At 43.0% G+C, this 122785-nt stretch overlaps 1 protein-coding gene and 2 long non-coding RNA genes across 3 annotated transcripts; 2 read left to right on the top strand and 1 right to left on the bottom strand.

The window, feature by feature from the left end:
* The first annotated feature begins 5193 nt into the window (after positions 1 to 5193).
* fam49ba (family with sequence similarity 49 member Ba) lies at positions 5194 to 45267 on the top strand. The gene is made up of 11 exons (XM_035800588.2): positions 5194 to 5352; positions 21412 to 21501; positions 23281 to 23402; positions 24130 to 24235; positions 25559 to 25695; positions 40079 to 40156; positions 42601 to 42717; positions 43107 to 43186; positions 43461 to 43587; positions 43960 to 44030; positions 44773 to 45267. The coding sequence occupies exons 2-11, from the start codon at positions 21429 to 21431 to the stop codon at positions 44840 to 44842; spliced, it is 981 nt and encodes a 326-aa protein (XP_035656481.1). The 5' UTR covers positions 5194 to 5352; positions 21412 to 21428; the 3' UTR covers positions 44843 to 45267.
* Positions 45268 to 69070: 23803 nt separating this feature from the next.
* Positions 69071 to 71053, top strand: LOC118401727 (uncharacterized). Its single transcript, XR_004829342.1, has 3 exons — positions 69071 to 69370; positions 69602 to 70427; positions 70768 to 71053. It is a non-coding gene; the product is annotated as an uncharacterized LOC118401727 (long non-coding RNA).
* Positions 71054 to 76322: 5269 nt separating this feature from the next.
* On the bottom strand, positions 76323 to 77719 carry LOC127911078 (uncharacterized). Its single transcript, XR_008077586.1, has 3 exons — positions 77646 to 77719; positions 77217 to 77579; positions 76323 to 76523 (listed from the first exon to the last, which is right to left on the bottom strand). It is a non-coding gene; the product is annotated as an uncharacterized LOC127911078 (long non-coding RNA).
* Positions 77720 to 122785: the final 45066 nt, after the last annotated feature.

Here is a 122785-nt window from a genome sequence, read left to right as displayed (position 1 = left end):
TCCATCACCACCATTGGAGTGGGGTGACACAGGTAACCATAACCAGCTGAATCCTCCATCACCACCATTGGAGTGGGGTGTCCTAGGTAACCATAACCAGCTGAATCCTCCATCACCACCACTGGAGTGACACAGGAAACCATAACCAGCTGAGTCCTCCATCACCACCGTTGGAGTGGGGTGTCCTAGGTAACCATAATCAGCTGAGTCCTCCATCACCACCAGTGGGGTGTCCTAGGTAACCATAACCAGCTGAGTCCTCCATCACCACCATTGGAGTGGGGTGTCCTAGGTAACCATAACCAGCTGAGTCCTCCATCACCACCGTTGGAGTGGGGTGTCCTAGGTAACCATAACCAGCTGAGTCCTCCATCACCACCATTGGAGTGGGGTGTCCTAGGTAACCATAACCAGCTGAGTCCTCCATCACCACCGTTGGAGTGGGGTGTCCTAGGTAACCATAACCAGCAGAGTCCTCCATCACCACCTACCAGTGGGGTGACTAGGTAACCATAACCAGCTGAATCCTCCATCAACACCAGAGGGGTGTCCTAGGTAACCATAACCAGCTGAATCCTCCATCAACACCACCAGGAAACCATAACCAGCTGAAGTCCTCCATCAACACCATTGGAGTGGGGGACAGGTAACCATAACCAGCAGAGAGGCCAGAGGCCTCCACCACAGGTAACTATAACCAGCAGAGGCCTCCACCACTACCAGTGGAGTGGGGTGACAGGTAACCATAACCAGCAGAGGCCTCCACTCACCACCATTGGAGTGGAGTAGTCCAGGTAACAGTGGACCACCATCCACCACTACCAGTGGAACCATCAGAGGCCTCCACCACTACCAGTGGGGTGGGGTGACAGGTAACTCATAACCAGCAGGGACCAGGTAACCATAACCAGCAGAGGCCTCCACCACACCAGTGGAGTGGGGAGAGGTAACCACGCCTGTCGTAACAGATGCCTCCACCACGTGTAAGGTAAGGTAAGGTAAGGTAAGGTAAGGTAAGGTAAGGTGAGAGAGAGAGAGAGAGAGAGAGAGAGAGAGACTCTCCAAGCTCATAGAATTTGATGATTGATGACCTGTAATAGTGTATTGCATGTGTTAACTTCATGCAAGAGAGAGGCAGCCATGATTTTATTTTTGATAATTGTGTAGTGGATTTGAGTTTGACCTGCCATACCAACATTTTTCGTAAATGTTTTCAACCGTATGTTTCTGTTTATTATTACAGTAAAGGAACTGTATTATACATTGAACATATATAAGTTTCAAACCATACCGTGTGTAGAGCAGCAGTAGTAACATCCTGAAATAGGGGAAGTGAGAAAAATACTGGGTAATTATTCATACAGTAGCAGAGAAAAAGTACAAAATTGTAGTTTAATTGAATATATTCACATTACAGCCACACCAGTATTCAGTACAGTATGAATGGCCATGGCCCCCAAGAATGATTGAACTGTACCAGAGTAAGTTCCCCGCTGCAAGGCCCCCCTTATCCTTGTACATTTGCAAATTAAGATTTGTCTGAATCCTTTTCTCAAAGTTACTAGAAATGAGCATTTAAAACGAGTTTTTATTTAAAATGGGGGCATAACCCCAGATTACAGTCGCAAAATGTGTCCTGCCCCAATGTAAGAGTCCTAGTAGCCAAAATAAGTGAATGTGAAAGATGGGCTTGGCCTACAGTGTATCAATGTCAAAAGCCATCACACGTTGAATCTGCGTTCAGATTGCTGCTGTCACAAAGGTGTCACTTCCTACTTGCAAAATCAATTCCTTTTATAGTTATGAGGTTATAAAGTAGGTTTTATATCAGACATTCCCCTTTAAATCTCTTGTTCGCAATAACTTTTGCATTGATTGTCATAGGAACATCAAAAAAAGTGCAAAATATTCTAACAACATCTGGGAAAGAAGTTCAAAGACAAGACAGATACTTTAATTGGAGAAACAGGAAGGACTGAGATCAAAAAGAGGATAACAGAATGCAGAGAATATTTAAAACATTTCATGATTAATCCTATCTTCATGGCTTCACCCTCTTATTATATTGAAAAACTTTGTCTCTTTCTTAAAAAATGTTGATTTAGCTTTAGTGTTGTAAACCATTTATCAACAGTATCTACTGAATCTCAATTGCTCAAAATGTATTTTTCAATATTTTCAATAAATCACTAACTCAAGATGAACTGGACGAGGTGGCGAACTGGACGAGGTGGCCGACTGGACGAGGTGGCCGACTGGACGAGGTGGCCGACTGGACGAGGTGGCCGACTGGACGAGGTGGCCGACTGGACGAGGTGGCCGACTGGACGAGGTGGCCGACTGGAAGAGGTGGCCGACTGGAAGAGGTGGCCGACTGGAAGAGGTGGCCGACTGGAAGAGGTGGCCGACTGGACGAGCTGGCCGACTGGACGAGCTGGCCGACTGGAAGAGGTGGCCGACTGGAAGAGGTGGCCGACTGGAAGAGGTGGCCGACTGGACGAGGTGGCCGACTGGAAGAGGTGGCCGACTGGAAGAGGTGGCCGACTGGAAGAGGTGGCCGACTGGAAGAGGTGGCCGACTGGAAGAGGTGGCCAACTGGAAGAGGTGGCCGACTGGAAGAGGTGGCCGACTGGAAGAGGTGGCTGACTGGACGAGGTGGCTGCAGCTAATGTCCATGAATCCCAGTAAAGGATCCTGGCCAAACACGCCCCCATTCACATCAACTGGGCTGTACAGGATCAAGGGTCAAGAGCTTTAAGTTCCTTGTGTCCACATCGCTAAGGACCTATCATGGTCCAAACACACCAACACAGTCACGAACAGGGCACGACAACGCCTCTTCCGCCTCAGGAAGCTGAAAAGATTTGGCACGGGCCCTCAGATCCTTAAAATATTCAACAGCAACACCATGGAGTGTCTGGAGAGGCTGCATCACAGCTTGGTATGGCAACTGCTCTGCATCCGTCCATAAGGGTAGTGCATATGTCCCAGTACATCACTGGGGTCGAACTCCCTGCCATCCAGGACCTCTATACCAGGCGGTGTCAGAGGAAGGCCCTAAAAATGGTCAGACTCCAGCCATTCAAGTCTGGGACCAAAAGGTTCCTGAACAGCTTCTACCCCTAGCCATAAGACTGCTATATAGTTAACCAAATAGCTACCCGGACAATCTGCAACGACCCTTTTACTATTTTTTTGACTGTGCACACACACTGGACTCTACCCATACACTCACACATACTGACACTGACACGCCAACACATGCACACATCATTTTAAAATATGGAGTCAATGCATGCACCTAATTAGCATATTAATACAATCCCCATCAAAAATCTGTCCGTTTAAGCTATGGGCCAAGTCTCAATCCTCAGCATCTGCCGATATCGGCCTTCCGCATCTGCGGTGAAAAGTGGCAGAGCTACGGAGGTGTTTGTCAGACCAGGAGACATTACGAAATTCGGTCTTCTCACGAAAACGTCTGTACGCCGAACAGTTTGGGCTACAAAACTATTATGACCACTCTATCGAAAGACGAGACTCTAACGAACACAAGAGATGTAGATCTACCACATAGATAGGGCGGACACTTCGAAACAAATGTCCTTTTGATTTATTTTTTGGCTATCTGGTTTTCCATGTATGAATCTGTTATTCAATGTGTTTCGAAAGGATAATAGCAGTAAGTTTCATCAAATACATGTAAAAATATTTTTGTTATATATTTTTTATATTCGTTTTATACCTACAAGTATGCATCTAATGGCTAAACGACCAACTTAAAATATTTCAATATGTTAGCTTTGTAGAAATCCAGCCCCGTGCCCTTAGAGTCTAGGGAGTTATAGGGCAGGGTAATGTCTCCTCTTCCTTAGTCCACAGAGAGCAATATGTTAGCTTAGTAGAAATCCAGCCCCGTGCCCTTAGAGTCTAGGGAGTTATAGGGCAGGGTAATGTCTCCTCTTCCTTAGTCCACAGAGAGCAATATGTTAGCTTAGTAGAAATCCAAATCCTCCATTATGAAATGGGCCCCTGCTGACAGGCGAGTAGAAACATACCGGGCCGTGACAGACGGAGTGGGGACAGGGGACACTTTTCCTCCTACCAGTGTGGATGCCACCATCACATGCCCAGTACGTGCAGTATATATATATATATATATATATATATATATACTGTAGCTGGACTGAGGGTTTGCATTTGGACCATCATTTAGGCACTGGGTTTCCTTTGCTTGATATTAACAGATTTCATGTTTCAAGCAGCACATCAGAATCATTAGTACAACAAACATCATTAACAGTCCTCACATCAAACTAACAAACCAAATCACATCACAGATACCCTGGTCTACAGACACCCTGGCACAGTGCAACTTGTAGCATGTGGGAAAAACCACAATGTCCCTCCCTCTACTACTAACCAACCAGCAGTAATATACACAACTACAATGTCCCTCCCTCTACTTACTTTACACACCATCCCTCATGTCAAGATATGAGTCTAGTTGTGTTGGGCAGGGAAGAGGTGTCGGAGCTTGATGCTCTCTCGGCAACTGCTTGACGAAGGCTGAGAGGGGGGCGACAGGAATTGGGGATCTGCAACCCAAGATGACTGCCTTTTATTGGCTGACCCCACGGTATGATAAGGCACCTGGCAACCTGATCCCTAGCAACCAATCGGTTTGGTTTGGGCCAGAGGTGGGAAGGGCCAGTTACATATTTTTAGTCTCTGAGAGAGGGCTGTGAGATGGTGTGCTAAAAGTCACCGGCAGGTCATTCTGTAACACAATTAGCGAAACCAAAACCTGTATGGCTGTGATGCCTTGTGTCAGTTACATTGATGGTTTGAATAATTTAGTTTTAGTTTGATGCTTCTATGATGATCCATGAAAAATGTATTGAGGATAATAGACTAAAATGCATTTTTGTATGATTTGATTATTTCTATCAAATCAACACAACTTTTTACGCAAATCAAAGGTTGTAAAAGTAGGCCAGACATTTTTTTAAATAATTAGCACTTGTTTTGATGTTTCTATGACAATGCAAAAGTGATTGTGAGCAAGAGATTTAAAACATCAAAATGTCTGTTGAATGTCTGTTGAATGTCTGATATAAAACCTACTTTACCTCGGTTCAGCCCTCTCGGTGATGGCTGGTGACGTCATACAAATAATCCGCAGTACTAGAAGGAACCTGTGCAATTGACAACCATCATTTTTCCGGGTTGGCCTGTCATGCAAAAGGAGGCACACGGGACCGCGTACCTGGTTGTTTTGAGTTCTACGTGTTAATACGAAGATTTCCTTATCGATTTCAGGTGTAGACCTATACTTTCTCGATCTTGAAGGTATGTGTTTATCTGGACTGTAATCTACTGTTGTGCTTTCACTTTGAAGGTACTAAATTGTCTTCAATTCATCTTTGTAGAGTTACTACAAACGCGCAGCATAATTTCAGGCATTTAGCAACAGGTATCATGACTAAAAAAATGTGTTAATGTTTTGGTTGTAGCATGTTGAAACACTTTTGTCTGTAAACAAATGAAGTTGGGCGCCTAGGCCTATATACTTCAAATTGTTATAAACTGATAAAGCAAACTCACATATGAACTCGACGGCTGAAAATTGCATAGCCTAAGAGAAAGCAATTTGCTGATTTAAATTCTCATCTCAAAGAATGATCATGCTTATGTCAAATAATTAGCTAAATGGTTATAGTTGAACACAGAACTGAAGTTCTGCTGGTGTGAGAATAGAACCAGTCTTTACAAATTGAAAGGAAAAAAGCTAAACTATTCTCATACTTCCTCAATGTGAAGGCAGCTTTTCAAAGTAATTATACCACTTCCTCATTTTGTTTATTCAAAACACGCATTTAATTCGCCAAGTTCTCTCATTTGCTTTGCCGATCTTATGCATTGTTACTTATAGTTTAAGACGTGTTATTTTGTGCAACAATGTAATTTTGTGTAACGATACAATACAATAGATTTTTTTTTATTGAAGGTTACAAGTAGACTACAAACAGTTATTCAGCCTTGATAACATTTCCCAGGAGAGAAAGAAGGTAAGGCAGCAGGAGAGAAGCGGTCTTATCGGCATTCACTTGAATGATACTACGATATATTGCAAAGAGAAGCGGTCTTATCGGCATTCACTTGAATGATACTACGATATATTGCAAAGAGAAGCGGTCTTATCGGCATTCACTTGAATGATAGTACAATATATGCAGGAGGACGTTTAGCAGATTTTATGGAAGCAATAGCCAGTGATGAAACAGAAAGGACTCTGTCACCTGTGCTTTGACATGCATTGCATCTGTAAGAACAAGGTTGATGATTCTGCATGGAAATTAAAGGACTTTAAGATGCGCTATGCAGATATGGCTCCTCCATTTCCTGGTTCTTAAAATTCGAATAATTAGCCTAAATTCGGTTTAAGTGACAAGACAAGAAAGTATAGCGTAGAGAGTCATTGTACCATCTAAACAGCGGCGAAATATATTTTCCAGAACCAAAAATATAGTTTTTTTTACACCTGTTTGAAACTGATGTACAAAACCGAAAGTACACGACGCAAAAACGAAACTTAAGAACGGGAAGTATAGAAATACCGCACATAGAACAGATCTACCCCTTCTTAGACTTGCTTTCGATGGGAATGACAGATCTAACACTTATATTTCTATGTGAATATGGTCGGACAGCCCAAAAAGTTACATATTGCAGCTTGAAAGGCTCATCATACTAAGAATGATCTTTGTCTGTTAGTTCTGCTTGCTGGAGTTGTGTATTGCCTTGTACTTCACAGATCATACTTTATTTGAGTTAAAAACCTGTGCAGAGAACTTACTGAAAGCTTCAGTGTGGGAGTTGATGTCTGACTACTGCAATGCTATCTTTTGGTATACATCCTTTGTAATGAGATGAACCTCTCAATCTCTGTGCTGTGGTGTCAGTTACTAGTGGGTAGAGTAAACACCTCATGTTCAGCTATTGTCTGTTTATTTGCAAACCCTTGAAATTGTGCATGCTGCAAACAGGTATTGCAGTTATAAGTACTATATTTGTGTATGTAGTATACTAGACTGTAATTCCATTTCAAAGTGGGACCACTTTGTGGTTAGAGTTATTACTCAGCTACATGAGATCCACAGCAAGGTGACTTCCTTCAAATCAACCAAGACTGCCGCAATTGGCTCTTCTCAGTTTGTGCCGTCCTTTCAGGTCTGTCCACATTTGGAACAGCCAGCCAATAGTGGAAGTCTTCTTGGGAGATTTAACTTTCATTGATATTGATTTTTCTAAGTAAGAAGTCATGTTTTAGAGTAAACCTTTTGCTAAATTAAGTTAAAGTTGTATTAGTCGTATGTACAGGATACACATGGTATACATTGTCCAACGAAATGCTTACTTGCAGGTTCCTTCTAGACAATGCAACAACAATAATAAATAATAAATTATAAGAATACAAACATAAAATGGCTCAGTGGAATAGAATAAACATTTATAACATAGTGATGAAGTTCCTAATATTTTAATGATTATGAGTTGTAACATAGTGATGAAGTTCCTAATATTGGAATGAGAATGAGTTGTAACATAGTGATCGATTTTGTTCATGCTTCTACATCTGCTCTGGCAGAATGTTTACACATCATGGTATTCTAAATGTATCAGCCCAACGGCAGCCCTGTCACTGGGCTAGAGAAATCTAACCACTTTCAAATTCATAGACTGACATCATTTTAAATAGGGCCGTCTCCATTTAGTTGACTGGTTGATTGTTTGGTCGATAGTATGTTGACAGATTTGAGTCGAGCAGTAGCAAACCAATTAAATAATTGAATGGTGTACAACACACCAGTCTGATTGGTTACTGTCTGAGTGGACTAATCCATTGTGGAGGATGGTACGGTCCATCACTAAGACTTGTGCTACTGATATGGTATATTGTTTTATTATGTAAGAACAATGGTGCAATACTATTAAACATTTTTATTATTTTATAACAAATGCACTTTCTCCTGCGTTGGATAGCGGTCATTGTCTGCGGTTCCGAAACATCAGTGCGCTGTTGAATTGCCACCTTTTCCTAGATCATGTTGCTGTGTGCATAATAGCAAAGTTAACCAGCATATTGGTGTTGAGAACAATGTGGTAGAGGGAGAAGCGGGGTTAGGAGACGAGAAAACAGCCCCTGCCTTATTGTCTAAGAAAAGTGAGGAGAGAGGAAACCCCAACTTAATTAGGTCTGTAATCAATAACCTAACTTTTAAATGTGGCTGTCCTTATAAATCATCCATATATATATATATATATATATATATACAGAAATAAGACAGATCCTGTTTCTAATTGAGTGTTTGTTTAATAGCCTACTGTTTCAGTGAGCACCAAGCTTCACACCAAGCTTCACACAACCACATGTCAGTTAAACAATTTCACAAATGTGTCTGTTTTTAATGTTTGCTAAGCTGTAATAAAGGCTTTACACACGTTTTATTAGTTAGAACAGCCTCTCTGGTATTACTTATCATTTATTTAGTGTTGTTTACACTCTTCCAAATGGTCAGAAAAGTAATATTTCTAATAATAATAATAACCCTCCTTTTTCTTGGTCTTCGTATCGTCATTATTATTATTATTTATTATGTTGTTATTATTAGTAGGCTTAGTATAGCAGCTTTGTGTCACCACCACCGAGCTGCAGGCCAAAGAGTGCATCCTGTTTAGTCTTAAAACCGTAACTCACTTAAGGCCTATATTTTAAAATTATATAGGTTACTGTATCAGTCAGTCATTCATTTGTTCATGTCATCACACAGCAGACGAGTCATTCGTGATTTGAAATGCAATCAAGCGTTTTAGTTTTAGTTTTTAAATAAAGAGACCCTTGGAGAATTGGCATAAACAAAAAAATACACCGTTCCGTTTTTAGTCTTCGCTGTAATAAAGGCTTTACAAAAAAAAAAAAACATTACGACAGACTCTCTGGTACGCTTGTCATGTATTTAGTGTTGTTTACATTGTTCCAAATGGTCAGAAAATTATAATCTAACAGCACATGTTTGATCCACATATTAGTACTTTCTCCTTACCTTCTTTTTCTTTTTTTTACACAACTTGTCAAATTTATTCCACACATCTGACTTTCCCTTTACCTCCTGAGCAACCAGTAAACATGCCCCTGTTTAGAGTTTATTTGCCACGTCCTCTGCATCCATTTTGCTGTCACATGTGTTCGGAGTTTGTTAAAACCAATATATTGATGTGAATATGATATGCTATAGTTCAGGCCCTATTGGTCACCTACATGCGATGCATACACGTGTCATGTAAAGACAGCAAGAGTTGAGGAATAGGGAATCAGTTTCGGTATCAGGACTTCTCAGTCAGTCAGAAATTGCTGTAATTATGTTGCAGCTTCAGCACGATAAACACTGATGAAGTTCTGTAGTTGTCGCAGCAGCAGGGAGGACAGGGAGACAACGGGTGCTAAGTCACACATTCACTCGCTGTCATTTTTTTAAACACAGTACAGCATGTCTGAGCACAATCGAATTAAGAAATGTCAACCAATCGATTGGTCGAAAGAATAGACAGCTCTCGGTCTACCAATATATTTTTGGGGTGAAAAATTACATTATTGGGTTATTCTGAGGCGTTTATAAGTTATATTCTATTCAAAATATTCTGTATCATTAAATTGAATAGCAGGAAATACAGTTGAAGTCGGAAGTTTACATACACTTAGGTTGTAGTCATTAAAACTCATTTTTCAACCACTCCACAAATTTCTTGTTAACAAACTATAGTTTTGGCAAGTCAGTTAGGATAGCTACTTTGTGCATGAAGTTTACATTCACTAAGTTTACTGTGCTTTCAAACAGCTTAGAAAATTGCAGAAAAGGATGTCATGGCTTTAGAAACTTCTGAGTGGCTAATTGACATCATTTGAGTCAATTGGAGGTGCACCTGTGGATGTATTTCAAGGCCTACCTTCAAACTCCGTGCCTCTTTGCTTGACATCATAGGAAAATCGAAAGAAATCAGCCAAGACCTCAGAAAAATAATTGTAGACCTCCACAAGTCTGTTTCATCCTTGGGAGCAATTTCCAAATGCCTGAAGGCACCACATTCATCTGTACAAACAATAGTACGCAAGTATAAACACCATGGGACCACGCAGCCGTCATACCGCTCAGGAAGGAGACACCTTCTGTTCCCTAGAGATGAACGTACTTTGGTGCGAAAAGTACAAATCAATCCCAGAACAACAGCAAAGGACCTTGTGAAGATGCTGGAGGAAACAGGTACAAAAATATCTATATCCACAGTAAAATGAGTCCTTTATTGACATAACCTGAAAGGCCGCTCAGCAAGGAAGAAGCCGAAACCACCATTAAAAAGCCAGACTACGGTTTGCAACTGCACATGGGGACAGAGATTGTACTTTTTGTAGAAATGTCCTCTGGTCTGATGAAACAAAAATATAACTGTTTGGCATAATGCCCATTGTTATGTTTGGAGGAAAAAGGGGGAGGCTTGCAAGCTGAAGAACACCATCCTAACTGTGAAGCACAGGGGTGGCAGCATCATGTTGTGGGGGTGCTTTGCTGCAGGAGGGACTGGTGCACTTCACAAATAGATGGCTTCATGAGGCAGGAAAATTATGTGGATATATTGAAGCAACATCTCAAGACAGTCAGGAAGTTAAAGCTTGGTCGCAAATGGGTCTTCCAAATGGACAATGACCCCAAGCATACTTCCAAAGTTGTGGCAAAATGGCTTAAGAACAACAAAGTCAAGGTATTGGAGTGGCCATCAAAAAAAACCTGACCTCAATCCTATAGAAAATGTGTGGGCAGAACTGAAAAAGCATGTGCGAGCAAGGAGGCCTACAAACTTGACTCAGTTACACCAGCTCTGTCAGGAGGAATGGGTCAAAATTCACCCAACTTATTGTGGGAAGTTTGTGGAAGACTACCCGAAACATTTGACCCAAGTTAACAATGTAAATGCAATGCTACCAAATACTAATTGAGTGTATGTAAACTTCTGACCCACTGGGAATATGTGATGAAAGAAATAAAAGCTGAAATAAATAATTCTCTTTACTATTATTCTGACATTTCACATTCTTAAAATAAGGTCTAACTGACCTAAAACAGGGCATTTTTACTTGGATTAAATGTCAGGAATGATGAAAAACTGAGTTTAAATGTATTTGGCTAAGGTGTATGTAAACTTCTGACTTCAACTGTAGATTCTGCCTTAACATTTACCTTGCAGCAGAAGGGAGGTAACTGTATCTCTGGTGTGTGAATACTATAATGTTGAGCCTAAGAAGTGTTATGGAAATCAAAATGATAGGAGAGCAAGGTTTAGTCTGCGTAGGGCAGGACCAGAAGGTGGCCATTATTGTGTCAGTGTAAGTCTAGGTTTTGGCTGTGCATTCCTATGTGCTGCAGCGTAACTTAAAGTGCGGCTTGACATAGCCTTAAGGCAAAGATACTTGTCTGACTAGCTAGCTCTGTAAGTGTTGATTTGTGCTTGGCCTCTTGTCTCTCTCCTGTATGCCAGGGGGTCTTTCATGGATGCTAGTGTTTTGGTAATGAAGATGCACTGCTTGTACCGGTGTTATGACGTTTTTATTCCTTCCTTGAATGTTTTAGGTTTACCTGTGATATTGTTTTTTACATAACGTTGCAGAGAATGTAGCATGATGATTACATCATGAATACAACAACATGTTATCACAATCATACACTGCATGTCACGTCTGTCAAGTAAACATCTGGATTTTCCTAGACCACATTGCTGCTATACTAATGGTCTATTGCTGGTCTGAAAGAGAAATTGGAGTTTGTCACCGACAGCTGTAGCGTTTACCTTTTGTTAGTTGGCTACAATTTGTTCAGTGTGTTGTTAAGCTTGGCATGTCTGTTTGACAGACTGAAGATAGACACTGACACATTGCCGAAAAAAGAATTGAGTGGAGAAGACAAGCGAGACAGCCAAACCCAAATACAGAGGAAATGCCAGTCTGATACTTTGTAACTTCCTGGGTGGCTTGTGTCTGATGTAGCACATTTGTCACACTATAAAAATTGACACATCCGTCTTTAAACACTCTGCAACACGCTGCAGGACTAAAGCAATGTGAACTAGTCCCCAGAAGCCTTGAACATATTTTGAGTTGTCTTTAAACACTCTGCAACACGCTGCAGGACTAAAGCAATGTGAACTAGTCCCCAGAAGCCTTGAACATATTTTGAGTTGTCTTTCACGTCATCTTTACCCTCCTTTAGAAGTTAGCATGATACATGGAATTGAGGGTAACACATAAGCAGGGTTCAATCCAAAATGACGCTGTAGCGCGCTTGACATTTTAAAGTTCCAGTATGTAGCTTTGTGGGCGACCGGACCAAATGCAAATATAGACGTGTGTTTATCGAAGCTGTCATTCTCATTGACAGCAAGCGGTAGATCCCTTCTGTGTGCGCTATTTCTCAGTGATTTAGATTGTACAATGATTTTGTCAAAAACTGAAATTAGTCGAACGCGATAGAATTTTAGCAACCAGGAAATGGCGGAGACATTTCTACATATTGTGGCTTTAAAGGTCATTTTCAATTGAGCCAATATCTGCAGCATTTACCTTGAATGCGATCTCTGCAGAAAACCGTAACATTTTCTTTAAAATACACATGGTCTACAAATATGATCGGATTGAATCCCAGCTTGACTCTAGTAGAGTTACATTCTTCTGAAATGTATCCATTTACAGTGCCAATCTGTGATTGGCACATCCATTTTTGGACTTTTAAATTAATTACATTTTATTATTTAATTCAGAATAGAATATAACTTAAAATAGTTAGAATAGTTAAAATGTCTAACCCATTAGAATCCAACATATAAGCATGTTGTACTCCATTGTCTGTGAACAAACACTGTCTAGCCTCAAAACAAGGATAACACTATCATTTGTATCTCATGGACGGTCAGTCCTTGCATCAATAGCTCCGTCTATGAATTTGAGAGTGGTTACATTTCCCAAGCCCCATTCCTCAGCGTTGTACTAAAACAGTGGGAGGGTGCCCTTTAATGTGTTTACCATAATACTTATTGTAAAATGTGGTATCGGCAGTCAGAATGTCAAAGCAACTATTGCCGTTGTGCATCACTGAGTTTAAACCCCTAGGCAAATAACAATGCCTAATATTACACCTTCTCAGAGCTCCTAGATTTAAAATTCTAAAAACACTGTGCTCGGTCAATAAGATGTAGTTTTCTAAAGAGATTTCTGTTGTTTATAGATATTAATTAGATATTATCTGTACATTTTTAAAATGTATTTTTACCTTTATTTAACTAGGCAAGTCGGTTAAGAACAGATTCTTATTTTCAATGACGGCCTAGGAACAGCATAATGTACACACTTCCTAAAGAATTTAGTTACATGCTTGCTTTGCTTCATGTTTTCTCCATAATCTTTTTGTGAATGCTTTATGTTGCTGAGGTTCAATATTTGGCAAGTATTCAAATTGGTTATGAAGCTAAAGTAGCTCCTTTTGTAGTTGCGTTTTACTATTTTATAAATCCTTTACAAAACCTTTGTAGAAGTGTCCATGGTAAAAAAAAAAAAGTTTTGTTTGTGCATGTGTTCTAGAGGTCGACTGATTGATTAGGGCCGATTTCAAGTTTTCATAACAATCAGTAATCGGCATTCAGCAGCAGGCTCGTAAGCATTCATTCAAACAGCACTTTCCTGCGTTTGCCAGCAGCTCTTAGCAATGCTTGAAGCACAGCGCTGTTTATGACTTCAAGCCTATCAACTCCCGAGGCTGGCAATACTATAGTGCCTATAATAACATCCAATAGTCAAAGGTATATGAAATACAAATGGTGTAGAGAGAAAAAAAATCCTATATTCCCAATAATAACAACAACCTAAAACTTCTTAACTGGGAATATTGAAGACTCATGTTAAAAGGAACCACCAGCTTTCATATGTTCTCATGTTCTGAGCAAGGAACGGAAACGTTCGCTTTCTTACATGGCACATATTGCACTTTTACTTTCTTCTCCAACACTTTGTTTTTGCATTATTTAAACCAAAGTGAACATGTTTCACTATTTATATTATTTATGTATAATATTAAGTTAAAATAAAAGTGTTAATTGTTCATTCAGTATTGTTGTAATTGTCATTATTACAAATATATATATTTTTAAAATCGACCGATTAATCGGTATCTGCTTTCTTTGGAACTCCAATAATGGGTATCGGTATCGGCGTTGAAAAATCATAATCGGTCGACCTCTTGTGTGTGTGTGTGTGTGTGTGTGTGTGTGTGTGTGTGTGTGTGTGTGTGTGTGTGTACATTCAGATTCAGTAGTTTGTGGCAGCATGCCTTGGTGGAATAAACAATACTGTATGTAGGCCTCTCCCTAATTGAATAACTGGTGAAATGATGCATTGAGTTGTACTTCAAGCACACATGTCTATAGGCCTACTAAATAGTACACCTCTACAAAATGTTAATTCTGTCTAGTATGTCACAATGTTTTGTTGTGGATCCCACTAAAGCATTCAACTAGATTTGCAAAGTATGTTCATTCAGACGCATGTTTCAGTCAGACATGTATGCACAGTCACGCGATGGGTGGCAAGTTCACACAGGTTTTCCCCCAAGTTGCGGATCACACCTATCCTGCTCTTGGCATTTTTCTGTGCTCTCTCGTTCCCCTTTTATTCCATGGCACAGATACATGAATATGCAATATACTAGAGGGGTAAACTACGAAGATACATGGGTATGCTTTAGACTAGAGGGGTAAACTACGAAGTTACACAGATACATGGGTATGCAGTAGACTAGAGGGGTAAACTACAAAGATACATGGGTATGCAGTAGACTAGAGGGGTAAACTACAAAGATACATGGGTATGCAGTAGACTAGAGGGGTAAACTACAAAGATACATGGGTATGCAGTAGACTAGAGGGGTAAACTACAAAGATACACAGATACATGGGTATGCAGTAGACTAGAGGGGTAAACTACACAGATACACGGGTATGCAGTAGACTAGAGGGGTAAACTACAAAGATACACAGATACATGGGTATGCAGTAGACTAGAGGGGTAAACAACAAAGATACACAGATTATATGCAGTAGACCAGGGCTAAACTACAAAGATACATGGGTATGCAGTAGACTAGAGGGTAAACTACAAAGATACACAGATACATGGGTATGCAGTAGACTAAACAGAGGGGTAAACTACACAGATACACAGATACATGGGTATGCAGTAGACTAGAGGGGTAAACTACACAGATACATGGGTATGCAGTAGGCTAGAGGGGTAAACTACAAAGATACACAGATACATGGGAATGCAGTAGACTAGAGGGGTAAACTACAAAGAACAAATGGGTATGCAGTAGCCTAAGGGGTAAATCAAAGATACATGGGTTGCAGTAGACTAGAGGGGTAAACTAGCACAGATACATGGGTATGCAGTAGACTAGAGGGTAAACTACAAAGATACACAGATACATGGGCATTGCAGTAGACTAGAGGGGTAAACTACAAAGATACACAGATACATGGGTATGCAGTAGACTAGAGGGGTAAACTACACAGATACACAGATACATGGGTATGCAGTAGACTAGAGGGGTAAACTACACAGATACATGGGTATGCAGTAGGCTAGAGGGGTAAACTACAAAGATACACAGATACATGGGTATGCAGTAGACTAGAGGGGTAAACTACAAAGATACACAGATACATGGGTATGCAGTAGACTAGAGGGGTAAACTACAAAGATACACAGATACATGGGTATGCAGTAGCCTAGAGGGGTAAACTACAAAGATACACAGATACATGGGTATGCAGTAGACTAGAGGGGTAAACTACACAGATACACAGATACATGGGTATGCAGTAGACTAGAGGGGTAAACTACACAGATACATGGGTATGCAGTAGGCTAGAGGGGTAAACTACAAAGATACACAGATACATGGGTATGCAGTAGACTAGAGGGGTAAACTACAAAGATACACAGATACATGGGTATGCAGTAGACTAGAGGGGTAAACTACAAAGATACACAGATACATGGGTATGCAGTAGACTAGAGGGGTAAACTACAAAGATACACAGATACATGGGTATGCAGTAGACTAGAGGGGTAAACTACAAAGATACACAGATACATGGGTATGCAGTAGACTAGAGGGGTAAACTACAAAGATACACAGATACATGGGTATGCAGTAGACTAGAGGGGTAAACTACACAGATACACAGATACATGGGTATGCAGTAGACTAGAGGGGTAAACTACACAGATACACAGATACATGGGTATGCAGTAGATGTAAACTACACAGATACATGGGTATGCAGTAGGCTAGAGGGGTCAAAGTTACATGGGTATGCAGTAGACTAGAGGGGTAAACTACAAAGATACACAGATACATGGGTATGCAGTAGACTAGAGGGGTAAACTACAAAGATACACAGATACATGGGTATGCAGTAGACTAGAGGGGTAAACTACAAATATACACAGATACATGGGTATGCAGTAGACTAGAGGGGTAAACTACAAAGCAGGATCAAGGAGTTAGCCAGCAAATGTTCCTAAATATTATTAATTACATTTTTGAAATGTAAGCTTTAATTAAGTGGGCATGATCTAATTGATACAACCAAACACACATATTGAAGTTAAGCTTTCTTAACGAATCAGAACATCTGTAGTTCATTTTGGTTGCTTATCAAAGTTAAGCTTTCTTAACGAATCAGAACATCTGTAGTTCAGTTTGGTTGCTTATCAAAGTTAAGCTTTCTTAACGAATCAGAACATCTGTAGTTCAGTTTGGTTGCTTATCAAAGTTAAGCTTTCTTAACGAATCAGAACATCTGTAGTTCATTTTCTGCTTATCAAAGTTAAGCTTTCTTAACGAATCAGAACATCTGTAGTTCAGTTTGGTTGCTTATCAAAGTTAAGCTTTCTTAACGAATCAGAACATCTGTAGTTCAGTTTGGTTGCTTATCAAAGTTAAGCTTTCTTAACGAATCAGAACATCTGTAGTTCAGTTTGGTTGCTTATCAAAGTTAAGCTTTCTTAACGAATCAGAACATCTGTAGTTCAGTTTGGTTGCTTATCAAAGTTAAGCTTTCTTAACGAATCAGAACATCTGTAGTTCAGTTTGGTTGCTTATCAAAGTTAAGCTTTCTTAACGAATCAGAACATCTGTAGTTCATTTTGGTTGCTTATCAAAGTTAAGCTTTCTTAACCAATCAGAACATCTGTTTTTGTTTCTTATATGCTTTTGTTCCAACCCAGCAGTAACACCTGATTCATCAAATTGTGGTTCTATCCTTTATTTAAACAGGGAGTCCTATTAGAAATGAGTGGTTCAGGGTGGTGATCTGAAGACCATGATTAGCTGCACACATTCTGGCCTAGTAGGTCTATATATGATAGAGTATGCGTACGTGCGTTCAGTATAAATCAAGCTATTCTGTAAGAACAACAGACAGACCAGATTATATACAGTACCAGTCAAAAGTTTGGACAAACCAACTCATTGAACGATTTTTCTATTTTTTAAAACTCATTTCCACATTGACAAATAATAGTGAAGACATTAAAACAATGAAATAACACATATGGAATCATGTAGTAACCAACAAAGTGTTAAACAAATCAAAATATATTTTATATTCTTCAAATAGCCACCCTTTGACTTGATGACAGCTTCACACACTCTTGGCATTCTCTCAACCAGCTTCAACTGGAATGCTTTTCCAGCAGTCTTGAAGGAGTTCCTACATATGCTGAGCACTTGTTGGCTGCTTTTCCTTCACTCTGCGGTCCAACTCATCCCAAACCATCTCAATTGGGTTGAGGTCGGGTGATTTTGGAGGCCAGTTCATCTGATGCAGCACTCAGTCACTCTCCTTCTGGAGGTGTATTGGGTCATTGTCCTGTTGAAAAACAAATGATAGTCCCACTAAGCACAAACGAGATGGGATGGCGTATCGCTGCAGAATGCTGTGGTAGCCATGCTGGTTAAGTGTGACTTGAATTCTAAATAAATCACTGACAGTGTCACCAGTACAGCACCCCCACATTCTCAAATTCTCCAGGTCGCAATTGTAAATGAGAACTTGTTCTCAACTTGCCTACCTGGTTAAATAAAGGTGAAATAAAATAAATAAATAAAAATGTGGACTATTCAGACCAAAAGAGAAATTTCAACCAGTCTAATGTTCATTGCTCGTGTTTCTTGGCCCAAGCAAGTCTCTTCTTATTATTGGTGTCCTTTAGTAGTGGTTTCTTTGCAGCAATTCAACCATGAAGGCCTGATTCACGCAGACTCCCCTGAACAGTTGATGTTGAGATGTGTCTGTTGCTTGAACTCTTGAAGCATTTATTTGGGCTGCAATTTCTGACGCTGGTAACTCTAATGAACCTATCCTCTGCAGCAAAGCTAACTCCGAGTCTTCCTTTCCTGTGGCGGTCCTCATGATGGCCAGTTTCATCATAGTGCTTGATGGTTTTTGCGACTGCACTTTCAAAGTTCTTTAAATTCTCCGGATTGACTGACCTGCATGTCTTAAAGTAATGATGGACTGTCATTTCTCTTTGCTTATTTGAGCAGTTCTTGTCATTATATGGACTTGGTCTTTTACCAAATAGGGTTATCTTCTGTATACTCCCCCTACCTTGTCACAACAGAACTGATTGGTTCAAATGCATTAAGAAGGAAAGAAATTCCACAAATTAACTATTAACAAGGCACACCTGTTAATTGAAATGGATTCCAGGTGACTACCTCATGAAGCTGGTGGAGAGAATGCCAAGAGTGTGCAAAGCTGTCATCAAGCGAACGGTGGCTACTTTGGAGAATCTGAAATATAAAATATATTTTGATTTGTGTTTACACTTTTTTGGTTACTACATGATTCCATATGTGTTATATCATAGTTTTCGATGTCTTCACTATTATTCTACAACGTAGAACATTTTAAAAAGAATGAAAACCCTTTGAATGGGAGGAGATGTGTCCAAACTTTTGATTGGTACTATACATGTATAAAAATCAATCATTTTGGATTTACTGTATGCTACAAACATATCTAAAATACTGTTTGTTTGAATTACTGTCTGGGCAGCATTTAAAAAACCTTAATATTCTCAACTTTCCTTTTAACAATTTCCATGAGTAGATGACAATATGGATGTGGATATGAGGTCAACAGCACGAATAAGCATTAATCACCGTAATCACAAGCTGCATTCTGTCTATTTAGAATATCACAGTTTTTTTAGGGCATTGTCTGGGCTGCATTGCATGTGTAAAACCCAATTCCACTGGGTCAGACGTTTACATACACTAAGTTGACTGTGCCTTTTAAACAGCTTGGACAATTCCAGAAAATTATGTCATGGCTTTAGAAGCTTCTGATAGGCTAGTTGACATCATTTGAGTCAATTGGAGGTGTACCTGTGGATGTATTTCAAGGTCTACCCTCAAACTCAGTGCCTCTTGCTTGACACCATGGGAAAATCAAAAGAAATAAGCCAAGTCCTCAGAAAAACAATTGTTGACCTCCACAAGTCTGGTTCATCCTTGGGAACAATTTCCAGAAGCCTGAAGGTACCACATACACCTGGACAAACAATCGTATGCAAACCGCTCAGGAAGGAGACGCGTTTTGTCTCCTCGAGATGAACGTACTTTGGTGCGAAAAGTGCAAATAAATCCCAGAACAACAGCGAAGGACCTTGTGAAGAAACGGGTACAAAAGTATCTATATCCACAGTAAAACGCGTCCTATATCGACATAACCTGAAAGGCCGCTCAGCAAGGAAGAAGCCACTGCTCCAAAACCGCCATAAAAAAAAGCCAGACTACGATTTGCATCTGTACTTGGGGACAAAGATCATACTTTTTGTAGAAATGTCCTCTGGTCTGATGAATCAAAAATAGAATTGTTTGGCCATAATGACCATCGTCATGTTTGGAGGAAAAAGGGGGATGCTTGCAAGCTGAAGAACACCATCCCAGGTGTTGGGGGGGTGGGGGGGGAATCATGTTGTGGGGGTGCTTTGCTCCAGGAGGGACTGGTGCACATCAAAAAATAGATGGCTTCATCAGAAAGGGAAATTATGTGGATATATTGAAGCAACATCTCAAGACATCAGTCAGGAAGTTAAAGCTAATGGGTCTTCCAAATGGACAATGACCCCAAGCATACTTCCAAAGTTGTGGCAAAATGGCTTAAGGACAACAAAGTCAAGGTATTGGAGTGGCCATCAAAAAACCCTGACCTCTATCCTATAGAAAATGTGTGGGTAGAACTGAAAAAGTGTGTGCGTGCAGGGAGGCCAACAAACCTGACTCAGTTACACAAGCTCTGTCAGGAGGAATGGGCCAAAATTCACCCAAACTTATTGTGGGAAGCTTTTGGAAGGCTACCCGAAACATTTGTCCCAAGTTAAAGAATTTAAAGGCAATGCTATCAAATACTAATTGAGTGTATGTAAACGTCTGACCCACTGGGAATGTGATGAAATAAATAAAAGTTGAAATAAATCATACTCTACTATTATTCTGATATTTCACATACTTAAGATAAAGTGGTGATCCTAACTGACCTAAGACAGGGAATTATTTATGGATTAGATGTCAGGAAATGAAAACTGAGTTTAAATGTATTTGGCTAAGGTGTATGTAAACTTCTGACTTCAACTGTATGTATTTTCGTTTGTTACATCAATTAAACCGTGCCCATTTCAAGCTTATCCATCTTCAAAATAAAAAGTTATTTCAGAATATTTAGGCAAGTTAGCTGGCTAACTCATCGATCCTTCTTTGTAGTATAACCCTGTGCTTACGATGAATTAGTCAGGTTAAGCCCTGTTGTAGGTGGCAGTTGGCAGTGAGGGAAGAGTTAATGTGGTGTCGCACGAACGCTTGACACACACACACACACACACACACACACACACACACACACTCCTCTCCCCCTGTTCCTGTACCCAAGTTGCAGCTGTTTTCTGTCACGCTCTCTGTGGCGTCCAGATGTGTCCGTCGTGACTGAACAGGTGGCTGAGAGAGGGTTAGGCAGGCACGTACGCACACGCATTTTACACACTCAAACAAGCAGACTCGGTTGTATGTTAATCTTGAAGTCGTCATGCAATATGCATGTTTTTTTCTGGACAGATGGTCTCACAAAGACACACAATCACACAGACGTACGTGCCCCGCAATGCCCACAGGAATGGTGAGGGTACTAAATAAGGATGAGCCTGTCATGCATGTCTAATGTTACCCACCCCCCTGTGTTTAGGTTCTTGATTTGCCAGTATGGGGAACCTGATCAAGGTGTTGACCAGGGATATAGACAACAATGCAGGGAATTTCTTCCTGGACTTTGAGAGTAAGTGATTTACACGCATTCATGCACACACCACATCTATAGCGTCACTGAGTCCTCCAAAGAAAAAAGTACTGGTAGGGTGGTGTATTGGGGTGAAATGACATTTAAAAAAAACGTGTTACTTTCATTTCATTTCCTGAATTGACTACTCTAAACTACCCAAGCCTAAAATATCCTCAGCCCTGATGCTATCTAGAAGTTGTCTAAAAGATTGCGTTCCATGCATTCAGCTCGTCCCTGTACAAACTCAACCATGTTATTAGCAAAGTATCAAATACATGGCCCTCTTTTTCCTCTTAATTCTGGTCCAACATATTGGAGACTACTTATGACTTCCATCCGGTTCAATTCAGATCCTTGATTTGCATAGTTCTCTTAAGGCAACAATTCATGGTAAGGCTAAAATACCAGTCTGTTCTATTGATCCACGTTTCCATAACAACTGGAGTTTTTTTTCCTCACAGAGTATCTGGTGAATCTATTGGATTGGGATGCGAAAAGCATAGGAGCATCGTGCTTACCTATCAAATTTAGATCAAATATTTTTAAGGGCTTCAAAGGCACAGCAGGGTCTGGATATGCTACCTGGCATGAAATCTGATTGGAGGATCAGATTGTGCCTTCAAAAACCTCTCCCAGCTCTCTCTATTCCCCCCTCTCTCTCTCTCTCACTCTCTCATCTAGGAATTTGCAGCTTAGGTCAGTTTTTGGAATTAGCTGAGCGTTAGTTTATGGGATTTTAGCAGGGCGGGAGAGGGAGAAATGCAGAGAAGCGAGTCGGGATTAAAAAAAATCTGGTAGAATGGATCAAATAATCTTTAGAAGGCCCGCGTAGGTAGGATACAGAGAAGGAAAGAGGTACCTGCTCCGTGACAACAAAAGGATTAATGATCCTATTAAATAGGACCGGGGAGACTAGCCCATACAAGATGCATTTAGTCAAAAGAAACATTACGTATCAAATGTACATTTAACATTTAAGTCATTTAGCAGACGCTCTTATCCAGAGCGACTTACAAATTGGTGCATTCACCTTATGACATCCAGTGGAACAGTCATTTTACAATAGTGCATCTAAATCTTAAAAGGGGGGGGGGGGGTGAGAAGGATTACTTATCCTATCCTATGAATGAATACAAGAAGGCATGTGTTGCTGATGAAATGATGCAAGAGCACCCCCGAGTGTACAAAAGCTGGCAAAAATGGGCTTGAAATTTTTAAAAAAAAAATCCCTAATAAAAAAATCCATAATTTGATATTTTTTGGAAAAAGCTCTCTGTTTTTCTTTCTTCAGACATCGGGGAGTAGGGTGAGGGAGTAGCCATGCCCTTTGGGGTGAGGGGACGAGCTTGGGTGGGAAATCATACACACTATTTCTAATGTACAGACAATCAAGTTTATTTATTTATTAAACATCTTATAAATGGAATCATTATTAAACACTATAAAATAGTTGTTTATAAATGTGTGAATACCTAGGTCACTAACTTTACAAATTTACTTTACAAATTTGGGAGTAATTATTACTAAATGATGAATAAACTATCTACTAATCCATTATAAATGCTTTATTACATGTTATTATTAAGTGCTGCCCTGCACTATTTTAGTCTGTTTTGCATGTAGAGATAATTAACAACTAAAAAGGAATCACACCAAAAATTGCCCAATGCTCTCACTGATGCACAGACGAATACTGGTACTCTGCGTCACTTTGTTTCAACATACTATAAAAGTCGTATCAATGTTTGCTCTGAATTGCTTCCTGACTTACTCCAGATGCCCAGCCTACAGAGGCAGAGAGGGCAGTATGGGAGCAGGTGAACGAGGTACTCATGGAGGCTCTGGCTATCCTCGATGACCTGCAGTCCTACAACGGAGCAGGAGAAGACATACGACAGGTGGGTTAAGTTAATAAAACACCAGAGTTTGGTTCAATTTCCTCAATCTTAGCAAATGTTCTGGGGAAAAAAATACTGGAATATTTTTTTATTTAATTAATTTAATTTAATATTTTAGCTTTCTCGTGCAGAGGTATTCAACCTGAGGTCTGCGGCCCCGAGGTACAGCAGTTAGTAGGCAATATTATTTTTTAAAAACATTTAAAAAATATTTTATGAATGTACCTTCAGTATTCATATTTTTTAAGATGTGAACTTTATTTCTCAATAAATATTGAGCAAATTACTCATTACAGTATCTGCCAGGCTTTGAAAAAGCTCCCACGAGTACCTGGCAGCTGGTTAGCTTTCTTGACATGGACATTTTGCTAACATATGATGGGGGTCCCCGTGTCGCCTTTTGCACGACATTTTAATACCACTGAATTAAACGCAAAGGACATTTAGAAATGTTATGCCAAACTCTTGTGGCTTTCATTACCAGAAGCCAATTGTGGCTTATTACAGGCCAGTGTTCGGGGTTGCCATGGAAACAGGGGAGCCAGTTGTGTCTTCAGCTACTGATCACTTTTTTTTCTGTGCAAATGTTCCGAATTCTTCTTACAAATGTTTTTGTGTTTGTTGTTGTTTGTCGTTCAAACCGTCTCATTGTGTGTAAAAGGGGGTCCATTGAGGAGTTTCATCTGACATTGTAATCCTCTCACTCAACTCATTCACTCTCACCCAGGCGATACAGAACCCAAGTGAGGACCAGGTACAGGAGCGAGCCTGGGCTGCTGTGGTCCCACTGGTCGGGAAACTAAAGAAGTTCTATGAGTTCTCTCTGAGGTTGGGTAAGTATGCCTTGACAACCCCAAAGCGGTCACAAGTGCTGTGAATAGAGACATTTTACTCCTACTTTTATGGGTAAAAATAAAAGCGTCGCACGAAGCCTCTTTAGTCATAATAGTCACACCTCGTCGACAGATATTTAGGACACACGTCATGAGCTGTTCTAACCAGTTACATGCAACGGTAGGCTATCCATTGCGACTTCCATTTACATGATGTGCCTAAATACACATGACCACTAGGCTAATACATAATCATCTTTTTATTTTGATTATTTGATCAACCTACATGTTATTTCAATTATATTCCTTTGGAGCACAACATCACGTTGTTAAAAGATATGCCTTAATTGGGCATGCCTATAAGTTGGGCAATTGACAGCATCTAGGGCAGGGATGGGTAACTCCGTCCCCCCTTTTAACACCCTCGGATCAATTTCCAAATTATTATTATTATTATTTTTGGTGGGGGACTCAGTTGGGGGTCTCAACTTACTGTTGTGAGTTAGGATAGTATATAGAATACACAAGGTGCACATTCTAGTTACAGTGCCTTGCAAAAGCATTCATACAAAGGGGGATTCAAATGGGTTTAATTGTAATTTTTTGGTCAACCATGCACACAAAATACTCTGTAATATTCAAAGTAGAAGTAGAAATATATATATTTTCAAGATTAATATAAATGATAACTAAAACAGTCTTTGCATAAGTATTTATCCCCTTTGTTTAGGCCTAAATTACTTCAGGACAAAAATGTGGCATATCAAATCCTGCCCTCTCTGGCTTTACCGCTCTGTGATTTCTCCTCCATCCTTCCATTCTCCTTTACTGTAGCTCCATCTGTCCTTCTCATATTCATCATTTCCTGTTACACTACTCCATGTCCTAGTTTTACTTTCGCCTACTTTCACCACTCTCCCTCCATCTCTAATCCACCTCTCCAAGTTCTCATTTAACTTGCATCTTCCCCTCTTTTTACTCACTCCTTGGCTATGTCCCTCCATCTTTTCCTCCACCTCCTCTGTCCATCTATCCTGATCGCATTCATCCCATCTGGCCTGCATATGCTCATTCTAATCCCTCCATGTCATTTCTCTATCTCCCACTTTCCCCTCTCTTTCACCTGGTCTCCCTCCCTCTCTACCCTCTATTTTCCTCTCTCCCCCTGTATATCTATCCATTATATCCCCTATTTTCTTCCCTTACTTTCTCTCTCCCTCCCTTTCACCATTCACCCCCCCCCGTTCTCTTTCTCCATTCATTCCCTTTCTCCCTTCTTTCTCTCACTTCCCCTATTCCATCCCCCCCATCTCTTTGATACAGAGGGGTCATTGCATGGTCTCCTGAAGGCTCTGACGAGCGCTCGCTGCAGTCCCACCCAGCATCTGGAGCAGGAGCAGGCGTTGGCTCGACAGTTTGCAGAGATCCTGCATTTCACCCTGCGCTTCGATGAGCTCAAGGTACTTCTATCCCCTCCAATGAACAAGATAATACAGAGTGCTTCTTCCTTCTTTGCTTTTATGAAATAATCTCCTTATCATTTTATCTTAAAATGTACACTTAAAATAAACATGTCAAGTGAATAATAAAATGCTTTTTCTTACACTCCAAAAAGCTTTAAATTATGAGAGTAGTCAGAATGCTCACCACATATCAATTATCACACTGGAGAGGTGAGAAGTAATTGTGGCAATGTGTAGCCTTCCCCAGGATACTCCTCCCTGTAACAACATCCAATGCTGCCACAACTCTTAACAAAATGTATGGATATCTGACTTTTTTTTGTGTTGAAATGTACAGATTTTTGTTAGTTTGCTCAGTCTAAGTAGTACCTGGTGAATACACACAGGTAACAGCAAGGAAGCATTGCCCTCCACTCACCCTGTTCACTTATAAGCAATAGCTTGACCCCTAGACCTATTTGCAATTGAGAGAAAGTAAAAATATGCACAACCCCAAACAAAAGCAAAGCACCTTTAACGTTAGCCAGCAGATTCCAACATTACCTTTACGTTTGATTACACCGAGCTGCTAGTTCATCCTGAAAATTGTTCTTTTTTTGTCCACATGCTAGCTAGCAGTAGCCAATGTCGCCATTGTGGAATGGCAGTGTCAGCCAATCAGCTTCTTTGTTGTTCAACGTGACGTACCATTTGATTAAATCTGCTGGTTACTTTAAAGGGGCAATAAGCAGTTGCTACAGCCATTTTTTTTAACACTTAGAAATGAATATTACCTACTGATCCTTGAAGAATATAACTTATTTGTTTCTAAACAAAGGAAATGTAAACAAACATCATATAGCCTCAAAACATGGTGAAAACTATAATTGTGATATCATGGATGTTCAGTCCCTGCATCCATAGCTGCGCTAATGAGTTACATTTCTCTAGCCCAATCCCCCAACAACCATCCCCCAAATGGTTGTTGACATACTAAACAATCCTAAGGGTGTGTTTCAGCATGATATAGATAACGTTTCATGGGGTAGCCTGGTTGGGGAGGGGTTTTTGGAGGAGGGTGTGGTAGAAGTTAGGATTGATTTGGTTTAGAGTTTTATTACCATGGTGGTACATTATCTATATCATGCTGAAACACACCCTTAGGATTGTTTAGTATGTCAACAACCATTTCAACAGTAACATCTGTTACCCCCGTTATCTCTTTTGTTGTCTCCACAATAACCTTCAACCTGGCAATTCTGCTTTCCACAACCTGAGTTGTATTGATAACCTTACCAGAAAAAGCTATGAAGTCAACTTTATTCATTATCAAATTGTCCTTTGACAGCGTACATTTGACAGTGTACATTCATGAGCAGCCATAATAGCTCCATCAGTCTGCCAGTAGATCCACTTACTACAGAAGCAGGCATAGTAGCTCCATCAGTCTGACAGTAGATCCACTCACTACAGGAGCAGTCATAGTAGCTCCATCAGTCTGACAGTAGATCCACTCACTACAGGAGGAGTCATAGTAGCTCCATCAGTCTGACAGTAGATCCACTTACTACAGGAGGAGTCATAGTAGCTCCATCAGTCTGACAGTAGATCCACTTACTACAGGAGCAGGCATAGTAGCTCCATCAGTCTGACAGTAGATCCACTCACTACAGGAGCAGCCATAGTAGCTCCATCAGTCTGACAGTAGATCCACTTACTACAGGAGCAGCCATAGTAGCTCCATCAGTCTGACAGTAGATCCACTCACTACAGGAGCAGGCATAGTAGCTCCATCAGTCTGACAGTAGATCCACTTACTACAGGAGGAGTCATAGTAGCTCCATCAGTCTGACAGTAGATCCACTTACTACAGGAGCAGTCATAGTAGCTCCATCAGTCTGACAGTAGATCCACTTACCACAGGAGCAGCCATAGTAGCTCCATCAGTCTGACAGTAGATCCACTCACTACAGGAGCAGTCATAGTAGCTCCATTAGTCTGCCAGTAGATCCACTTACTACAGAAGCAGGCATAGTAGCTCCATCAGTCTGACAGTAGATCCACTTACTACAGGAGGAGTCATAGTAGCTCCATCAGTCTGACAGTAGATCCACTCACTACAGGAGCAGCCATAGTAGCTCCATCAGTCTGACAGTAGATCCACTCACTACAGGAGCAGCCATAGTAGCTCCATAAGTCTGACAGTAGATCCACTCACTACAGGAGCAGCCATAGTAGCTCCATCAGTCTGCCTAGTAGTTCCACCAATCTGTCTTACAGCCTCTGCGTATGATACATTCTGATTGTTTCTACATCTCTGGGCCATTCTTTACTCTCTCTGTACCTGGCATCTACCAAATGCTGCACTAAGTTCACCCCCACAATTACAACAGTTAACCTTCACATTGCTTCCACAGTCACCGTAATCATGTTTTCATCCACACATCTTGTCTTTCCTTTCCACTGAGCAGCTACATGACCCATTATTTGGCATTTGAAAGACCGCAATGGGGACGGGACAAATTCTCTGATATTGAAACTAAGGAATCCTATCTGTAGTTTTCCAGTCAATTCCTTCTAAAACCTCAGCAGCACTGATTAGCTTTCACTTCTTTGTCCCTCTTTCCTACTGATCAACCTGTTGGCCTCAATCACTCTGCCTCCCTTCACATTTTCTTTAATATCTAGTGGACATAGGTATTGGGACCCCAGTGAAAACTCCTCTCAATCTAGCATAAGCACCAGGGACCTACCTTTTAATCTTCTTCGCATCAAGTTTTTACATTTTCAGCTACCACACAATATACCAATATACCACACAGCCTGGCTACCACACAATATACCAATATACCAATATACCACACAGCCTGGCTACCACACAATATACCAATATACCACACAGCCTGGCTACCACACAATATACCAATATACCACACAGCCTGGCTACCACACAATATACCAATATACCACACAGCCTGGCAACCACACAATATACCAATATACCACACAGCCTGGCAACCACACAATATACCAATATACCACACAGCCTGGCAACCACACAATATACCAATATACCACACAGCCTGGCTACCACACAATATACCAAGCAGCCTGGCTACCGCACAATATACCAATATACCACGCAGCCTGGCTACCACACAATATACCAATATACCACACAGCCTGGCTACCACACAATATACCAATATACCACACAGCCTGGCTACCACACAATATACCAATATACCACACAGCCTGGCTACCACACAATATACCAATATACCACACAGCCTGGCTACCACACAATATACCAATATACCACACAGCCTGGCTACCGCACAATATACCAATATACCACACAGCCTGGCTACCACACAATATACCAATATACCACACAGCCTGGCTACCACACAATATACCAATATACCACACAGCCTGGCTACCACACAATATACCAAGCAGCCTGGCTACCACACAATATACCAAGCAGCCTGGCTACCGCACAATATACCAATATACCACGCAGCCTGGCTACCGCACAATATACCAATATACCACGCAGCCTGGCTACCGCACAATATACCAATATACCACACAGCCTGGCTACCGCACAATATACCAATATACCACACAGCCTGGCTACCGCACAATATACCAATATACCACACAGCCTGGCTACCACACAATATACCAATATACCACACAATATACCAATATACCACACAATATACCAATATACCACACAGCCTGGCTACCACACAATATACCAATATACCACACAGCCTGGCTACCACACAATATACCAATATACCACACAGCCTGGCCACACACCAACAGCCTGGCACAATATACCCTGGCCTACCACAATATACCAATATACCACACAGCCTGGCTACCACACAATATACCAATATGCCTGGCTACCACACAATATACCAATATACCACACAGCCTGGCTACCACACAATATACCAATATACCACACAGCCTGGCTACCACAATATACCAATATACCACACAGCCTGGCTACCCACAATATACCAATATACCAACACAGCCTGGCTACCACACAATATACCAATATACCACACAGCCTGGCTACCACACACCAATATACCACACAGCCTGGCTACCACACAATACCAATACCACACAGCCTGGCTACCACACAGCCTGGCTACCACACAATATACCAATATACCACACAGCCTGGCTACCCACACAATATACCACACAGCCTGGCTACCACACAATATACCACACAGCCTGGCTACCACACAATATACCAATATACCACACAGCCTGGCTACCACACAATATACCAATATACCACACAGCCTGGCTACCACACAATATTAACAACCGACCATGTCTAATGAACCAAGCTAATTTCACTTCACCTCTTTCTCTATGGCAGTGGTTCCCAAACTTTTTATAGTCCCGTACCCCTTCAAAAATTCAACCTCCAGCTGCGTTCCCCCTTTATCACCAGGGTCAGCACACTCACAGATGTTGTTTTTTGCCATTATTATAAGCCTTCCACACACACACTTTACGATACATTTATTATACATAAGATTGAGTATGAGTTTGTCACAACCCGGCTTGTGGGAAGTGACAAAGAGCTCTTATAGGACCATGGCACAAATAATAATATAATAATCAATCATTTGTTCATAACAAATGGTGATTAACTCAAAACACAGGTTAATGAGAAGGTGCGCTTGAAAGGATGCACATAACTCTGCAATGTTGGGTTGTATTGGAGACTGTCTCAGTCTTAAATAATTTTCCACACACAGTCTGTGTTGTACAATCCATGTGTGCAAAGCTCTTATAGACTTACCGCGAAAGTCTCAACTGTAATTGCTGCCAAAGGTGATTCTAACATGTATTGACTCAGGAGGTTGAATACTTATCTAATCAAGATATAGTCGTGTTTTATTTTTCATGAATTTGTCTTCCACTTTGACATTAGAGTATTTTGTGTAGATCGTTGACAAAAAAAATGACAATTGAAATCCCATTTTATTCCCTTTTTGTAACAAAATGTGTCAAAAGTCAAGGGATGTGAATACTTTCGGAAGGTACTGTAGATTGACTGATCTCTACCAACCTCCCCATGTACCAGACTTCTGACTGTCAACTGCACTCCTATGGATATGAGAACCACCTTTCTGCCCTTCACCTCAAGTTGCACTCTTTCTCTCTGTTTTTGATCTTTAGGATTATTCATGGGAAGAAAGGGCAATAGAGAGAGAGGGGAGAGGGTAGTTCTCCCTTGATTGTATACCCTCCAACTCTTTTAAATGTTTCTCTTTAAATGCTCATACCCGAGCTGACAAGGTAAAAAATCTGTCATTCTGCCCTGAGCAAGGCAGTTAACCCACTGTTCCCAAGGTGCCGAAGACGTGGGTGTCGGTAAAGGCAGCCCACCACACCTCTCTGATTGAGGGGTTGGATTAAATGCGGAAGACACGTTTCATAAGTAGGAAGCCGAAAGAGAAGAGATTAGTTGTCAAGTTTGTTTTTAACCAAACGACAGAGGTAAGCGCAGAACATTGTTTGGGAATGGGTTATATATATATTTTTTCCTACTGGTAAGAATTAGAAGAGTTTCCATGTTTTAGTCTGCGGTTGTCAGCGACTGTATCCTCAACTCCTTTCAAATGCACATTCCCTCTGCATAGCGTTATTTTCGCAGGGAGAAAATAACGATATTCTGAATGAAAGACTACAAGAAATCAGAGATCATGAGGAAATAGTATGGATGAAACACTAAATCGATTTTCTCAATGATCTCCACTGTGGTCATTTTTTTGTATAATGGTATTAAGTGTAAATTATCAGCGACAAAGAAAGTGATAGAGATATGAAATGAATGAGATGATACGGAGAGAATGAAAGAGGGAGAGAAGATGACAGGGAGAATAAATTGAATCAAAGTTTATTTGTCACGTGTGCCAAATACAACAGGTGTAGGTAGACCTTACAGTGAAATGCTTACTTACAGGCCCTAACCAATAGTGCAATCTTTAAGTAAAAAATAGGTATTAGGTGAGCAATAGATAAGGAAATAAAAAACAGTAGCGAGAAATAATAACAGTAGCGAGGCTATATAGCGAGGCTATAACAGTAGCGGGGCTATATAACCAGCTTATCCAGAGATACAACCTCTCTTATCACTCAGTGCCTGGGCTTACCCCCGCACCCCACCATACCCATTATGCCTTGAATCTATTCTACCACGCCCAGAAATCTGCTCCTTTTATTCTTTAGCCGTACCCTCATCCCACTCCTCCTCTGTTCCTTGGGTGATGTAGAGGTAAACCCAGGCCCTGCGTGTCCCCAGGCACCCTCATTTGTTGACTTCTGTGATCGCAAAAACCTTGGTTTCATGCATGTCAACATCAGAAGCCTCCTCCCTAAGTTTGTTTTACTCACTGCTTTAGCACACTCCGCCAACCCGGATGTCCTTGCCGTGTCTGAATCCTATCTTAGAAAGGCTACCAACAATTCTGAGATTTCCATACTCAGCTACAAAATGTTCCGTCAAGATAGAACTGCCAAAGGGGGAGGAGTTGCAATCTACTGCAGAGAGAGCCTGCAAAGTTCAGTCATACTTTCCAAGTCTATACCCAAACAGTTTGAACTTCTAATTTGAAAAATGAACCTCTCCAGAAATAAGTCTCTCACTGTTGTTGCCTGCTATCGACCCCCCTCCGCTCCCAGTTGTGCCCTGGACACCATTTGTGAATTGATCGCCCCCCATCTAGTTTCAGAGTTTGTTCTGTTAGGTGACCTAAACTGGGATATGCTTAACGCCCCGGCTGTCCTATAATCTAAGCTAGATGCCCTCAATCTCACACAAATAATCAAGGAACCCACCAGGTACAACCCTAAATCCGTAAACATGGGCACCCTCAGACATTATCCTGACCAACTTGCCCTCCAAATACACCTCCTCTGTTTTCAATCAGGATCTCAGCGATCACTGCCTTATTGTCTGTTTCCGCTATGGGTCTGCAGTCAAACGAACACCCCTCATCACTGTCAAACGCTCCCTAAAACCCTTCTGCGAGCAGGCCTTTCTAATCGACCTGGCCCGGGTATCCTGGAAGGATATTGACCTCATCCCGTCAGTAGAGGATGCCTGGTCATTCTTTAAAAGTAATTTCCTCACCATCTTAGATAAGCGTGCCCCATTCAAAAAATGCAGAACTAAGAACAGATATAGCCCTTGGTTCACTCCAGACCTGACTGCCCTTGACCAGCACAAAAACATCCTGTGGCGGACTGCAATAGCATTGAATAGTCCCCACGATATGCAACTGTTCAGGGAAGTCAAGAACCATTACATGCAGTCAGGAAAGCAAAGGCTAGCTTTTTCAAGCAGAAATTCACATCCTGTAGCTCTAACTCCAAACTCCACAGGTGCACCTCAGCCACGCTCAAGGTACTAAATGATATCATAACCGCCATCGATAAAAGACAGTACTGTGTACCCGTCTTCATCGACCTGGCCAAGGCTTTCACCTCTGTCAATCACAGTGTTCTTATCGGCACACTCAATAGCCTTGGTTTTTCTAATGGGAAAAAAAAAAAAAAAAAAAAAAAAAAAAAAAAATCGCTGAAGTTGGAGACTTTTATTTCCCTCACCAACTTTAAACATCAACTATCTGAGCAGCTGACCGATCACTGCAGCTGTACATAGTCCATCTGTAAATAGCCCATCCAATTTACCTACCTCACCCCCATACTGTTTTTATTTACTTTTCTGCTCTTTTGCACACCAGTATCTCTACTTGCACATCACCATCTGCTCATTTATCACTCCAGTGTTAATCTGCTAAATTGTAATTATTCGCTCCTATGGCCTATTTATTGCCTACCTCCTCATGCTTTTTGCACACACTGTATATAGACTTTCTTTTTTCTACTGTGTCATTAACTTGTTTATTGTGTTTTTGTCTTGTATATTGTTTACTCCATGTGTAACTCTGTGTTGTCTGTTCACACTGCTTTGCTTTATCTTGGCCAGGTCGCAGTTGCAAATGAGAACTTGTTCTCAACTAGCCTACCTGGTTAAATAAAGGTGTTCTCAACTAGCCTACCTGGTTAAATAAAGTGTTCTCAACTAGCCTACCTGGTTAAATAAAGGTGTTCTCAACTAGCCTACCTGGTTAAATAAAGGTGTTCTCAACTAGCCTACCTGGTTAAATAAAGGTGTTCTCAACTAGCCTACCTGGTTAAATAAAGGTGTTCTCAACTAGCCTACCTGGTTAAATAAAGGTGTTCTCAACTAGCCTACCTGGTTAAATAAAGGTGTTCTCAACTAGCCTACCTGGTTAAATAAAGGTGTTCTCAACTAGCCTACCTGATTAAATAAAGGTCAAATGAAAAATAAAAATACAGGCACCGGTTGGTCGGGCTAATTGAGGTAGTATGTACATGTAGATATGGTTAAAGTGACATATATGCATATATGATAAACAGAGAGTAGCAGTAGCGTAAAAGAGGGGTTTGGTTTTGATTACCTGTTCAGGAGTCTTGGCTTTCGGGTAAAAGCTGTTGAGAAGCCTTTTGGTCCAAGACTTGGCACTCTGGTACTGCTTGCCATGCAGTAGTAGAGAGAACAGTCTATGACTGGGGTCTTTGACACCTTCCTCTGACACCGCCTGGTGTAGAGGTCCTGGATGGCATGCAGTTTAGCCTGTTTGATGGTTCGTCGGAGGGCATAGCGGGATTTCTTATAAGCTTCCGGGTTAGAGTCCCGTACCTTGAAAGCGGCAGCTCTAACCTTTAGCTCAGTGCGAATGTTGCCTGTAATCTATGGCTTCTGGTTGGGGTATGTACGTACAGTCACTGTGGGGACGACGTCGTCAATGCACTTATTGATAAAGCCAGTGACTGATTGAGTGTACACCTCAATGCAATCGGAAGAATCCCGGAACCTGTTCCAGTCTGTGATAGAAAAACAGTTCTGTTGTTTAGCATCTGCTTCATCTGACCACTTTTTTTTTTGTAGACCACTGGTGCTTCCTGCTTTAATTTTGGCTTGTAAGCAGGAATCAGGAGGATATAATTGTGGTCAGATTTTCCAAATGGAGGACGAGGGAGAGCTTTGTACTCATCTCTGTGTGTGGAGTACAGGTGATCTAGAATGTTTTTCCCTTTGGTTGCGCATTTAACATGTTGATAGAAATGAGATAAAACTGATTTAAGTTTCCCTGCATTAAAGTCTCCGGCCACTAGGAGCACCGCCTCTGGGTGAGTGGTTTCCTGTTTGCTCATTCCCTTATACAGCTGACTGAGTGCGGTCTTAGTGCCAGCGTCCGTCTGTGGTGGTAAATAAACAGCCACGAAAAGTATCGACGAAAACTCTCTTGGCAAATAGTGTGGTCTGCAGTTTATCATAAAATACTTCACGCTAGCAAAGTCTAGAGGCTTCCTGAGATTTCGTGCACCAGGTGTTGTTTACAAATATGCACAGACCGCCCCCCCTCTTCTGTTCTATCTGTTCTATCTAGCCGGTGCAGTGTGTATCCTGCTAGCTGAATATCCATGTCATCATTCAGTGCAATGCAGAAAAACGAACCAGGGGAACTGAATCTGAGAGGGACTGAATATAAACACGAGAAAGAGGAGACAAGAGTCAGATAAAATAAGGCAGAAAGGGAGGACAATGTGTGTTTCAATCAGACAAAGTATTTACTTGTACTTGCCAACACCCGCATGCATATTGATGTTTGGCAGTCTCGGAGGAGTAACTGCGTTGGAGCTGTCAAAACGTTGAGCGTCTTCTCTTGTGGTCATTATCATGAAGCCACACCCTTTCCACCTGCGTATTATGTTCAGAACAAAAAAAGTGTAGGCTATATAGAAACAGTGATGCTCAAATTGAAAACCATTACCCCAAATTATACGGATCTCTATCAGCCTAATTTGAGGTGTAGATTACTTCACAAGTGTCCACACTTGTAACACGGCTGCATGAGATTTCTACTAATGCAACTCGGTGCATCCAATGGCAATGTCCGCTTTAGGTGTAATGCCGGGAGCCACTTGTGGATCTTCACAGCTCTAACACAGTTCCACCTCCGACACTGCCAAAACAACAGCTATGCGAGTGTCGGCTAGCTGGGATATGAATTTAGGCCGACGTGAGGAGGAAGGGAGAGCGAGATGGCAAGAGCACTATAGAAAACTAGAGGGGGAATAATAAATGTTAAGGAAAAATTACAGTTGGAGTAAAGGCAGCTTGTATACAATAGGTTCCATGGAGGTAAATATCACTTCAAAATGGAAAGGATTTGTCCTGGAGGGGAAGCCTGGGTCATTAGTGAATACCTTTTTAAATGCAAGCTGTGCTGGAACACAGGTATATTCCCTCTCCTCCCCCCATCCACACTGTCTTCCTAAAACCTCATTCAAACCTTTAATTGACAATACCATACATGATTTTGTAATGGAGTTTGTATTAGTATTTAGCATTTTATTACGATCCGACAATTAGCTGCTTCCAAGGTAGTGACTACTCTTCCTGAGGGCCAAACAGGAAAAAAAACACAACAAATGCAATATACACAACAAATACAATATGCAGTGCCTTCCGAAAGTATTCAGACCTCTTGACTTTTTCTACATTTTGTTACGTTATTCTAAAATGGATTAAAAAAAGTTTCATCCTCAGCTATCTACACACAATACCCCATAATGAAAGTGAATACAGGTTTTTAGAAATGTTTGCAAATGTATTAAAAATATAAAACATAAATACCTTATTTACATACAATACCAGTCAAAAATTTGGACACACCTAGGGTCTTTCTTTATTTTGACTATTTTCTACATTGTAGAATAACAGTGACGACATCCAAACTATGAAATAACACATATGGAATCATGTAAACTCCAGCAAAAAAATAAACGCCCCTTTTCCAGGACCCTGTCTTTCAAGGATTTTGTAAAAATCCAAATAACTTTACAGATCTTCATTGTAAAGGGGTTAAACACGGTTTCCCATGCTTGTTCAATGAACCATAAACAATCAATTAACATGCACCTGTGGAACGGTCTTTAAGACACTAACAACTTACAGAAGGTAGGCAATTACGGTCAAAGATATGAAAACTTAGGACACCAAAGAGGCCTTTCTACTGACTCTGAAAAACACCAAAGAAAGATTCCCAGGGTCCCTGCTCATCTGCGTGAACATGCCTTAGGCATGCTGCAAGGAGGCATGAGGACTGCAGATGTGGCCAGGGCAATAAATTGCAATGTCCGTACTGTGAGACACCTAAGACAGCGATACAGGGAGACAGGACGGACAGCTGATCATCCTCGCAGTGGCAGACCACGTGTAACAATACCTGCACAGGATCGGTACATCCGAACATCACACCTGCAGGACAGGTACAGGATGGCAACAACAACTGCCCGAGTTACACCAGGAATGCACAATCCTTCCATCAGTGCTCAGACTGTCTGCAATATGCTGAGAGAGGCTGGGCTGAGGGCTTGTAGGCCTGTTGTAAGGCAGGTTGTAAACCAGACATCACCGGCAACAATGTTGCCTATGGGCCCAACCCACCGTTGCTGGACCAGACAGGACTGGTAAAAAGTTCTCTTAACTGACGAGTCAGGGTTTTGTCTCACCAGGGGTGATGGTAGGATTAGCATTTATCGTCTAAGGAATGAGCGTTACACCGAGGCCTCTACTCTGGAGCGGGATCGATTTGGAGGTGGAGGGTCCGTCATGCTCTGGGGCGGTGTGTCACAGCATCATCGGACTGAGCATGTTGTCATTGCAGGCAATGTCAATGCTGTACGTTACAGGGAAGACATCCTCCTCCCTCATGTGGTACCCTTCCTGCAAGCTCATCCTGACATGACCCTCCAGCATGACAATACCACCAGCCATACTGCTCGTTCTGTGCGTGATTTTCTAAAAGACAGGAATGTCAGTGTTCTGCCATGGCCAGCGAAGAGCTCGGATCTCAATCCTATTGAGCACGTCTGGGACCTGTTGGATCGGAGGATGAGGGCTAGGGCCATTACCCCTAGAAATGTCCAGGAACTTGCAGGTGCCTTGGTGGAAGAGTGGGGTAACATCTCACAGCAAGAACTGGCAAATCTGGTGCAGTCCATGAGGAGGAGATGAACTGCAGTACTTAATGCAGCTGGTGTCGTTCCACTTCATGATTGTGTCCCACTTGTTGTTGATTCTTCACAAAAAAATACAGTTTTATATCTTTATGTTTGAAGCCTGAAATGTGGCAAAAGGTCGCAAAGTTCAAGGGGGCCGAATACTTTCGCAAGGCACTGTACATAACACTACATCATCCAATACATTATACACTGCATCATACACATAGCACAACATAATACATTACATAATATACATAGCAATACATAATATACAGTACATAACACTACATAATACAATACATAATATACATAACATTGCATAATACAATGCATATTATACAGCACACAACATATTATACAATACATAGACTACATAATACAAAGCACAATATACATAACACACTACATAATACAATACACTATCATACAATACATAATGCAATATACATAACACACTACATAATACAATACACTATCATACAATACATAATACGATACATAATGCAATATACATAACACACTACATAATACAATGCATAATGCAATACACTATCATACAATGCATCATATACATAGAAGAAAGTGATAGAGATATGCATATTATACAATACATAGACTACATAATACATAATACAATACATAATGCAATACACTATCATACAATGCATCATATACATAGAAGAAAGTGATAGAGATATGCATATTATACAATACATAGACTACATAATACAAAGCACAATATACATAACACACTACATAATACAATACATAATGCAATACACTATAATACAATACATAATGCAATACACTATAATACAATACATAATGCAATACACTATAATACAATACATAATGCAATACACTATAATACAATACAATACACTATAATACAATACAATACACTATAATACAATACAATACACTATAATACAATACATAATGCAATACACTATAATACAATACATAATGCAATACACTATAATACAATACATAATGCAATACACTATAATACAATACATAATGCAATACACTATCATACAATACATCATATACATAGCACAACATAAAACAATCCATAATATACATAGCAATACATAATATACAGTACATAATAGAATACATAATATACATTACAATACATTATACCATTCAAAATATATAAAAATGTGTGTCTTTTCCCCGTTGTGTCGTAAGGTGTTCTTTTATCCGTTCTTTTCTGTTTTTATTGCTCGCTTGAGTTACCTGGGGTGGCAGAGCATCCATGTAGCCGTGGCTCTATTTAATACTGTGTTCCCCAGCCTCTGTTCTGGACTTGGGGACTGTGAGTAGACCTCTGGTTATGTGTGTGATACCAGTTAGTGTCCAAACTGTGGGCCAACTGCTGGAACAGACAGTTCGGTACCTTCGACACATCAACACCTCGCACAAAGATCAATAGTGATGCAGTCAATCCCTCTTCAACTTTGAGCAAGGAGAAATTGACATGCATGTCATTGACATTAAGTGCAATAGGTGGACAACTGAATGCTGCTCTGTTCTGGACCAACTGCAATCTGCCTATGTCCTTCTTTGCAGCACATGACCACACATCTGGACAGTAGTCCAGGTACGACTAAACTAGGGCCTGTAGGACCTGTCTGGTTGATTGAGATGTCAAGAAAGCAGAGCAATGCCTTATCATAGACAGACCTCTTCCCATTTTAGTACCATTGAGGCTATATGTTTTCTACATGACAGTTGGTTATCTAGGGTGAAACCCAGCAGTTTAGTCTCTTCAACTTGCTCAATAGCCACATTATTGAATAATAGATCCAGATGAGGTTTAGGGTTGAGCGAAGCTTTTAGTTTTGGAGATAAATAGCACCAGCCTATTAGTAGTTACCCATTCTAGATTGATTGGTAATCTCACTCCTCGGCTTGAAATGCCATCAAATTGCTATATTTCGTCTGTGCAGCTGGCTACGGTGTTGTTATGTTTGTTTGCGAGACAGACGATACAATGAATTGTGAACAAGAACGATATATTTTTAAGCAAGCTAAGTGTTGCTGTCACACTTTTGTTCCAGCGCAGCATGAACACACCTGTTTTAAATAGTCAACTAACCATCAAGACAGTCAGAGTTCAGTCAGACAGGCTAAGTACTAATAACTGGATTTCAAATTGGCACAATCCCTCCTCAACTCCCCACTGTGGGACATTGAAGATAATCATGAGTGATTTTTGTGTTGACTTTTGCCCCCTCTACTACAGATGACGAACCCTGCCATCCAGAATGATTTCAGCTACTACAGGAGAACACTCAACCGCATGCGCATCAACAATGTTGCCGTGAGTTCACATTTACATTTAAGTCATTTAGCAGAAGCTCTTATCCAGAGCGCCTTACATTTGTGAGTGCATACTTTTTCAAATCAACTTTTGACTGATACTGTATATATATATATATACACACACACACACACACACACACTTAAACATACCCACAGCAAATGGATTCTAACAGTAGTACATTAGTCACCTCATCCTCCCATTGGTCAACGGGAAAGCCCCATGGGCGTTGACGAGACAGGGGGATCATTGACCTTGTGTCTCCAATGAAGAGCCCATGCGACTTGTGAATAATTACTTGAGGGCCTATGTAATGAGGCAGAAGAGCGCGTGTAAAATGACACGCAAATGACACGTAGAATGCATGTAGAACAGCACAGCAAGTAGTGTGCTGACTGTGTAATGTCTTATTACAGTTTTGATAGAATGAATTGCCCAAAATTCACAAGTTGCACTTGTAGTCAGAAGTTTACATACACCTTAGCCAAATACATTTAAACTCAGTTTTTCACAATTCCTGACATTTAAACCTAGTAAAAACTCCCTCACTTGAAGTCAGAAGTTTACATACACCTTAGCCAAATACATTTATAGGGTTGAGGTCAGGGCTTTGTGATGGCCACTCCAATACCTTGACTTTGTTGTCCTTAAGCCATTTTGCCACAACTTTGGAAATATGCTTGGGGTCATTGTCCATTTGGAAGACCCATTTGCAACCAAGCTTTAACTTCCTGACTGATGTCTTGAGATATTGCTTCAATATATCCACATACATTTCCTTCCTAATGAAGCTATCTATTTTGTGAATTGCACCAGTCCCTCCTGCAGCAAAGCAGCCCCACAATATGATGCTGCCACCCCCGTGCTTCACGGTTGGGATGGTGTTCTTCGGCTTGCAAGCGTCCCCCTTTTTCCTCCAAACATATCAATGGTCATGGCCAAATAGTTATATTTTTGTTTCATCAGACCAGAGGACATTTCTCCAAAAAGTACAATCTTTGTCCCCATGTGCAATTGCAAACCGTAGTCTGGCTTTTTATGGCGGTTTTTGAGCAGTGGCTTCTTCTTTGCTGAGCGGCCTTTCAGGTTATGTCGATATAAAACTCATTTTACTGTGGATATAGATATTTTTGTACCTGTTTCCTCCAGCATCTTCACAAGGTCCTTTGCTGTTGTTCTGGGATTTATTTGCACTTTTCGCACCAAAGTACGTTCATCTCTAGGAGACAGAATGCGTCTCCTTCCTGAGCGGTATGACGGCTGCGTGGTCCCATGGTGTTTATACTTGCGTACTATTGTTTGTATGGATGAACGTGGTACCTTCAGGTACACCTCCAATTGACTCAAATTACATTAATTAGCCTATCAGAAGCTTCTATAGCCATGACATAATTTTCTTGAATTTTCCAAGCTGTTTAAAGGCACAGTCAACTTAGTGCATGTAAACTTCTGACCCACTGGAATTGTGATACAGTGAATTATAAGTGAAATAATCTGTCTGTAAACAATTGTTGGAAAAATTAATTGTGTCATGTACAAAGTAGATGTCCTATCCGACTTGCCAAAACTATAGTTTGTTAACAAGACATTTGTGGCGTGGTTGAAAAATTATGTTTAATGACTCCAACCTAAGTCTATGTAATCTTCCAAATTCAACTGTATTTTGCATACGAATTTGAAATTATATACTAAATTAAATATTTGTAAAAAAAACAACATATTTTTTAAGTGCAATATTTAAGGATATAGCCATAAGTTTTGATGCTGGTGTTTTTCTGTCCGGCCTTCTTGTGAAGTATGGTGTTATATTAACACTTTAAAAAATACTTTTTAAAGAATGATAAAACATTTATGACATCCTAACAGCACTAATCCTGTTGTATACTTCTTTCAATTCTATTTTTCTTCGAAAGACACCAGGGCCAGGATTCAATTAGATCAGCTGTATCCCATGTTAGCCGACAGACACATAGCTTTTCATTGCTTTTGTTTAGGCGGTGTCTGAGGTATAACTACATTAGAGCTGTCAAATACACAAGTGGCTCCTTACGTTACTTGGACATTGCCATTGGATTCACTAAGTCGCATTAGTAGAAATCACATGCAAGTTTGAACACAGGAATGAATGCATGATGTACTCTACACCTCAATTAGGCTGATAGAAATCCCTATCAGTTTCTTTAATGATTTTACATTTGAGTGTCATTATTTCTAGATAGCCTGACTTTCTTGTTTAGAGCTTCTAACTCTTGCGGGTTATACGGACGGTGTTGTTTTGTGACAATGACCATAAGATCAGCCATGCGGTCACCGATTTAACAGCTCTAACGCAGTTACATCTCAGACACCGCTGAAACAAAATCCATGAAAAGCGACGTGTTTGTCTGCTAACATGGGTTACCCCTGATCTGATTCAATCCTGGCCCAACTCTTTTGCTTTCAAGGCAGAGGAGGAGAACGAAGTCAACAATGAGCTGGCCAATCGGATGTCTCTGTTCTACGCCAATGCCACGCCCATGCTGAAAACGCTAAGCGACGCTACAACAAAGTTTGTTTCAGACGTAAGTGAAAAAGCATTACATTGTTTAAGAATAATAGCTCCTATTTAATAGTGTGAAAGTCCTGGATAGGCAGTTAACTGGACAACTTGATGATACTTTAGTTGAATTGTAATTTGCCAAATGTAATGGAACAGCATTTGTCTCTGATAAAGAGGGAGCTACAGTATCGGTTTATTTGACAGTGATCATGGAAAACAGACATGGCAAAATATGTTAGCGACGTAGTTTATTCTCATCTTCTGGCTTATCGTACAGCAGTTTCTTTCAACAGTATCGTACAGTCAAATAAAATTGCACCGTTTAGTGCTGTTTTGCTTTAGGAAAACATCAATGTGAAAGGTTACAAAAGCTTGTGTCAATAAGATGGTGTTTTCTGTTGATTTGACCAGAACACAGATCTACCCATTGAAAACACAACAGACTGCTTGTGCACGATGGCCAGCGTGTGCAAAGTCATGCTGGAAACTCCGTGAGACAGACCATCTTTTCTAGTCCAATTTATTTTCCCCTCTGTGACATTCATGAAAGTCAAATCACAAATGACTCTGTACTTTACTTTCTACCATGAAGTCTGTCTGCTTTGTTGCACCTGCTTTGAGGTTTAATTTAAACATGATCTAAAAATGCTGTTTTGTTTTTTGGTTTGTCTGTGTGTTTGGGGGCATGCATGTGACTGCGTGTGTACGCTTGTGTGTCTACACACGTGTCTTTGCGCACGCGTGTGTGTGTGTGTGTGTCCACAGGGAATACCGTAGCCGTTTTGCCAGCGAGGATACTGTGTCCTTCTGTTTGCGTGTGATGGTGGGAGTGATCATTCTTTATGACTACGTTCACCCTGCTGGAGCCTTCGTCAAGTCCTCCAAGATCGAGGTGCGTTAACAGAGTTCTAATGACAGTTATTGTGGCCGTATGTATCAAGCGTCTCAGGGTAGGACTGCTGATCTAGGATCAGGTCTCCCCTGTCTATGTAATCTGATTCATTGTGATCTAAAAGGCCAAACTGATACTTAATCGTATATAGAATATATCACTGTTGTATCAACAGGGAGGGGAAACGTTGTTCTAGTCCAACAACACACATTAAATAATCCACTAACAACCAGCCCATGATTAGTTGAATCAGGTGTGTTACTGCTGGGCGAAAACAAAAAAGGTGCACCTCCTAGGGATCCCGCAGGAATACATACGGGGGACACTGACATATGGAACCATACATGTGTAACTGACTTTGTTTTGATGTAGATGAAAGGGTGCATCAAAGTCTTAAAGGACCAGCCTCAAAGCAGTGTGGAAGGCCTGCTAAATGCTCTCAGGTAAAGTGTCTTCTCTGTCCTATACTATGCTATGGTTATCTGCCATCTTGAATGTAGAATAGTGTGTGTGTGTACTTACATGTTAAATTACTTTTCAATGACAGGGGTCACAACTTCCGTGTCAAAGGGCCACACTAACACACCTGACTCATGTAGTCAACCAATTTATTTATGGGTCTTCAAAGTTGACCATGATTAGATTAATCAGATGTGTAAGAGTTTGGCATTGCAGCCACCCATGACTGAAGTTGTCCACCCATGTTATATTACATTGTTTGTGTTTGCGTTTGTGTTTATTAAGGATCCCCGTTACTTCCTGGTAAGGCAGCAGCTATAACACATTAAGTGTGTGCCCTCAGGCCACTACTATACTAGCATGTTGTTGATTTGTTCTTGAACACTGTTTTGCCAGAAGTGATGATATTTTATACTGACTAAGCCACTCTGTTCAGTCCACATGCTTTTGTATGTTATCTATTTTTATGTCCTGCAGGGAGTTTATTTATGAGGCACATTTCTGTGAAGCAGACAATAAAATGCTTTCTTATCTATGTTATCTAACCCTCGAGTCCAGACCTTTCCATCAGTACATCAAATGACTCAGCAATTCTTCAGAGCAAATATGTGGATGTTAAGATGATTTACATCATTTAGCTGCAATCAACTGTTAATATTGTTTTTCAGTAACACTAGAGTTGTTTTGGATAGATGTTCAGACTGTACACTCTTTCTTCACGTTCAGGTACACAACAAAACATCTGAATGACGAGACTACCTCCAAGCAAATCAAAAATATGTTGCAAGTTAACTGAATGTTTTTAAAGAGCATCCATCGTTCTGTCGTTTCTGGAATGAGGATGATCTTCTATTTCCAGTGAGAGGCACCGTGTTTGGTACTGTTGTAAAGAAATCATTCATGTAACAAGGCCATATCAAGTAGCAGCTACTGACTTAGTGTCTCGTCAGCTGGATGTCTGGACATTTGCGGATCAGTAAGGAAAGTCATTTCACTGGAACATTTTGACTGAAACAATCATTTGTAATAATTTCACAGTATGAGGTACTTTACTGAAGAAGATACTGCTCAAGGGACTTGATTTTACATGATGGGAGCATACATCTTGTATTAGAATTTTTACAGGGGGAGTTTTACAGTATTTGTATAATATAATGTCAAGTTATTTTTCAATGACAATTCATGTGAGAGGGAAAATAAAGCTTTTGTGATTTTTCTAAAGCTTTTCTCTGATCACTTATTTCTTAATAGATTTACGGGTTCAAATAATGTGTCACCATTACTGACTCTTGCCTCACTATTGTTACGGTTTTCTTCCGTTGAAGGAGAGTCGGGCCAAAATGCAGCGTGGTTAATTCGATACATCTTTAATGAAGAAAAAAAAACCACGAACGATACAAAAACAACAAACGGAATGTGAAAACCTATACAGCCTATCTGGTGAACACTAACACAGAGACAGCCACAAAACACTCAAAGAATATGGCTGCCTAAATATGGTTCCCAATCAGAGACAACGATAATCACCTGCCTCTGATTAAGAACCGCCTCAAGGCAACCATAGACTTTCCTAGAGAACCCTACTCAGCCACAATCCCAATACCTACTAAAACCCCAATACAAAAACACACCACAAAATAAACCCATGTCACACCCTGGCCTGACCAAATAAATTAAGACAAGCATACATACTTCGACCAGGGCGTGACAACTATTTAAGTACAAACTATTTCCCTTATGAATACCACACCCTACAACCCCATGAGAAACATGAACAGTTTGGGAAACTCTTTCTCAGAAACGCAGTCCTAGGCCATTTAGTAGTTCTTATGAAATGATGTAGGGTTAATAGATCATTTGGTAACACTTTATTTTATAGCCTGACACAACTAGGGCTGTGGCGTTTCACAACATTTCGTCAGCCGGTGATTGTCAAGCAAATAACTGTCAGTCTCACGGTAAATGACCATTAATTAACAAATACATTTAGCATCTCCTGGCTTCCACACATAGCCTAACAAGCCACTAATGCAGACCTTTAGAACATCTACATTTTGCGAAGTCTAATAAATCCATGTAATATAGCCTACACCTTCACAATAAATCCATTATTTATTTATAAGAAACATGACATGAAGAAAATGTAGTCTATTTCAGAAGAACAGAATAGCATACTCTGAGTTGTCCTTATGTTAGGTCCTGATCTGTCTTTGCCATGTGGCTGTGTACTACACTAGTTCATTTAGCAGACAAGATCTGCTTGGGGCTCAGAGCTGTAAAACAGTTCGAGAACCGCAAATGTGTCACGTCTGCTTCCGCTCTCCCCCCCTTTGCGCTTGAGTGCGCCAGGCTGCCCTGCATCACGCACTCCTATCATCCATTACACACACCTGCCTTCCCTCATCACGCGCACCAGCGATATTGGACTCACCTGGACTCACTCAATCACCTGTTTATTATCTCCCCTATATTTGTCTGTTCCCCGCCTTCTGCATTCATAATTTTTTTGTTTGCGTTACCTGTTTGCTGACGCTGTTCCTGTCTCGTTCCTTGTGCGTTATTTATTAAATGTTTTACTCCCCGTACCTGCTTCGTCTCTCCAGCGGCATTCCATGTGACAAAATCCTCTCCTACTTCTAACTCGATTCCACTGTGCCTCCGATGATGTAGAGAAAGACGCAGTAGTTCGTTGGTGGGATGTGTTAATAAAGGAAAGTGGCCCAAGGTAGTATCCTCAGTAGCTACTGTAGAGAAGCCCAGTCTCATAGAACACCCTGGATTATCCTCTTTGTCATTTAGAATTGTCGCATCAAAAACAGCATGCAGTCTTGAAGTATTCTTAGCCAGAGCGAGATGTTCTTTTCAAATCAATTCAAATTAAACAAAAGGCGTGGACTAACAGTGACATGCTTACTTTACGAGCCATTCCGATAATGCAGAGAGAAAAAAATATATATATAGTAGAACAAAAAAATTCCACAATGAGTAATGATAACGTGGCTAAATGCACGGGTCACCGCTACCATGTCCATGTGAAGGGGTATAATGTAATTGAGGTAAATATGTACATATGCTTTGCTTTGTATTGGCCAGGTCACAGTTGTAAATGAAAGCAGCATCGCTGGTGCAGGCAGCAATTGGTTGAAGAACATGCATTAGTTTTACTAGCATTTAAGAGCACTTGGAGGCCACGGAAGGAGTGTTGTATGGCATTGAAACTTGTTTGGAGGTTAGTTAACAGAGTGTCCAAAGAAGAGCCAGACATATACAGAATGGTGTCGTCTGCGTAGAGGTGGATCAGAGAATCACCAGCAGCAAGAGCGACATCATTGATGTATACAGTGAAAAGAGTCGGGCCGAGAATTAAACCTTGTGGCACCCCTATAGACGGGCCAGTTTGTCAGAGGTCCGGACAACAGGCCCTCCGATTTGACACACTGAACTCTATCTGAGAAGTAGTTGGTGAACCAGGCGAGGCAGTCATCTGAGAAACCAAGGCTGTTGAGTCTGCTGATCACAATGCGGTGATTGACAGAGTCGAAAGCCTTGGCCAGGTCGATGAAGACGGCTGCACAGTCCTGTCTTTTATCGATGGCGGTTATGATATCGTTTAGGACCTGAGATGCACCCATGACCGGCTCGGAATATACCAGGATCTGTGCCAGGCCCGCCACGTCTGTTGACTCATCCAGCTGGAACGCATAGAACTCACTGGCTTGTATGTGGCGCAGTAACTGTTTCAAAACATCTCCCGCCATGTCACTGATGCGTCATTAAACAGTGTTGTTTGATGAAGGAATTGTCTGTAGTTTGTTGGGCCTTTTCTCCCCATTATTGACCCAGCCATATCCGCAGCAGCAGGAAGAATTAAGTCCTCCTCAATAGTATGGGGCTTGCCTGTCCCAGCCACTTGGTAGCTCACCATGTACGACGCTTCTAGCCCCTTCTTATTAATGGTATCTGTTGCTTTTATACAGTGGGGCAAAAAAGTATTTAGTCAGCCACCAATTGTGCAAGTTCTCCCACTTAAAAAGATGAGAGAGGCCTGTAATTTTCATCATAGGTACACTTCAACTATGACAGACAAAATGAGAAAGAAAATCACATTGTAGGATTTTTAATTAATTTATTTGCAAATTATGGTGGAAAATATTTTTTGTTTGAATTATGTCTGAGTATAACAGAACTCATATGGCAGACAAAAACCTGAGAAGAAATCCAAACAGGAAGTGAGAACGCAATTTAGAAAACAGTGCCATTGGATGTCCACCTTAGATATGGATGAGAATGCACTTCCTAGGGCTTCCACAAGATGTCACCGTCTTTAGATTCTGGTTGTATGATTCTATTATGAAGGAGGGGCTCATAATAGCTCTTTGGGTGGGTGGTCTGGCAGAAAGCCTCGGTCTCATTACGCATTACGCGCGGTCACAAGAGATTGTTCTTGCGTTCCTATGCTTTTCTTCAGACAATGAAATTCTCCGGTTGTAACCTTATTGCTGATTAATGTTTAAAACATCCTAAATATGGATTGCATACATCATTTGACTTGTTTCTACGACCTGTAACATAACTTTTTGAGATTTTGTCTGGAGGAATTGCTCGTGCTTTTTGAGGATTGAATGCTGGGCTGAACAAGCTAACAACAAGTGGCTAAATTATGGTCTTTATGGAAATTTATGGAGCAAATCAGTCATTTATTGTCGAACTGGGATTCCTGGAACTGCCTTCTGATGAAGATATTCAAAGGTAAGTGAATATTTATAGTGTTTTTTGTAGCTTCTGTTGACGCCAAAATGGCGGCTATTTCTTTGGGTTCTGAGCGCCGTTCTTAGATGATTCTTTTTCTGTAAAAAAAAATTGAAATCTGACAGGAGTTGCATAGGGGATACTTTTATATTTAATTCTGTGAATAACACTTGCATCTTTTATCAATGTTTATTGTGAGTATTTCTGCAAAATCACTGGATGTTTTGGAATCAAAACATTACTGCACGTAACACGCCAATGTAAACTGAGATTTTATATATATATATATATAAATTATCGAACAAAACACACAATACATGTATAACATGAAGTCCTATGAGTGTCTTCTGATGGAGATAATCAAAGGTTAGGGAATCATTTTATCTATATTTATGCTTTTGTGACTGAAATATCGCTCTGTGTGTTTTTGAATTTGGTGGTCATCTAACATAAATATATGTTGTGTTTTCGCTGTAAAACATTTTTAAAAATCGGACACGATGGCTAGATTAACAAGATGTTTATCTTTCATTTGCTGTATTGGACTTGTTAATGTGTGACAGTTAAATATTTCTAAAGAATATTTTTATCAGCTGAATGGGAGGGCGTGTTCCCTTCAGGGAACTCCTTGTGCCACCCTAGCCCCAACAGGATAAAATCATACAAAATAAATAGTCACGAGCTACTCATATACAGCCTCTAAATGTTTTTATTGTCTTGGCAAAATTTGATGATTTGTTTTGGCTCTGTTGTTTGCAGTGTTTTAACGGTTTTAAATGAACTTGTCTCAGCAGTACTGTACATAATGGATACAAAGAGGGTAGAAATAGCTTATTTGGTCGACATTACTTGCCAAGCCAAGCAGAGCTGTTTCATTTGAGATACAAATATCGAGTGCTTTTTCATTTGGCGCCTACTGACGCCGCTTGGCTACATTGTAAATATGAAGCATACGGGGCTCAGCCGGGACTGTTACTTTTGTAACTGAATGAAACCATTTTAACAATGTGATTTAACCTTGTTGAAGTTGGGAAAATAGATGGCAAAAATGTAGAATGATGTTAAAGGCCTGTAAAACAGCTTGGGGAGGAAAAATATTTCACTGTTTTAGTCATGTAATAATGGACCTACTGATTATTTCTCAGTATCTATTTGCGAGCTAGTCATTGACAGATGGCGAGCTACAGGAACGTTTGGTAGGCTGATGAAAGGCTACTCAGAATCAGTCTGCTTTACTGAGAAGCCTAATCAGACAAGCCTGTGCTCATCATGGTTCTGACGGTCAAATTGAAATGACAGAATTAATTTGCTTGTGATGCATACAGCTCAAATGATACGCAACAACACAATTGGACCAACACAATTGGACATGAAACAACGATACAAACGTAAGAACAGCACAACAAAACACTTTTCTTTTGCAGGTGCGTTTTCATTTTATACAGCAGTGTGGCAACTAGTGCTTTCTAACTGCACTGAACCAAAACAGTGGTGCGCGGGAGTGAAGAAAAACTTTCCAGAGCTCAAAACCACTCATATTGAGTCGATGGGGGGGTTACAATTTAAATCTGGTAATTATCATATATAATATGGACATACAGTGCCTTCAGAAAGTATTAACACCCCTAGACTTTTTCCACGTTTGGTTTTTACAGCCTGAATTCCAAATGTATTCAATTGTGATTTGTTCCATCACTGGTCTATACACAATACCCTATAATGTCAAAGTGGAATTATTACAAATACTCAGAAAAAAACTAAACAACTATTTTTCAGGACCCTGTCTTTCAAAGTAATTAGTAAAAATCCAAATAACTTCACAGATCTTCATTGTAAAGGGTTTAAACATTTAGGACACTAATGAGGACTTTCTACTGAAAGGAAGATGCCCAAGGTCCCTGCTCATCTGCATGAATGTGCCTTAGGCATGCTGCAAGGTGGTATGAGGACTGCAGATCTGGCCAGGGCAATAAATTGCAATGTCCGTACTGTGAGACGACGAAGACAGCGCTACAGGGAGACAGACAACTGATCGTGTAACAACACCTGCACAGGATCGGTACATCCCAACATCACACCTACCGGACAGGTACAGGATGGCAACAACAACTGCCCGAGTTACACCAGGAATGCACAATCCCTCCATCGGTGCTCAGACGGTCCACAATAGGCTGGGAGAGGCTGGACTGAGGGCTTGGAGGTCTGTTTTAAGGCAGATCCTCACCAGGGTGAAGGCTAGGGCTATTCCCCCCCAGAAATATGCTTTGGTGGAAGAGTGGGGTCACATCTCAAATCAAAGTTTATGCGCCGAATACAACAGATGTAGACCTTACAGTGAAATGCTTCAGTGTGTACATGTAGATATGGTTAAAGTTACTATGCATATATGATGAACAGAGAGTAGCAGTAGCATAAAAGAGGGGTTGGTGGGTGGTGGGACAAAATGCAAGATAGTATTTAGCAGTTAGCAAATGAGTGGGAGCACTGGTTGGTCGGCCCAATTGAGGTAGTATATACATGAATGTATAGTTGAAGTGACTATGCATATATGATAAACAGAGAGTAGCAGCAGTGGAAAAAGAGGGATTGGGGGGGGGGGTCACACGATGCAAATAGTCCGGGTAGCCATTTGATTACCTGTTCAGAAGTCTTATGGCTTGGGGGTAAAAACTGTTAAGAAGCCTTTTTGTCCTAGTCTTGGCACTCCGGTACATCTTGCCATGCGGTAGTAGAGAGAACAGTCTGATTGGGGTGGATGGGGTCTTTGACCATTTTTAGGGCCTTCCTCTGACACCACCTGGTGTAGAGGTCCTGGATGACAGGCAGCTTAGCCCCAGTGATGTACTGGGCCGTAGGCACTACCCTCTGTAGTGCCTTGCAGTCAGAGGCCGAGCATTTTCTGTACCAGGCAGTGATGCAACCATGCTCTCGATGTTGCAGCTGTAGAACCTTTTGAGGATCTCAGGACCCATGACAAATCTTTTTAGTTTCCTGAGGGGGACTTGGCATTGTTGTGCCCTCTTCACTACTGTCTTGGTGTGTTTGGACAATTCTAGTTTGTTGTTGATGTGGACACCAAGGAACTTGAAGCTCTCAACCGGCTCCACTACAGCCCCGTAGATGGGGCGTGCTCGGTCCTCCTTTTCCTGTAGTCCACAATAATCTCCTTAGTCTTGGTTACTTTGAGGGATAGGTTGTTATTCTGGCACCACCTGGTCAGGTCTCTGACCTCCTCCTTATAGGCTGTCTCGTCATTGTCGGTGATCAGGCCTACCACTGTTGTGTCATCTGCAAACTGTGGTGTTGGAGTCGTGCCTGGCCATGCAGTCGTGGGTGAACAGGGAGTACAGGAGGGGACTGAGCACGCACCCCTGTGGAGCTCCAGTGTTGAGGATCAGCGTGGCAGATGTGTGGCTACCTACCCTCACCACCTGGGGGTGGCCCGTCAGGAAGTCCAGGCTCCAGTTGCAAAGGGAGGTGTTTAGTCCCAGAATCCTTAGCTTAGTGATGAGCTTTGAGGGTACTATGGTGTTGAACGCTGAGCTGTAGTCAATGAATAGCATTCTCACATAAGTGTTCCTTTTGTCCATGGGGGAAAGGGCAGTGTGGAGTGCATTAGAGATTGCATCATCTGTGGATCTGTTTGGGCGGTATGCAAATTGGAGTGGGTCCAGGGTTTCTGGGATAATGGTGTTGATTTGAGCCATTACCAACCTTTCAAAGCACTTCATTGCTACGGACGTGAGTGCTATGGGTCTGTAGTCATTTAGGCAGGTTGCCTTTGTGTTCTTGGGCACAGGGACTATGGTGGTCTGCTAGAAACATTTTGGTATTACAGACACAATCAGGAACATGTTGAAAATGTCAGTGAAGACACCTTCCAGTTGGTCAGCACATGCCCGGAGCACACGTCCTGGTAATCCGTCTGGCCCCGCAGCCTTGTGAATGTTGACCTGTTTAAAGGTCTTACTCACGACGGCTACGGAGAGTGTGATCACACAGTCGTCCGGAACATCTGATGCTCTCGTGCATGCCTCAGTGTTGCTTGCCTCGAAGAGAGCATAGAAGTGATTTAGTTCGTCTGGTAGGCTCGTGTCACTGGGCAGCTCACGGCTGTGCTTCCCTTTGTAGTCTGTAATAGTTTGCAAGTCCTGCCACCTAAGACAAGCGTCAGAGCCGGTGTAGTACGATTCAATATTAGCCCTGTATTGACGCTTTGCCTGTTTGATGGTTCGTCGCAGGTTATAGCAGGATTTCTTGTAAGTCCCGCACCTTGAAAGCGGCAGCTCTACCCTTTAGCTCAGTGCGAATGTTACCTGTAATCCATGGCTTCTGGTTGGGGTATGCACATACAGTCACTGTGGGGATGACGTCCTCGATGCACTTATTGATAAAGCCAATGACAGATGTGGTGTACTCCTCAATGCCATCGGAAGAATCTCGGAACATATTTCAGTCTGTGATAACAAAACAGTCCTATAGTTTAGCATCTGCTTCATCTTTTCACTTTTTTATAGACCGAGTCACAAGTGCTTCCTGCTTTAATTTTTGCTTCTAAGCAGGAATCAGGAGGATAGAGTTGTGGTTGGATTTCCCAAATGGAGGGCGAGGGAGAGCTTTGTACGTGTCTCTGTGTGTGGAGTACAGGTGATCTAGATTGTTTTCCCTCTGGTTGTGCATTTAACATGTTGATAGAAATTTGGTCGAACTGATTTAAGTTTCCCTACATTAAAGTCTCCGGCCACTAGCCGGAAGAACTGGCAAATCTGGTGCTGTCCACAAGAAGGAGATGCACTGCCGTGCTTAATGCAGCTGGTGGCCACACCAGATACAGACTGTTACTTTTGATTTTGATTTCCCCCCTTTTGTTCAGGGACACATTATTCAATTTCTGTTAGTCACATGTCTGTGGAACTTGTTCAGTTTATGTCTCAGTTGTTCTATCTTGTTATGTTCATACAAATATTTACACATGTTAAATTTTCTGAAAATAAACGCAGTTGGAGAGGACGTTTATTTTTTTGCTGAGTTTATTTGTTAAAAAATAATTAATAATTGAAAATGAAAAGCAGGAATTTCTTGAGAATAAGTATTCAACCCCTTAATTATTGCAAGCCTAAATAATTCAGGAAGTAAATATCTTCAATAATAGTTAACATGATTTGTGAATGTCTACGTCATCTCTGTATCCCACACATAAAATTATCTGTCCCTCAGTCGAGCAATGCATTTCAAACACATATTCACCTACAACGAGCAGAGAGGTTTTCCAATTAACATTTTGAACTTCTATCCTCTCAGACCAGGGGCAAAATGTATGCATTTATGGTTGGATCAGAATTGCCATTATAGTCATTGGCCAGTACGGAGAATTAAGTAAAACCACAAGTCCAAATCCATCCATGGATATTTAGGAAAGGGAAGATTTTAGCTCTCTAGCTATCCACCGGAGGACAACGACACAATGAGATTGACATTTTACATTTTTTTTATTTATTTGCTTTTTTGATTTGATGTGAAGTCTGAAGCCAAATCTAAACTGGATTCCATTGACACTTTTTTTTTGGTGCTCCAAGTCCATTCACAGTTGAAAAAATCACTCAGTTTAGCTCAACGCTGATTCGCTATTATTATACTCTTTTAATTATCACTGGAGGATAAATGACCCCTGGCTTCCAGGTAGAGATTTCAATGCAGTTTTGGGCCAGACAAAATAAAAAAGATAAAAAATGTGAATGACACAAACTGGGGCACATTTTTTTCTGACGTTTTGCTTTTGATTTTTGATTGGTCTGAGACAAATTAAACTATTCCATTGACATATATTTTTATGCTCCAAATTAGTTTCTCAGTTTAAAGAAAGTGATGAAACACAAAGAGATGAAAGATAAATGATTTTATTTTTAAAGAAAAAATACACTACATGACCAAAAGCATCTGGACACCTGCTTTACAAAAATCTCATTCAAAATCATGGGCATTAATATAGAGTTGGTCCCCCTTTGTTGCTATAATAGGTTCCACTCTTCTGGGAAGGCTTTCCACTCCGCTGTCCTGAACATCGTGAGGGAGTTTGTTCCACCATTCAGAGCACAAGAACAGTTTTGACTGGGGAGGCTTCCCAGTGGTAGGGAGCCACAAGGCCAGAGGTGGATGACAGTGCACTGATGTTGGGTGATCATCCCAAAGGTGTTCAATGGGGTTGAGGTCAGGGCTCTGTGCAAGCCAGTCAATGGTCTTCCTCACGGATCTCAACAAACTGTTTCAGTATGGACCTTGGTTATTGTGCACGGGGGCATTGTCATGCTGAAACAGGAAAGAGCCTTCCCAAACTGTTGTCACAAAGTTGGAAGCACACAATCATCTAGAATGTCATCTGATGTTTTCTCCGGTGAGACAAATTAAGGTTCTTGCCCGAACAATGAAAAATGAAACACAAATTATTCCTCCTCCAAAAGATGGCAAATGATTTTAGCGTTCTCCTTCTAAAGAAAAAAATACACTACATGACCAAAAGCTGGACATCTGCTTCAAGCATGCATTCCAAAAATGGCAAAACATGGAGTTATGCAGCCTTTGTTTTTGCTGACAACTACTGTGTGTGTTCCCTGTAGGGAAAATGAAGATGGGAGCCGACGTTTTATGGATTCACGAACTGAGGGTCTCGAATGAGTGAACTTGATATGAATCCTAATGCACTAGTGCAGGCTTGCAATACACTGTGGAGAGATTAGATTGGAGGGGTGTGTGTGCATGTATGTGTGTGTGCGTGAGGGAGTGTGTTCATGTCAATGAGTGTGTGTCTGTTTCAGCATGCACACATGCTCCTGTGACCATATCAAAGCTTTTCTTGGGCTGTGAGTGTATGCCGTCACGATAGCACTGAGACTCATGACAGTACATCAGACCACCCTGGATAGTACCAAGCAGTGATGAAGTACTGCATGTACACCACTTTGGATAATAGTATTGCCTAGCTGACTTTGGAGAACTGCAAAATAACTCTGCATAATGCCAATCAGTGATGCTGTACTGCAGACCAATCTGGATACAGTACCAAGCAGTTTTTCAGTACTAGACCACCTGGCTAAAAGTACCGAAGTGATGAAGTACTGCAAACCAACGATGAGCCAATAAATAGCCTACTACATCAGTACTAAAGACCATCATCTCAGACCAGGGGTACAATGATACTGTGGTTGCAGAGTCTCTGTTATAGTATTGACCAGTAATGGAGAATTGCAAAACCGCATACCAAGCAGTATAAATCCTCAATCAAGTGATGCTTTTCTGTACCAATCTGGATAGTACCAAGCAGTGATGCTGTGATTGGTGTGAAGAAAAAATCTTTTTAGTGCGCCAAGCAGTGATGCTGTACTGAGACTCACTCAGTTTAGCTCAATGCTGATTGGATATTGCAGATTTTTTGTTTTTTTTTATCAAGCAGTGATGCCCTACTGTTCAATGTATTCATTCTCGGTGTTTATGTACCAAGCTAGTGATGCCTGTATTGCAGTTCTCAATTAGAGGCAGCTGTCTATCGCTGTCTCTGATTGGGAACCATATTTAGACTGCAGCCATATTCTTTGGGTAAATTGTGGGTGATTGTTTCCGTGAGTGTTTGTGCCACACGGGACTGGTGCCAGTTCACTTTATTATTTTGTATTTATGTTCATGTTTACTGCCAAGACATGGACACCACCACGCTGGACTGGGATCCTTGTTTTTGCTGACAACTACTGTGTGTGTTCCCAGATGGAAAATGAAGATGGGAGCTGACGTTTTATGGATTCACGAACTGAGGGTCTCGAAGAGTCACTTATATGGATCCTAATGCACAAGTGCAAACCAGAAACACTGTGGAGAGATTAGATTGAGGGGTGTGTGTGCATGCATGTGTGTGTGCGTGAGAGAGTGTGTTCATGTCAATGACTGCTGTTTAAGCATGCAACATGCTCCTATGACCATATCAAAGCTTTTCTTGGGCTGTGAGTGTATGCCTCCGATAGCACTGAGACTCATGACAGTACATCAGACCACCCTGGATAGTACCAAGCAGTGATGAAGTTCTGCAGATAACTCTGTATAGTACCAAGCAGTGATGCTGTACTGCAGACCACTCTGGATAGAACCAAGCAATGATGCTGTACTGCAAACCACTCTGGATAGTACCAAGCAGTGATGCAGTACTACAGACCACTCTGCATAGTACCAAGCAGTGATGCTGTACTACAGACCACTCTGGATATTACCAAGCATTGACGCAGTACATCAGATCACTCTGGATAGTACCAAGCCGTGATGAAGTACTGCAAACTAATGTAAATAATACCAAGCAGTGATGCAGTACTAAAGACCACTCTGGATAGAACCAAGCAGTGATGCAGTACTGCAGACCACTCTGGATAGTACCAAGCAGTGATGAAGTACTGCAAACCAACGTAAATAATACCAAGCGGTGATGCAGTACTAAAGACCACTCTGGATAGTACCAAGCAGTGATGCGGTACTGCAGACAACTCTGGATAGTACCAAGCAGTGATGCTGTTCTGCAGACCACTCTGGATAGTACCAAGCAGTGATACTGTACTGCAGGCCAATCTGGATAGTACCAAGCAGAGATGCAGTACTGTAGACCACTCTGGGTAGTACCAAGCAGTGATACTGTACTGCAGGCCAATCTGGATAGTACCAAGCAGAGATGCAGTACTGTAGACCACTCTGGGTAGTACCAAGCAGTGATACTGTACTGCAGACCACTCTGGATAGTACCAAGCAGTGATGCTGTACTGCAGGCCAATCTGGATAGTACCAAGCAGTGATGCAGTACTGCAGACCACTCTGGATAGTAGAAAGCAGTGATACTGTACTGCAGACCACTCTGGATAGTACCAAGCAGTGATGCAGTACTGCAGACCACTCTGGATAGTAGAAAGCAGTGATGCTGTACTGCAGACCTCTCTGGATAGTACCAAGCAGTGATGCTGTACTGCAGACCAATCTGGATAGTACCAATTAATGATGCTGTCCTGCAGACCACTCTGGATAGTACCAAGCAGTGATGCTGTACTGCAGACCACTCTGGATAGTACCAAGCAGTGATGCTGTACTGCAGACCAATCTGGATAGTACCAATTAATGATGCTGTCCTGCAGACCACTCTGGATAGTACCAAGCAGTGATGCTGTACTGCAGACCACTCTGGATAGGTCCAAGCAGTGATGCTGTACTGCAAACTCTGGATAGTACCAAGCTGTGATTCTGTACTGCAGACCACTCTGGATAGTACTAAGCAGTGATGCTGTACTGCAATCTCTGGATAGTAGAAAGCAGTGATGGAGTACTAAAGACCACTCTGGATAGTACCAAGCAGTGATGAAGTACTGCAAACCAATGTAAATAATATCAAGCAGTGATGCTGTACTAAAGACCACTCTTGATAGTACCAAGCAGTGATGCTGTACTGCAGACCACTCTGGATAGGTCCAAGCAGTGATGCTGTACTGCAAACTCTGGATAGTACCAAGCAGTGATGCTGTACTGCAAACTCTGGACAGTACCAATCAGTGATGCTGTACTGCAGACAACTCTGGATAGTACCAAGCAGTGATGCTGTACTGCAGACAACTCTGGATAGTGGAAAGCAGTGATGAGGTACTAAAGACCACTCTGGATAGTACCAAGCATTGATACTGTACTGCAGACCACTCTGGATAGTAGAAAGCAGTGATGCAGTACTGTAGACCACTCTGGATAGTAGAAAGCAGTGATGCAGTACTGCAGGCCAATCTGGATAGTACCAAGCAGTGATGCTGTACTGCAGACCAATCTGGATAGTACCAAGCAGTGATCCTGTACTGCAGACCACTCTGGATAGTACCAAGCAGTGATGCAGTACTGCAGACCACTCTGGATAGTAGAAAGCAGTGATGTAGTACTGTAGACCACTCTGGATAGTACCAAGCAGTGATGCAGTACTGCAGACCACTCTGGTTAGTACCAAGCAGTGATGCTGTACTGCAGACCACTCTGATAGTACCAAGCAGTGATCCACTGCAGCCACTTTAGTAAAATGCAGTGATGGAGTACTAAAGACCACTCTGGATAGTACCATAGCAGTGATGCTGTACTGCAGACCAATCTGGATAGTACCAAGCAGTGATGCAGTACTGCAGGCCAGCTCTTTAGTACCAAGCAGTGATGCTGTACTGCAGACCATCATAGTACCATATGCAGTGATCCTGTACTGCAGACCACTCTGGATAGTAGAAAGCAGTGATGGAGTACTAAAGACCACTCTGGATAGTACCAAGCAGTGATGCTGTACTGCAGACCAATCTGGATAGTACCAAGCAGTGATGCAGTACTGCAGACCAATCTGGATAGTACCAAGCAGTGATGCTGTACTGCAGACAACTCTGGATAGTACCAAGCAGTGATGCTGTACTGCAGACCACTCTGGATAGTACCAAGCAGTGAAGCAGTACTAAAGACAACTCTGGATAGTACCAAGCAGTGATGCTGTACTGCAGACCACTCTGGATAGTACCAAGCAGTGAAGCAGTACTAAAGACAACTCTGGACAGTACCAAGCAGTGAAGCAGTACTAAAGACAACTCTTGATAGTACCAAGCAGTGATGCTGTTCTGCAAACTCTGGATAGTACCAAGCAGTGATTCTGTACTGCAGACCACTCTGCATAGTACCAAGCAGTGATGTAGCACTGCAGACAACTCTGGATAGTACCAAGCAGTGATGCTGTACTGCAGACCAATCTGGACAGTACCAAGCAGTGATGCAGTACTGCAGACAACTCTGGATAGTACCAAGCAGTGATGTAGCACTGCAGACAACTCTGCATAGTACCAAGCAGTGATGCTGTACTAAAGACCACCCTGGACAGTACCAAGCAGTGATGCAGTACTGCAGACAACTCTGGATAGTAGAAAGCAGTGATGGAGTACTGTAGACCAATCTGGATAGTACCAAGCAGAGATGCAGTACTGTAGACCACTCTGGATAGTACCAAGCAGTGATGCTGTACTGCAGACCACTCTGGATAGTACCAAGCAGTGATGCTGTACTGCAGACCACTCTGGATAGTACCAAGCAGTGATGCAGTACTGCAGGCCAACTCTGGATAGTACCAAGCAGTGATGCTGTACTGCAGACCACTCTGGATAGTACCAAGCAGTGATGCTGTACTGCAGACCACTCTGGATAGTACCAAGCAGTGATGCAGTACTGCAGACCACTCTGGATAGTACCAAGCAGTGATGCTGTACTGCAGACCAATCTGGATAGTACCAAGCAGTGATGCAGTACTGTAGACCACTCTGGATAGTACCAAGCAGTGATGCTGTACTGCAGACCAATCTGGATAGTACCAAGCAGAGATGCAGTACTGTAGACAACTCTTGATAGTACCAAGCAGTGATGCTGTTCTGCAAACTCTGGATAGTACCAAGCACTGATGCTGTGCTGCAGACCACTCTGGATAGTAACAAGCAGTGATGCTGTACTGCAGACAACTCTGGATAGTACCAAGCAGTGATTCTGTACTGCAGACAACTCTGGATAGTGGAAAGCAGTGATGGAGTACTGCAGACAACTCTGGATAGTGGAAAGCAGTGATGGAGTACTGCAGACCACTCTGGACAGTACCAATAAGTGATGCTGTACTGCAGACAACTCTGGATAGTACCAAGCAGTGATGCTGTACTAAAGACCACTCTGATAGTACCAAGCAGTGATGTAGTACTGCAGACAACTCTGGATAGTGGAAAGCAGTGATGGAGTACTGCAGACCACTCTGGATAGGTCCAAGCAGTGATGAAGTACTAAAATCCAATGTGAATAACACCAAGCAGTACTGCAGACCACTCTGGATAGTACCAAGCAGTGATGCAGAACTGCAGACAACTCTGCATAGTACCAATCAGTGATGCTGTACTGCAGACAACTCTGCATAGTACCAATCAGTGATGCTGTACTGCAGACAACTCTGGATAGTACCAAGCAGTGATTCAGTACTGCAGACCACTCTGGATATTACCAAGCAGTGATGCTGTACTAAAGACCACTCTGATAGTACCAAGCAGTGATACTGTACGGCAGACCACTCTAGACAGTACCAATCAGTGACGCAGTACATCAGACCACTCTGGATTGTACCAAGCAGTGATGCTGTACTAAAGACCACTCTGATAGTACCAAGCAGTGATACTGTACTGCACACCAATATGGATAGTACCAAGCACTGATTCAGTACTGCAGACCACTCTGGACAGTACCAAGCAGTGATGCTGTACTGCAGACAACTCTGGATAGTACCAAGCAGTGATGCTGTACATCAGACCACTCTGGATAGTACCAAGCAGTGATGCTGTACTGCAGACCACTCTGATAGTACCAAGCAGTGATGCTGTACTGCAGACCACTCTGATAGTACCAAGCAGTGATACTGTACTGCACACCAATATGGATAGTACCAAGCAGTGATGCTGTACTGCAGACAACCCTAGACAGTACCAAGCAGTGATGAAGTTCTGCAAACTAATGTAAATAATACCAAGCAGTGATACTGTACTAAAGACCACTCTGGATAGTACCAAGGAGTGATGCTGTACTAAAGACCACTCTGGATAGTACCAAGCAGTGATGCTGTACTGCAGACCACTCTGGAAACAGTTTGCTGCACTGAAAGTAAAGGGGCTGAATAATTTTGCACGCCCAATTTTTCAGTTTTTGATTTGTTAAAAAAGTTTGAAATATCCAATAAAATGTAATTCCACTTCATGATTGTGTCCCACTTGTTGATGATTCTTACAAAAAATACAGTTTTATATCTTTATGCAGAACCAATGTGGTAAAATAGTAGAAAACTGTTAGGTGGAGCCTCACTCTCCATAGTAGGTGATATATAATATAGATGCCATTTTTCCTCAGTCGCTTTGGTGCATTTTTCCATCATCCCTAACATGTGCAAAATAGTGTGCATTTCTCATAACAATTTGTACAAACTGCAATATACAATAGATATATAAAGCTGGTCAGTCACTAAAAATCCTTAGTTCATCTCTAAAAGCATGCCATGATCATGTCAGTATCATCTGAAGTTAAGTCATAGAGTCATTGTTCAGAACAACTCAAAATGTTTGGCATGTTGTCAAGTAACTGTGACTTTGACAGAACTGCATGTAAACCAGGCTACAGTTTGAAACAGTTTACTGTATTGAAAATGCACAAGGCTGCAATTCTACAAAAAGGCATATATCCATTTCAACAGTTTTTCATATTTTTGATTTGTTAAAAAAGCACAAAGCAAAAAACTAAATTAGAAATAACCAATAAATAAGGTCGTTCCACTTCACTGATTGTGTCCCACTTGTTGTTGATTCTTCACAAAAAATACAGTTTTATATCGGATTTTTGTTTGAAGCCTGGTAAAATATTTTGGAATGCCTTATCCATCCTCTGCAGGCGTCTACTGTGATGTCCTCACATGCTGCATCCATTGCAGCCAGCAGGGTCATCTGTGTGTGTGGCTGACGATCGTACACCTTCCACCTCCATGCTGAAAATAACTCCTCAATTGGGTTAAGGAATGGTGAATAAGGTGGGAGGAATTCTATGAGCATCCTCGGGTGGGTCACAAACCATTGCTTTATGATGTTTGAACGATGGAAACTCACATTATCACAAATGACCACATACTTTGGCAAATCCTCTCTAAACAGACCCCTATCATCATCAGGGATGAGAGCCCCGTAGAGAGTCTCTAAAAAGTTGAGTAGATGCTGGGTGTGGTATGGCCCTATGGGTTAGGCCACCATGCTCCGAAAAAGTAGCACACATGGTGATATTTCCTCCCCGTTGGCCTGGCAAATCCACAGTAGTTCTGTGACCGATGATATTCCGACCCCGCCTTCTGCATTTGGTCAGGTTGAAGCCAGCCTCATCCACATATACAAAGTTGTGAGAGGGTCCACTTGATTCCAACTCCATTATACGCTATATCCCAGAACACAGTTGAATTTGTTTTGTTAAGGAAGAGTGACATAACATGTACATATATTACATGTTCCTTCCACAGCAATGGACATGTGTGCAGTTTATGCTTACTGTACTATGTATCACTATAAAATGTTGCTGTAAAGTAGTTACATAGATATATGTTTTACCTGTACATACTGGTACCGTAGGTCCGTAACACTGTCCTCATTCCTTTGGAATGGTACACGGTACAGCTGTTTCACACTCATCTGGTTTCTATGCAGCACCCTGTCGATGGTTGAGATGCTAACCGTATGGATGTTTTCAAAGACATCGTTGTCTTCTATAATGGTCCTTTGTATTTCCCTGAGTCTCATGGCATTGTTTGCTCGGGACCATGGTCCAAATAGCCTCCTCCTGTTGAGGTGTGAAAAAGGCGTCCTCTGCCACCGGTTTGAGGTAATCTTGCAGTCCTATGTGGGGAAAAATGCAGTGATGCATCGCACACTTTCACAGAGACAAAAACTATGCGAACACACATTTTACTGTAAAGCATACAAGTGGGTGCATGTAAGGTGCAGTATGTATCTGTATAGAGTATATTTCTGTATGCTGTGAAATACAAGTGGACTACTGTAATATGAAGATTTGTAGGAAGCATACTGTATACTGCTTATATACAGTAACAGTGCACTGTACATTGGTGGACATACCTGTTCTCTTCGAAACGTTTGAACTATTGAGGACACGGTTGATCTCCCAATATTCGGCTGCACCCTTCGACCCGTCTCAGCGATTGTAAGGCCATGATTGACAACACGGTCTACAATAGTGGCCCTCATGTCAACAGATATGCGCCTATGTCCTCTTCTGCCTCTTCCTCTGTTTTGCCTTCCATCACTTGCTCCTCTTCTTCCTCCTCTTGGCTATTGACCCTGTTCGTTTCCTGGTCCATCCATTATTGGAAAATTGCAACTCTGTGTTGTGGTCTGTCTATATATGCTTGCCAATTGATTCTTCATGAGATGCACCTTTGAGCAATTTAGACAACTGGTTGATTGTTGGTTGAACTAACACTTTTACATTCCTTCATGAGTGAGGGTCAATTTCACCTGCACGATTCATCAATTCATGTTTTTGTACAAAAGGTCTAATAGAAATGTGTAAAACTATGCTTGACAGTTTATGACAAATAGTTCAACTATTTTGCATGTAATGGCTTATGCAAGGAATTAATGCCTAGATGTTTTGAGGGGTAAGACTATTCAACAGAGAACCATCTACTATATTTTGATCAACATGACATGAGCAATTGATAATGTGGAAAAAAGCTGACACTTGTACATTATCAATTGCAATTTGTTCAAAGGAATAAGAAATTGCTTTATTGATGTACACAAGTGACTAGATGATTTGGAATTTGTACAAATAGTATCAAGAAGTGCACTTTTGATCTAAGAAATGCACCAGAGCGACTGAGAAAAGGTGGCTGTGACCGGCCTCACACTCCAGTACAGTAGGTGATATATAATATATATTAATAGCGGGCGGTGACCGGCCTTACACTCCAGTACAGTAGGTGATATATAATATATATTAATAGGGGGCCGTGACCAGCCTCAGACTCCAGTACAGTAGGTGATATATAATATATATTAATAGGGGGCTGTGACCAGCCTTACACTCCAGTACAGTAGGTGATATATAATATAGATTAATAGCGGTTGAGGTGACCAGCCTCAGACTCCAGTACAGTAGGTGATATATAATATATATTAATAGTGGGCGGTGACCGGCCTTACACTCCAGTACAGTAGGTGATATATAATATATATTAATAGGGGGCCGTGACCAGCCTCAGACTCCAGTACAGTAGGTGATATATAATATATATTAATAGGGGGCCGTGACCAGCCTCAGACTCCAGTACAGTAGGTGATATATAATATAGATTAATAGCGGTTGAGGTGACCAGCCTCAGACTCCAGTACAGTAGGTGATATATAATATATATTAATAGGGGGCCGTGACCAGCCTTACACTCCAGTACAGTCGGTGATATATAATATAGATTAATAGCGGTTGAGGTGACCGGCCTTACACTACAGTACAGCAGGCAATAGATATATAATATAGATTAATAGCGGTTGAGGTGACCAGCCTCAGACTCCAGTACAGTAGATGATATATAATATATATTAATAGGGGCCATGACCGGCCTTACCCTACAGTACAGTAGGTGATAGATAGAGAATATAGATTAATAGGGGGAGGTGACCGGCCTCACACTCTAGTCCAGCAGGTGAACGATAGAGAATATAGATGTGTAGTGGGCCTTGAACGGCCTCACACTCCAGTATAGTAGATGATAGATAGATAATATATATTAATAGGGGGCTGTGACAGGCCTCACACTCCAGTACAGTAGGTGATAGATAATATAGATGAATTGAGGGCCTTTACCGGACTCACACTCCCATAAGGTAGGTTATAGATAATATAGATGAATAGGGGGCGGTAACCGGCCTCACACTCCAGTACAGTAGGTAATAGATAGAGAATATAGACGAATAGGGGGCCGTGACCTGCCTTACACTCTCCAGTCCATACGGTGATAGATAGAGAATATAGACGAATAGGGGACCTTAACTGGCCTCACACTCCATTACAGTAGCTGATAGATAGAGACATGACAGGCATCACAATCCAGAATAGTGGGTATCATAGAATATAGATGAATAGTGGAGCATGTCCAGCCTCACACTCCAGTACAGTAGGAGATAGATAGATAGATAAATAGATAGATAGATAGATAGATAGATAGATAGATAGATAGATAGATAGATAGATAGATAGATAGATATAGTGGACCGTGTCCAGCCTCACACTCCAGTACAATAGGTGATAGTTAAGAGAATATAGTTGAATAGTTGTTCATGACCTGCCTCGGGACTTAGAGGTCATTTGCGGTTTAATACGTTGCACAGCGTCTCTGCTTCATTGCTCCAGACCACCACAAGGGGGAGCTTGAGCACTGATTATGCATTTGGGTCCAGCTGTGTCTGTGCCTGACAACGAATGGGCGATTTACACCAAATAGAAACTGATCATTGTGGAGAACTTCAAAATTGGATTTCAATTAGCTGAATGAGAAAGATGAAGAAGGTGACTGAATTTAGAAAAATAGTGTAGGAATTGCTATGCCTCTGTCCTGCACACCTGAAAAAGGACACTTTTTTTGTTTGTTTCTAAGCTGCAACTGGACTGTAGCATATTTCTTACTAAAAACTGTTGTTACACTAAGGTTTTTATTGTAAGAGAAACTAAAATGTAAAATTATGTTCCATGATATTCTTAAGATACATGTGTTGACTGAATATAAGCAAGTGATGTCTGCGAAAAATCAAGTTGATGGCACATTCATATAGCCTCGGCACCTACATAAAGCTGAGCGACTCACTTATTCATGGCTTTGGATCAAAATAAATAGGTAACAACATTCTTTCTGATAGTCTTTAATAAAGAAATACTTTGGTTATCCTGACCTGGACATGTATTACAGTCTCTAAAAGGAAAATTATTACCACCGTCTCTTGCGCATGTCATTTTCCGGATTTGCCCTAAAAAAAAATGCCCCTTAGATATTAATTTAGAATCTTACAAATGTAATTATTCGGCGGAGAGCCATATAGATTGCAAAATAGTTGGGAAGAGATTTTTGATGGCAACTGGTTGAAGGTAAGTCAGGTGCAGGAGAGCAGAGATGAGTGATAACAGGCACACTTTATTCATGCCCAAGGAAAACAAGCGATAACGCCCAAAGTACACAAACGGTACAATAAACAGAACACACGGGTCAAACACATACCCGGCGCAAACACATACCCGGCGCAAACCAGCCTAATGCACACGTAACAAACAGACAATTCCACACACAGACATGGGGGAACGGAGGGTAATATACATTTAGTCAGATGAGGGAATGTGAACCAGGTGTGCTGAAAACCAAGACAAAACAAATGGAAAATGAAAGGTGGAGCGGCGATGGCTAGAAGACAGGTGGCGTCAACCGCCGAACGCCGCCCGAACAAGGAGAGGAACCGACTTTGACGGAAGTCGTGACAATGGTTCATGAAATGACATGCAATTTTCCGTTCCTCCTGAAAGCGCTAACAGTCAAATGCATTCTCTCAAATGCATTCACGCACTTAAACTTTTGGATAATAAAGCATTTAAAGGCTAACATTGGTTGATTTTATGCATCCATTAATTAAATCTCTTCAGTTGACGTTCATTGCGGTTCATCTGATGAAGGTGCACATAGGAATTCAGAGGTTAGAAATGATTAAATATTAAAGCATTAGACCTCTCACTAAAGGCTAGATTCATACAAAAGTTCTACTTACTGTAAATCCGAACTGGTTTTGCAGCACTCAGATTCCAGAATGACCTTTGCCGATCGCTTCAACCATCAGTGAGTCAATGGCTTGAATAGTCACGCTGGAGATGGAAGATAGACACGGTAGATGCTGTGTAAAAGGGCTTGCCAGGCGGCATTGGCAGAGGCGTCAGGTGGAGAGCGACCTGTTTAAGTTATAGGAGCGTGGCAAGCCGGACAACATTAGAAGGGCCTATTGTCTCACTCCATGTTCAAGAATGGCCTCCTTCCATTTATTCAGATTACAACCGCTCACTTTCGGTTATTTGAAAACAAAATAATCTCTTAATTAAACAAGGACTTGAAAATGAGATTGTGAACTCTGCAAACAACGTTTCCAGTCTGAGAATGAGAATGGTAAATGACTGTAATTAATCCATCCACCCATTATGGGCTATTATTATCACTCTTGCCAAGGAGGGTAGGTAGGAGGACAATTGTATCGTTACACATGAGTGTTTTCAGTTGATGCCAAACACGTTTGATCAGGTTTAAACCAGGAGACCTACATGTAGAGATGAAAACATGTTTTTTTTTAGATGTACTGCCTACCGTAGGTGTTGTAGGTCTTTTATTAATTCATTTTAACCTTTATTTTACTACATAAAGGTTTACTTACTTTGCTGGCATCTTGACCCAGTTCATGCCCTCATTTGCAATGCAAACCCGGGCGGTAGAAGACTTGAAAATAAGCCGGAGCTGAGAGGTATTTTGGTTTCAGTGTATTTTCTTTAAAAAAAAAGTATATAGCCTATCAATGTGTAAGCATACTGAGTAATAAAATCGATAAAGGTGTACTAAAAATGTGAATGTGTTTTTGCAGAGCATACAACCATGCCGACAACCATCCGTAGAGATCAGTAGACAAAGGGCTGAACAACGGATACCAACTGGGATGGGTCCCGAGGAAAATGTGTCTTCTTCATCAACATCTTTATGCTTTTGCTAATAAAAGAATGGTAAAAAAAAATACTCTCGCCAGCCTTGATCCATACATGGGCCTGCAGGACGCAACGTTCTTTGTTTGTCAGACAAATCATTGGGTCGAAACTACAGAACAGTACAAAACAAGAGAACACATGGTTAATGTTCTGAAAAAAATATGTATATAGATATATATATATATAAAGTATTGATTTTGTTATCGACCAAATACTTATTTTCCACCATAATTTTCTAATAAATTTATTAAAAATCCTACAATGTGATTTTCTGGAATTTTTTTCTCAATTTTGTCTGTCAAGTGTACCTATGATGAAAATTACAGGCCTCTCTCATCTTTTTAAGTGGGAGAACTTGCACAATTGGTGGCTGACAAAATACTTTTTTGCCCCACTGTATATATACATATAGCGAAAATCAGATGTCAACATCAGCCTATCTCAGGATATATAATGAGTCTATATCTGGCCATACCATATGTATGATAAGAAAAGTCAGTATGTAGTATGCTGCTGTTGGCTGCGCTCAGGAAAGATTTCTAAGAACATGTCTGCAACTTCATCATCAGCAAGCAATCAAACTATTGTATATAAAGCACACGCTGCTTGCTACACGCTGTTTATCAGTGCCCAAAATCACTAGTAGTAGCTAGCAGGCACATTGAGCAGGCAGGCCACGTTAGCTAAAACAGCTTATCAGGTCACAGGCGATTTGCGACGTGTGCTTCTGTGTAGTTTTATTTGACTACTTTTTCACTATCTATTACCAGTGTGCGCCTGTTTAGCAGTGGTTGATAGGGAATCATGTTACAAAACAAGTGCACATCGCCTCAATTCTCATTTTGCCCAAAGCAGTGGCAAACTCGAGAGCGAGTTTACTTAGGGGCCAAGTGTTTTTTCAACATGACATTGGCGACATGTTGTCTTACGTAAACAAGTCCAAGTCCGAGGCGCTGAGTAATGGACAGGTCTGATTCGCTGTCTGGAGCTACATTTGGATAGAGCGCAATCAGCCCAGCTGTTTCATCTCATGTTAGTGCGCAATTGGGCATGATTGTAATCCAAACCCAATCCTAATGTAAATCGTGACAACCTCAGTTATATAAATCTCACAAAACTCAGTTCCAGTTTTAGGTCAATTTTGTCGCTGGAGTATATGTTTCTGACTAATATCGATGCCACATATGCCGTTTTCAACTAGGTAAGTTGCGTTTTGCATTCAGTTGCTTTACAAAATGACTGAATAACATTTTAGAGCATAATTGATTAGATGTCCCCTGTAATATAACAGACAACTTTAGAATCATGCCTTGCCCATTGAGAGAAGCATTCACTTTCTCCATCAAGGACACCATGCCATTTGGCAGACCTTGAACTCTGTGTTTACGTACTAGGTCCCAGAACATTCATTCAGTTTTCTGTTGGTTCACAGTCCAATATGTACCTGAAAACAACTAGAAGGAGTTCCAGGGGAACGTTTTTTTGGGGAGCAGGAAAACATGGGAGCACATTTTGGACTGATGTTTTCCGCTCCAGAGCAGTGACTGGTTACCATCGCAGCTGTTGTTTGGTAATTGTATTACCGTAATCAGGTCCTGGACCTGGCACTGATACTCTGCTCCAGTCAAAACACTGTCTAGGATCTAACTTGCTATGATACTGTACCATTGCCCCACTTAATGAGTGAATCACAGATACAGAGTACAGAGCATGCCTAAATCCTCTCAATCATCCAAGAGAGAATGATCTAGTCTAGTGAGGGTTTATTACTTATGTTCCATATGTTATTATTTGTTAGATATTTATCTATATTTAACGTAGTGCTTCAGCTTGCTATTACTTTGTGTCACAGCGCTACATGTTTAAATAGAATAAAATGAATTCAGACCCATGTTTGACAATATTAAAAATGCGTATTCGGTGTAGTAGTGCCATGTTTGTGTAAGGATGTTAAAGAATATTCTGTTTGTGGATGAAAATCACACAGAGGAGGTGTAAGAGTTCAGCTGAACTGAAATACTACAGTATTTGTAATGTTTCTAATTGGTCGTTACATTCAATGTAGCAATTAATGCAAAGCGATTTGCCGAGTTTGGATATGCAACACCGAGTTCATTAACGCGTTTAGAAGAGAGGGGTTATATGTTGATTAATCCCTCTTGAAATGCACAGTTTGTTACACCTTTCTTAAAGAAGCAAAGGTTTATTCAGAAGTCTGACCAGACCAGAATGTGATGGAGATGTCCTGTGCTCCCCAAGTAAGTAAAGCCTTACATTTCCATTTTAAATATAATATATAAATCAACACAGGTTTACCAAATCTATATGATAATAAGATTGGGTAATTTTACCAATCTTAATGATACTATTTGTTGAGATTACCTAATCTTAATGGTAATATCTGTTGAGATTATCCAATTTTAATGATAATATTTGTTGAGATTACCCAATCTTAATGATAAGGTTTTACATTTGTAAGTTATTTGTATATTTGAAGGCACTATAAATATAGTGCTACTATTTTATTACTATATAACTACTACTATACTAGGGGTCTGTGTTCATTCTTGAAGTACACAATTTTCTTGTTGCCTCAAGATCCTGCAGGTGGAGCAGTAGTATCAGCTATGGCTCGGGATTCTTCCCTCGATGGACAAGGACAAGGACACACATCTCAACTCTCTATAGCCCTCAGGCCTTTCACTGCATAATCGTCTATCTCACTCTGTGTCAGGTTGCCAGCCACTCACCCTTGTCTGTAATAACAACTATTTTGTCTGTGCAGTATACTGCTTCCGCTGAGACATTCTCTTAGGACATTTTGTATCTACTGGCCCAAAATCAGCTTTTATTAAGTCAGCATCTCACCATATGGTCTAGTATATTCTTGTACACTCACTCTCTTTCTCCGAGTCAACATTAATTAAATCAATGCAGTCAGACTGTAATCATGGTCATTTGTTCATTGGTCGTACCTGTAGGTATGTGATGAACTATTATTATTTATTCTAATACCTTTAAAGGAAAAAACATCGGAATATTTTTTCTCCTAATCTGCAAGTCATTAATATAATCAGAGTTAATTTCATGACTTCACTGAGTTGAAATGGAAATTACTCCCATCCTAATGTCAACTGTTTCTCAGTCAGCCTATCTTAATCACCATAAAGTGATAGTTCAGCCAAATTACTAAACAGCTTGCTGTTATTTGGGTAAACTATCCCTTTAAGGCCTCTTGCAATTCACCAACTTTGAGTTGAGACTATATAAAAATCACATTGTATCATCTTAGATCCTCACCTTTATTGCACAGGTCTTTGTTATTGATGGCTAAGAGACTGATGGGGCCCGTAAGTAGAGGTAATGCTAATATTATTGCAGATAAGGAAAGACTTTAAAGACCAACATTTTATGGCTACTCATAAACACCCTTTTATGTCCTGAGAGTTCCTGTGCAGTTATGCACTGTTGAGAATGTCTAGCCAGAGCCATAGATGAACAGCTCCGACAAGTGATCCTCAATTTTTGCAATGTGTGTAGTTTTGGGAAGTAATAGATGTGCACGCACGCACACACAATAGAAGACACTGAGTAGCATTGGTATCGTGGCCCAACTCTTATCCAGAGCAACTTACAATTAGTCCAAAATCTTCAAATAGCTGGGTGAGACAACCACATATCACAGTCTTAGCAAGTACATTTTCCCTCAATAAAGTAGTTATCAGTAAAGTCAATGCTAGTAGGAACATGCTTTTTATTATGTGGGCGGAGGGTAAGGTTTCAGATGTTTTCAGAAGATAGGCAGGGACTGTTCTAGCTTCAGGGGGAAGCTGGTTCTGATGGTGCACGTTGTAATCTAGGAGGATGAGAACAGAGGAGAGAGCTTCCGTGAAACAGAGGAGAGCGGTTTCAGTCGAGTGAGCTGACTTGTTGGTGTCAAGAAGATTGAACTGAGAGTGATAATAAGAGAGTGGATCAGAAACAGCACACTCAAGTTTTTTTGTGTTTTGGAAAGGAAAAAGAAAGGAAAGAAGGGATACCGTCTGTAGTTTTTGACGTCAGAGAGGTTGAGTGTTGGTTTCTTGAGGAGAGGAGCAACTTTGGTCGTCTTGTGGTAACATAGCAAAGTTGCGGGTGTTAATAAAATCTCGATGTTGAGGTAAAAAGGTTTGTGAGTGTTATATCTGAGTGTTGATTCTAGTGGGGTTAACACCGGTAGGCTTAAAATTGATGCCATCTGCGTTGAATAAATGAAATGTTATTTGAATCCTTGTGGAATCAACACCATATTGCGTTGTTGACACTTGACTGCGTTCAGTTAATTTACGTTAACTCTATCAAAGGGAAAAAGATATTGGAGGGGCCTCATTATCATAAATCCCAGCGTACTTTGTTGCAGGTTGCTTTTTAGAATAGTTTTTTAAAATATCTATATTTCTGGATGCACACATATTTATTAATTGATCTTATACTACACAAAATAACCTAACTTTTTCTAAACTAATTCAGTCTGTAAGTCGGTTCACCCGTTTTTTATTATTATTATTTTTTATTTCACCTTTATTTAACCAGGTAGGCTAGTTGAGAACACCTTTATTTAACCAGGTAGGCCAGTTGAGAACACCTTTATTTCACCAGGTAGGCTAGTTGAGAACACCTTTATTTAACCAGGTAGGCCAGTTGAGAACACCTTTATTTAACCAGGTAGGCTAGTTGAGAACACCTTTATTTAACCAGGTAGGCTAGTTGAGAACACCTTTATTTAACCAGGTAGGCTAGTTGAGAACACCTTTATTTAACCAGGTAGGCTAGTTGAGAACACCTTTATTTAACCAGGTAGGCTAGTTGAGAACACCTTTATTTAACCAGGTAGGCCAGTTGAGAACACCTTTATTTAACCAGGTAGGCTAGTTGAGAACACCTTTATTTAACCAGGTAGGCTAGTTGAGAACACCTTTATTTAACCAGGTAGGCTAGTTGAGAACACCTTTATTTAACCAGGTAGGCTAGTTGAGAACACCTTTATTTCACCAGGTAGGCTAGTTGAGAACACCTTTATTTAACCAGGTAGGCCAGTTGAGAACACCTTTATTTAACCAGGTAGGCTAGTTGAGAACACCTTTATTTAACCAGGTAGGCTAGTTGAGAACACCTTTATTTAACCTGGTAGGCTAGTTGAGAACACCTTTATTTAACCAGGTAGGCTAGTTGAGAACACCTTTATTTAACCTGGTAGGCTAGTTGAGAACACCTTTATTTCACCAGGTAGGCTAGTTGAGAACACCTTTATTTAACCAGGTAGGCCAGTTGAGAACACCTTTATTTAACCAGGTAGGCTAGTTGAGAACACCTTTATTTAACCTGGTAGGCTAGTTGAGAACACCTTTATTTAACCAGGTAGGCCAGTTGAGAACACCTTTATTTAACCAGGTAGGCTAGTTGAGAACACCTTTATTTAACCAGGTAGGCCAGTTGAGAACACCTTTATTTAACCAGGTAGGCCAGTTGAGAACACCTTTATTTAACCTGGTAGGCCAGTTGAGAACACCTTTATTTAACCAGGTAGGCTAGTTGAGAACACCTTTATTTAATCAGGTAGGCTAGTTGAGAACACCTTTATTTAACCAGGTAGGCTAGTTGAGAACACCTTTATTTAACCAGGTAGGCCAGTTGAGAACACCTTTATTTAACCAGGTAGGCCAGTTGAGAACACCTTTATTTCACCAGGTAGGCCAGTTGAGAACACCTTTATTTCACCAGGTAGGCCAGTTGAGAACACCTTTATTTAACCAGGTAGGCTAGTTGAGAACACCTTTATTTAACCAGGTAGGCTAGTTGAGAACACCTTTATTTAACCAGGTAGGCTAGTTGAGAACACCTTTATTTAACCAGGTAGGCTAGTTGAGAACACCTTTATTTAACCAGGTAGGCTAGTTGAGAACACCTTTATTTAACCAGGTAGGCCAGTTGAGAACACCTTTATTTAACCAGGTAGGCTAGTTGAGAACACCTTTATTTCACCAGGTAGGCCAGTTGAGAACACCTTTATTTAACCTGGTAGGCTAGTTGAGAACACCTTTATTTAACCAGGTAGGCTAGTTGAGAACACCTTTATTTAACCAGGTAGGCTAGTTGAGAACACCTTTATTTAACCAGGTAGGCCAGTTGAGAACACCTTTATTTAACCAGGTAGGCTAGTTGAGAACACCTTTATTTAACCAGGTAGGCCAGTTGAGAACACCTTTATTTAACCAGGTAGGCTAGTTGAGAACACCTTTATTTAACCAGGTAGGCCAGTTGAGAACACCTTTATTTAACCAGGTAGGCCAGTTGAGAACACCTTTATTTAACCAGGTAGGCTAGTTGAGAACACCTTTATTTAACCAGGCCTACCTAGTTGAGAACACCTTTATTTAACCAGGTAGGCTAGTTGAGAACACCTTTATTTAACCAGGTAGGCTAGTTGAGAACACCTTTATTTAACCAGGTAGGCCAGTTGAGAACACCTTTATTTAACCAGGTAGGCCAGTTGAGAACACCTTTATTTCACCAGGTAGGCCAGTTGAGAACACCTTTATTTCACCAGGTAGGCCAGTTGAGAACACCTTTATTTAACCAGGTAGGCTAGTTGAGAACACCTTTATTTAACCAGGTAGGCTAGTTGAGAACACCTTTATTTAACCAGGTAGGCTAGTTGAGAACACCTTTATTTAACCAGGTAGGCTAGTTGAGAACACCTTTATTTAACCAGGTAGGCTAGTTGAGAACACCTTTATTTAACCAGGTAGGCCAGTTGAGAACACCTTTATTTAACCAGGTAGGCCAGTTGAGAACACCTTTATTTCACCAGGTAGGCCAGTTGAGAACACCTTTATTTCACCAGGTAGGCCAGTTGAGAACACCTTTATTTAACCAGGTAGGCTAGTTGAGAACACCTTTATTTAACCAGGTAGGCTAGTTGAGAACACCTTTATTTAACCAGGTAGGCTAGTTGAGAACACCTTTATTTAACCAGGTAGGCTAGTTGAGAACACCTTTATTTAACCAGGTAGGCTAGTTGAGAACACCTTTATTTAACCAGGTAGGCTAGTTGAGAACACCTTTATTTAACCAGGTAGGCTAGTTGAGAACACCTTTATTTAACCAGGTAGGCTAGTTGAGAACACCTTTATTTAACCAGGTAGGCTAGTTGAGAACACCTTTATTTAACCAGGTAGGCTAGTTGAGAACACCTTTATTTAACCAGGTAGGCCAGTTGAGAACACCTTTATTTAACCAGGTAGGCCAGTTGAGAACACCTTTATTTAACCAGGTAGGCCAGTTGAGAACACCTTTATTTAACCAGGTAGGCCAGTTGAGAACACCTTTATTTAACCAGGTAGGCCAGTTGAGAACACCTTTATTTAACCAGGTAGGCCAGTTGAGAACACCTTTATTTAACCAGGTAGGCCAGTTGAGAACACCTTTATTTAACCAGGTAGGCCAGTTGAGAACACCTTTATTTAACCAGGTAGGCCAGTTGAGAACACCTTTATTTAACCAGGTAGGCCAGTTGAGAACACCTTTATTTAACCAGGTAGGCCAGTTGAGAACACCTTTATTTAACCAGGTAGGCCAGTTGAGAACACCTTTATTTAACCAGGTAGGCCAGTTGAGAACACCTTTATTTAACCAGGTAGGCCAGTTGAGAACACCTTTATTTAACCAGGTAGGCTAGTTGAGAACACCTTTATTTAACCAGGTAGGCTAGTTGAGAACACCTTTATTTAACCAGGTAGGCTAGTTGAGAACACCTTTATTTAACCAGGTAGGCTAGTTGAGAACACCTTTATTTAACCAGGTAGGCTTGTTGAGAACACCTTTATTTAACCAGGTAGGCTAGTTGAGAACACCTTTATTTAACCAGGTAGGCTAGTTGAGAACACCTTTATTTAACCAGGTAGGCTAGTTGAGAACACCTTTATTTAACCAGGTAGGCTAGTTGAGAACACCTTTATTTCACCAGGTAGGCTAGTTGAGAACACCTTTATTTAACCAGGTAGGCTAGTTGAGAACACCTTTATTTAACCAGGTAGGCTAGTTGAGAACACCTTTATTTAACCAGGTAGGCTAGTTGAGAACACCTTTATTTAACCAGGTAGGCTAGTTGAGAACACCTTTATTTAACCAGGTAGGCTAGTTGAGAACACCTTTATTTCACCAGGTAGGCTAGTTGAGAACACCTTTATTTAACCAGGTAGGCTAGTTGAGAACACCTTTATTTCACCAGGTAGGCTAGTTGAGAACACCTTTATTTAACCAGGTAGGCTAGTTGAGAACACCTTTATTTCACCAGGTAGGCTAGTTGAGAACACCTTTATTTAACCAGGTAGGCTAGTTGAGAACACCTTTATTTAACCTGGTAGGCTAGTTGAGAACACCTTTATTTCACCAGGTAGGCTAGTTGAGAACACCGTTATTTAACCAGGTAGGCTAGTTGAGAACACCTTTATTTAACCAGGTAGGCTAGTTGAGAACACCTTTATTTAACCAGGTAGGCTAGTTGAGAACACCTTTATTTAACCAGGTAGGCTAGTTGAGAACACCTTTATTTAACCAGGTAGGCTAGTTGGGAACACCTTTATTTAACCAGGTAGGCTAGTTGGGAACACCTTTATTTAACCAGGTAGGCTAGTTGAGAACACCTTTATTTAACCAGGTAGGCTAGTTGAGAACACCTTTATTTAACCAGGTAGGCTAGTTGGGAACACCTTTATTTAACCAGGTAGGCTAGTTGAGAACACCTTTATTTAACCAGGTAGGCTAGTTGAGAACACCTTTATTTAACCAGGTAGGCTAGTTGAGAACACCTTTATTTAACCAGGTAGGCTAGTTGAGAACACCTTTATTTAACCAGGTAGGCTAGTTGAGAACACCTTTATTTAACCAGGTAGGCTAGTTGAGAACACCTTTATTTAACCAGGTAGGCTAGTTGAGAACACCTTTATTTAACCAGGTAGGCTTGTTGAGAACACCTTTATTTAACCAGGTAGGCTAGTTGAGAACACCTTTATTTAACCTGGTAGGCTAGTTGAGAACACCTTTATTTAACCAGGTAGGCTAGTTGAGAACACCTTTATTTAACCAGGTAGGCTAGTTGAGAACACCTTTATTTAACCAGGTAGGCTAGTTGAGAACACCTTTATTTCACCAGGTAGGCTAGTTGAGAACACCTTTATTTAACCAGGTAGGCTAGTTGAGAACACCTTTATTTAACCAGGTAGGCTAGTTGAGAACACCTTTATTTAACCAGGTAGGCTAGTTGAGAACACCTTTATTTAACCAGGTAGGCTAGTTGAGAACACCTTTATTTAACCAGGTAGGCTAGTTGAGAACACCTTTATTTCACCAGGTAGGCTAGTTGAGAACACCTTTATTTAACCAGGTAGGCTAGTTGAGAACACCTTTATTTAACCAGGTAGGCTAGTTGAGAACACCTTTATTTCACCAGGTAGGCTAGTTGAGAACACCTTTATTTCACCAGGTAGGCTAGTTGAGAACACCTTTATTTAACCTGGTAGGCTAGTTGAGAACACCTTTATTTAACCAGGTAGGCTAGTTGAGAACACCTTTATTTAACCAGGTAGGCTAGTTGAGAACACCTTTATTTAACCAGGTAGGCTAGTTGAGAACACCTTTATTTAACCAGGTAGGCTAGTTGAGAACAAGTTCTCATTTACAACTGCGACCTGGTCAAGATAAAGCAAAGCAGTGCGACAGAAACAACAACACAGAGTTACATGGAATAAACAAGCGTACAGTTTAGATGGTTTAGGTAGTCTCATTTATCGATATTTCCTACCCTGGCAGTCATTCTAACTCCAGATTTCAGTTGATTAAAAGTTCCCAATTGTTGGATATCCTAATTCTGATTCCAATAGGAAAAATATAACACTTTGCAAGCCAGCATAAGGTGACTGATGTGGCCTACAAACCAGGGGTTTCAGACCAATGTGTTAGGTTATAACTTGGCAGTCGTAGTATGGTATCATCATAAAAAGCTATCTATTGTTATAAATAATAACATTTTGATGATAAAATATTAACTTAGGTACTCACTTGGTTAAGGCTACAGGACTAAAAGCCATCAAATGCAAACCTGTGCTTAGTCCCCTCCTGTACTCCCTGTTCACCCACAACCAGTGGTGGAAAAAGTACCCAAAAGCTTAAGTAAAAATACTTGAGTAAAAGTAAAGATACCTTACCTTAAAATGACTCACGTAAAAGTGAAAGTCTTCTCATTAGAATACGACTTGAGTAAAAGTCTTAAAGTACCTGATATTAAATATGCTTTGGTGTCAAAGAAAAAGTATGAATCGTAAGAGACGTAAATCCAAAAAGCAGAACCTTTTATTTGGTTGGAGTCTTTCTGAATATTCCCCTGGACATCAATGCACATTATTAGGGTCGACCTCGAGAATACAATGGTTTTGCAGGTTGTCTTCTTTGCAGTTGCTCTATGCATCTCAGAAGATTTCTAACACATGAATGTAGTTCCTGGGATGTTTTACACTTTTAGGATCACTTGCAAGACTGCAAAAAGGATGATCTGTAACGCCACCTCTACCTTTGGAGAGGTAGAGGCCATACCGTTTCATTTGACCTGACACAACGGTGACCACAGCACCTCTTCTTCCCTCTTTTCCCTTTCCCCCTTAGCCTACCTACTATTGGAGTTCAGCATCAATATAGCCTTTGTTGGGCCTCGGCAAGAGGATGTGAGAAATCCCTTATTGTCAAAGCGCGACGCCAAGCCGGCCAGTGCTTGTTTACCCACATGTCAGTGAGGCGGGTGTCAGAGTAACGGCCCACAGCCACAAGACATCCCTGTTGGGATGAGGGAGAGGAGAGAGGGTTTAGAGACGCAGGGAGAAAGGGAGACAGGGCTCGAGAGGCGAGAAGAGCACAAGCTGCAGCCTTGTTGCTGTATGACCAGGGACTGTCCGGACGGGACAATCCATCATCTGTATGTGGAGAGTCAGCTGGCCTGAGCCGAGGAGAGGAGAAGAAAAAAGAAGGCAAGAGATGAGGGAGTAGAGGCAGGTTTAGAAGGGGAAACCATCACTGGTTTATGGGGAAAACTTCATCCCATGCAGACATGGGGAGAGCAGACATGAACTGACGTTTGGATTTGTTTTTTGTGTGTGTGTTGGCGGGGAGTGGGGGCATCTGACTGGGTAGGTTGTCCACAAATACATAGGTACTCAGAAACCATCCTTGCAGAGAGAGATTTGAGTCCAAAATGAAACACTTTAAAGCAACCATACTGTGTACATAAGCCCTGTGTAACATTTTGAAATTACATTGCGTCACTCATACACTCATAAGACTTTCCTGTAATTTCAACAATAAAACCGAGCAGAATGCACATTAAAATACCTTAAATGTGTTTTACATTATCAATGCTGAAACACTTAGGAAAAAAGGTGCTAAGTACAACCATATGGGGGCGGCAGGTAGCCTAGTGGTTAGAGCGTTGGGCCAGTAAACAAAAGGTTGCTTGATCAAATCCCTGAGCTGACAAGTTAAAGATCTGTTGTTCTTCCCCCTGAACAAGGCAGTTATATATAACCCACTGTTCCTAGGCCGTCATTGTAAATAAGAATTTGTCCTTAACTGACTTGCCTGGTTAAATAAAGGTTCAAATAAATCCTGAAGAAGTTAATCACAACCTGCATTCAGAATGCCTGCTAGGGTCAGGAAGGTTGATTAGCGAGACTACCTAAGCCATCTAAACTGGAACAGCCATTTCAGTAATGGGTGCATTAAATGTTTTTGCATGTAGATTGATTGATCTTATACTACACAAAGATAAATAACATGCATTCTTCTAAACTAATCGAATGTGTTAGTAGTTTTAATGCACCCTGCTATAGAACACACTGGGAAATATGATAATGATGGGCTTGGCTTTGAGTGTTTTACTCAACCCAGAATTCCATAATATAAATTAGGCCTAAATGGATGATGAGGGTGAAGAGTTTGATTTAACTTAGAAAGACAATAGTGCAATGATGAATTTGTGGTATGCCTATTTATAGTATCAGCAGCAAATCATTCAACCATGTGATATCATTAATAACAAGCTGTTATGGGACTGTTTTATTTACTATAACTCTATTACTACCGTCTAGTTAATATTATTATTGTGGGGCTTGCGAAGTAAAGGCCCCAGCTTCAATCTTCAACATAGTACTTCTTCTTATTAGCTGTTTTAGTAACCCATCAACTGCTCTGTTTCTAGATACAGTAAATCATGTCAGAAGCTACCCGATTCATTACTTACCATCAACAGCTACAAATTCTAAGAAAACTACATCATGTTTTGAAGTTCACTTTCATTGCTTTGTCTAACAACACTATCATAAATCTAGCAAAGAAGTTATGTGGGTCAGAGTGCAGTATTTAATTAGTATTAAAGCACAATGTACTTCATGTTAGCATGTTTCTCACACTTGGTTTAACCATAATGCAGCAGTGTTGTCAAGGCTACTGTTGCCTAGCAATGCTTGCCTTGCTGAAATGTCTTCATAGACAAATTCCCATGATTTGTGAATCTCTTTCGGACTGAACAGCTAGCGCAAAAATGTTGAATGCTTCCCCAGTCTGGGCGAATTACAAGGATAAAGAGAAGATTTCTAGTGCTCACAAGCTTTGTCCTCCTTCTCAGGATAATGCCCTGTCCTCTAAATAACTCAACTGGCTAGTTTGCCTGTCTCTAAAGAGGAGGGATTGGATTGGATACAGCAGATTAGGAATGGTTTCTACCAATAAAAAGTTACATCTGTTTTTCAGAGTTTAGACAAAAAGTCGGTACTTAACATCTACTAATAGCTCTCTGTATCATCACTGAGCAGCCCAAACAGAGCCATTGTCACCTTGGTCTCATTCCGACGACAGCCGTAACAGAAGATGTGCACGGTGTCTCCAGTGAGCATTCACAGACCAGTGCGCTCTGTGCCAGCGCCCTGCATTTGCTGGGCGGAAGTGGGAATCCAGCCAGGACGGGTTGTGCCAGCTCTACGCTGGAGACCTCTAGAGCGCCTCCACCGCCCAGTGTATCCGATGCCTGTTCCACGCACAGGCTTCCAGTGCTTCTCCCTAGTCCGGTGAGACCTGTTCCGGTTCCACGTACCAGGACTCCAGTATGTCTCCCCAGCCTGGCAAGCCCTGTGGCAGCTCCACGCACCAGGCCTCCAGTACATCTCCTCAGTCCGGTGGGACCTGTTCCGGCTCCACGTACCAGGACTCCAGTATGTCTCCCCAGCCTGGCAAGCCCTGTGGCAGCTCCACGCACCAGGCCTCCAGTACATCTCCTCAGTCCGGTGGGACCTGTTCTGGCTCCACGTACGAAGCCTCTAATGATGATCCATGGCACGAAGCATCCAGTGAGGATACATAGCCCGGAGCCTGTAGTGTTGATCAATGGCACGAAGCCAAGAGTAATGATCCATGGCCCAGAGCCTGCAGTGAAGATCCAGGGCACGGAGCCTCCAGCGACGGTCCCCAGTCCGGAGCTTCTAGCGACGGGTCCCCAGTCCGGAGTCTCCGGCGACGGTCCCCAGTCCGGAGTCTCCAGCGACGGTCCGCAGTTCGGGTCTCCAGCGACGGTCCCCAGTCCGGAGCTTCTAGCGACGGTCCCCAGTCCGGAGTCTCCGGCGACGGTCCCCAGTCCGGAGTCTCCGGCGACGGTCCCCAGTCCGGAGTCTCCATCGACGGTCCGCAGTTCGGGTCTCCAGCGACGGTCCGCAGCCCGGAAGCCTCCAGCGACGGTCCGCAGTTCGGAGCCTCCAGCGACGGTCCGCAGTTCGGAGCCTCCAGCGACGATCTGCAGTCCAGATCCTCCAGCGAAGGTTCCCAGTCTGGAGCCTCCGGTGACAATCTGCAGTCCGGAGCCTCCAGTGGTGGTTCCCAGTTCAGAGCCTCCGGCGATGATCCACGGTCTGGGTCCTCCAGCAACGTTTCATGGTCCGGAGTCTCCGGCGACGATCCATGATCCGGTTCCACAGAAGCAGCCACCTCCCCTATAGGTTCAGGTTTGCGGCCGGGAGTCCGCGCCTTTGGGGGGGGGTGTTCTCTATTTGGTTAGGTCAGGGTGTAATTTGGGTGGGCATTTTATTTGGTTTATTTCTTTGTTTTTGGCTGACTATGGTTCCCAATCAGAGGCAGCTGTCTATCATTGTCTCTGATTGGGGATCATATTTAGGCATCCATTTTTCCCACTTTCTGTTGTGGGATCTTGGTTTTGTTAGTTGCTGGTTTAGCGCTACTATACTTTACGTGTCGTTTATCTTTCTTGTTGTTTTTGGAGTTCATTTAATAAATTTAAAATGTACGCCTACCCTGCTGCACCTTGGTCTCATTCCGACTACAGCCGTAACAGCCATACGGATACTCACAGAGCAGAGGGCAACAATTTAGACGAGAGTGAAGAGAGTGACGATAATTACTGACCATAGCCACACAAATATTGACCACATAACTGAACCACACAACTGACCACAACTCCTGACCACAACTATTAACCACAACCACAAAACGAATTACCTCAACTACTGACCACAAACACTGACCATAATGACACAAATATTGACCACACAACTACTGAACCATACATCTACAGAACACAACTACACAAATATTGACCACAATGACTGAACACAATTAGTGACCACAACCAAACAACTACTGACCTCAATTACTGACCACAACTACTGACCACAACCACTGAAAAAAACTGCTGACCACAATCTACAGACCATAACCACACAACTACTTCATATTATTTTGCACGCTAATCCTCTTGCACCATTTAAACTAGAAATGCCATTCAAACTTTATAATGTGTAGACTGATCCAGATTAGGTTGCTTGCATTTTTTGATAGCATTTGTACTTTTTGTACTACAACAATATTTACATGAACTCCCAATGAATTTCAATGGCAATAACGTGCCATCGACTTACTTGGGGGAAATATGTAAATTAATCTCCTACAAAATGTAAGCTAGTAGCGCCAATGTCAGGTTGTGCGCTACTGGTGTAGAAATCAGGTGCAGGAGAGCAGAGAGTTGTGATCAGGCACACACTTTATTTGGCAGAAGCAAACAACAGACGGACGCAACTGCGTCGAACAAACCTCCAGCCAAAGGCAGAAGTGAAAAGCGCAACAACGTCACAAAGATGCAAAATGTTTAACAATTAAACATACTATGGGTTGAACATGGTACCCAGAGAAAAACCAGCCTGGCGCATCACAAAGCAATTCCACACAAAGACATGGGGGGAACAAAGGGATTATATATGTAATGTGATTAGGGAATGTAAACCAGGTGTGTAGGGAAACAAGACAAAACACATGGAACAATAAAAAGTGGATCGGCGATGGCTAGAAGGCCGGTGACGTTGACTGCCGAACGCCGCCCGGACAAGGAGAGGAGCCGACTTCGGTGGAAGTCGTGACAGCCAAACTAACATTGAGATGTTCACAATGACCCAATTTAAAAAGATGTATCTTACATTACATAAGAAGAGATAATCCTTTTTGAAGGTTTAGCCCCCTTTTTTTATGTTTTATTTAACCTAAAATGACATACCCAAATCTAACTGCCTGTATCTCAGGCACTGAAGCAAGGATATGCATATTCTTGAAAGGAAACACTTTGAAGTTTATAGAAATATGAAAGGAATGTAGTAGAATAACACAATAGATCTGGTAAAGAAAATACAAAGAAAAAAACAACCATTCTTTTGTATTTTTTTGTACCATCATCTTTGAAATGCAAGAGAAAGGCCATAATGTATTAATCCTTTGGCCATAGTGTCATGGCATTAGTGTCTGTGCAAAGTGTTAGACTGATCCAATGAACAATTGCATTTCTGTTCAAAATTTTGTATCAAGACTGCATCAATGTGTCACGGGCGTCGTAAGAAGTGGACCAGAGCGCAGCGTGGTGAGCATACATTTCTGTTTATTTCGGTAAATGTCGCCAACAAAACAAAGAACCACCCTTGAAGCTTAACATAGGCTATAATGCTTCTAACAAAGTCAACTTCCCACAAACACAACAGGGAAAAGGCTGCCTAAGTATGATTCCCAATCAGAGACAACGATAGACAGCTGTCCCTAATTGAGAACCATACTCGGCCAAAACATAGAAATAACAAAAACATAGAAAACAGAACATAGAATGACCCACCCAAATCACACCCTGACCAAACCAAAATAGAGACAGAAAAAGGCTCTCTCAGGTCAGGGCGTGACACAATGTGCCAGTCAATGTGCCTAATTTGTTTATTAAGATCTTTTCATGTTCAAAATTGTGCACTCTCCTCAAACAATAGCATGGTATTATTTCACAGTAATAGCTACTGTAAATTGGACAGCGCAGTTAGATTAACAAGAATTTAAGCTTTTTGCCAATATCACATATGTCTATGTTCGTGTTACTTACAACCTCATGCTAATCGCATTAGCCTACATTAGCTCAACCATCCTGTGAAAGGGACACCCATCCCAAAGAAGATAAATGTAGATATTTCTCCCAAGTAAGTCTATGGCATGTTATTGACATTGAAATTCATTGGGAGCTCATGTACAAATTGCTGTAGTACAAAAAGTACAAATGCTATCCACTTTTTTTTCAAGCAACCTAATCCAGATCAGTTTACACATTATAAAGTTTGAATGGCATTCCTAGTGTAAATGGTGCAAGAGGATTAGCGTGCAAAATAATAAGAAGAAGTAGTTGTGTGGTTATGGTCTGTAGTTTGTGGTCAGTACTTATGTGGTCAAAAGTTGGGTGCTTGTGGTTAGTAGTTGTCGTCCATAGTTGTCGTCAGTAGTTGTGTGGTCAGATTGTGTGTGGTTGTGTCAGTAGTTGTGTATTTGTGGTCAAAAAGTATGTGGTCACACAACTACTGACCACAACCATAGAACTACTAACCACACAAATACTGATCGCAACTAGACCGTAACCATACAACTACTGACCAAAACAACTGACCAAAGCCACACAACAATTGACCACAACCACACAACTATTGACCACCACTACACAATGTCTGACTACAGCAACACAACTACTAACCACAACCACACAGCTAGACAATATCCACACAACTGATGACCACACCTAGTTACCACAACCACCCAATGATAGACTACAACACCACAACAACTGACAACAACTACTGACAAAAACCACACATTGTCTGACAACAACCACACAACTGCTGAGCACAACCACACAATCATTGATCCAAACCAGAAAACAACTGTCCACAACTACACAATATCTGACCACACAACTACTGACCTTTCAACTGCTGACCTCTTAACTGCTGACCACATCTACTGACCACAACCACACATCTAAAACAACATAACTACTGACCACCACAATTACTGACTACAACCACCTAGCCACAACTACTGACCACAACCACAGAACAGCTGACAATAACTACTAACAAAACCACACAACTTCTAACCATAGCCACAAAACTGCTGACCACAACCACACAACTTTTTACCACATAACAACTAACCACACAACTACTGAACACACAGCTGATGACGACAACAACACAAATGCTGAAAACATTTGGCAACCACAAATGAACAACTACTGACCACAACCACACAACTATTGTCCACAACCACACAAACTACTCACCCCTCAAATGCTGACCACAACAACTGACCACAACCTATCAACTGGCCGCAAACATACAGCTAGACAATAACCATACAACTGCTGACCCCATCTAGTTACTTAGACCACACAACTATTGACCACAACACCACAAATATTAACAACTAGACATATTCTGACAAGAACCACACAACAGCCTACCACATATGGTGACAACCATATGGTGACAACAGCTAAACTTCAACTGATCACAACCACACAATGTCTGACCACAACCACAACACTACCCCCAAGCCATAAGACTCCTGAACAGGTAATCAAATGACTACCTGGACTATTTGCATTGTGTGCCCCCCAACCCCTCTTTTTACGCTGCTGCTACTCTGTTTATCATACAGTGGGGCAAAAAAAGTATTTAGTCAGCCACCAATTGTGCATGTTCTCCCACTTAAAAAAAAAAAAAATCACATTGTAGGATTTTTAATGAAATTATTTGCAAATTATGGTGGAAAAGAATTATTTGGTCAATAACAAAAGTTTATCTCAACACTTTGTTATATACCCTTTGTTGGCAATGACAGAGGTCAAACATTTTCTGTAAGTCTTCACAAGGTTTTCACACATCGTTGCTGGTATACAGGGCAAAATATGTATATATGTACCTTTTGCAAAAAAAAATATTTAAGTTGAAGCTGCTATGTTTTGGAGCAAGCTTCTCCAGCCAAGCACTATTGAAACACAAGGCAAGCGTAAGCAATACAGTCGATGGGTTAGAGCAAAAAGAAGGGGCCTACTGTAGCTCAGTTGGTAGAGCATGGCGCTTGTAGCGCCAGGGTAGTGGGTTTGATTCCTGGGACCACCCATACGTAGAATGTATGCACACATGACTGTAAGTCGCTTTGGATAAAAGCGTCTGCTAAATGGCATATATTACTTTCACCTGTCCTGTTCTTCTAGATTCTGTGAGAATAAAGAAAATGAGACAAGAAAAGTTTCATGACTAGAGAATCATGAATTGCCCTCTGGCTGGCTGTTTGCTCCAGCTGCTTGGCTCATCTCTCTGTCCCAGATTCTGGTTTCCTCCGGGCAGACAGATTGGTATAACCCTCCAGGTTCCACTTGGCAACGACAACAGCTGGGGGAATCAAACACGGCCCACTTTTCTGGAAACACACGAAGCAAACAGGGATTGTGCCTATCCAGCTAAAGGTGAACCGAAAGGGTGTTAGACTCTGGTTTAAAAGAAGGGCACTATAATATGGAATAGGGTGTCATTTGGGACACAAAGTGGATTACAGAGTGGAGATGAGAGCTTTCATTCAATTAAAAAAATCACATTGATGTGTTACGTGCATAGCCATGGGTGTAAACTCCCTCCTGCCCTCTCCACTTGCTCCAATCTCCCCCAGATATCACATATCAGGTAATATCAAGCCTGGTAATGGATGATATACTATCAAGAAAAACATCTGCATCCAACCCATTAACTTGCTGTGTTTATGGGTTGGACACACACACACACACACACACACACACACACACACACACACACACACACACACACACACACACACACACACACACACACACACACACACACACACACACACACACACACACACACACACACACACACACACACACACAGCAAAAAGACTATTACTGCCCATACAAGGCATTTCTGTCCTCAACAACTATTGTTCCGGTGCCAGTCCCTGCATAGACCAATGCTAGGAGAGGGCAGGAAATCACTCATCTATCTTGGCGATGAGACACAACTGGCATCTTGGGTACACAAAGATCAAAGCCCAGGTGCCAACTTTGTTTCCTGTTTCTAAACGTATCTCTGTCATTCCCCCCTCACATAACCCTTATCACCTACAGAGTGGTGGATTGCACACTTTTATCAGCGTACACAATGCAGGTGGAGAGCAAACGAGCTAAAGTTTGATCAGTGAAACTCAAACAGTATGCAGGTGTCAGAGCCAGGGCCTTAGGAACGACTGACATTAGGGAATAAACAAATGGTTTTAAGCTTCCACATTCATAATCTTATTCAGTACATGAGGGCACATTTACTCATGATATCCACGGGTATTTTTTATACTCTGAACTTTACAGTTTTTTGTTCCAGCCCTTCACTAACACCTAATTCAACTAATCGTGGTCTAAATTGAAGACTTCCCCACAGTGCTATCCACTGGGACAGAAATCACATCATTATTTTGGAATGAGCTTTCCTAAGTTACAATGTCCTGACAAATCTGCAATAACATGGGAAAATCTATTTCCATATAACATTGTGATGTTGCACACGGCAAATCAAATTAGCATTAGTCACATGGGCCATATTCAACAGTGAACCTTACAACACTGTAACCTTACAGTGAAATGCTTACTTACGAACCCTTAACCAAAAAGCAGTTAAGCAAATTACAGATAAGAATACCGGGGTAGCCGGTACAGAGTCAATGTGCGTGGGCACCGGTTAGTTGAGGTATTATGTACATATAGGTAGAGTTATTAAATTGACTATGCATAGATTATAATAACAGGGAGTAGCAGCGGTGTAAAAGAGGGGGAGGGGGGGGGCAATGCAAATAGTCTGGGTAGCCATTTGATTCGCTGTTCAGGAGTCTTATGGCTTCGGGGGTAGAAGCTGTTTAGAAGCATCTTGGACTTAGACTTGGCTCTCCGGTACTGCTTGCCGTGCGGTAGCAGAAAGAACCATCTATTACTAGGGTGACTGGAGTCTTTGACAATTTTTAGGGCCTTCCCTAAAGTAGTTCTAAACGTGTGACTGCCTCCTGCCTACTCCTCTCTACACCAGTGACAAATATGCTAAATAATATCCTGGGACATGGTGATTATCCTTGTGGCTGGAAGGTTCACAACAAGTTCTTTACATCTGCTGGGTGTCGGGGTGAGATGTCCTTCATGCTGAAACAAGCAGAGACAAGGGAGGAGAAATAAACCTCGCTGCTCAAATTTCAGTGCTGGTTCAAGTTGCTGAAGCCACAACTACCTTTTAATGCGCAATTGTTTTATTAACAATTTTCCATATATTTAGGCTTGGTCAAGTTGTAGAAGTAAGAGTAGAACAACTTATCCTCTCATTTTAACCCCAATGGTGCAACAAATAAGGTGAAATGAATCAATATTGAACAAATCAAATCAAATCAAATCTCATTTTATTTGTCACATGCACATGGTTAGCAGATGTTAGTGCGAGTGTAGCGAAATGCTTGTGCTTCTAGTTCCGACAATGCAGTAATAACCAACAAGTAATCTAACTAACAATTCCAAAACTACTGTCTAATACACAGTGTTTGCCCCCGGTGATGCGTTGTGCAGACCTCACTACCCTCTGGAGAGCCTTACGGTTGAGGGCGGAGCAGTTGCCGTACCAGGCGGTGATACAGCCCGCCAGGATGCTCTCGATTGTGCATCTGTAGAAGTTTGTGAGTGCTTTAGGTGACAAGCCGAATTTCTTCAGCCTCCTGAGGTTGAAGAGGCGCTGCTGCGCCTTCTTCACGATGCTGTCTGTGTGCGTGGACCAATTCAGTTTGTCTGTGATGTGTATGCCGAGGAAATTAAAACTTGCTACCCTCTCCACTACTGTTCCTTTCGATGTGGATAGGGGGGTGTTCCCTCTGCTGTTTCCTGAAGTCCACAATCATCTCCTTAGTTTTGTTGACATTGAGTGTGAGGTTATTTTCCTGACACCACACTCCGAGGGCCCTCACCTCCTCCCTGTAGGCCGTCTCGTCGTTGTTGGTAATCAAGCCTACCACTGTTGTGTCGTCCGCAAACTTGATGATTGAGTTGGAGGCGTGCGTGGCCACGCAGTCGTGGGTGAACAGGGAGTACAGGAGAGGGCTCAGAACGCACCCTTGTGGGGCCCCAGTGTTGAGGATCAGCGGGGTGGAGATGTTGTTGCCTACCCTCACCACCTGTGGGCGGCCCGTCAGGAAGTCCAGTACCCAGTTGCACAGGGCGGGGTCGAGACCCAGGGTCTCGAGCTTGATGACGAGCTTGGAGGGTACTATGGTGTTGAATGCCGAGCTGTAGTCGATGAACAGCATTCTCACATAGGTATTCCTCTTGTCCAGATGGGTTAGGGCAGTGTGCAGTGTGGTTGAGATTACATCGTCTGTGGACCTATTTGGGCGGTAAGCAAATTGGAGTGGGTCTAGGGTGTCCGGTAGGGAGGAGGTGATATGGTCCTTGACTAGTCTCTCAAAGCACTTCATGATGACGGAAGTGAGTGCTACGGGGCGGTAGTCGTTTAGCTCAGTTACCTTAGCTTTCTTGGGAACAGGAACAATGGTGGCCCTCTTGAAGCATGTGGGAACCGCAGACTGGTATAGGGATTGATTGAATATGTCCATAAACACACCGGCCAGCTGGTCTGCGCATGCTCTGAGGGCGCGGCTGGGGATGCCGTCTGGGCCTGCAGCCTTGCGAGGGTTAACACGTTTAAATGTCTTACTCACCTCGGCTGCAGTGAAGGAGAGACCGCATGTTTTCGTTGCAGGCCGTGTCAGTGGCACTGTATTGTCCTCAAAGCGGGCAAAAAAGTTAGTCTGCCTGGGAGCAAGACATCCTGGTCCGTGACTGGGCTGGATTTCTTCCTGTAGTCCGTGATTGACTGTAGACTCTGCCACATGCCTCTTGTGTCTGAGCCGTTGAATTGAGATTCTACTTTGTCTCTGTACTGATGCTTAGCTTGTTTGATAGCCTTGCGGAGGGAATAGCTGCACTGTTTGTATTCGGTCATGTTACCAGATACCTTGCCCTGATTAAAAGCAGTGGTTCGCGCTTTCAGTTTCACCCGAATGCTGCCATCAATCCACGGTTTCTGGTTAGGGAATGTTTTAATCGTTGCTATGGGAACGACATCTTCAACGCACGTTCTAATGAACTCGCACACAGAATCAGCATATTCGTCAATATTGTTAACTGATGCAATGCGAAACATATCCAAGTCCACGTGATGGAAGCAGTCTTGGAGTGTGGAGTCAGCTTGGTCGGACCAGCGTTGGACAGACCTCAGCGTGGGAGCCTCTTGTTTTAGTTTCTGCCTGTAGGCAGGGATCAACAAAATGGAGTCGTGCTCAGCTTTTCCGAAAGGGGGGCGGGGCAGGGCCTTATATGCGTCGCGGAAGTTAGAGTAACAATGATCCAAAGTTTTTCCACCCCTGCTTGCACAATCGATATGCTGATAAAATTGAGAGAGTCTTGTTTTCAGATTAGCTTTGTTCAAATCCCCAGCTACAATGAATGCAGCCTCCGGATAAATGGTTTCCAGTTTGCAAAGAGTTAAATAAAGTTCGTTCAGAGCCATCGATGTGTCTGCTTGGGGGGGGGATATATACGGCTGTGATTATAATCAAAGAGAATTCTCTTGGTAGATAATGCGGTCTACATTTGATTGTGAGGAATTCTAAATCAGGTGAACAGAAGGATTTGAGTTCCTATATGTTTCTTTCATCACACCATGTCTCGTTAGTCATAAGGCATACGCCCCCGCCCCTCTTCTTACCAGAAAGTTGTTTGTTTCTGTCGGCGCGATGCGTGGAGAAACCCGTTGGCTGCACCGCCTCAGATGGCGTCTCTCCAGTGAGCCATGTTTCCGTGAAGCAAATAACGTTACAGTCTCTGATGTCCCTCTGGAATGCTACCCTTGCTCGGATTTCATCAACCTTGTTGTCAAGACACTGGACATTGGCAAGAAGAATGCTAGGGAGTGGTGCACGGTGTGCCCGTCTCCGGAGTCTGACCAGAAGAACGCCTCGTTTCCCTCTTTACCGGAGTCGTTTTTTGGGGGGGTCGCTGCATGGGATCCATTCCGTTGTCCTGTTTGTAAGGCAGAACACATGATCCGCGTCGCGAAAAACATATTCTTGGTTGTACTGATGGTGAGTTGACGCTGATCTTATATTCAGTACAGAACACAGCATGGCTGTATTTCCTGCATTTTTCAACAGATGATAAAATGTTTTACCTCCGAAAGGTAAGTGAATATTTATGATACTATTTATGACACATGTTGACTCCCCAATATGGCAGATATCTTTTTGGCTGCTTTGTTGTCTGAAAGCTGTACTCAGAATATTGCATGGTTTGCTTTTCCGTTCTTTTCCATAAAGCTTTTTTTTTTATTTATTTTTTTTAAATCTGACACAGCGGTTGCATTAACTTAGCTACTTAACTACCCCCCTACTTTTTTCAATTTCCACCTGAAGACATACCCAAATCTAACAGCCTGTAGCTCAGGCACAGAACCAAGGATATGCACATTATTGGTACCATTTGAAAGGAAACACGCTGAAGTTTGTGTAAATGTGAATTGATTGTAGGAGAATAACACAATAGATCTGGTTTACATAATACAATGAAAAAAAAAATTGTTTTCTTTTTCTTTTTGTATCATCATCTTTAAAATGAACAAGATAAAACAAACATTCAGATAGGATGATGGGGACAATTTCAGTGAAAAACATAATAGGGCAACAGTACTTGTGCAAAGTTTCAGAATGACAACTTCCAAAATGAGTGTGCTACATGACATTTATCATGAAGTCACCCAGGTGTCCCATACAAGTAGCCCAAATGTACCCAAGTGGCCAAATTGGTGAAGGTATACATTTTGAAACCCTCCTCCGGACCCCTTCCCTGCGGCCCCCCCTAACTCCATAGGTATGGGAGCGGGAGGGCCAGGAGGTGGAACTGACAGGGCCCTTTCTGAACGCCCGCGGGCAGCTAGCAGATTGTCCAGTCGGATGGACATGTCTATGAGCTCATCGAGGGAGAGAGTGGCGTCCCGGCAAGCTAGCTCCCTGCGGATGTCCTCCCAGAGGCTACACCGGTAGTGGTCCATCAGGGTCCTGTCATTCCACCTCACCTCAGCGGCCAAGGTCCAGAACTCCAGTGCGAAGTCCTGCGCGCTCCTCGTCTCCTACCTAAGGTGGAACAGCCGTTCACCCGCCTCTCGGCCCTCTGGAGGGTGGTCGAACATGGCCCAGAAATGGCAGGTGAACTCTGGGTAGTGGTCCCTTGCAGAGTCTGGGCTATTCCAAACCGCGTTGGCCCACTCCAGGGCTCTGCCCATCAGGCAGGAGACGAGGACGCTCACACTCTCTTCACCCAAGGGAGTCGACCAAACTGTAGCCAGGTATAGCTTGAGCTGGAGCAAAAATCCCTGGCACCCAGCCGCCTCTCCATCGTACTCCCTCGGGGGCACGAGACAAAGTGCGCTGGGGCCGGACGCCGCCTGAGGAATGGGTTGAGTCGTCGAAGGTGGTGCTGGAGGTGAGGTAAGGAGACCACTCTTCTCCCATCGGTCCCATTCTCTCGCTGACCCGATACGATGGAGGATGGCCGTATGATGGATGCGCTCCTCCATAGATGGAAGAGGAGTGGCCGCTGCTCCTGCTGACTCCATGTAATGGTGCAGGCTTCTGTCGGGTCTTCTAGGCATAGTGTGTTTGGAGTCAGGCGCAGAGAGCAGAGGGTTAGGACAATCGTATTTATTCCGGTACAAAACGGCCACGCCAAAAACACTAGGCGCATAAAACTGCCCAAAAACAGGACACAAACAGTCTGGAGAAAATAAAATACAAATGCACATCCACAAACTAACAGAGGAAGAAGCCAGCACAAAAACAGACGGGCATACCCAGCTTAAATAGCCCTAACCAAAGCCCAAATAAGAAACAGAAAAGACCCAAATAAGAAACCAATAAGACAAAAATAACAGAAAAGGAATAGGGGATCAGTGGCAGCTAGTAGACCGGTGACGACGACCACCGAGCGCCGCCCGAACATGACTCCCTCCTTCGGTGGGAGTCATGACAAGTTATAATATAAAGATTTGGATTGGAAAGTTTCTTGCCTGGTCACAGACAGCTGATGTGTTGTGCACTGAAGTCCACAAGCAAAGGAAAAAGGTGAGAGGAGGAGAGCATGTCAGAACGAATTAATGAGCAAAGTGATCATGTGCCTGCTATTAAAGTGCACTGTGTGTGTGTATTCATTCCCCCAATTTTGTTGAAAAACTTTTTTAAACGCAAGCAAATGGAAGCAAACGAGGAAAAACAAACCTGAATTTGTACAATATCAACTGTAGTTTGCGGCTGTTGGATTAATGATTACACCTTAGTTCAGCTAGATGGTGCCCGAAGAACATGGCTGACGTTTTACATTCTCCCAACCAATTGTGCTATTTTTTTTTTTTTTTGCGTATTTTTTAAAACATTTTTAAGGCTAGGGGGCAGTATTCGGAAGTTTGGATGACTGAGTTTCCCAAAGTAAACTGCCTGTTACTCAGACCCAGAAGTTGGGATATGCATATGCATATCGCCCCCACCTACATGTACAGATTACCTCAAATAGCCTGTACCCCCACACACTGACTCGGTACCGGTGCCCCTGTATATAGCATCGTTATTGTTACTGTGTTGCTTTTAATTAATACTTTTTTATATTTGTCTATTTGGTAAATATTTTCTTCTTCTTGAACTGCACTGTTGTTTAAATTTAGATTTTGTGTCACTGGCCAACAGACAATACCCACCCCATAATGTCATTTTTTGAAATTCATTGCAAATGAAAAGCTGAAATGTCTTCAGTCAATAAGTATTCAACCTCAGGTTTACAAAGTTCAGGAGTAAAAATGTGCTTAATTAATGGCTGTGATTTGAGAAACTGAGGATGGATCAACAACATTGTAGTTACTCTACAATACTAACCTAAATGACAGAATGAAAAGAAGGAAGCCTGTACAGAAAAAATTAATCCAAAACATGAATTCTGTTTGCAAAATGGCACTAAAGTAAAACTGCAAAAAACGTGGCAAAGAAATTAACTTTACATCTTGAATACAAAGCATTGTGTTGGGCCAATTCCAACAGAACACACCACATTTTCAAGCATGATGGTGGCTGCATCATGTTATGCATACATATGTGACTAATCTCAGGAAACTTATCAAAATACGTTTTTACCTTGAAATGCCTTGTGGAGTATGAACATTCATGTGCCATCGGTTAATTACGAGACTAGTTGGTTTGGCCACAGAAAAAGCCAGGAACCTTCCCGCTAGCTATGATTGGCTGAGATAATGGATGGGCTGGACATGCTGGGAGATGAGTTTGGATTGGTCTGCCATGTAGCATGGTTCTGTCTATAACTTGAGCTGTTCAGTATGTGTTGACAGTCCTTTCTACTGTGCCATTTTTGAAAGATATAGCATTAGCCATCGAGAACTATAACAAAGGGCTGCTAAGTTTTTGTAGGTAATCCTTTCAAACACCGCTTGTTTGAAAGATAATAAGTGTTGTTCTACACTTTCTGGAGGACAGAGTTTTGAAATCAGTGGAATGCCTGATGGAAGCAGAGTATGATAGCTAAACGCGATGGAGAAAATTCTGCCCTTTGATTGACAACAAACATAAGGCTGTTTGGGCAACCATGGCGTCCGTGACAGAGAAGGAGAAGGAGAAATGTTCATCCATGTACACAGGTAAGAGAGTCTAGCTAGCTACATTTTCAGATGTTATAAGTTTCTAATTTTGTCAGAAAGTTATTTTCATTGCAAGTTTAAGTGTATTGTTAGCTAGCTTGCTTACATTAGCTGGCTGGCTCACTAGCAAACATTACACGTATGATCTGTGTAATAATATTATTACTATCTCAGAAGTATTTGCATTGCTAGTTAGCTAGCTAGCTAACATTGAATGTAGTTGGTTAGCTACTGTCACATTCTGACCTTGAGTTGAGTGCGTTGTCTATGTTCCTTTTTCTATGTTTGGGGATTTCTGTGTTTGGCCTGGTATAGTTCTCAATCAGAGGCAGCTGTTTATCGTTGTCCCTGATTGAGAACCATACTTAGGTAGCCTGGTTTCACTTTTGAGTTGTGGGTGATTCTTTTCCATGTCAGTGTTTTGTTCAACATGGAACTGTTTTGGTTTTGTTTTTTCACGTTGTCGTTTATTGTTTTGTTCAGTGTTCATTATTCTTATTAAAAACCAAAGAACACTTACTATGCTGCGCTTTGGTCCTCTCCTTCATACAACAACCATTACAGAATCACCCACGATCAAAGGACCACACAGCGTGGTGTGGAGTAGCGCTATCTGGAGGAGGTGACAACATGGGAGGAGATAGACAGGGGGTCGGTCGACCCAGGGAGAGTGGCGGAGCCCACCTGGGATTCTCTGGAACAGTGCGAGGAGGGATACCGGCAAATGGAATTGGCATGGCGATCAAGGAAGCCCGAGAGGCAGCCCCAAAAATGTATTGGAGGGGACACACGGGGAGTTTGGCTAAGTCGGGTAGGAGACCTGAGCCAACTCCCCGTGCTTACCGTGGAGAGAGGGGGAACGGGCAGGCACCGTGTTATGCCGTGAGGCGCACGGTGTCCCCGGTGCTCAGGCATAGCCCGGTGCGGTACATAGCAGCGCCTCGTATTGGCCGGGCTAGAGTGGGCATTGAGCCAGGTGCCATGAAGCCGGCACAGCGCATCTGGTCTCCAGTGCTGGTGTCCCCGGTTCGCCAGCACAGCCCAGTGCGTGCTATTCCACCTCGCCGCACTGGCCTGGCTAACGGGAGCATTCAGCCAGGTAGGGTTGGGCAGGCTCGGTGCTCGAGACATCCAGTGCGTCTTCGCGGTCCGGTCTATCCGGTGCCACCTCCACGCACCGGCCCTCCGTTGGCAGCCCCCCGCACCAGGCTGTCTCTCTGTCTCCTCCCTACAGGTGCTACCCGCCTCTCCAGTGCTGCCAGAGTCTTCCTCCTGCCCAGCGCTGCCAGAGTCTCCCGTCTGTCCTGAGCTGCCAGAGTCTCCCGTCTGTCCTGAGCTGCCAGAGCCGCCCGTCTGTCCTGAGCTGCCAGAGCCGCCCGTCTGTCCTGAGCTGTCAGAGACGCCCGTCTGTCCTGCGCTGCCAGAGTCTTCCATCTGTCAGGAGCTGCCAGAGCCGCCCGCCAGTCAGGAGCTACCAGAGCCGCCCGCCAGTCAGGAGCTGCCAGAGCCGCCCACCAGCCAGGAGCTGCCAGAGCCGCCGGTCAGTCAGGAGCTGCCAGAGCCGCCGGTCAGTCAGGAGCTGCCAGAGCCGCCAGTCAGTCAGGAGCTGCCAGAGCCGCCGGTCAGTCAGGAGCTGCCAGAGCCGCCGGTCAGTCAGGAGCTGCCAGAGCCGCCGGTCAGTCAGGAGCTGCCAGAGCCGCCGGTCAGTCAGGAGCTACAGAGCCACCTGTCAGTCAGGAGCTACCAGAGCCGCCTGTCAGTCAGGAGCTGCCAGAGCCGCCTGTCAGTCAGGAGCTACCAGAGCCGCCTGTCAGACAGGAGCTGCCAGAGCCGCCTGTCAGACAGGAGCTGCCAGAGTCACCTGTCAGTCAGGAGCTGCCAGAGCCACCTGTAAGTCAGGAGCGGCTAGAGCCGTCCGTTACTCCGGCGCTGCCGGAATCGCCCTTCACTCCGGAGCTGCCGGAGTCTCCCACCTGTCCGGTGCTGCCGGAATCTCCCATCTGTCCGGTGCTGCCGGAATCTCCCGTCTATTCGGGACCAGTGGCTAGGGTCCCCAGTCTGAGGTCGGCGGCAAGGGTCGCCGCTCTAAAGAGGCCACGGAGGCGGTTAAAGAGGCGGAGAGAGACTATGGTGGAGTGGGGACCACGTCCCGCGCCAGAGCTGCCACCACGGACAGACACCCACCCAGACCCTCCCCTATAGGTTCAGGTTTTGCGGCCGGAGTCCGCACCTTTGAGGGGTGGGGTACTGTCACGTTCTGACCTTAGTTCTTTTGTTATGTTTTTGTTGTAGTATGGTCAGGGCGTGAGTTGGGTGGGTTGTCCATGTCGCTTTTTCTATGATTTGGGATTTCTGTGTTTGGCCTAGTATGGTACTCAATCGGAGGCAGCTGTATATCGTTGTCCCTGATTGAGAACCATACTTAGGTAGCCTGGTTTCACTTTTAAGTTGTGGGTGATTATTTTCCGTGTTAGTGTTTGTGCCACACGGGACTGTTTCGTTTGTTTCTATTTTCTTTTGTTATTTTCTGGTGTTCAGTTTTTCATATTAAAAGCTATGAACACTTACCACGCTGCAAATTAGTCCGATATCTCTTACTCCTCGTCGGAGAAGAAGACAAGCGTTACTGTTATGATCACACCACGTCTCGTTAATTATAATCCTTAAGGCATGTTTAGGCGTAGCCTAAGCTGCTGCAACATTTGTTTAAAGGGTGATTATGTGTTATCACCTTTGCTAAATAAATACCAGAGGAAAGTGGAAAGCCTACTTGAGAACACAATAAAAAATGTGCTGCATCAACCTCTCTTTTTATTCACACTTTTAATGGATGATGTAATGGAAGCAATCAAATCATTCTGAATTGATTTCGACATTGGTTGGAGGATGTCCTCCGGAAGTGGTCATAATTACCATGTAGGTCTATGGAAGATGATAAGGCCTTCAAGCCTTCTAGGTTTTTGTATTGAATTTAATGTAGCCAGAGGAGGACAGGAAGTAGCTGTCCTCCAAGTTCAAGTTCTCTTTATTGTCCCAATTAGGACATTTGTTCTGCAGTGACAACCATACAACCAATATACACATAAAATTAAACAATGAGATTGATAAAAGGAGCAATCATTATGCAAAAGTGCAAATAAATAGGCATTTCATTTCATGTGCAGATTAAGAAAGTGTATGGCCTGTGGGATACAATTGATCTGTTGTTCTTGAGTTTGGGAAGTCTAAAACGACAATCTGAGGGGAGAAGCGCAAAATCGTCAAGGAGGAGGTGATCAGGACAGTCTAGGATACTATTAGCTCTCCTCACCACTTGCGTCCTGAATGTCACTGAGAGCTGTGACTGTTGCACCCCGATGACCTGGCTGGCCACCTTAACCACCCTGTCCATCCTTTTTTTGTTGCAAACTAGAGTGTGTTGTTGAGACTACTGTAGAACTTCATTGCAAAACAGTGTGTTTTAATCAGGTATTCGGTGACGTGAATATATTTAGTATAGTTTTACCTATAAAGGAAAACTTTTTTAAATGTTTCTTTATATAACATTTTTCTGAGATTCACTGAGTAGGATGGGCCTCCCCTTCCTCCTCTGTGGAGCCTCCACTGCAGAGACCCATGACAATCATGTCAAATCCGACCCAGACCGGTTCTGGATTCTGGGTTCGCATTCTGGATTCTGCCCTGCTCGGGTCCCGGATCGGGTTTCAGATATTCCGGTACAGGTGGACCTCTAGCAAGCGGTACCAGTGCACCAACTCTTGAACCAACAGGACCCTGAACAGCTTCGACTCCGAAGCATTAAGACTGCTGAACAAGATTGCTAAATAGCTAATGGACTACCAAATGGCCACCACTGACTCGATGCACACACATTGGATCCACACACTCACAAACACTTACACTGACACCCCAACACACACTTACACACAAACTACATATTCTCACACACACATAACACGCTCACACATGCATACTGACGCCACACACACACACACACACACACACACACACACACACACACACACACACACACTTTCACACTCACCACACACACTGCTGCTACTGTCTATTATCTATCCAGTTGCCTAGTCTCTTTATTTCCCCTACCTATATGTACATAGCTAACTCAATTACCTCGTACCCCTGCACCTCGACTCGGTACTGGTACTGTATAGAGCCATGTTATTTTTACTCATTATTCTTATTCGTAATTCAATGTGAATCTTCGTGTCACTATTTATATTTATATATTTTTCATCTTTACTTTTACCTCTGCATTATTTGGAAGGACCTGTAAGGAAGCATTTCACTCTTATTGTTTACGAAGTATGTGACAAATACAATTTGATTTTATGATTTGATTCATTGCCATTAGCTGCTACAGCTAACCTCATTTAATAATGTTTATTGCACCAATTAGTATCAATTTTTTACATACAAGATCTAGGGCAACTGTGCCTCAGAGTGCTTGGTTAAACTCCTTCCTGGATTGCCCTGTCCGGGCTGGGTATATGTAAAGCACTTTGTGACAATTGCTGATGTAAAAAAAAAAGTCTTTATAAAAATACATTTCACTGATTAATAATGAAACCCCTCATTGGCTTAAACAAGTTCACAAAACACACAGTGTTTGTAGGCCTACAGCATGTACCACTTCCTCCTACCTGTCCTGAACGTGAGTTCCACTTCTCTCTGTTGTTGTAGCTTGGTGGGGGGGGCCCAGGAGCTTTTCTCTGTGCACCATGAACCTGCCCATACCTTGCCAGCCCCGTCATATCAGTGTGAGTACCTACCGCCATGTCTTTATTCCAGTGTCATCATAAAACCATAACAATAGTCATGGATTTGCAACAAGAACATTGAGTGTTGTGATGGGGTTGTATGTCTTTATTTCGTGAATCGAGCTGAACTGGACTACTTTTGAATTGGAATTATTCTCTAGGACACGCAAAGATTTTTTATTTAAACATGACTTACAAAATGTAAGCCTATGCAACATGAATCAATTAAAAACAGTTCTGAAGCAATGTAATTTGTGCAGTTGGCTATAGGGCCAATGCATTATCACTGCATATTAGCTATTCTTGCATTTCCCTACCAATGCTGTTCTCATACCATTTTGAAATTACATGTAAAACATTTAGGTATATGATTACATAGGTAATATACAGTACCAGTCAAAAGTTTGGACACATCTACTCATTTGAGGGTTTTTTCTTTATTTGTACTATTTTCTACATTGTAGAATAATATTGAAGACATCAAAACTATGAAATAACACATATGTTATATATTTGCGATTCTTCAAAGTAGCCACCCTTTGCATTGATACCAGCTTTGCACATGCTTGGCATTCTCACAACCAGCTTCATGAAGTAGTCACCTGGAATGCATTTCAATTAACAGGTGTACCTTGTTGAAAGTTAATTTGTGGAATTTCTTTCCTTCTTAATGCATTTGAGACAGTCAGTTGTGTTGTGACAAGGTAGATTTAGTAGACAAATATAGCACTATTTGGTAAAAGTCCATATTATGGCAAGAACAACTCAAATAAGCAAATAGAAATGAAGGCCCATCATTTATTTAAGACATGAAGGTCAGTGCATCCGGAAAACGTCAAGAACTTTGAGTTTCTTCAAATGCAGTCAGAAAAACCATCAAGCACTATGATGAAACTGGCTCTCACAAATAAATGTGTCACAGAGTTCAAGAAGCAGACACATCTCAACATCAACTGTTCAAAGGAGACTGTGTGAATCAGGCCTTCATGGTTGAATTGCTGCAAAGAAACCACTACTAAAAGACAACAATAAGACGAGGAGACTTGCTTGGGCCAAGAAACAAAAGCAATGGACCAGTGGAAATCTGTCCTTTGGTCTGATGAGTCAAAATAGATTTTGGTTGCAACCATGCCATGTCTTTGTGAGACGCAGAGTAGGTTAACGGATGATCTCTGCAAGGCACACTTAACCATCATGGCTACCACAGCATTCTGTAGCGATAAACTATCCCATCTGGTTTGCGCTTAGTGGGACAATAATTTGTTTATCAACAGGACAATGACCCAACACAGGCTGTGTAAGGGATATTTGACCAAGAAGGAGAGTGATGGAGTGCTGCATCAGATGACCTGGCCTCCACAATCACCCAACCTCAGCCAAATTGAGAAGGTTTGGGATGAGTTGGACTGCAGAGTGAAGGAAAAGCAAGCAACAAGTGCTCTGCATATGTGGGAACTCCTTCAAGACTGTTGGAAAAGCATTCCAGGTGAAACTGGTTGAGAGAATGCCAAGAAGGTGCAAAGCTGGCATCAAGGCAAAGGGCGGCTACTTTGAAGAATCTCAAATACAAAACATATTTTGATTTATTTAACACTTTTTTGTTTACTACATGATTCCATATGGGGCGGCAGGGTAGCCTAGTGGTTAGAGTGTTCGATTAGTAACCTAAAGGTTGCAAGTTCAAATCCCCGAGCTGACAAGGTACAAATCTGTCGTTCTGCCCCTGAACAGGCAGTTAACCCACTGTTCCTAGGCCGTCATTGAAAATAAGAATTTGTTCTAAACTGACTTGCCTAGTTAAATAAAGGTAAAATAAAAAAATAAATAAAATATGTGTTATTTTGTAGTTCTGATGTTTTCACTGTTATTCTACAATGTAGAAAATAGTGTAAAAATAAAGAACTGAACACTACACAAACGCTAGCCAAGATTGGCTGAGATAATGGATGGGCTGGACATGCCAGGAGATGAGTTTGTATTGGTCTGCCATGTAGCATGGTTCTGTCTATAACGTGAGCTGTTCAGTATGTGTTGACAGTCCTTTCTACCGTGCCTTTTTGAATGAAATAATGTTAGCCATCTACAAACTTTTTTGCTACTTTTCTCAACAACATTGATGCGCTGAATTGACTTGACACAAAGCTGTCCACACAAGATGTAGCTACAAAGTACACAGAGTTAAATGGTTCCAGTCTGCCATGAAGCATTCATCCATGTATACGGTTTAGAGTCTAACTTTCACTAAACCCATTCCATACAAATGTGCAAAACCGCAACATTCAAACGAGGCTGCAAAGAAAACTAATGGGACTGTAGCGACTGTGTTGACATCAAAACACGGGGTGTGAACTACGTTTCTATTCAAGCGTTGATTTACATGGTAATGGAAGAAACTGACCTCTCCGACGCTGTACGTTACATCGTGTCATGGCGTAATGTACAGCAGGCATAAAGCAACTAATTCTGTCTTAAAACCTCTCTCCACCAGGTGTAGCACTTCTCTCACAGCTTAAAAACAAGAAAGGGACAGACAGTGTAAGGGGGGATACCTAGTCATTTTTTGCGTAATCATTAAGAGCTATCATGACTCAAAAGCCGCTGTTTACTTCTGAAGATCACTTTAGCACCCCCCCCCCAAAAAAAATACAATTCGACACAAGCCTTCAAATAGGCATGTAATTATACGTTATATAAACTCTTTATAGTGTTTTATTTACATTTTAGAGGCAGACAGGGTCTGGTAGTTCCCCAGTCCCAGCAACATCAAACTGTTTTAGAGACTGACAGACAGGGTCTGGTAGTGCTCCAGTCCCAACATCAAACTGTTTTAGAGACTGAAGGACAGGTTCTGGTAGTTCCCAGTCCCAGCAACATCAAACTGTTTTAGAGACTGAAGGACAGGTTCTGGTAGTGCTCCAGTCCCAGCAACATCAAACTGTTTTAGAGACTGACAGACAGGGTCTGGTAGTGCTCCAGTCCCAGCAACATCAAACTGTTTTAGAGAGAGACAGACAGGGTCTGGTAGTGCTCCAGTCCCAGCAACATCAAACTGTTTTAGAGACTGAAGGACAGGGTCTGGTAGTGCTCCAGTCCCAGCAACATCAAACTGTTTTAGAGACTGACAGACAGGGTCTGGTAGTGCTCCAGTCCCAGCAACATCAAACTGTTTTAGAGACTGACGGACAGGGTCTGGTAGTGCTCTGGCCCCAGCAACATCAAACTGATTTAGAGACTGACAGACAGGGTCTGTAGTGCCCGGTCCCAGCAACATCAAACTGTTTTAGAGACTGACAGACAGGGTCTGGTAGTGCCCGGTCCCATCAACATCAAACTGTTTTAGAGACTGACAGACAGGGTCTGGTAGTACCCCAGTCCCAACAACATCAAACTGTTTTAGAGACTGACAGACAGGTTCTGGTAGTCGGTCCCAGCAACATCAAACTGTTTTAGAGACTGACAAACAGGGTCTGGTAGTGCTCCGGTCCCATCAACATCAAACTGTTTTAGAGACTGACAGACAGGGTCTGGTAGTGCTCTGGCCCCAGCAACATCAAACTGATTTAGAGACTGACAGACAGGGTCTGGTAGTGGTCCATCCCAACAACATCAAACTGTTTTAGAGACTGAAGGACAGGGTCTGGTAGTGCTCCGGTCCCATCAACATCAAACTGATTTAGAGACTGACAGACAGGGTCTGGTAGTGCTCTGGCCCCATCAACATCAAACTGATTTAGAGACTGACAGACAGGGTCTGGTAGTGCTCTGGCCCCATCAACATCAAACTGATTTAGAGACTGACAGACAGGGTCTGGTAGTGCTCCAGTCCCAGCAACATCAAACTGTTTTAGAGACTGACAGACAGGGTCTGGTAGTGCTCTGGCCCCAGCAACATCAAACTGTTTTAGAGACTGACAGACAGGGTCTGGTAGTGCTCTGGCCCCAGCAACATCAAACTGTTTTAGAGACTGACAGACAGGGTCTGGTAGTGCTCCAGTCCCAGCAACATCAAACTGTTTTAGAGACTGACAGACAGGCTCTGGTAGTGCTCTGGCCCCAGCAACATCAAACTGTTTTAGAGACTGACGGACAGGGTCTGGTAGTGCTCTGGCCCCAGCAACATCAAACTGTTTTAGAGACTGACAGACAGGGTCTGGTAGTGCTCTGGCCCCATCAACATCAAACTGTTTTAGAGACTGACAGACAGGGTCTGGTAGTGCTCGGTCCCATCAACATCAAACTGATTTAGAGACTGACAGACAGGGTCTGGTAGTTCCCCAGTCCCAGCAACATCAAACTGTTTTAGAGACTGACAGACAGGCTCTGGTAGTGCTCCAGTCCCAACATCAAACTGTTTTAGAGACTGAAGGACAGGTTCTGGTAGTTCCCCAGTCCCAGCAACATCAAACTGTTTTAGAGACTGAAGGACAGGTTCTGGTAGTGCTCCAGTCCCAGCAACATCAAACTGTTTTAGAGACTGACAGACAGGGTCTGGTAGTGCTCCAGTCCCAGCAACATCAAACTGTTTTAGAGACTGACAGACAGGGTCTGGTAGTGCTCCAGTCCCAGCAACATCAAACTGTTTTAGAGACTGAAGACAGGGTCTGGTAGTGCTCCAGTCCCAACAACATCAAACTGTTTTAGAGACTGACAGACAGGGTCTTGTAGTGGTCCAGTCCCAACAACATCAAACTGATTTAGAGACTGACAGACAGGGTCTGGTAGTGCTCCAGTCCCAGCAACATCAAACTGTTTTAGAGACTGACAGACAGGGTCTGGTAGTGCTCCAGTCCCAGCAACATCAAACTGTTTTAGAGACTGACGGACAGGGTCTGGTAGTGCTCTGGCCCCAGCAACATCAAACTGATTTAGAGACTGACAGACAGGGTCTGGTAGTGGTCCATCCCAACAACATCAAACTGTTTTAGAGACTGAAGGACAGGGTCTGGTAGTGCTCCGGTCCCATCAACATCAAACTGATTTAGAGACTGACAGACAGGGTCTGGTAGTGCTCTGGCCCCATCAACATCAAACTGATTTAGAGACTGACAGACAGGGTCTGGTAGTGCTCCAGTCCCAGCAACATCAAACTGTTTTAGAGACTGACAGACAGGGTCTGGTAGTGCTCTGGCCCCAGCAACATCAAACTGTTTTAGAGACTGACAGACAGGGTCTGGTAGTGCTCTGGCCCCAGCAACATCAAACTGTTTTAGAGACTGACAGACAGGGTCTGGTAGTGCTCCAGTCCCAGCAACATCAAACTGTTTTAGAGACTGACAGACAGGCTCTGGTAGTGCTCTGGCCCCAGCAACATCAAACTGTTTTAGAGACTGACGGACAGGGTCTGGTAGTGCTCTGGCCCCAGCAACATCAAACTGTTTTAGAGACTGACAGACAGGGTCTGGTAGTGCTCTGGCCCCATCAACATCAAACTGTTTTAGAGACTGACAGACAGGGTCTGGTAGTTCTCGGTCCCATCAACATCAAACTGATTTAGAGACTGACAGACAGGGTCTGGTAGTTCCCCAGTCCCAGCAACATCAAACTGTTTTAGAGACTGACAGACAGGGTCTGGTAGTGCTCCAGTCCCAACATCAAACTGTTTTAGAGACTGAAGGACAGGGTCTGGTAGTTCCCCAGTCCCAGCAACATCAAACTGTTTTAGAGACTGAAGGACAGGTTCTGGTAGTGCTCCAGTCCCAGCAACATCAAACTGTTTTAGAGACTGACAGACAGGGTCTGGTAGTGCTCCGGTCCCAGCAACATCAAACTGTTTTAGAGACTGACAGACAGGGTCTGGTAGTGCTCCGGTCCCATCAACATCAAACTGTTTTAGAGACTGACAGACAGGGTCTGGTAGTACCCCAGTCCCAACAACATCAAACTGTTTTAGAGACTGACAGACAGGTTCTGGTAGTGCTCCGGTCCCAGCAACATCAAACTGTTTTAGAGACTGACAAACAGGGTCTGGTAGTGCTCGGTCCCATCAACATCAAACTGTTTTAGAGACTGACAGACAGGGTCTGGTAGTGCTCTGGCCCCAGCAACATCAAACTGATTTAGAGACTGACAGACAGGGTCTGGTAGTGGTCCATCCCAACAACATCAAACTGTTTTAGAGACTGAAGGACAGGGTCTGGTAGTGCTCCGGTCCCATCAACATCAAACTGATTTAGAGACTGACAGACAGGGTCTGGTAGTGCTCTGGCCCCATCAACATCAAACTGATTTAGAGACTGACAGACAGGGTCTGGTAGTGCTCTGGCCCCATCAACATCAAACTGTTTTAGAGACTGACAGACAGGGTCTGGTAGTGCTCCAGTCCCAGCAACATCAAACTGTTTTAGAGACTGACAGACAGGGTCTGGTAGTGCTCTGGCCCCAGCAACATCAAACTGTTTTAGAGACTGACAGACAGGGTCTGGTAGTGCTCTGGCCCCAGCAACATCAAACTGTTTTAGAGACTGACAGACAGGGTCTGGTAGTGCTCCAGTCCCAGCAACATCAAACTGTTTTAGAGACTGACAGACAGGCTCTGGTAGTGCTCTGGCCCCAGCAACATCAAACTGTTTTAGAGACTGACGGACAGGGTCTGGTAGTGCTCTGGCCCCAGCAACATCAAACTGTTTTAGAGACTGACAGACAGGGTCTGGTAGTGCTCTGGCCCCATCAACATCAAACTGTTTTAGAGACTGACAGACAGGGTCTGGTAGTGCTCCGGTCCCATCAACATCAAACTGATTTAGAGACTGACAGACAGGGTCTGGTAGTTCCCCAGTCCCAGCAACATCAAACTGTTTTAGAGACTGACAGACAGGGTCTGGTAGTGCTCCAGTCCCAACATCAAACTGTTTTAGAGACTGAAGGACAGGTTCTGGTAGTGCCCAGTCCCAGCAACATCAAACTGTTTTAGAGACTGAAGGACAGGTTCTGGTAGTGCTCCAGTCCCAGCAACATCAAACTGTTTTAGAGACTGACAGACAGGGTCTGGTAGTGCTCCAGTCCCAGCAACATCAAACTGTTTTAGAGACTGACAGACAGGGTCTGGTAGTGCTCCAGTCCCAGCAACATCAAACTGTTTTAGAGACTGAAGGACAGGGTCTGGTAGTGCTCCAGTCCCAACAACATCAAACTGTTTTAGAGACTGACAGACAGGGTCTTGTAGTGGTCCAGTCCCAACAACATCAAACTGATTTAGAGACTGACAGACAGGGTCTGGTAGTGCTCCAGTCCCAGCAACATCAAACTGTTTTAGAGACTGACAGACAGGGTCTGGTAGTGCTCCAGTCCCAGCAACATCAAACTGTTTTAGAGACTGACGGACAGGGTCTGGTAGTGCTCTGGTCCCAGCAACATCAAACTGTTTTAGAGACTGACAGACAGGGTCTGGTAGTGGTCCATCCCAACAACATCAAACTGTTTTAGAGACTGACAGACAGGGTCTGGTAGTGCTCCGGTCCCATCAACATCAAACTGATTTAGAGACTGACAGACAGGGTCTGGTAGTGCTCTGGCCCCATCAACATCAAACTGATTTAGAGACTGACAGACAGGGTCTGGTAGTGCTCCAGTCCCAGCAACATCAAACTGTTTTAGAGACTGACAGACAGGGTCTGGTAGTGCTCTGGCCCCAGCAACATCAAACTGTTTTAGAGACTGACAGACAGGGTCTGGTAGTGCTCTGGCCCCAGCAACATCAAACTGTTTTAGAGACTGACAGACAGGGTCTGGTAGTGCTCCAGTCCCAGCAACATCAAACTGTTTTAGAGACTGACAGACAGGCTCTGGTAGTGCTCTGGCCCCAGCAACATCAAACTGTTTTAGAGACTGACGGACAGGGTCTGGTAGTGCTCTGGCCCCAGCAACATCAAACTGTTTTAGAGACTGACAGACAGGGTCTGGTAGTGCTCTGGCCCCATCAACATCAAACTGTTTTAGAGACTGACAGACAGGGTCTGGTAGTTCTCGGTCCCATCAACATCAAACTGATTTAGAGACTGACAGACAGGGTCTGGTAGTTCCCCAGTCCCAGCAACATCAAACTGTTTTAGAGACTGACAGACAGGGTCTGGTAGTGCTCCAGTCCCATCAACATCAAACTGTTTTAGAGACTGAAGGACAGGTTCTGGTAGTTCCCCAGTCCCAGCAACATCAAACTGTTTTAGAGACTGAAGGACAGGTTCTGGTAGTGCTCCAGTCCCAGCAACATCAAACTGTTTTTAGAGACTGACAGACAGGGTCTGGTAGTGCTCCAGTCCCAGCAACATCAAACTGTTTTAGAGACTGACAGACAGGGTCTGGTAGTGCTCCAGTCCCAGCAACATCAAACTGTTTTAGAGACTGACAGACAGGGTCTGGTAGTGGTCCAGTCCCAACAACATCAAACTGATTTAGAGACTGACAGACAGGGTCTGGTAGTGCTCCAGTCCCAGCAACATCAAACTGTTTTAGAGACTGACAGACAGGGTCTGGTAGTGCTCCAGTCCCAGCAACATCAAACTGTTTTAGAGACTGACGGACAGGGTCTGGTAGTGCTCTGGCCCCAGCAACATCAAACTGATTTAGAGACTGACAGACAGGGTCTGGTAGTGCTCCGGTCCCAGCAACATCAAACTGTTTTAGAGACTGACAGACAGGGTCTGGTAGTGCCCCGGTCCCATCAACATCAAACTGTTTTAGAGACTGACAGACAGGGTCTTGTAGTGGTCCAGTCCCAACAACATCAAACTGATTTAGAGACTGACAGACAGGGTCTGGTAGTGCTCCAGTCCCAGCAACATCAAACTGTTTTAGAGACTGACGGACAGGGTCTGGTAGTGCTCTGGCCCCAGCAACATCAAACTGATTTAGAGACTGACAGACAGGGTCTGGTAGTGCTCGGTCCCATCAACATCAAACTGATTTAGAGACTGACAGACAGGGTCTGGTAGTGCTCCGGTCCCATCAACATCAAACTGTTTTAGAGACTGACAGACAGGGTCTGGTAGTGCTCGGTCCCATCAACATCAAACTGTTTTAGAGACTGACAGACAGGGTCTGGTAGTGCTCCAGTCCCATCAACATCAAACTGTTTTAGAGATGGACAGACAGGGTCTGGTAGTGCTCTGGCCCCATCAACATCAAACTGATTTAGAGACTGACAGACAGGGTCTGGTAGTGCTCGGTCCCATCAACATCAAACTGTTTTAGAGACTGACAGACAGGGTCTGGTAGTGCTCGGTCCCATCAACATCAAACTGTTTTAGAGACTGACAGACAGGGTCTGGTAGTGCTCGGTCCCATCAACATCAAACTGTTTTAGAGATGGACAGACAGGGTCTGGTAGTGCTCTGGCCCCATCAACATCAAACTGTTTTAGAGACTGACAGACAGGGTCTGGTAGTGCTCCGGTCCAATCAACATCAAACTGTTTTAGAGACTGACAGACAGGGTCTGGTAGTGCTCGGTCCAATCAACATCAAACTGTTTTAGAGATGGACAGACAGGGTCTGGTAGTGCTCCAGTCCCAGCAACATCAAACTGTTTTAGAGACTGACAGACAGGGTCTGGTAGTGCTCGGTCCCATCAACATCAAACTGTTTTAGAGACTGACGGACAGGGTCTGGTAGTGCTCGGTCCCATCAACATCAAACTGTTTTAGAGACTGACAGACAGGGTCTGGTAGTGCTCCGGTCCCATCAACATCAAACTGTTTTAGAGACTGACAGACAGGGTCTGGTAGTGCTCCGGTCCCATCAACATCAAACTGTTTTAGAGATGGACAGACAGGGTCTGGTAGTGCTCGGTCCCAGCAACATCAAACTGTTTTAGAGACTGACAAACAGGGTCTGGTAGTGCTCGGTCCCATCAACATCAAACTGTTTTAGAGACTGACGGACAGGGTCTGGTAGTGCTCGGTCCCATCAACATCAAACTGTTTTAGAGACTGACAGACAGGGTCTGGTAGTGCTCGGTCCCATCAACATCAAACTGTTTTAGAGACTGACAGACAGGGTCTGGTAGTACCCCAGTCCCAACAACATCAAACTGTTTTAGAGACTGACAGACAGGTTCTGGTAGTGCTCGGTCCCATCAACATCAAACTGTTTTAGAGACTGACAACAGGGTCTGGTAGTGCTCCGGTCCCATCAACATCAAACTGTTTTAGAGACTGACAGACAGGGTCTGGTAGTGCTCTGGCCCCAGCAACATCAAACTGATTTAGAGACTGACAGACAGGGTCTGGTAGTGGTCCATCCCAACAACATCAAACTGTTTTAGAGACTGAAGGACAGGGTCTGGTAGTGCTCCGGTCCCATCAACATCAAACTGATTTAGAGACTGACAGACAGGGTCTGGTAGTGCTCTGGCCCCATCAACATCAAACTGATTTAGAGACTGACAGACAGGGTCTGGTAGTGCTCTGGCCCCATCAACATCAAACTGATTTAGAGACTGACAGACAGGGTCTGGTAGTGCTCCAGTCCCAGCAACATCAAACTGTTTTAGAGACTGACAGACAGGGTCTGGTAGTGCTCTGGCCCCAGCAACATCAAACTGTTTTAGAGACTGACAGACAGGGTCTGGTAGTGCTCTGGCCCCAGCAACATCAAACTGTTTTAGAGACTGACAGACAGGGTCTGGTAGTGCTCCAGTCCCAGCAACATCAAACTGTTTTAGAGACTGACAGACAGGCTCTGGTAGTGCTCTGGCCCCAGCAACATCAAACTGTTTTAGAGACTGACGGACAGGGTCTGGTAGTGCTCTGGCCCCAGCAACATCAAACTGTTTTAGAGACTGACAGACAGGGTCTGGTAGTGCTCTGGCCCCATCAACATCAAACTGTTTTAGAGACTGACAGACAGGGTCTGGTAGTGCTCCGGTCCCATCAACATCAAACTGATTTAGAGACTGACAGACAGGGTCTGGTAGTTCCCCAGTCCCAGCAACATCAAACTGTTTTAGAGACTGACAGACAGGCTCTGGTAGTGCTCCAGTCCCAACATCAAACTGTTTTAGAGACTGAAGGACAGGTTCTGGTAGTTCCCCAGTCCCAGCAACATCAAACTGTTTTAGGTCAGGTTCTGGTAGTGCTCCAGTCCCAGCAACATCAAACTGTTTTAGAGACTGACAGACAGGGTCTGGTAGTGCTCTGGCCCCATCAACATCAAACTGATTTAGAGACTGACAGACAGGGTCTGGTAGTGCTCCAGTCCCATCAACATCAAACTGTTTTAGAGACTGACAGACAGGGTCTGGTAGTGCTCCGGTCCCATCAACATCAAACTGTTTTAGAGACTGACAGACAGGGTCTGGTAGTGCTCCGGTCCCATCAACATCAAACTGTTTTAGAGATGGACAGACAGGGTCTGGTAGTGCTCTGGCCCCATCAACATCAAACTGTTTTAGAGACTGACAGACAGGGTCTGGTAGTGCTCCGGTCCAATCAACATCAAACTGTTTTAGAGACTGACAGACAGGGTCTGGTAGTGCTCGGTCCAATCAACATCAAACTGTTTTAGAGATGGACAGACAGGGTCTGGTAGTGCTCCAGTCCCAGCAACATCAAACTGTTTTAGAGACTGACAGACAGGGTCTGGTAGTGCTCCGGTCCCATCAACATCAAACTGTTTTAGAGACTGACGGACAGGGTCTGGTAGTGCTCGGTCCCATCAACATCAAACTGTTTTAGAGACTGACGGACAGGGTCTGGTAGTGCTCGGTCCCATCAACATCAAACTGTTTTAGAGACTGACAGACAGGGTCTGGTAGTGCTCGGTCCCATCAACATCAAACTGTTTTAGAGATGGACAGACAGGGTCTGGTAGTGCTCGGTCCCATCAACATCAAACTGATTTAGAGACTGACAGACAGGGTCTGGTAGTGCTCCAGTCCCATCAACATCAAACTGTTTTAGAGACTGACAGACAGGGTCTGGTAGTGCTCCGGTCCCAGCAACATCAAACTGTTTTAGAGACTGACAGACAGGGTCTGGTAGTGCTCGGTCCCATCAACATCAAACTGTTTTAGAGACTGACAGACAGGGTCTGGTAGTGCTCCGGTCCCATCAACATCAAACTGTTTTAGAGACTGACAGACAGGGTCTGGTAGTGCTCCGGTCCCATCAACATCAAACTGTTTTAGAGACTGACAGACAGGGTCTGGTAGTACCCCAGTCCCAACAACATCAAACTGTTTTAGAGACTGACAGACAGGTTCTGGTAGTGCTCCGGTCCCATCAACATCAAACTGTTTTAGAGACTGACAAACAGGGTCTGGTAGTGCTCGGTCCCATCAACATCAAACTGTTTTAGAGACTGACAGACAGGGTCTGGTAGTGCTCTGGCCCCAGCAACATCAAACTGATTTAGAGACTGACAGACAGGGTCTGGTAGTGGTCCATCCCAACAACATCAAACTGTTTTAGAGACTGAAGGACAGGGTCTGGTAGTGCTCCGGTCCCATCAACATCAAACTGATTTAGAGACTGACAGACAGGGTCTGGTAGTGCTCTGGCCCCATCAACATCAAACTGATTTAGAGACTGACAGACAGGGTCTGGTAGTGCTCTGGCCCCATCAACATCAAACTGATTTAGAGACTGACAGACAGGGTCTGGTAGTGCTCCAGTCCCAGCAACATCAAACTGTTTTAGAGACTGAAGGACAGGGTCTGGTAGTGCTCCAGTCCCAACAACATCAAACTGTTTTAGAGACTGACAGACAGGGTCTTGTAGTGGTCCAGTCCCAACAACATCAAACTGATTTAGAGACTGACAGACAGGGTCTGGTAGTGCTCCAGTCCCAGCAACATCAAACTGTTTTAGAGACTGACAGACAGGGTCTGGTAGTGCTCCAGTCCCAGTAACATCAAACTGTTTTAGAGACTGACGGACAGGGTCTGGTAGTGCTCTGGCCCCAGCAACATCAAACTGATTTAGAGACTGACAGACAGGGTCTGGTAGTGCTCCGGTCCCAGCAACATCAAACTGATTTAGAGACTGACAGACAGGGTCTGGTAGTGCTCGGTCCCATCAACATCAAACTGTTTTAGAGACTGACAGACAGGGTCTGGTAGTGCTCCGGTCCCATCAACATCAAACTGTTTTAGAGACTGACAGACAGGGTCTGGTAGTGCTCGGTCCCATCAACATCAAACTGTTTTAGAGATGGACAGACAGGGTCTGGTAGTGCTCTGGCCCCATCAACATCAAACTGATTTAGAGACTGACAGACAGGGTCTGGTAGTGCTCCGGTCCCATCAACATCAAACTGTTTTAGAGACTGACAGACAGGGTCTGGTAGTGCTCCGGTCCCATCAACATCAAACTGTTTTAGAGACTGACAGACAGGGTCTGGTAGTGCTCCGGTCCCATCAACATCAAACTGTTTTAGAGATGGACAGACAGGGTCTGGTAGTGCTCTGGCCCCATCAACATCAAACTGTTTTAGAGACTGACAGACAGGGTCTGGTAGTGCCCGGTCCAATCAACATCAAATTGTTTTAGAGATGGACAGACAGGGTCTGGTAGTGCTCCGGTCCAATCAACATCAAACTGTTTTAGAGACTGACAGACAGGGTCTGGTAGTGCTCCGGTCCAATCAACATCAAACTGTTTTAGAGATGGACAGACAGGGTCTGGTAGTGCTCCAGTCCCAGCAACATCAAACTGTTTTAGAGACTGACAGACAGGGTCTGGTAGTGCTCGGTCCCATCAACATCAAACTGTTTTAGAGACTGACGGACAGGGTCTGGTAGTGCTCGGTCCCATCAACATCAAACTGTTTTAGAGACTGACAGACAGGGTCTGGTAGTGCTCGGTCCCATCAACATCAAACTGTTTTAGAGACTGACAGACAGGGTCTGGTAGTGCTCCGGTCCCATCAACATCAAACTGTTTTAGAGATGGACAGACAGGGTCTGGTAGTGCTCTGGCCCCATCAACATCAAACTGTTTTAGAGACTGACAGACAGGGTCTGGTAGTGCTCCGGTCCAATCAACATCAAACTGTTTTAGAGAATGACAGACAGGGTCTGGTAGTGCTCGGTCCAATCAACATCAAACTGTTTTAGAGACTGACGGACAGGGTCTGGTAGTGCTCTGGCCCCAGCAACATCAAACTGTTTTAGAGACTGACAGACAGGGTCTGGTAGTGCTCTGGCCCCATCAACATCAAACTGTTTTAGAGACTGACAGACAGGGTCTGGTAGTGCTCCAGTCCCATCAACATCAAACTGATTTAGAGACTGACAGACAGGGTCTGGTAGTTCCCCAGTCCCAGCAACATCAAACTGTTTTAGAGACTGACAGACAGGCTCTGGTAGTGCTCCAGTCCCAACATCAAACTGTTTTAGAGACTGAAGGACAGGTTCTGGTAGTTCCCCAGTCCCAGCAACATCAAACTGTTTTAGAGACTGAAGGACAGGTTCTGGTAGTGCTCCGGTCCAATCAACATCAAACTGTTTTAGAGAATGACAGACAGGGTCTGGTAGTGCTCGGTCCAATCAACATCAAACTGTTTTAGAGACTGAAGGACAGGTTCTGGTAGTTCCCCAGTCCCAGCAACATCAAACTGTTTTAGAGACTGACAGACAGGGTCTGGTAGTGCTCCGGTCCAATCAACATCAAACTGTTTTAGAGAATGACAGACAGGGTCTGGTAGTGCTCCGGTCCAATCAACATCAAACTGTTTTAGAGACTGACGGACAGGGTCTGGTAGTGCTCTGGCCCCAGCAACATCAAACTGTTTTAGAGACTGACAGACAGGGTCTGGTAGTGCTCTGGCCCCATCAACATCAAACTGTTTTAGAGACTGACAGACAGGGTCTGGTAGTGCTCCGGTCCCATCAACATCAAACTGATTTAGAGACTGACAGACAGGGTCTGGTAGTTCCCCAGTCCCAGCAACATCAAACTGTTTTAGAGACTGACAGACAGGCTCTGGTAGTGCTCCAGTCCCAACATCAAACTGTTTTAGAGACTGAAGGACAGGTTCTGGTAGTTCCCCAGTCCCAGCAACATCAAACTGTTTTAGAGACTGACAGACAGGGTCTGGTAGTTCCCCAGTCCCAGCAACATCAAACTGTTTTAGAGACTGACAGACAGGGTCTGGTAGTGCTCCAGTCCCAGCAACATCAAACTGTTTTAGAGAGAGACAGACAGGGTCTGGTAGTGCTCCAGTCCCAGCAACATCAAACTGTTTTAGAGACTGACAGACAGGGTCTGGTAGTGCTCCAGTCCCAGCAACATCAAACTGTTTTAGAGACTGAAGGACAGGGTCTGGTAGTGCTCCAGTCCCAACAACATCAAACTGTTTTAGAGACTGACAGACAGGGTCTTGTAGTGGTCCAGTCCCAACAACATCAAACTGACTTAGAGACTGACAGACAGGGTCTGGTAGTGCTCCAGTCCCAGCAACATCAAACTGTTTTAGAGACTGACAGACAGGGTCTGGTAGTGCTCCAGTCCCAGCAACATCAAACTGTTTTAGAGACTGACGGACAGGGTCTGGTAGTGCTCTGGCCCCAGCAACATCAAACTGTTTTAGAGACTGACAGACAGGGTCTGGTAGTGCTCCGGTCCCAGCAACATCAAACTGTTTTAGAGACTGACAGACAGGGTCTGGTAGTGCTCCGGTCCCATCAACATCAAACTGTTTTAGAGACTGACAGACAGGGTCTTGTAGTGGTCCAGTCCCAACAACATCAAACTGATTTAGAGACTGACAGACAGGGTCTGGTAGTGCTCCAGTCCCAGCAACATCAAACTGTTTTAGAGACTGACAGACAGGGTCTGGTAGTGCTCCAGTCCCAGCAACATCAAACTGTTTTAGAGACTGACAGACAGGGTCTGGTAGTGCTCTGGCCCCAGCAACATCAAACTGATTTAGAGACTGACAGACAGGGTCTGGTAGTGCTCCGGTCCCAGCAACATCAAACTGATTTAGAGACTGACAGACAGGGTCTGGTAGTGCTCCGGTCCCAGCAACATCAAACTGTTTTAGAGACTGACAGACAGGGTCTGGTAGTGCTCCAGTCCCAACAACATCAAACTGTTTTAGAGATGGACAGACAGGGTCTGGTAGTGCTCCGGTCCCATCAACATCAAACTGTTTTAGAGATGGACAGACAGGGTCTGGTAGTGCTCTGGCCCCAGCAACATCAAACTGATTTAGAGACTGACAGACAGGGTCTGGTAGTGCTCCGGTCCCATCAACATCAAACTGTTTTAGAGACTGACAGACAGGGTCTGGTAGTACCCCAGTCCCAACAACATCAAACTGTTTTAGAGACTGACAGACAGGGTCTGGTAGTGCTCGGTCCCATCAACATCAAACTGTTTTAGAGACTGACAGACAGGGTCTGGTAGTGCTCCGGTCCCATCAACATCAAACTGTTTTAGAGACTGACAGACAGGGTCTGGTAGTGCTCGGTCCCATCAACATCAAACTGTTTTAGAGATGGACAGACAGGGTCTGGTAGTGCTCTGGCCCCATCAACATCAAACTGTTTTAGAGACTGACAGACAGGGTCTGGTAGTGCTCCGGTCCAATCAACATCAAACTGTTTTAGAGACTGACAGACAGGGTCTGGTAGTGCTCGGTCCAATCAACATCAAACTGTTTTAGAGACTGACAGACAGGGTCTTGTAGTGGTCCAGTCCCAACAACATCAAACTGATTTAGAGACTGACAGACAGGGTCTGGTAGTGCTCCAGTCCCAGCAACATCAAACTGTTTTAGAGACTGACAGACAGGGTCTGGTAGTGCTCCAGTCCCAGCAACATCAAACTGTTTTAGAGACTGACGGACAGGGTCTGGTAGTGCTCTGGCCCCAGCAACATCAAACTGATTTAGAGACTGACAGACAGGGTCTGGTAGTGCCCGGTCCCAGCAACATCAAACTGTTTTAGAGACTGACAGACAGGGTCTGGTAGTGCTCCGGTCCCATCAACATCAAACTGTTTTAGAGACTGACAGACAGGGTCTTGTAGTGGTCCAGTCCCAACAACATCAAACTGATTTAGAGACTGACAGACAGGGTCTGGTAGTGCTCCAGTCCCAGCAACATCAAACTGTTTTAGAGATGGACAGACAGGGTCTGGTAGTGCTCCGGTCCCATCAACATCAAACTGTTTTAGAGATGGACAGACAGGGTCTGGTAGTGCTCTGGCCCCAGCAACATCAAACTGATTTAGAGACTGACAGACAGGGTCTGGTAGTGCTCCGGTCCCATCAACATCAAACTGTTTTAGAGACTGACAGACAGGGTCTGGTAGTACCCCAGTCCCAACAACATCAAACTGTTTTAGAGACTGACAGACAGGGTCTGGTAGTGCTCTGGCCCCATCAACATCAAACTGTTTTAGAGATGGACAGACAGGGTCTGGTAGTGCTCTGGCCCCATCAACATCAAACTGTTTTAGAGACTGACAGACAGGGTCTGGTAGTGCTCCGGTCCAATCAACATCAAACTGTTTTAGAGACTGACAGACAGGGTCTGGTAGTGCTCGGTCCAATCAACATCAAACTGTTTTAGAGATGGACAGACAGGGTCTGGTAGTGCTCCAGTCCCAGCAACATCAAACTGTTTTAGAGACTGACAGACAGGGTCTGGTAGTGCTCCGGTCCCATCAACATCAAACTGTTTTAGAGACTGACGGACAGGGTCTGGTAGTGCTCGGTCCCATCAACATCAAACTGTTTTAGAGACTGACAGACAGGGTCTGGTAGTGCTCGGTCCCATCAACATCAAACTGTTTTAGAGACTGACAGACAGGGTCTGGTAGTGCTCGGTCCCATCAACATCAAACTGTTTTAGAGATGGACAGACAGGGTCTGGTAGTGCTCTGGCCCCATCAACATCAAACTGTTTTAGAGACTGACAGACAGGGTCTGGTAGTGCTCCGGTCCAATCAACATCAAACTGTTTTAGAGACTGACAGACAGGGTCTGGTAGTGCTCCGGTCCAATCAACATCAAACTGTTTTAGAGACTGACGGACAGGGTCTGGTAGTGCTCTGGCCCCAGCAACATCAAACTGATTTAGAGACTGACAGACAGGGTCTGGTAGTGCTCCGGTCCCAGCAACATCAAACTGTTTTAGAGACTGACAGACAGGGTCTGGTAGTGCTCGGTCCCATCAACATCAAACTGTTTTAGAGACTGACAGACAGGGTCTGGTAGTACCCCAGTCCCAACAACATCAAACTGTTTTAGAGACTGACAGACAGGGTCTGGTAGTGCTCTGGCCCCAGCAACATCAAACTGATTTAGAGACTGACAGACAGGGTCTGGTAGTGGTCCATGCCAACAACATCAAACTGTTTTAGAGACTGAAGGACAGGGTCTGGTAGTGCTCCGGTCCCATCAACATCAAACTGATTTAGAGACTGACAGACAGGGTCTGGTAGTGCTCTGGCCCCATCAACATCAAACTGATTTAGAGACTGACAGACAGGGTCTGGTAGTGCTCTGGCCCCATCAACATCAAACTGATTTAGAGACTGACAGACAGGGTCTGGTAGTGCTCCAGTCCCAGCAACATCAAACTGTTTTAGAGACTGACAGACAGGGTCTGGTAGTGCTCTGGCCCCAGCAACATCAAACTGTTTTAGAGACTGACAGACAGGGTCTGGTAGTGCTCTGGCCCCAGCAACATCAAACTGTTTTAGAGACTGACAGACAGGGTCTGGTAGTGCTCCAGTCCCAGCAACATCAAACTGTTTTAGAGACTGACAGACAGGCTCTGGTAGTGCTCTGGCCCCAGCAACATCAAACTGTTTTAGAGACTGACAGACAGGGTCTGGTAGTGCTCTGGCCCCAGCAACATCAAACTGTTTTAGAGACTGACAGACAGGGTCTGGTAGTGCTCCGGTCCCATCAACATCAAACTGATTTAGAGACTGACAGACAGGGTCTGGTAGTTCCCCAGTCCCAGCAACATCAAACTGTTTTAGAGACTGACAGACAGGCTCTGGTAGTGCTCCAGTCCCAACATCAAACTGTTTTAGAGACTGAAGGACAGGTTCTGGTAGTTCCCCAGTCCCAGCAACATCAAACTGTTTTAGAGACTGAAGGACAGGTTCTGGTAGTGCTCCAGTCCCAGCAACATCAAACTGTTTTAGAGACTGACAGACAGGGTCTGGTAGTGCTCCAGTCCCAGCAACATCAAACTGTTTTAGAGAGAGACAGACAGGGTCTGGTAGTGCTCCAGTCCCAGCAACATCAAACTGTTTTAGAGACTGACAGACAGGGTCTGGTAGTGCTCCAGTCCCAGCAACATCAAACTGTTTTAGAGACTGAAGGACAGGGTCTGGTAGTGCTCCAGTCCCAACAACATCAAACTGTTTTAGAGACTGACAGACAGGGTCTTGTAGTGGTCCAGTCCCAACAACATTAAACTGATTTAGAGACTGACAGACAGGGTCTGGTAGTGCTCCAGTCCCAGCAACATCAAACTGTTTTAGAGACTGACAGACAGGGTCTGGTAGTGCTCCAGTCCCAGCAACATCAAACTGTTTTAGAGACTGACGGACAGGGTCTGGTAGTGCTCTGGCCCCAGCAACATCAAACTGATTTAGAGACTGACAGACAGGGTCTGGTAGTGCTCCGGTCCCAGCAACATCAAACTGTTTTAGAGACTGACAGACAGGGTCTGGTAGTGCTCGGTCCCATCAACATCAAACTGTTTTAGAGACTGACAGACAGGGTCTTGTAGTGGTCCAGTCCCAACAACATCAAACTGATTTAGAGACTGACAGACAGGGTCTGGTAGTGCTCCAGTCCCAGCAACATCAAACTGTTTTAGAGACTGACAGACAGGGTCTGGTAGTGCTCCAGTCCCAGCAACATCAAACTGTTTTAGAGACTGACGGACAGGGTCTGGTAGTGCTCTGGCCCCAGCAACATCAAACTGTTTTAGAGACTGACGGACAGGGTCTGGTAGTGCTCCGGTCCCAGCAACATCAAACTGTTTTAGAGACTGACAGACAGGGTCTGGTAGTGCTCCAGTCCCAACAACATCAAACTGTTTTAGAGACTGACAGACAGGGTCTGGTAGTGCTCCGGTCCCATCAACATCAAACTGTTTTAGAGACTGACAGACAGGGTCTGGTAGTGCTCCGGTCCCATCAACATCAAACTGTTTTAGAGATGGACAGACAGGGTCTGGTAGTGCTCTGGCCCCAGCAACATCAAACTGATTTAGAGACTGACAGACAGGGTCTGGTAGTGCTCCGGTCCCATCAACATCAAACTGTTTTAGAGACTGACAGACAGGGTCTGGTAGTACCCCAGTCCCAACAACATCAAACTGTTTTAGAGACTGACAGACAGGGTCTGGTAGTGCTCTGGCCCCATCAACATCAAACTGTTTTAGAGACTGACAGACAGGGTCTGGTAGTGCTCTGGCCCCATCAACATCAAACTGTTTTAGAGACCGACAGACAGGGTCTGGTAGTGCTCCGGTCCAATCAACATCAAACTGTTTTAGAGACTGACAGACAGGGTCTGGTAGTGCTCCGGTCCAATCAACATCAAACTGTTTTAGAGATGGACAGACAGGGTCTGGTAGTGCTCCAGTCCCAGCAACATCAAACTGTTTTAGAGACTGACAGACAGGGTCTGGTAGTGCCCGGTCCCATCAACATCAAACTGTTTTAGAGACTGACGGACAGGGTCTGGTAGTGCTCCGGTCCCATCAACATCAAACTGTTTTAGAGACTGACAGACAGGGTCTGGTAGTGCTCCGGTCCCATCAACATCAAACTGTTTTAGAGACTGACAGACAGGGTCTGGTAGTGCTCCGGTCCCATCAACATCAAACTGTTTTAGAGACTGACGGACAGGGTCTGGTAGTGCTCTGGTCCCATCAACATCAAACTGTTTTAGAGACTGACAGACAGGGTCTGGTAGTGCTCCGGTCCCATCAACATCAAACTGTTTTAGAGACTGACAGACAGGGTCTGGTAGTGCTCGGTCCAATCAACATCAAACTGTTTTAGAGATGGACAGACAGGGTCTGGTAGTGCTCCGGCCCCATCAACATCAAACTGTTTTAGAGACTGACAGACAGGGTCTGGTAGTGCTCCGGTCCAATCAACATCAAACTGTTTTAGAGACTGACAGACAGGGTCTGGTAGTGCTCCGGTCCAATCAACATCAAACTGTTTTAGAGATGGACAGACAGGGTCTGGTAGTGCTCCAGTCCCAGCAACATCAAACTGTTTTAGAGACTGACAGACAGGGTCTGGTAGTGCTCCGGTCCCATCAACATCAAACTGTTTTAGAGATGGACAGACAGGGTCTGGTAGTGCTCTGGCCCCATCAACATCAAACTGTTTTAGAGACTGACAGACAGGGTCTGGTAGTGCTCCGGTCCAATCAACATCAAACTGTTTTAGAGACTGACAGACAGGGTCTGGTAGTGCTCGGTCCAATCAACATCAAACTGTTTTAGAGACTGACAGACAGGGTCTGGTAGTGCTCTGGCCCCATCAACATCAAACTGTTTTAGAGACCGACAGACAGGGTCTGGTACTGATCCAGTCCCATCAACATCAAACTGTTTTAGAGATGGACAGACAGGGTCTGGTAGTGCTCCATTTCTCCCCTGTCAGAATAACTAACAGATGACGTGGAAAACATATCAACTCGTGTAGAAATGGCGCTATGGTTACTTAGAAAAACCTAATTTATATTCCTTTTACTCCGTTTTATTCAAGTTTATTAAAGTTTTATTATTATTATTCAAGTTTCAACATTTCATATCCTACTATTCTGATGGATTGGTGACTGTCAGAAAACATGGTTGTAACGTTCATCATTTGGTTGTTATTCCCTTGGTTACCTCTAGGCAGATGCCTCAGCGTCAGAGTCACTCATTGAATATGGCACTTTTAAATATTACAGGAATCACTAGTAAAAACCTTTCTTGTGAATGACCTCATTACTGAGCGCAAGTTGATCGCTTGTTTCTCACTGAAACATGGCTGTCTTGAGACTGTACTGCTGCTCTTATTGAAGCCTCCCCTTCCGGAATACAGCTTTTCATTCTCTATCAGAAAAGGGAAAAGGGGTCGGGCGAAAGCCTCAATTTTTACTAATGCTCTCAGCTGTAAGGACATTTATTTTGGCCACTTTGGGTCTTTAGAGCGTCATGCTATACTGTTTAAATGTCAGCCACCAGTGGTGGCCCTTACCAATGTATAGACCACCAAAGCACTGCCGTACTTTTTATTAACTGATTTCTTTCAACTATTGTCTATTGCCCTTTGAGAACTATGATAAAGATCATTGTGTTGGTATTCCTGTTGACAAAGAGACTGACTCCAAGGCCATTGAATGTATGAATCTTTTGAGCTCTATGGACTTTATTCAACATGTTTACTGGGCCCATCCATAACCGCAGCCATACTCTGGACCTGGTTATTACCAAGGGGCTTTCTACTGGGCTCACCCATAACCACAGCCATACTCTGGACCTGGTTATTACCAAGGGGCTTTCTACTGGGCTCACCCATAACCACAGCCATACTCTGGACCTGGTTATTACCAAGGGGCTTTCTACTGGGCTCACCCATAACCACAGCCATACTCTGGACCTGGTTATTACCAAGGGGCTTTCTACTGGGCTCAC

This window comes from Oncorhynchus keta, chromosome 23 (genome assembly GCF_023373465.1).
Source record: "Oncorhynchus keta strain PuntledgeMale-10-30-2019 chromosome 23, Oket_V2, whole genome shotgun sequence".
NCBI lineage: Eukaryota > Metazoa > Chordata > Actinopteri > Salmoniformes > Salmonidae > Oncorhynchus > Oncorhynchus keta.
Note: the sequence above shows the minus strand (reverse complement) of the source record. Positions and strands in the feature narration are given on the sequence as shown.

Excerpts from the sequence above, each read along its gene's own strand:
- fam49ba (XM_035800588.2), top strand. The coding sequence starts at position 21,429 with ATGGGGAACCTGATCAAGGTGTTGACCAGGGATATAGACAACAATGCA. Across the intron at positions 24,236-25,558 it reads TGAGTTCTCTCTGAGGTTGG|AGGGGTCATTGCATGGTCTC; the intron begins GTAAGTATGCCT and ends TCTTTGATACAG. Across the intron at positions 44,031-44,772 it reads GGCCTGCTAAATGCTCTCAG|GTACACAACAAAACATCTGA; the intron begins GTAAAGTGTCTT and ends CTTCACGTTCAG.